Raw genomic sequence first — 129,172 nt, forward strand, 5'->3', positions numbered from 1 at the left:
TCTCGACCAAAGGAGGAAGAGTGAAATGAGACTAAGTGTCAGTGGCTGAGAGATTCCAAACAGAGTTGAGAGGTTATCGTGGAGGTTATTCTTACACATTAAGTTGATATCACCTTGTTGTTCAAGATGTAGTGGAGAAGCTGGAGGGAACTGCCTGAAAATGTAGAGCTGTGTTCCAGTAGCCATGTTTCTTGATGATGATTGAACAATGATATAGCTTTCACAGTGAGACTCTGTGAATGTGAAAACCTTGTGTCTGATGCTCCTTTTATCTACTATATCAACAGAAGAGTAGAACATATGGAATAAAAATAAATAATAGGGGGAACAAATGTTAAAATAAATTTAGTTTGAAATGCTAGTGGTAAATGAAAGCGAGGGGTAAGGGGTATGGTATGTATAATTTTTTTTCTCTGCTATTGTTTTATTTCTTTTTCTGTTGTCTTTTTATTTCTTTTTCTAAATCGATGCAAATGTTCTAAGAAATTATGAATATGCAACTATGTGATGATATTAAGAATTACTGATTGTATATGTAGAATGGAATGATATCTTAATGTTTTGTTTGTTATTAATTTTTTAATTAAAAAAAACTGTATGGCCTCAGGTCCCTATGTTTGAATGCACGTGGGCTACATGTGCATGGGTGGATCTACAATCAGAGACTGAAGTAGAAGTTTCCTGGCCTGGGGTGCCACCATCTTGAATCACACAAATCACGTGGATCCAAGTGTGAGGGAGGAGTCTGGGTCAGTAATTTTGTCTTGTCATTCTCTTACCATTTTGAGATAGTTTTTTTCTTTTTTTTCAGCATCTGAGTTGTTTACCAGTCTTGATTGTCCTGCAGAATTCCAAAAGACTTGAATCTTCTTTTTTATTTACCTGTCTCTGAGGTAAAACATCTACAGGGAAGTCTTACTCCTATCTTGATGGCATCACTCCCCTAGTCACTTCTTGACTTGATGAAGTTCATCTTCAAATATATTCCTCAAGTAAGGCTTATGAGTGTAAAGTTCCATAACTGAAACTTTTTCTACATATCTGATACATAAAGTACATCTTGGTTAGATAAAAATCCTTAGTTTACACTTTCACTGAGTTTTTTAAAAATCCTGTCTTGTTGATATCCCGCTTTGTAGTTTTTAAAAAGTCTGCCAATAATCCAATTATTTTGCTTTATAAATTATTTGATCTTTTTACCTGAAGGCTTTCATAATCTTTTTGATATTTGAAATTTTAATATTTTAATTAGGTGTGTTTTGGAAATGATCCTTCTGGATTAATTTTCCCAGTAACCAAGAAATCTTTTAAATGTGCAGATTCAGGTCTTTTTATATCTCTGTATGTTTTCTTGGAAAACAGTTTTAAATATTATTTTAGTTCCATTGATTTGTTTTTCTTCTTCAGGGCCAACAATAATATAAATGGCCCACCTGTCTTCCATTTCACTACTTTATTTCTTATCGTTTTTCATCTTTTAATCTCATTTTCATTCTCTTGGCTGTTTTACTATCTTTCTTAAATTCTCTTATTAAATTATGTCCCTTGGGCACTTTGTAATTTATTCCTCATATCTTAGACAATATTTTTCTTTTTCTTTCATATATTTGCTCAATTTAATCAATTTTCTATTTTCTTCCTGTTTTATGTCCATTTCTGCTTTTTATTTCTGAATTAATGGTTCAAGGAAGCATTTTCTATCCTCAAACACTCAAGTATATGCAATTCTGTTTGTAGTGTTGTGTTATAATTTTCTTCTTCTTCACAATTTTTTTGCAGAGGCAATCTTCATTTAATGTCTCTTGAATTTCATTTTCTACTTTTTTGCAGTAACCACTTATGGCCATATTATTACTTTCTTATTCATTTTCCTGGTAGTGGGGTGTTTTACAAGAGTCCTAGTTTAAAGAAGTCCTCTTCTGTCAAAGTGTGTATACTTTACTGGGTCTTTTCCAAATTATTCTGAGGGTATGCCCTTGATGTAGTTTTTTCTCTTCTTTATGTTCTATATTGTTTTGGATGAAATAGTAGGAGACAGAAAGCTAGGGGATCGCCATTTTCTTCAACAAATGAGAACAATTCACATTTTACTGTGTCTTTTGATGCCTAAACTTTCTTTGTTTTAATTAAGTAAAATGTTTACTTTAAGTAATTTATTATTAATGATTTCTTTGTGTGTACTATTTAAGTATCTTTGCATACACCCAATGATCATGAAGATATTTCCTATCATTCCTTCTAAGAATTTTACAGATTTTGACATTTACAATGATCCATCTTGAATATTTTCATACAAAGTATTCTTGTCATTCTCTTGTCATTCTCTTACCATTTTGAGATAGTTTTCTTTTTTTCAGCATCTGAGTTGTTTACCAGTCTTGATTGTCCTGCAGAATTCCAAAAGACTTGAATCTTCTCTTTTATTTACCTGTCTCTGAGGTGAAACACCTACGGGGAAGTCTTATACTGCTATCTTGATGGCATCACTCCCCTAGTCACTTCTTGAGACTGTACAAAAATATTCATAACATCTTTATTTCCAAAAACTGGACATTATTACCAAATATCCACCAACAGGTAAAAGTATGAACAAATTTTGGCATATCTGTACAATAAAATACTATGTAGCAAGAAAGAATACTTATTAATGCAGCCAACAATATGAATGAATATCAAAAATGTGCTGAGTGAAAGACAGGTACAAAAGGCTACATGTTGTGTGATTCCATTTATATGAAACCTTAGGAGTGAAAATTTTAATCCATGTTGTAGATAAGACCCATGGTTGTCTAAGGCTGGGAGTAAAGTGTGGGGCATGACTGGGAAGGGTCACAAGTGAGCTTGTGGGGAAGTTTCCAATATTCTACATATTTTTCCCTCCAGTTCTTTTTTAAACTTTTTATTTTGAAATCATTTTAAAGTTACTGCACAGTTATAGAAATAGTGCAAACACCATACAGAAAATGCCAACATACCCATATTCCTGTAAATACATAGACCCACCAATTTCAACATTTTGCCACATTTGCCATATCATTCTACCCATTTATCAATCTGTCCTTTTGGGTTTTTTTTTTCTTGTCTATCAAACCATTTTCTGAACACTTGAATATAGATTGTATTCATCATCCTCCTTGAACACTTATTACTTCAATGCAGATTTCCTAAGAAAAAGGATATTCATTTATGTAACCACTTTAAGTGCAGTTATCAAATTCAAGAAATTTAACATTGAAATAAAGCTTACATTGTATATTCCTATTTTTCATATATTCCAATAATGCCCTTTTGAGCTTTTTTTGTATTCCTTGTTAAATCCTGTCCAGGATCACAAATCATATTTAATTGTCATATTTTCTTTAGTTACTCTTTTTATTTTTTTTAATTGTGGGAACATATATGCATTCCCATGTATACCATTCAATGGGATTAATCACATTCATAGTGTTGTGGTACTCTCCCTAACTTCTAATATTAAAAGTTTGCCTTCCTCCCAAACACAAACCCTACACCCATTATACATTAACTCCCTATTTCTCCTGTCTCCCACCGCTGGCAACCTGACCTCAATTTTTGTCTCTATAAACTTGCATATTCTTTAATATTTTCTTTGTAGTTATCATGGGCTCAAACTGGATATCTAAAATATATAATAATCTTGTTGCTTTGATACCAACTTATCTTCTATAGCCTGCAATAGCTATGTCTCTATACCTCTCTGTCCCCCACCTGTATGTAGTTCTTATCAAAAATTACTTTTTTATACATTATGAGCCTAAAACCATTGCCTTATCACTGCATTTTATGCATTTGCCTTTTACATTCTGTAAAGTTTTTAAAGGGGTGTTCCAAACCAAAACTACAATAATACTGGCACTTATATTTACTTGTGTCATTACCCTTACAGGAGATCTTTATTTCTTCATGTGTCTTTGATCTATTGTCCATTGTCCTTTATTTTCAACCTGCAGAACTCTCTTTAGAATCTCTTGTAGACTTGTGTAATGGTGACAAGCTCATTCAACTTCCGTTTATCTGAGGGTGTATTTGTTCTAGTTTGCTAGCTGCCAGAATACACTATACCATAAATGGAATGGCTTTAAAAGGGGAATTTAATAAGTTGCTAGTCTCCAGTTCTAAGGCTGAGAAAATGTCCCAATTAAAACAAGTCTGTAGAAACGTCCAATCTAAGGCATCCAGGGAAAGACAACTTGGTTCAAGAAGGCTGATGAAGTTCAAGATTCCTCTCTCAAGTAAGAAAGCACATGGCAAACAGGGTCAAGGTTTTGCTCTCATCTGGAAAGGCATATGGCAAACACGGCATCATCTGCTAGCTTTCTCTCATGGCTTCCCTTCACAAAGCTCCCTGGGAGGCGTTTTCCTTCTTCATCTCCAAAGGTCGCTGGCTGGTAGACTCTCTGCTTCGTGGTGCTGCAGCATTCTCTGCTCACTCTGAATCTCTCTTGAATTTCTCGCATTCTCCAAAATGTTTCCTCTTTTATAGGATTCCAGTAAACCAATCAAGATCCACCCGAATGGGTGGAGACATGTCTCCACCTAATCCAGCTTAACAACCACTCTTGATTGAGTCACATCTCCAGTGAGATGATCTAATTACAGTTTCAAATGTACAGTACTGAATAGAGATTAGAAGAAATGGCTGCCTTTGCAAAATGGGATTAAGATTAAAACATGGCTTTTCTAGGGTACATACATCCTTTTAAACAGGCACAGTATTACTCTCTCCTTTTTTTTTTTGCATGAACAGACACCAGGAATTGACATGGCAGGTGAGAACTCTGCCTGCTGAGCCACTGTAGCCTGCCCTCTCCTTCATTTTTGAAAGATAGTTTTCATGAATATAGAATTCTTGGTTGGCAATTTTTTGCATTCAGCACTTTAACTATGTCATCCCACTGTCTTCTTACCTCTTTGGTCTCTGAAGAGGAGTTAGTACTTGATCTTACTGAGGTTCCCTAATATATGACACGTAGCTTCTCTCTTGTGGCTTTCAGAATTCTCTTTCTTTCCCATTCAACAGCTTGATTATAATATGTTGTGGTATGGGTTTATACTGTTTGAAGTTTGCTGGGCATCTTGGATGGGTGTATTAATGCCTTTCATTAAATATGAGAATTTTTCAGCTGTTACTTCTTTGAATATTCTCTCTGCCTCGTTCTCTCTTATCCTTCTGGGACTCCCACATACATGTGTCAGTATGCTTGATTGTATCCTACAGGTTCTTCAGACCCTTTCTTCATTATTTCTTTCTTCTTTTCCTCAAATTGGGTGGTTTCAATTGTTTTATCATCAACTTCACTGATTCTTTTTTCTGCCAGCTCCACTGTGCTATTGAATTCCTTTAGGAAATATTTATTTCTGTTACTGTGGTATTCAGCTTTGTTTGGTTCTTTTTCATAATTTCCATTTCTCTATTGATATTGTCTGTGTTCATGTATTATTTTCCTGAATTCCTTTAGTTATGTTTTCATGTTTTCCTTTAGCTTCTAAGCATATATAGAACCATTTTTAAGTATTTTTTTTTGCTATGTCCCAGGTTTGGTCCTCCCATTGATTTCAAATGATTTACTCTTCCCCTTTACCTGGGCCATCAGTTCCTGTTTCTTTTTATGGTTTGTAAACTTTTATTGAAATCTGAACATTTTGATATTTTAATGCATTATCACAGAATTAGGCAACTGTTCCTTAAGCTTGTACCCAGCTAGTGTTATGACAGAGCTTTCCTTGAATGCTAGAACTAACAAAAAATAAGAAGGAAAAAAAGAATATACCTTTCCAAGTCTTGGTAGACTGACCTGCATGAGTGATCTGTTTCAGAGCTTATCCATACAATGGATTTAGAAAATTGCTCCAGACCAATGTGTAGTGGCTGCTGTGATGATTTCTGTGCATATGTCTTTTCTTGGGCATGCATATGTGACCCTTGGAATTTTCCTGTTTGCATGGATATGAACATCCCCTCTTCCATAGGAAACAGTTTCCTCACAATCCTAGGCATTGCACTGTATAGCTTACAGCCAGAAATCCCTTGGCCCAGGCAGCCGTGACTTGCCTGCTCCTCCACAGTGTTCTGTAGAAGAGCTTTGTAAGCTGCTTTTACATGTAGGGCAAGTTCTAGGAAGGCAAGCCTGTGACAAGTGTGAAGATTCAGTCTTTCGGTTTGTCACAAGAGAGTTTGGGCCAGAAATACATGTTTCCAGTATGTCCAGAACTAAGACAAAGGCTCTGCACTGGGAACATGGATTGAATCTGCACCAGGTTGGTGAGGGGATGGCGGAGGGCCAGCCCGAGTGCCATGAGATCCTACCAATTTTAAATAGCCTTTTCTTGATTTGGGGCTAGCTCTATAACTGCAATCCTTTACCTTTTTTTCTGGAACTTTAAGAAAGTTGTGCCTGCCAGTTCTTGCTGGTTGTGTTTTTTTGTTGTTGTTGTTTTTGTTCGTTTGTTTGTTGTATGGACAGGCACCGGAAATTAACCCAGGTCTCCAGCATGGCAGGTGATAACTCTGCTTGCTGAGCCACCATGGCCCACCTTAATTGCGTTTTGATTACTATTTATGTATGGTGTGAGTAAGGGGCCAAGGTTCATTTTCTTCCATACAGTTATACAATTGCTTTAGCACTATTTGTTGAAGAGACCATCCTTTCTGATGTTGAATTATAATGCTGGCTTTTATCTCAGATCAAGTGACCACATATGGGTGAGTTTATTTCTGGACTCTATTCACATAGATTTTTTTTTTGTCTCTCTTTTTTTCTGCCAAAAATGATAGCGCAGTCATCAGCTTTCTTTTTCTTCAAGACTTCTTAGCTATTCCAAATCCTTTGCATTGCTATATAAATTTTATTATCACGTTGTTAATTTCCACAAAAAGTAACTTGCTTGGATTTTGATTGTCAATGCAATTGATAGGTCAATCTGAGGTAAAATCAAATCATATAAATTCCTCTAACCCAGGAACATGGTATACCTCTCTTTCCATTTACTTAGATCTTCTTTAATTTCTCTCAGCAATGATTTATAGATTTCAGCATAAGAGCTAGCATATATTTAATTCCATTTATTGATATGTTAGATGCATATTTTTGTTATTATAAATTTTATTTCACTTTCCAGCTGTTCATTGCTAGTATTTAGAAATACAATAGATTTTTTATTGATCTGGTGGGTTTGCATATTCTTTTGGTTTTCTTACATTAATAACCATGTTACTTGTGAATAAAGAGAGTTTTTATTCTTTGTTTCCAATATTATAGCCTTTATTTCTTTTCCTTGTGTCCAGTAGAAAGATGAATATAATTGGTGATAATAGGCATCCTTGTTTCTGAACTAATGGTGAAAATTCTCAGTATTTCACTATGTAATATGTTATCTGTGGATTGTTTGTAGATAGCCTTTATCAGATTGATAGCTACTTTTCTGGGAGTTTTAATCATGAACAGATGTTGGATTTTATTCCTGCTTTCAGTGCATCCATTAAGATCACTATATTTTTTGCTTTTATTCTGGTAATGTGGTAAATTACAATGATTTAGTTTTTAAAATCAACTTTTTTGAGGTGTAATTTATATACAGTCTAATGCAACAATTTTAAGTTTACAACCTGAGTTTTGACAATATGTATGCCCATGAAAAACAGCCAGATTTCTCTCAATAGCAACTGTCTATTTTGTATTCCCACCAGCAGTATATGAAAGTTCCAGTTGCTTCACATCTTCACCAACCATTGATATTGTCAATTTTGCTTCAGTTTAGTTTGGTTTGACCTGATTTTAGTTTTGTTTGTTGTTAATGTTGTTGTTGGCAATTTTAATAGGTGTTTAGTGGTGCCTCATTTTTATTTTAATTTGGAAGCTATGATAATGGGTGCATACAAATTTACAGATATATTATCTACCACTGAATTGTTCCTTTTATCATGGTAAAATGTTCTCTTTATCTTTGGTAATATTTATTGCTTCAAAGTATACTTTTGGTTAACATTTCCATGCTGTATCTTTTCCCATCATTTACTTTCAGCCAGTCTGTGTCCATACATTTGAGGTCTGCTTCTTTTTCTAAAAAAAAAAAAAGCTTCTAATTGAGCCTTTTTATTAAGTCTTTTAATTGAAGTGTGAAGTTCATTTATATTTAATGTATTTACCAACATGTTTTAGTTTAAGTGATAATATCTTGCTATTTGTCCCATCTGTTATTTGTATCTTTATTCCTCCTTCTCAGCCCACTTTTGGGGTAATTCATGCTTTTATTGTTTAACTTTATCCTGTTTAATAGGTTTCTAGTTGTATAATTTTGTATTATGGTTTTAGCGTTTACCATAGAAGTTACAATATACATCCTTGATATATTATAGTCTATATAAACTTGATTTTACTACCTCCTAAGCAATGAAAGAACCTTTAAAATGACTTACCTTTTATCTCCTTTTTGCCCTTTACATCATTGTTTTAACATCATTTGCTAGTTCAGCTTTTTTTTACCTTAGGTCCTTAAAATATCATTACCTTAGGTCCTTCTACTTTCCATTGTTTCTTTTGAAAAGGTTGCAGAATACTTACTGTTGCTTCCTTAAATGAAATTCTCTAGCTGCTTTTGAAATGTTTTATTTTCCTTTGTTTTTCAATAATTTGCCATGATATATCTAGATGTGGTTTTCCTTGAGCTCATTCTTTATTGGGGTTATCTAAGCTAGTTGAACATTGATCAATATACATCATCATTTGACTTTCTGTCACATGTCTTTACTGTATTCTTTACATTATTATGCTCCTCTATGTCTAGTTTGGATATTTTATATTGACCTGTCTTCTAAGTAACTAATACTGTTTTCTGAAACTGAAAAATACAAGTATGAAATTTAGTATTCATTAAATAAATTTAAAAACACACTAGATATTGGAAAAGGCAGGGTAACTCCAAGAATATTATATCTCAGGGGCTATAAAAGAATAATCGTGCTAGCCCTAGGATAATATCCAACTTGGAAACCACATGTTCTAGTTTGCTAACTGCCAGAATGCAATATAACAGAAACAAAATGGCTGTTAAATAGAGGAATTGAATAAGTTGCAAGTTTACAGTTCTAAGGCAGAGAAAATGTCCCAATTAAAACAAGTCTATAGAGATGTCCAATCTAAGGCATCTAGGAAATGATACCTTGGTTCAAGAAGGCTGATGAAGTTCAGGGTTTCTCTCTCAAGTGAGAAGGCACATGGTGAACACAGTCAGGGTTTCTCTCTCATCTGGCATCATATGCTAGCTTTCTTTCCTGGCTTTCTGTTTCATGCAGCTCCATGGGAGGTGTTTTCCTTCTTCATCTCCAAAGGTCAGTGGCTGGTGGACTCTCTGCTTCTTGTGGCTATGTCATTCTCTGCTCTCTCAAAATCTCTCGCTTTCTCCAAAATGTTTCCTCTTTTATAGGATTCCAGTAAAGTAATCAAGACCCACTTGAATGGGTGGAGACACGTCTCCACCTAATCCAGCTTAACAACCACTCTCAGTTGAGTCATATCTCCAGGGAGATAATCTAATTAAAATTTCAAGCATACAGTACTGAATAAGGATTAGAAGAAATGGCTGTCTTTACAAAATGGGATTAGGATTAAAACATGGCTTTTCTAGGGTACATACATCCTTTCAAATCAGCACGCCACACTTCTAAGAAAGTAAAGCCCATACTTTATGTAGTGCCAGGACAGTTTTATTCTATATACCTATTATCAAAGGACTCCAATATTTCACTAGCTTGTAGGCTACACAATCCATAGTTCTAAGTAAGTATATTTCCAGAGTACAAACATTTAAATGGACAGACTTCTAGAATACTGTGACCCTGGCCTACTATCATCTCATTCCCATGTACTTCTAGTTCCATAAGGTAATAGAACTATATATTTGCAAGAATTTAGTATCCATTGCTTTCACTCTTAATATGACTCCAAGACCTATGATTCAAAGATTCATTACTTCCTGGGGGCTAAGTTTCCAAGAAATAAATAATCCCAGTGCCTTATTTTTTGAGAAAATTATGATACTCATGCACCATGTTCAAAGGGTTCAGAGTATGATTCAATGACTGAATTCTAGAGAAGGTATGATTATAGGGCTTTGAGATATGAGGGCACTATGCATTCCAGGGTCATAGCTTTCCAGCGTTTTAAGAATCAATGAATTTCTGAAGACATTATACATACAGGTCTCTGGGAAACAAAAATTCTATGGTTCCAAGATCCTATATCTTTGTGTCCCAAAGGATCTGTTGTTCAATGGCAATGAAGTACAAGGGATATACTAACCCTGGGTTGAGGACACAGCTTCACTTTATGGATTCAGGCTTCAAAGCCTAGGCCTCTTATCAATAAAACAAAGGTCAAAAGTCAAAGGTGTCTATGGAAGAGGCTAAAAATCTATAAAGATCCAGGACCCTTAAGTAGTAGTTGCAGGCCTATAAGAATCAAGACTGATAGGTTGGCAGAGTTGCTGACCCAAGGTACCCATTTTTCCAGCACTCTCTGCTTTCTGGGCTTCCTAATTCAAGAGCTGTGGAATGTCCCCAGGGTCTTTGCTACCTACTTCATCTCCATATCAAATATAGAGCCTTTTACATCAGTAACAAAGACCACATTCTTCTCAACAGGCAGAAGGCTTCAGAGATAAAGCAATGAATAAGGTACTCATGGTAAATGTGGACAAAAAGAAGTGAAGCCAAGAAAGGGTGTAAAAGCCAATCTGAATGAGGGGCCTTCATATTCTCCATTGTAACACCCATCCTTTTCCTTCATAGGTCTTATCCCTGCTTCTAATTAAATAGGTTCTTCTGTGATTGTTGGTTCACTGACACTCTCCCCTAGGAGCACTGTGTCTCTGTTGTTCTGATTGTCAGCTCAGGGCATGCCACAGAGCTGTGCAGTGAATGACACTGGCTCTTGGCCCAGGACTCCAAGGTTCAGGATCTCTGTAATATGTGAGTCCCTGCCATGAGAGAGCTGGGCTTGAATGGTCTTGAGGGTCTCTATGGACATTCTGCATAGTCTCCAGGAAATCTAAGTATTGTTTTAACCTCTGTCTGTAAAGTGAGCTTGGAACCCAACTCCGTTTCCTACCAGGCACTGGGCAGTAGTCTTAAGCCTCCTTTCTATTGTTACTGGGTAGAGCAGGGAGGGCAGGTGGGAGTAGAGGCTGAGTGAGCTGCTACTTCTGAGGGGATTGGTTAGACCAGGTAAATATGCCTTGGGCTAAATAAGGATATGAATGGCTGCTGACCTTTCTTCCCCCAATCCATCTCTTCCTCTGCAGAGCCTGGGGGTGAGACAGCTGAGGAAAGGGAGGAAGGGGAAGCAGGAAATGTTCCTCAATCCCCAGACTCAGTTCAGCTCTGGGATACATGGGTTTGCTGAGGATCTATGTCCCCCTGATGCCTAAAGCAGGCACTGCCCAGCTTATCCTCTCCTCTGCCTTTCAGGAACTCTGTATCCACCAGGTCTGGAGCTCTAACACCCCCTTCCTTCTGGAGGGGAATGGAGAGGGAGAAGGGGAGATAGAAGGGTATGATGCGCTTTTCCAACATGTCTGGCCTTTGAATTAACACGCAGATACATGCACGCTCTCTCTCTCCTTTCCCCTGGTACTCTATGATATTTCCTAAGAGCCTGGGTCACCCACCTTGCAACTGCCCAAGCCAAGGGCAAAATCCCAGCTAGCTTCCTGTGCTCTATCCATATTTGGCAGGTGTCATGGTTGGGGACAAGTGTCAACTTGGCCAAATTGTGGTACTTGTTCATCTGATTGGGCAAGCACTGGCCTGTCTGTTGCAATGAGGACATTTCATAGGATTAGGTCATGATCACGTCAGCTACATCCACAGCTGATTCCATTTGTAATCAGCCAAAGGGGAGTGTCTTCTGCAATTAGTGATGCTAAATGCAATCATGGGAAGCTGTTTAAGGAGGACTCAGAGGAGACAGGTTGCATTCCTGCTTTGGCTGGTGAGCCTCTCCTGTGGAGTTCATCCAGGCCATCCATTGGAGTCATCGGCTTCGCAGCCTGCCCTGTGGATTTTGGACTCTGCGTTCCTACGGTCACGTGAGACACTTTTATAAATTTTATATTTGCAAGTGTTCCCTGTTGATTCTGTTTCTCTAGAGAACCCTAACTAATTCAACAGGTGAGAGCTGCAGGAACAACGGCTCCCTGTCCATGCTTTCAGCCTCTCCTGGGGCCCCACTCTCATATCCCATAATCCTTGGGCAACTTCTTGCACAGCAACCTCAAACCCCTCTCAGCAACACTCCAAACCTTCACCTTGCTCTTTCACCTCCCATATCACCACATTCTTAAGTGATGTCTCACCTTCCTTTCCAAGAAATCTGAGGCCGGCAGGCCACATATCTTTCCACCGCCCAGACCACCCTTGGCTAAGTGTCCACATTCTCACCTACCTCTTCCTTCATTTTTAGGCCAACAAATACTCCCCGGGAATCCATGCATTCCCAGACCCCAGAATCTCCTCCACAAGTTCAGTCATCCCTCTTCAAAGGTATGCCTAGCCCCACTACTGGGACTTCCTTTCAGAAGATAAACACATTTGTTTGTTTTTCATTCACTAGAAAGGTACCCCTTAAACAGTGTTCCACTCAGACCTACAACCAGACTCTCTCCTCCACTTAGCATCTCCTGGTAATGAATTTGGCACTTGCAAAGGTCTTCTCACCTCCATAATCACCTCTCTGGACACCACCACCACTGCACTGACACTAGGCTTGCTGAAGGCAACAATGAATGGTGTCTTTCAAAACTCACCGAATATATTTCAATTCTCATCTTGCTGGACGTCTCTGGTGTACTTCCCATTTGACAATTACTTCTGCCATATTAAAAAATCTGTTTCATTGGGACTCCAAAATAGTGAACTCTTTTCATTCTCCTCGCACCTCTCATCCCCAGCTGACTCAGTCTCTTTCTCAGCACATCCTTCTCCCCCAGTACTTTAGCAGGATATCATGACGTTTTTCATGGCGTAGCATACAAAGAAAATGATCACGTTTTCAGAGACAATGGGGAAAGTGGGGAGGGCACCTTTTGAGCTTCTGGACAGGCTGTTGGCCATTGGTGGGGATGGCCCAGGCATGCCTCAGACCCTTCCTGGGCACCCTGAGGGCTGAGAAGCTCAAGGGCTCATGGATTGGGGAGCTTTCCTGTAGATATTGCCATTCTGGGTCTTCTCTTGTCACTCTCCACCTTCTCCATGTTAGGGGGAGTAGCTTGTCACTTTCAGTTTCAAACCAGTGAATCTCCACTTATTACCCCTATGTCTCTTTCCTAGTCCAGTCTTCACTCTTCTGCACCACCAACTGGGTATTTTGTTACTGCTGGGCCCATTCACTGGATGTCTGAAGATGCCTCAAAAAAATCCTACCCAAACAATGACTTCATTGTCCTGCCCCCCATGCTGCTTGTATCCCTTTCTCCTTTGGAGGCACCACCACTCACCCATTCACTTCAGATACAAACCTCAGTGTTGCTCTCTGACTCCTCCTGTTCCCCTTACTCCCCATATCCAATCAGCCACCAATTCCTGCTGGTTTGACCTGCTGGATATTTCTCACGTCCACCCTTCTCTCAATCCCAAATCACAAAGCTCAAATTCAGCCTTTATTTCTCTCAGGTCTCTTGCTTCTATTGCAGCCCCTCCCATCCATTCTTCTTCACAGCAGCTGCCAGGTCTTTCTAAACACAAACCTCACAATGCCATTCCTTCTCATGACTCCCTGGTCATCTACAGGAAAGATTCCATCATCCTTTTCATGCTCCTGCAGTACTCACCTACTTTCAGTCTCATCTCTTGTTATTTCTTATACCCCAAATCTAGGCTCCAAGAACTGCAATCCACTCCTACTTCCCTATACACACCTAACTACTTCTGGTCTCCACTCCTACCACGCTGTGCCAATTTTTGGAAGGGGAAGGCTCCCCTTCCCCCATCACCCCCTCATTTGGCAAGCTTCTTTTCATTTTTTAAGTCCCCGGTCATGCTTCAACTCCTCCATGGACCCTTCTCTGACCATCTTCTCCCCTCATTACTGCTTCCATCATAATTTGTGTTGTAATTGAAGGAACACTTCTCATGTTGTGTCAGTGTTCTTTCTCTCTGTTTCATCCATGGGCAGGGACGTAACCCTTTATGGTTACCAACATCAGTCAGGACTAGGCATGACAAAGATTAGGTGCCCAGTGAGTATCAACTTGATGTATGAAGCAGTGAATGTGCTGGGCTCTGGAAGTTGGCTGAGACTGAAGTAGGCAACAGGACATGAATTGAGAAATTCTTGGTGGGGACAGCAGGAGCCAGGGCACACAATGAATCTAATGCCTAATTCCACATTTGCATTTCAAGTCCAGGCAGTTGTGGAAAAGGTACAGAATTTAAAAACAAGCAAATGCTTTAGTTAAATAAATACACGCATATGACGTAATAGGTTAAGGCCCCTACTGCCACCTGCTGGCAGCACACCTTCAACTCTGGAGGATGAATTACTTTTATTGCCACTACACAGCTGTTTCATACCTCTCTGCCTTTGTGCCTGCTTTTTCCTCTCTCTGTATGCCTTTCTCTTCTCCTCATCAATCCAGGTGGTGGTGAAAGCCTATTCATTTGATTTCCATCCTAATTTAAAAGCCATCGTTTTTATGAAGACTTCCCTTAAACCTTCCCCCATCAACATCCCATCAAAACTCATCACAGATTTCTACACAGGAGTTAGAAAATTTTATGACCGTTACTGCTTCATATGTCTAGGTCCTCCAGGACTGTGAGATTCTGGGGGGAGATTAGGGGCTATGTCTGACTCCATAAGTGTGTGAGTTCAGTAGTGAAGGGCTCCCTGTTTGGGCAGATGGCTCAATTGTAGCAGAAAGATTGCTTCTAAAGTGAGCAAGAGCTAGAGAGCTCAAGAAAGCATGGGAGTAGTAGAACTCCAGGAAGCCTGAGAGCCCATGAGTGTGAGAGCAGTTACTAGTCATTGGTTCACTGTGCAAAAGGACTGGTTAAGAGTGAGCTATGATTCTATTCAATCGGGCATTATCAGGTCGCCAATTCTTTTGGAGAGCCCATACATCGTGCAAAGCCATGTTTCTCTGCACATCATCCTACCCAGTGTCCATTAATCCTCACATATCCCTAGAGAAAAGCAATTGAGAACCCACAGAAGCTAGATCATTGCCTCAGCCTCTCTGAGTCTAAATCTCATGCTCTCTCCACTTCTCTGTGCTTCCTCACCTCACTTCTCCGTGATGTCCTCCATGATGACATTGTACTGGACAATGAAGTCTGCCGTGATGCCTGAGCTGGAGAAGGTAAACTGGTCTTGCAGTGATGAGTAGAAGTTAATATGGATACAGGTCTCTCTCTTCTCAATCATGCTGCATTGGGGCAAGTCATCTTCACCTGTATGAGTGGGGTGGGGGGCTGATGGAGGGTTCACCACCCAGACAACCCAAAGAAAGTGACAGCAAAAAGGGCACTATCTGGGAAGAGTGAGGAAGTTTAACCCTTACTACCAGATCCTGCTCCTCCACCCTACCATGCACTCCACCTGCCGAAATACCAGCTTCCTCTCCAAATCCTGTGACCAGTTCCTGCTTTGCCTCCTTCAGGAATCCCAGACTGATAGACTCAGCTCTCCCTTCAGTTCCCAGGCATGGGTATTTTGAACCTAACTCACGGCCCCACCACTGGTTACTTCCTGTCCATCCTGGGGCCCAATCTCTGACTGTCTAGTGCGAAGAGTGTCATGTCCTGAGATAGACCAGGACACTGGATCTCCTCCAAGAGGCAGCGCGGTGCATATAGTAAAGAGAGACAGGCATACAAGCAGAGCCAAGGCCCCTCCATGCCTCTTATGCTATGGGAATTCACACAGTTTAGGAACGGGCTCCTCTGAGAAAGAATTTCTTATCTTTTCTCCCTGCTTTGCCTTCTCATTCTCATAGTCTATGTGTGGATAGGCCTTTTAGCTTCTCATGGAATCACAGATGAATTTCTGCTCCCGGATGTTTGCTGGGCTGGCCGTGAGATCAACTCCTCCTGGAATTTTAGTCCAAGACAGATGTCCATTTAGGCATGCCTGTGTGTCTCTCTTTTTTTTTTCCAGAAAATAGAAACATGGGAATTCTGCTTCCCTCCCCCTTGCTGCTACAGCTGTCAGGAAGCTTAGGGGCACACTGAGCCCCCATACTCTCCAAGGTGCCTGCTTACATACCTTCCCTTGGCGTCTTTCCTTTCAGAGGTCTTTGTTCTATTGTCCTCCACAGTTTTGGTTCTCCCCTCTGTTTAAGCTTTAAGAACAACGGGGAGGGAGCTTCCATTTATAGCTTAGGACTTAAAAGAGTAGGCTCCAAGGGGTCACATGGCCTGGGAGTCCTTGTTCCTTCTTCTGACTGTGTGGCCTTTGACAAATTATTACCACCCTTTAAGCCTCAGTCTCCTCATCTTTGACAAGGGGATGACAATAGCTCCTATTTCATAGATGGGTATTGTGGGGATTAAATGAGATCATTTATATAAAGCATTTGGTTCCATACGTGCACCTTAATAAGTGCTCACTACCCCATCTGCAAGTCATTACACTGTCAGCACTTGTCCCCACCAGGTACTGCTTCCCTCCTGTCCTCCCTAACCCTCACCTCTTCCAAGGTCCAAAGCCTAGCCCAGGAGAGGCTCACCAGCCAAAACAGGAAGAGCCTGTCTCTTCTGAATCCTCCTTAAAAGGCTTCCAGTGATCAGATTAAGCATTACTCATTGCAGAAGACACTCCCCTTTGGCTGATCACAAATGGAATCAGCTGTGGATGTAGCTGACATGATCATGATTTAATTCTATGAAATGTCCTCATTGCAACAGACAGGCCAGCACTTGCCCAACCAGACAAACAGGTACCACCACTTGGCCAAGTTGACACATGAACCTGACCATGACAGACAGCTATCATGCACAGTCACAGTGTCTTCTGCTTCCACACATGTGGACTCATTTAATCTTTACAATAGGTCTATGGGGTGGTTATTCTTATCACTGGTTTATGGATAAGGAACCTGAGGCCCAGAGAGGAGAGGTGAGTGGTCCCAGGCCATTCAACCAGTAAAAGAGCCAAGACTGAAAGTCAGGCATGTCTGGCTGCCCCAAGCATCCTGTACTGTAAATGGTGAGAGGTATCTCGGGACACGCCCTGGACCCAAAGGCCCCTAGACCCTTTCTGTTACCTTCAGACTTGAAGCTGCTCATGGTAGACTCTGACCTCTGACTCCACCTCTGCTGCTTCCCAGAGAAGAGACAAAGTCCACCAGAGGTGTCACCCCTGCTCCATGGCACCACCTTCAGCCAGGGGTCTCTTAGTTTCTGTCTGACCCCCTGATGGAGGTGGCCACAGGGCCCTGCCTGCATGGTTCAGGGACAAATTTGGACACGTTAACCTGCACACAGAGTACCTTCTCACACACAAACATGGGTGTCATGGTCAGGTTCATGTGTCAACTTGACCAGGTGGTGATACCTGTTTGTCTGCTTGGCCAAGTGCTGGTCTGTCTTTTGGTATGAGGGCATTCATACAATTAAATCTGGATGACATCAGCTACATCCACAGCTGATTCCATTTGTAATCAGCCAAGGGGAGTGTGTTCTGCAAAGAGTGATGCTTAATCTAATCACTGGAAGCCTTCTAAGGAAGATTCAGAAGAGACAGGCTCTCTTCCTGCTTTGGCCTGCAAGCCTCTCCTCTGGAGTTTGTCCAGACCCTCCATAGGAGTCATCAGCTTCACAGACTGCCCTATGGATTTTGGACTCTATGTTCCCATGGTTACGTGAGACACTTTTATACATTTTATATTTATGAATATTTCCTATTGATTCTGTTTCTCCAGAGAACCCTAACTAATACAACTTTGCACCAGGAGTGGTACTTAAGAAACGGAATCTTAAAGATGGGTTTTTACAATTGGTTTTCTACTCTGATGGACTCAAAGGCACTAAGGACTCTGATTCCCATAATCAGAATGACACTGCCAATCCATGGAGTGAGTTTGCAAAATAGATAGTCAAAATATCACCATTCGATTCTTCTAATGCGTTGCTTGTACGAAGCTAGGCTCTGCAGGATAATGTTTTTGACACCTTTACAGAGTTTTGTGGAAATAGTAAGTATAGAGATGTTGGCTGGTTGTTGTTAGATATACTGCATACATTGATGAGTGAAAGGGATGGGCTTAAGGCTTCAAACGAGAAGCTTAAGCACTGTCTGACAGATGTAGACATTTCTGTGAGTGTCCTGAAGAGAAGTCTTATTTTCTGTAGTCATAGGCATGAGATCTCTGAAAATTAGACTCAGAATCTTATTGTTAGAGTAGCAACTTTACAACGTATATTGAAATCTCAATCTTGCGTGGTGTCTGTTGTTAAAGTGAGGGCACTGATTGGAAAGGAGTGGGACCTTGAAAACTGGGATGGTGACATATGGATTGATAATGACATTGGTGGAGAGGTTGAAACCCTAGGTCATGCTAAATCCTCTCTAGATAACCCTGTAATAATAGTCTGCCCTGAGGATATAGCCGCACCACCTCCAGTCTGCCTAGAGGAGTTGGCCACCCAACCTCCTCCTGAAGGGATTAGCCTTAGAGTGATTAATCCTGTTTCACCAGATGAAACTGCATATGAATGCCCTGAAGCAAATGGCTTGGAAGATATTTCTAATTCTTTTCATGACCCACCCCCACCACCCCTCATTTCTTCCAGACCTATAACTAGACCAAATTCCTGACAGGCCCCTATAGGTGAGGTACAAAGTATCACACATGAGGAGGTACATTATACTTCAAAAGAACTGTGTGAATTATCCAATTTATATAGACAGAAAACGGGAATATGTGTGGCAATGGATTTTAAGGGTGTGAGATAATGGTGGGAAGAATATAAGGCTGGATCAGGCTGAATTTGTTGATGTGGGCCCACTAAGCAGAGATTCTGCATTCAATGTTATAGCTCGAGGGGTTAGAAAAGGTGTTAACAGTTTGTTTGGATGGTTGGTTGAAACATGGATCTGAAGGTGGCCGACATTACCTGAAGTTGAAATGCCAGAACAGCCCTGGTATAATGTAGATGAAGGGAAACAGAGGCTTAGAGAGATTGGGATGTTACAGTGGATTTATCATGCAAAGCCTCCTCTTACACCCCAGGAATGTCCAGAGGATGCACCTTTTACCAGAACACTGAGAAATAAATTTGTGAGACTAGCGCCATCATCCTTGAAGAGCTCTGTAGCTGCACTTCTCTGTAGGTCAGATATTACTGTAGGAGCTGCTGTCACTGAGCTGGAATCCTTAAACACAATGGGGATGATGGGATTCCGAGTTGGCAGAAGCCAGGTGGTAGCACTTAATCGCCAAAGACAGGGTAGACGTGGGTATTATAATAGCAAACTTCAAAGCAGGAGTCAAAATAATCTGACTCACAGAAATTTGTGACATTGGCTAGTAAATCATGGGGTACCTAGAAATACAATAGAAGGGCAGTCTACTAAGTTCTTCTTTGAGCTGTATAAACAAAAGAGTTCTAGGTCAAGTGAACAGAAGTCTAACCTAAATTACAAAAACACAGAGTCATGACCCCTTAATCAATTTCCAGACTTCAGACAGTTTACAGACGCCAAGACCCTTGAAGGAAGGGGAGGCCAGGTACTCTCGGGAGAGAATCCTGTTACACTCCCACAACTCCATACTGTTAATCATCCTCCAAGCCTTCCCCAAGGAGACTGATGGCCTTTTACCAGGATAACTGTGCACTAGGGGAAAGGAAATGATCAGATATTTCAGGGATTATTAGACACTGCTTCAGAAGTGGCATTGATTCCAGGGGACCCAAAACGTCACTCTTGTCCACCACTCAGAGTGGGAACTTATGGAGGTCAGGTGATTGATGGAGTTTTAGCTCAGGTCCATCTCACAGTGGGTAGAAAATCCTTCCAGTGGGCAGAACCTCGAGCAGTTCACGGCTGTTCTTGGAAGAACTGGCCAGAGTTGCATTTGTATACTGACTCATGGGCTGTTGCTAATGGTTTGGCTGGATGGTCAGGGACTTGGAAAGACTATAATTGGAAAATTGGTGACAAAGAGGTCTGGGGAAGAGGTATGTGGATAGTCCTTTCTGAATGGGCTAAAAATATGAAGATATTGTGTCCCATGTGAATGTGCACCAGAGGGTGACTTCAGCAGAGGAAGGTTTAATAATCAATTGGATACGATGACTCATTCTGTGGATACGTCAGTCTCTTTCCCCAGCAACTCCTGTCATTGTCCAATGGGCTCATGAACAAAGTGGCCATGGTGGTAGGGGTGGAGGTTATGCATGGGCTCAGCAACATGGACTTCCACACACCAAGGCTAACCTGGCTACAGACACTGCTGAGTGCCCAATCTGCCAGCAACAAAGACCCACACTCAACCCCTAATATGGCAGCATTTCCTGAGATGACCAGCCAGCTACATGGTGGCAGGTTGATTACATTGGACCACTGCCTTCACGGAAGGGGCAGCGATTTGTTCTAACTGGAATAGGCACATACTCCTATGGGTTTGTTTTCCCTGCAAGCAGGGTTCTACAAAAACTACCACCCGTGGGCTTACAGAATGCCTTATCCATCATCATGGTATTCAACACAGCATTGCTTCTGATCAAGGAACACTCTTCACAGCAAATGAAGTGCAGGAATGGGCACACGCTCACAGAGTTCTCTGGTCTTACCATGTTTCCCATCATCCAGAAGCAGCTAGATTGATAGAACAGTAGAATGGCCTTTTGAAAACTCAATTATGGTGCCAATTAGGTGGCAATACCTTGAAGGGCTGGGGTAATGTTCTCCAGGAAGCTGTGTATGCTTCAATGTCTGCTGTATGGTGCTGTTTCTCCCATAGCCAGGATCCATGGGTCCAGGAACCAAGAGATGGAAATGGGAGTGGCACCACTCACTATTACCCTTAGTCATCCACTAGGAAAAGTTTTGCTTCCTGTTCCTGCGACCCTGAGCTCTGCTGGTCTACAGGTTTTACTTCCAAAAGGCGGAGTGTTTCCACCAGGAGAAACAACAATGATTCTATTGAACTGGAATCTAAGACTACCACCTGGTCACTTGGGCTACTCATGCCCCTGGATCAACAAGCCAAGAAGGGATTACATTACTGGTTACTGGCTGGGTTGATTGACCCTGACTATCGGGGAAAATAGGACTGCAACTACACAATGGAGGCAAAGAGTTTTCCTGGAATATAGGAGTTCCCCTAGGGCATCTTTTAGTACTACTATGCCCTGTGATTTAAAACCAATGGAAAACCACAATAAGCCAATCCAGGCAGGATTACCAAAATGGCTCTGAAACTTCAGGAATGAAGGTTTGGGTCACCCCATAAGGCAAAGAACCACAGCCAGCTGAAGTGCTTGCTGAGGGTAAAGGGAACAAGGAATGGGTAGTGGAAGGTAGTAATATGAACTAAAGCCACGAGATCAGTTACAGAAATGAGGACTGTAATGCAATTTTTTTCCTGTTATACTATTTAAGTTGTAAGATATCAAGTTTAAGAATGAGTATTACCCAAGGACTTGCACCCTATTCTGGAGAGATTTAACATGTTTCCAGTTACATGCAGGACAGTTGAGTATTATTAGGTGAGGAAAAAAAAATGTGTCTTTTATTGTTTTCTATCTAGAAATTAGATATGGTTTAAGGTGATGAGTATAGCTGCCAAGTTGACAAGGGATGGACTGTCACGGTCAGGTTCATGTGTCAACTTGGCCAGGGGGTGGTACCTGTTTGTCTGGTTGGGCAAGTGCTGGGCTGACTTTTTCTATGAGTACATTTCATAGAATTAAATTATGATCATGTCGGCTACATCCACAGCTGATTCCATTTGTAATCAGCCAAGGGGAGTAACTTCTTTAATGAGTGATGCTTAATCTAATCACTGGAAGCCTTTTACAGAGGTTTCAGAAGAGACAGGTTCTCTTCCTGCTTTGGCCGGCAAGCCTCTCCTGTGGAGTTCATCCAGACCCTTCATCGGAGTCGTCAGCTTCACAGCCTGCCCTACAGATTTTGGACACTATGTTCCCAAGGTTATGTTAGACACTTTTATACATTTTGTATTTACAAATATTTCCTGTTTATTCTGTTTCTCTAGAGAACCCTAATATGAGCATGTACATGAACACACCTAGCTCCTGTGACATTCTCATGCGTGCAATAGACCTCCATAATCCAAGTCCCAGGAAATACCCTGGGTGCTTTCACCCACACCATATTCAGTGGTAAAGGTTAATCAAATGATACAGCAGATATACACATGCTGGTCATCCAACGACCAGATAGAAAGCTTACTAAAGGCAAGGGGCACACACAGATTCAATACTATCAGCTATAGCCTCTGTCTAGTTTCACTAACAAGGACTACACTGTTTTCCTTATTTCCTTCCTTGGCATACGTGCATGTGCATGCATTTAGGTATTGTACACATATATAGGCACTACTTACATAAGCATTTATATGTACATTTATAATTTATTTCCATTCTTTATTCATCTTCGCCCCATTCTAGAATATAACGTGAGTGGTGGTTCAATGTTCAGTTTAGTTTATAGCTTGCAGCATATCAAGAAGGGATTGAAAGAGGAAAGATTATCATCCAAAATTCCTAGATTTGTAGGTAGAAATAGTAGGTGACAGGATTTGGAGTAATCTTTTAGAGTACGGGTGAACAGAAATTATGTACACATTAGAAGCATTATGTTGGACCAAGGAATTTTTGAAAGTATAAGTTTGGGGGAAAGTTTGCTATCAATTTTGTCCTCAAAGGATTGGTCCCCAGTAGGTTTTTGTGTCCTTGTCTTTTTTTTCTGGTTACCCAGCATTCATTCTAACTTGTTTTGTAAAAGAAATTATCTTAGCTATTACAATGGTTTGTGGCCCTCTAAAGCTCAGCCTTATAAAAAATCTTATTGCTCTCATTGTGTTTCCTTGGGTGTCACACAAGCACAATTGGCATTGAGTTCATGGAAGACACAAACATACAGCCACAAAACTGTAGTGAATAGATAGATGTATTGGAGGATTTTCATTTTATTGCTCATTTTCAAAGTTATGAGAGGCAGACTGTGTGTACCTATTGGCTGCTACTGGATATTTTTTGTATGGTGTACAGTGGGGGGTCACATTTCATTCTTTTCCCATGTGATTATCCCATTATTGCACTTCCATTTCTTGAATTGGTGGTGAGAGGGTGGAGGAGGAGTGCAGGGGCCGGGAACTGAACCCAGGTCTCCAGCATGGCAGGTGAGAATTCTACCACTGAGCTAACCTTGCACCCCCTTGCTACTGGATAGTTTTATGTTCCTCAGTGCTTCTGTGTATGACTTGGACTTTTAAAATTAAACTAAAAGTTTGATTTTAATTCTACAAGTTATTCAGCTCATCATTATGTTAAGTGCTGAAAAAATGTCAGTAACATTTTAATAAATATCCTAGAAGCTAGTTATTTTCTCATATCAAGCAAAATTTAACTTTTAAGTTTACTAGAAATAATTTTTTTTTGGGGGGGGGGGGCGCATGATCTGGGAATTGAACCCGAGTCTCCTGCGTAGAAGGCAAGCATTCTACCTCTGAACTACCCATGCACCCAGTTCACTAAAAATAATTTTTAAAGAATGTTAAAATTTGATCTCATGCCTATTACTGCAGTTATATAAATTACTAATTTTCATATGAAATTTGATAAACTACAATTTATGTAAGCAAGTTACATTAAAAGTGGCTCAGCAAATAGATGTCAATAGCTTTTTTAAACTAACTTTTAACTTAAAATTTCAGTCATTCTTAACCCTGTACTGAATAAAGTATAAGCTTTATACTTACTTTGTATGTATAAAGCACAAATATACATAGTTATTAAATAAATATACAGTATATGTATTAAAATTTCATGGGAGGGGAAGCAATTAGAACAAAAATATCTATAAAAGTCTTTTGGGGGGGTGATAATGAAATATACTAGCCAAAGAGTAGATGCACGATACAATCTAGAATATTTAGAATTTAATAAGACACTGAAGACTGAAACTTGCATTAATTCATATCATTTGAGATATAAAGGTGCAAAGCCATGAACCATAGTTTGTCCTCATTTCCCTCACCACTCCCTCTTTCCTGTTCCCAACTTGTCAGGGCCCAGACTTACTTTCTTCTTCTCTGCCCCACCTGCCTTCAGTCTTGGGGAGTGAGAATGAATTGGCCTCTTGTTCTGTCAAATTCTAGGCCTCGTAGTAGGGGAAGAAAAGGCAGAAGCCCTGCAAGCCAAGTGGCTTGGGGAAAGAAGCTCAAGTGGGAAGAGCAGAGTTCTGGATGACTGACTCACGCTCATTTTTATGGAACTCAAATTCTATTAGACCCACAGTCCCTTAGATCCTTGCCACCTACCATCCACTCCATTTTCAAACGGCTATCACCCAGAGACATAAGTTCCTGGACATGGGGTCCAACCACTAAAGTCCTTCCTGGGAGGCCAAAGCTGCCTCTGACTTTGTCTACCTGAGACCAGTGCCTAGTTCACAATGGAAGAATCTCTGCTTGCAGTAAAGTACATTTCAGCAGCCAAAAGCAGGTGTCACTCAATTCATGGCTGTAGGGGAGGTGCTGTCCAGATCTGGATGGCACTTTTTCTACTTAAAATTCTGTTCCCTAGGCAATATACCTTCTTTGATAGAGTCTAGAAGAGAAAGACAGCCATTACGAAAGCCTCATTGTCCAAGACTCTGTCCCAGTAATTAGGCACAGGTAATATGGGGCTAAGAAATGGTGAGGGCTTCCTGGAGTCAAAAGTTCAAGGCAGGGGTATGCAGGTAGTTCAGTGGTAGAATTCTTGCCTGCCATGCAGGAGACTCAGGTTCAATTCCTGCTGCCCCCCTCCCCAAAAGAAAGGACAGGGCAGTAATCCCAAAAATAGGGAGGTGGTGTATCTTTGATTGCCTGAGGGCCCTGCCCTTTAGCAGAGAGTGCAAGTGGGAGATACTTTCAACCATACACTGAAGGGACATTAGCCTGTGGCTCACATCATTCCTCTCTACCCTGACTCCTGCCACTATATCGGGTGATTTCACTATCCACCTAAACACACCAAAATCCTGGTCTCCCAAACCATTAACCTTTCATCTCTAGGAACAGTCATCTCTCTCCTACAGCTATCACCCAGAGCCCTTTGCATTCTGTCTTCATAAATGCAATGATCTCATTGTCTAACCATCTGACTACCCCCTAGTTTGTCCTTCCAGCACTCTCAATGCCACCTCCCAGGATAAAGAGGAAAGTATCACATACTGGGCACTCAAGTATATTCACTATGTGCTGTTCCTGTTCATGGACTTCACTGAAACTCCTGTCGACAGACCCTGCACCATCTCCAGGATAGCACACACTCTCATCATTACTCCCCAAGTCTGCCTGAGTTCCATGGCCCATCTCTTCAACTACAACACGCACCTACAATGTCAGGTAGTACAGACACAGTACTGAAGATACAGGCTCATACACCCACTGCCCTTAAATCATGAGTCCCTGTGCCAGTCCCAAACAGTAGAACACAAACCATGGAATAAAGCAACACTTGACTCCTACACCAAAATTACTGAGCACCCTGCCATGGGGAAGGGGTCACCAAAAAACACCCTCTATTGGGACCTCCCCACTGCTGGGCATTCTTCCACAGCCCCCTCTCCAAGTTTTTCTAGACAGTCCATTTTCCCAGACCTTCTGGCAACCCATTCCCTCCCATCTCAGGGCCTGGGCTATACTTGAGCCCTGCTCATGTCTCTTTTTCCTTTCCCAAGAAAATCCTCCCTTGTTCTTATATCTCTCTCTTTAGATATCTACCTCGTTCTTCTTCCTGTCTCATCCAAATTCCTCAAAAGGAGGGACTATACTTGATATCCAGGCTTCTCTGTCTCTGCTTTCTGCTCTAGACTTGCCCACCTCAGGGCTCTTCTTCAAACTGTTTCCTCTGTGCCTACAATTCCCATGACTCTACCCCATGAAATCCTACCTACCATTAGGCTAGGTAATGGGCCCTACCTATCTCAGAGAGCCATGCTAACCTTGCTCCTGGGAATCCAACAATGTTACTTCAAACTAAGCGCAGATTTAGGCAGGCGGAAACCTTCTCAATTCATTTTTAAATGTGATACCAAAACATGAAAGCCCATCAAAAAAATGCAATAAACCCAGAAATGGCAAATAGATTTAATGTAGAGTGTCAACTTCAATTGCTTGATAGTGGCTGCCTAGAGTGCTGTGCTGAATAGGTTTATGAGGATGCACCCTGGCTCGAAGAGAAAAACTGCTGGGATTAGCAATATCTGAAAACACAAGTAAAAGAAAATAAAAAAGTCAACTGATATCCACTATACAGAGGAACATAGTACCAAAAGCAGTGTTTTCCCATACTCTTTGTATCATCATCCAACCCTGGCCTTCCTATAACAATCCAGCTCCTCATCCCATACCCATGAGCCCCAGCTTCCCCCACCTAAACTAATATAGATACCTGAAATCTCACTTGTAAGAGAAACCACAGGCACCAGAGCTGCCACTGGTGCCGGTGCCAGCTCCACTAAGGCCAGCGAAGAGGCCAAATGTGAGGGTGGCGGTTAGGTTGGCGCCAGTACTGAAGCTACCACTGGCACTTGCACTGGCACCAGCGCTGGCACCACCACTCTCTTGGGCTTTGGCTTTCGCTTCAGCTCCTGCCTGGATCCGGGCTTTGGCCCAGGGTCCAATATCAGCTTCATCCCAGTTGCAGGGCCCAGCAGCATTCTCAGAGCCGAGCCCAATACCCATTTGAGCTCTAATCTCAGCCCTTGCTTTGGCTTCAGCTGCAGCCTCAGCTGCAGCCTTCAAATCTGCTTCCATTGCCTCTCGGTACTGAGCTGCCCATTCCTTGGGATCCTTCTTTTGTACCTAAATTGGAAATAACAATCATTAGAAAGATCACAGTAAGAAGACTGAGCTCCTACTATATGCTAAGCACCATACGATGTTATATATAATAATAGTACAACAAATACTAACAGCATTTATGCTTCCAATGTTCCATCCCCACCCTAACACTTACTAGCTCTGTGACCTTGAACATGTGACCTAACAACCTTTCTGGGCCTCAGTTTTCTCATTTGCAATACAGCAACCACATACTAGTTGTAAAAATTAAATGATTCAGCCAAAGTACCTGACAGTGTTTGATGTGACACAGAGGCTTCATATTGTTCATATATAAAGAGCAGTCTGCTTTGCACACAGCCTGCTCCAACCAGGGATAACCTGTACTCTCTGTATCAAGCTTGGGCAGCTCCCCAATTACCTTGCAGGCAAATTTGAGGACTTTCATCTTGCTGGTCTCATAGTATGAGCGCAGACCCCAGAAGAATTCATACTCAGGTGGATTGCTATTGGGAACTCTGGCATAGTCCAGATACCTTGAAAAGAGAGATTCAAGGCCTTTATTTCTAACTAAGACCACCCTTGGTCCACCCATGCATGCACTGAACAGACTCTAGAGAGCAAACAACCCCACTAAATACTGCAGTTTTTCCTCCAATATTAAGCTCTGTTCCATTAGTACTCCCCAGAAATCCTTTGGAGGTGCACAGGAGACATGTGTAGGGCATTTGTTCAGAGAAGGCCACAAGTATTGTGCCCCTTGTCACAATGAACCCAGATTCCTGTTGGGTGTGTTGTAAACAGAGGAGTCATTCTTCAGGCCCCCTGCTCTGAGCACACCCCAATAAAAGAGTCTCATCAATAGCCTGGCAAAGCCCTAGAAACGTCCACTATAGAATAAGACTGCAAAAGGAAGTAACAGACAACCAAGAGTAGCATGCTCCATGTATAATCCTGAACTCCTGATCATGTGTCTCTGTGTGTGGTCTGTTTTGTGAATGTACACAAGTTTTACAAGGACAAAGGACTGGGTGGCCACTAGCCAGAAAGTCAGAAGAGCTTTGACTTTTCATGGCCCAGGACTGAATAGGCCATGCTCAGAGATGTCTCTCTGAGCTCCAAGTTTCTCTACTACAAAATGGGAATGGGATGACAGCACGTAGTCTGCAGAGTTGTTATGAAAATGAAGTGAGATGTATAATCCCTATCCCTAGCACAGTAACTGACTGCTTGAACCTACTACTCTGTGGTATTTCTTTATGGAAATTAATTTCTATGATGCCCTGACTGGCATAATAGAAAGAACCAAAGTGTTGGAGCCAAGTTTTAGATACAACTCTAAACACAATTTGCTACCTTTGTAACTCTGAGCAAATAACTTCAGCACTGTGAGCCTCAGTTTCCTTAAATGTACAATACTGCTGCTGATAATCCCTCCTTATAAAGTTGTTTTTAAAACTAAATGTGAATGTGCATGTAAGAGGTCAGGAAACATGACCTCCTTTTGCCTGTCACTGATCCTAGAATAACCTACTAACCTACTTACCTGTATACGTATGTACACACACATACACACACACACACACACACACAAACCACTTACCTATATACATATGTACACACACACATACACACACACACACACACCATGGCTTCAACAGTTCTGAAACTGGCAAACTACATCAAACACACTAACACCAGGTAAAGCCACTTACTTCTGCTTCACAAATTCATCAGTAATTAGCTTCTTCACATCCCCAAAGAGTGAATGATGCACCCTGACAGCAAAGGAAACAAACAACAGTCAGGGCCATGGCACTTCCCAGATGTGGGCAGAGGCATTTCTAACACGGGAAAGAGATTTCTAGCACAGGGAGGAAGCTCCATACAAGTCCAAGAGACAGTGAGAGGGGGACAGGGACAGAGAGTTCTGGACCATTTCCCCATCCACCCAGGTCAGAGCCCTAGGCCCTCTACCCCATCTGGAACCTCCCACCCATTCCACCAGACCACCAGGCTGATGCAATCCTGGGACCATCCTCTCCTGCCAAAGGACAACACGAACAGCAAGCGCTGAGAGAGCCCAATCATACCCAGGGCGTAGCCCTAACTTGCGTAGCACCTCCCAGATGACAGCTGCAAGGGGAGGCAAGAAAGGACAAGGGACAGAATATGAACACATGGAATTCAGACCATGGCCACCCATTCAGCTGCAGGCCCAGCCACTCACCCTCACTGGACCGATTTCCATTCATGAAGATGATGCTAAGAAGCACCATGAGGAGACCCAACTTGGGTGAGTCCTTTGTCCTAGAGGAATAGGACAGAGAGGTTTATGCCAAACAGCCATTTGCAAAGGTCATACCAGTCAGCTCACTAGGCTAGTTTCTCCCAGATTCTGCCTAGTCTATGTTCCAAGCTCTAGGTGAGCCTAGGTAAAGCACTCTTTACCAGCCTCCAATCAGTAAAATGAGAAAAATAACATCCTCCTCCTTCCAAGACGACAGAGAATGCCTGTCAATCTGGTACAACACAGGCACTCAGTCAATATGAGTCCCTTCTTTTTCTCCAAGAACCCTTAACCTTAACAGAATTCTAAGCACAGCCCCAAGGATGATTCTCTTGCCCTTCAAACATCATAACCTACCCACACCAAGAAGCCTCCTGTGAGAAGACTCTAACAAAGCCAGGCATGGCACACAGCAGGAAGAGACAAGCAATGGCAGGCTTGCTCTTCTGGGAAGCTTCTGGAGGGATAAAAAACCTGACAAGAATGCCCTAGCCCAGACTTATTCTATACCCTTCAAAATCAGGCACCACTATGAGTGTAGGGCTCCAACTACGCAGGAATTGGAATAGAGCATTTAAATCCCTGTCTTTCCTGACTCTCTAAGAGTGTATAAGAGAGAAAACATGGAAGGGATAGTAACAGACAAAAACAGAAAATCCTCTTCTACCCAATCCCTTCCCCAGCTTACGTTCCCAGTATGCCTGCATCAGTGGGCTCTAGGGTGCTGAGAAGAATGTACAAGTGGTCATTCTTATCGATTTCCTTCAATTGGATTCCAAAAACCTATGGATGGGGAGAACACCTCATGAGGCCAAAAAATTCAGCTTCCTAGCCAACCACAGTTCCCCATGTACCTAGGGTTTTGAGTGTCAGAAATAAGTGAGATAATGCATGTAAAATACTTAGCTAAGTGCCTGGCACACAGTAATCACGGAATAAATGCACTACTGTTTTCTATGCAATTAATGGGAATCTAAGGAGACAGAGAATGGGGAATGGAAGGGAGAGGTAATCATCTGAAATACATCACAGGATGCGTCCAATAGTGGACAGAAGCCACAACTAAGAATTTGGGTGGACTGGGTCCTAGCTGTGCTTTTACCTCTGACTGGCTATGTAATTCATGGCTAGTCTATGCCCCTCCCTAGGCTACCATCTTGCCAGTGATAGGGCTGGATTAGCAAGTATATGTGGTCCCTCCCAGAAGGGACATGTACACCTTTGTTCAGGGCTTCCCCATTGTGCCCATCCCCCAGGGCTACCCCTTCACCTTCTCCAAGGAATAGCCTGCTCGTTCAATGATTTCAGGGTACACATCAGTGTATTCTTTGATGATGTCCTTCAGCATGTCTGCAAGGGGAGAGTGTTGCGAGCACCTGGGCTGAAGAGAAGCCAGGCGGCCCCCATGCCCTGCCCAAGCTATAGACCCTTGCCAACCATGCTATGGGTGGTGTAGCACGGTTCTGTGCTAATGAACACAAATGCGAGCACTGCCAAAGTAGAACTACGGGAGGACACTGGTCTGAGCATAAGAGCAAAGGATGCCCCCAGCACATGGGAGAGAGGGCAATGGAGAGCAGAGTTCAGGGAGAGCTGATGGTTAGTAAGGCTTTACCTGAGCGCTTGATGGGGATCTTTGTCTGGTCTTTAACCAGCAAGTATTTCACCAAATCATTTGCCTGAGAGAAGAGGAAAAGATGGAAAGATCAGATATGTTTCCAGAAGATTTGAGAGCATGGCAGAGCAGAGGGCAGACAATGCAGTAGAAAAACCAGAGTGGAACGGCCAGAGTTCTTACCCTGCCTTGCAAAAGGGCTACATCCCGAGGTGGCAGCACTTGGGGTTCTTGGGATGATTGAAGCTTGGCGGCTCTACGACGAGCCTTTCCCCTACGGGCCTTAGGTGACCTCAGTGACAGCAAGGCTCTCCGGGCCCAAGCAGCCAACCGAGTCCTCGATGCCCTGCGGGCCCAAAAGGCTATGGGGCCCCTTGAGGCTCTGCGGGCCATTGAGGCCATTAGGGCCTTTGAGACCCTTCGACCACCTGTGGTTCCAGAAGCCTGACTCTGATCACTGCTGCCATCCTCTTCCCCATTCAGATGCTTCACCTGTATCAACAAAGAGGGAGCTCAACATCACCAGATGAAGCAGATGGTCATTTTTCCTCATGCTGAGACTTCCAGGAAGCTTCCCCAACCCCACCCCATAATAACAGCCTGCTTCACTAGCCTCTGGTGTCATACAGAGTCTTGAGTTTGTCTTTCACTGACTTCCAGGCAGGAGTTTAATCTCCCCACCAGGCCAGAAACACTGCAAGGGTGGGACGTAAGGCTTCTTCTCTTCTTATATCCACTACTGGCTCTGCCTGTACTACCCTGGACAAGTCACTTAATCTCTCTGTGGCTTAGCTTCCTTCTCCATAACACTAAGACTATGATCCCTAACTGGTAGGAGTTACCTTCAAAATTCAATGAGATAACCTGTGTGAATGTGCCTAGCTCAAGTCCTAACACATGGTAAATATAAACTGAATTATATTCAGATTGCAACTAAGTATATTCATATCTCATCTCTCCCCCAATGTAAGTTCTCTGAAAATACGAACTATATCACATTTCTCTCAGTGTTCCCACAGTCTTGAAGAGCACAGGGAACCTTGGTAACTTTTTATATAACAAATGAACCAACAGGGGGAATGGAAACGCCAGGGTGGAAACTACAGAGCTCTTACCTTTCGGGCTTTCTTGGCCTTGACTTTGGGCCGGGTATCCTGATTCTCCTGAGCCTGGGCAGCTGTATCCTCAGACTCAGGTTTATCTGCCAGAGCCTGAGAGGCAGCAGCCTCAGTTTCCAGGGCCTTTGTAATGACCTGGGTGCTACCCATACAGCTGACCTCTTTGGGCTCACTGGCAGGTACTGTCACAGCCTGCGAGTCAGTATTCTGCATTTTAGTGTCAGCAGGTGGACTCTTGCTGTCAGCTGCCAGAACCTGGGTATCAGTAAGCTGAGTGGTAGATGAGGCCTGGGTAGCAGCTGCCTCCTGAGACTCTGGGGCCTCTGAGACCTCTGTGGTCTTTGAGGCCCCTGGGGTATTTGAGACCTTTAGGGTCTCTGAGACCTCTGATGTCTTTGAGGCCTTTGGTGCCTCTGAGACCTCCAAGTTCTGAGTCACTGTCAATAGGGTCTGCATCATCAGGCTGTTTTCTTCTGAAGCTTCTTCAGCCTGCAAGAAGAGGAAGCCGGAAAGTTCAAGAACCTTCTCCCCACCCCCAACTAGGCAAATGGCTCAAAAATCCCAGGGCTGGGAAGAGGACAAGAGGTGGCCTCACCTGGAGATGGGATGGACCCGCACCACCACTCTCACTTGCGTCAGACATTTCTCAAATTGCCTAGCAAAAGAGCCTGAAGGAAAGAAAGCCTAGGTCAACGGCAGAGCTCACTGAACGTACTCTTCCGTTTTCTGCTTAAGGCTGACCCTCACCTTCCCTAGGGCCCCAATCCCACACCTCCCCCATCCCCAACCGCAACGACTTCGTTCTCAGATAAAGGAATCCAGAGCGTCTAGAGCCCAATTCTCCGCAGCCGCACCCTCCCCTTCTACAGGAAGATGTGCCAGCGCGGCAGCTCTAAGGACCCCGCCCCTTTTCCCAATGCACCCCCAGCCGCAGGTCGATAGTACGCATGCGCGTCCGCTGCAAGGCCCATCTCAGCTCCGCCTACTTTTCTAACACAAGCCCTTTCTTTGCGGTCCACCGTGCACATGCGCACTCGGCAGCAGGCCCGTCTCCCGGTCGGCCCTTCTCTACACGCCCCTTTCTAGCGATCCATAGTACGCATGCGCGCTGGTAATGGTCTCAGCCCAGCACCCTTTCCCAACACACGCCTCTCTCCAGGTTTCCAGTACCATTAGTTCCCGCCCCGTCTCCAACAAGCCTCTCACCCAAATTATCCCAGTGTCTGGTGGCCCCGGCCCCTCCCCAACTTACACCCACCCCACCAGGTCCACAGTGCCTCCTGGTCCCGCCCTTTTTCCTAACACACCCCCCTCTAAATAGGGCAAAGTGACCCTTCCCTAATACATCCCCCTCCTCAGATCAGTATTGAACTAGTGGTTCCATCTTGCGCCGGGCCAAACCGGGTCCAGTGCCTTCCCTTCCCAGCCGGACGGATCCAGTATGATCCGGTGCTTATGGCAGGTTTTCGCCAGATCCCAGAGGGTGGGGCCAACACCTACCCGGTTCTGATCCGAAGCTGGGCCCAGCTCACCTCGTCCTCCTACAAGCCCCAAATTGCGTGCGATCTCTCCAAGCCCCTCCGAAACTCGAAGACTGCCCTCCCCCCTTCAGGCCGGAAGTGGTCCCGCCCCTTTCCGCCTCCCTAGGGGGCCTCAGTCCCAGCCTGTCTGCCCCTCCCCCATTCCCTGCTCCTCATTCCTTATTCCCCACCCCACCCCCGTAGTCCCTCGTTCCGTATTCCCTATTCCCCCATCACGTTTTCTGTTTGCCCCCACGGAATTTTCTATTTCCATTCCGTACATCCTCCTCCGTGTTACCTATGCTCCCCCACCCCCCACTATTCCTTAATCCCTCTGTGCATCCCTATTCTCTTCTCTGGATCTCCATTCCCCTTCAGTGTTCCCCTCCCCCGTCGTACACCGCGTCCCCCACCCGACATGCCGGATTCCCGGTTTTTCCCCTCCTCACCCGCTATTCTCTACTCCCCAGTCCCTACAGCCTACTACTCTATCAGTCGTCGTAGCTGCACCCCACTCCGGGTCACGTCTCCGCCAGCTGCAGTGCTGCAGTAAGAATTGCCCACCTGCCTAGCTATGGGTTCAAAGAAGCTGGAACCACTGTCTAACTGCGAGGGAACCCCAATCTCAACGACCCTCACCTAGTCCGCGACCGAGTCCGGAATGCGTCTGCCTTCTCTCAGTCCTTCTCGAAGTCTCAGACTCCAGGGCTAAAGCTGCAGCCAGCCCAGCCCAGCCCAGCCCCTTTCCGCAGCCCCCTGCCACCCCACCCTTCGCCTTCCTCGGGGGTGGGGCAATGGGGCCCGGCTCAAGGCTGTCTGACGCCAAAGCCCTATGCCACTGTACTAGGCTTGGTCTGAAGCCTTTCCAACCAAAACCACCCCCTCAAAGCCCTTCATTCATTGAATTTGTTTATTTTTATATCATTATTTTACCTTATTACAAAGGTACTGTCTTGTCGTGAAAATTCTAATAATGCAGAAATATATAACATACCAGTGAAGTACTGCCCTTATCCCATCCCCCAGAAATAACCACTCAATATTTTGACATGCATCCCACCAGCTTTTTCTATTCATATACTTATTACTTGGGTTTCCCCCCACAAATGGCACACTTATATGGTACACAAATGGTACACTAGTCATTCGTGAACTAGATTTTTTCCAGTTATATATTCTGAACATCTATCTCAGTTCACATTTTTCTTAGCTGCATGATCTTTTCTAATATACTTGCTCCATAATTTATTTAGCCAGCCGAGTATCCATGGACATTTAGATTGCTTCCTTTTTTTTGGTTTTATTTTTGTTTGTTATTACAAACAATGCTACAAGGAGAATTCTTGTATCTGTATCCTTCTGCAATTGTGCTTGTATCTGTAGGATAAACTCATAGAAGTGGAATTGCTAAGTCAAGTACTAGAAAAGTTTTCCATTTTAATACAAGATTTGCAGACTTGCCTCCCCAAAATATTAAACTGAATAATACTTTCACCAATGGTATTTAGCATATGTTTCTATGTCAAATATGTTTGTTATTTATGGTATGTTTTGCTAACCCAAATGCTACAAAAAGTCTTCCATTTTGATACAAAATTTGTCAAGTTACAGCCCAAAAGATACATGGAATAACATTCCCAGCAATAATGTCCTCATATATTTATGCGCTGCATATATTGCAAATACTGTTCATGTTATTTATGATCATTTTTGCTATACAAAATAGTTTATTATTTACTCAAATATATCAGTTTTTTTTCCTTTATCATATCTGGGTTCTGCATCATGCTTAGAGATGCTTTCCACACTCCTAAACTACAACAATTCCTGTTTGTTTTTTTCAATCACTTTTTTTTTTTTTTTTTTGCATGGGTGACCACCGGGAATCAAACCCAGGTCTCGGGCATGGCAGGCGAGAACTCTGCCACTGAGCCACCATGGCCCACCCTGTTTTTTTCAATCACTTTTATGGCTTTATTATTTACATTAAAATTTTTATCATTCCAAAATTTGCTTTAGTAAAAGGAGTGAGGTAGGGAATTCAGTTTTATTAATGTCCCCAAATCATAATCACTATCCATATATCATGTACAAACTAATCCACTCTGCTATTGATCTGAAATGATGACTTAATCACACATTATTTTGTTTCATGGCTGCTAAATCAAATACCATGCAATGAGTTGGCTTAAACAATGGGAATTTATTGGCTTAGTTTGGAGACTAGGAGAAGTCCGAAATTAAGGAGTTGTCAAAGCAATGCTTTCTCCCAGAAGACAATTATGTTTTGGGGCTGGCTGCAAGAGATCGCTGGTCCTTGGCTTTTCTGTCACATAGCAATATACATGGAGGCCTCTCCAGGCCTCTCCTTTACTCTTCCAGGTTCTGTTGATTTCCAGCTTGTGGCTGCTCCCTGTGGCTTCTCTACCATTTTGGCCTTCCTTCCCTATAAGGTCTTCAGTGATAGGATTAAGACGCATCCTGATCCAACTGAGACACACCTTAACTGAAGTAACCTCATTGAAATGTCATATTTACAAGGGGTTCACACTGATGGGAATGAATGAAGTTTAAGAACATGTTTTTCTAGGGTGCACAGCTCTAAGCCATCACACATATTAGATTCACATAAGTAATTAACTCCATGCAAGAGAACAAAATAAAATGTATAAATAATGGAAAATAGACAAAATTGTCATTAATTAACCTGGAAAACCCAGGAATATCATCTTAAAAATTATGAAAAACCATAATAAAATTCAGCACAGTGGTCAGTTACAGAAAAAATAGTCAATATCTTTCCTACATGTAATTCGATGTAATTCAAATGGCCACAAAGCCTTCTGCTTGATGGCCTTTACTAAACAGTGAAATATCATGAGTCCATATATTCCATGGACAATTTAAAACATGCGCATACTCACACATTCCCAGGCATTCAAGGTAGGCTTTTGTTCTCTTGTCTCCTCTCTCTCTAAATTGCTGCTTCCTCCAAGTTTGTGACATCAGCTGACCACTTTCCTGCTCCCCATCCACCAACTTTATTTCACACCAGACACACTACCTTAGCCACTATCTCCAGCATTTTAAGTGTCAAAATATCCTTTCTGATCCTCTTCATAAACATTTGCTAGGTGACTTACAGCAGGGGAGAGTCTAACTGAATAGCCAAAAGCCAATTTTGATATTGTCATAAGGCATCATAGGATATATAATTATTTGTGTGTTGTAATATCAACATAAAGTTAGCATTTGATTTTTATTACAGCAATGTATATATGTGGCAACAAATAAAATAGTACAGAATTTATGATAAAAACCAACAGTCCCTGCCTCAATCTTCCCCATCCATCCCACTCCCAAGAAGCAATCTTTAAACCATTTATTATTATTATTTTTAGTTCTACTGGCAATACCCTTCAGTACTCTAGATAATATACATATCCTCTGTTTCTTAGTTGATAAAATTTAGACAATATCCCACTGACTCCCCAGTATGGAAATGAGGGTTTTGTTTATGTACACTGCCTCATTTTTCCCTCCACTCTTCTGCAACATTTAACAGTGATACTCTTTTGTGTTTTTCTCTTGGTTGATTTAAAAATATAATCAAATCTTTATTTCTCGTTCCATCCATTTTTGAGACTGTCCACTTTTTAGGACAAGGTTATTAGTACCACTACCTACCTGCTGCCCATACAATGTATCATACTGTCAGTTTCATTATTCCTTTTACATTATCCAGGTTATTAACATTTATATTTTGCTCTGCAGCCACAACCAAGTCTTCTCTACTTTGCCCCCCGGTTGACTCTAAAACCTGAAAATCAATAGACAGCATTTACATTATCGTGACATTGTAAATATTTTTCAAAACTCAGCCAAGTAGAGAGCCAGGAATACATTTCCTTCTCTACAAGTCCATGTCACAATCCCTGGGCCTCTCAGAGTAACACGTCTCTAGCATCGAGGTCAAAAGAAAGCTCCTCTTATACTCCAGCTGTTAACAATCATACTATATTTTGTTTTGCTTAATATTTAGACTACGATTTTTTAACAGTCCCCCCCTACACACATAGAGTTTCTAATAACTTTTCTTTTTTCCTTGAATTATTTGTCTTTATCATATTCAGTCATTCAACAAATATTTATTGAGTGTCTGCTATGTGCCAGACACTGTTCTACGGGCTGAGGATACAGCAGTGAACAAAACAGATAGCAATCCTTGCTCCTTTGGAATTGATAGTCTAGAGAGAGAAGATAAAAGTCAGTGCAAAGGCCCTAGGTTAGGACTATGTCTGGCACTTATTTTTTCCATGCCTGGCAATTTTGAAGAGTATAAAGATCAGTGTTGCTAGTGCTGGGGAAAGTGGGAAGGGAAGTAATAGGAAATGTGGCCCTATAAGCCACAGTGAGATCCACAGGAAGATTTTGAACAACAGAGAGACAGAAAATGACTTGGGTTTTAAAATGGATTCCTCCAGCTACTGTAAAAATACACTGATGGGGGTGGGAAGGAGTGACAACAGCAAAAAAAGAGGACCAGTGAAGAGGCTGCTGCAGTAATGGCTTCGGTTGGATCCACTGTTTCCTACATTCATTGTTCTGGATACCTGTCCTACACATAACTTCTAATGTGATTTAATCAAATTCTCCTCCATTGTTTCTATTATGTCTGTCTGGGATTTCCATTCAGATATTAAGCCTGCTAGATTGGTTTATGTGTCTTAAATTTTCTTATATTTTCTGTTTTGTTTTGTTTTGTTTTGCCCTATATCCTGGGAGATTTCCTGTACATCATTTTCCAGTCCTTCTGCTGATTTTTTTTTATTTCACCAATTTATTGTCAATATCCAAGTAGTCCTTCTTTTCTCTTATTGTTCCTGTATTGTAAAACCTAGTTTCTTTTTAAAAAACAGTTTTATTCATACACTGTACAATCCATTCAAAGTGAACAATCAGTGGTTCTTGGTTTAGTCACATAGCTATTCATCACAACCACAATCAATATGAGAACATTCTCATTTCTCTGAAAAAAGTATCCCATACCCCTTATGCCCCCTCCCCATGATTGACTCAACTTTGGTATAATGCCTTTGTTACAATTGATGAAAGAATATTTCAATATCACCGTTAACTATAGTCCTCCGTTTGCATTAATTGTATTTTTCCATATACCACCTTATTATTACCACCTTATAATAGTGATGTACATTTATTCTAGTTCATGTAAGAACTTTCTTATATTTGTACAATTAACCACAGTCATTGTCCACTATAGGTTTTGCTATGTTATACAGACCCACGTTTTATCCCCTAGTTTTCCTTCTAAAGACATACACGACCCTACACTTCCCCTTTCAAACATACTCACGCTCAGCACCGTTAGTCACTTTACGGTATTGTGCTACCACCATGTAGTGTTGTGTTATCCATTTCTGAACATTTACAATCAACCTTATTAAACCTTATTTACAGATTAAGCATCAATCTGCCCATTCTCTACTCTCTTTCTATCACCTGGTAACCTATACTCTAGATTTTAGCTCCAAGAGTTTGCTCATTATAATTAGTTCATATTAGTGATACTATATGATATTTGTCCTTTTGTGCCTGGCTTATTTCACTCAACATAATTTCCTCAAGGTTCAGCCATGTTGTTGCATGCATCAGGACTTAATTCCTTCTTATAACTGCATAATATTCCATCATATATATCTACCACAGTATGGTTATCCATTCATCCGTTGATGGACACTTGGGCTATTTCCATCTATTGGCAACTGTGAATAATGCCACTATAAACATCGATCTAAAAATGTCTATTCACGTCCCTGCTTTCAGTTCTTTTGAGTATATACCTAGTAACAGGATTGCTGGATTATATGGCAGTTCCACATTCAGCTTCCTGAAGAATCGCCAAACTGCCTTCCAGAGTAGCTGCACCATTCTACATTCTCAGCAGCAGTGAATAATCATTTCTATTTTCTACACATGCTTTCCAGCACTTTTAGTTTTCTGTTAGTTTTTATTATGGCCATTCTGGTAGGTGTGAAATGATATCTCATCATGGTTTTGATTGCATTTCCCTAATAGCTGGTGATGTCAAGCATCTTTCCATGTGCTTTTTAGCCATTTGTATGGGACCTAGTTCCTATTATATGGATGTTAATAACCTTGCTGAGAATATTATACATTTTATTTTCTGAAATTCTCTTTTGTTTCCCAAATTCCAGAATTCTTCTGGGGTCAGTTGTTGCAGTTATCTTAGTTCTTTGTTTTCGTATTGGAGATTCCCTTGATTTGCCTGAGGATTCTTGGTTATCCATTCATATTTAAGATAAAAGGATTGGGTAGCTAATGTAGGCTCCCTATGTAAGCCCGTTTTCTAGCTAGGGATCTTTCCTGTGAGGAAAATCTGTCAGAAGACTTTATGTGGACTAGGGAAAGTGACAACTGGCAGGCTTTAAGGAGAACATGCTATGGGCCCCCCAAATGCCAGAATGAGGAGACTTTTGTTCTGTGGTGCCAAATGCCATAACACCAGTCTTAGTGATCCCTAGGTAGTTTGTAAAATGTCATGAATTTTGTCTGAAGGAAAGTATTGGAGCTGCAGTTGCTTTATGTGGGCAGAAGGGGGAAAAATAGGGGTTGTGACTGATGCTGATGTCCTATACACAGACGTTCAAGTGATTTCCTTCATCTCAGCTGCACTCCTCACTCCCACTCTTCACTGTACCTCCAGACACCAAATTCAGAGCATCACTGGGTTCTCACAGGTAGACTGACTCCCATCAACTCAACATCTCCCCCACTGCTCCCCCAACTCAGTGGGTGTGGTAGTTAGATTCAGTTGTCAACTTGGCCAGGTGAAGGCACCTAGTTCTGTTGCTGTGGACTTGAGCCAATGGTACGTGAACCTCATCTGTTGCTGATTACATCTGCAGTCGGCTAGGAGGTGTGCCTGCTGCAATGAATGATGTTTGACTTAATTGGCTTGTGCTTAAATGAGAGAGCTCAACGCAGCACAGCCCAAGCAGCTCAGCATACCTCATCTCAGAACTCACAGCTCAGCCCAAGCCTTTGGAGATGCAGAAAGGAATCACCCTGGGGAAAGCTGTTGGAACCCAGAGGCCTGTAGAGAAGGCCAGCAGAGATCGTCCTGTGCCTTCCCACGTGAGAAAGAACCTCAGATGAAAGTTAGCTGCCTTTCCTCTGAAGAGCTAATGAAATAAATCCTCTTTTATCAAAAGCCAATCCGTCTCTGGTGTGTTGCCTTCCAGCAGCTAGCAAACTAGAACAGGGGGCTTCACATGCTTTTGATCTCAGTTATGCCCCATTCTGCTCTAATCTTTTTTATATATATTTTTATTAATAAAACAACATAAAAGCACACAAGCATTCTTAACATACAAACATTCCATACATGGTGTAAAAAGACAAAACTCTTACATACTATACCCCTTAACTCTCCCTCTCATTGATCACTAGTATTTCCATGTACCCAATTTATTTTAACCTTTGGTCTCCCTATTATTTATTTTTTACTCATCTGTCCATGCCTTAGTTAAAAGGAGCATCAGACACAAAGTTTTCACAATCACACAGTCATATTATATATATATACATATAAGCTGTATCATTATACAATCATCTTCAAGAAACAAGGCTATTGGAACACAGCTCCTCAGTTCAGGAACTTCCCTCCAGCCACTCCAATACACCATCAACTAAACAGAGGATAACTGTTTAATGTGTAAGAATAACCTTCAGGATAACCTTTCGACTCTGTTTGAAATCTCTCAGCCACTGACATTTTATTTGTCTCATTTCTCTCTTCCCACTTTTGGTCAACAAGGTTTTCTCAATCCTTGATGCTCGGTCCCATCTCATCCCAGGATTTCTGTCACACACTGTCAGGGAGTTTAACACCCCTGGGAGTCATGTCTCAAGTAGAGGGGGAGGGCAGTGAGTTCACTTGACATGTTGGCTTTGCGAGAGAGAGAGAGGCCACATCTGAGCAGCAAAAGAGGTTCTCTGGGGGTGACTTTTAGTCCTAATTTTAAGTAGGTTTAGCTTATCTTTTGCAGGTATAAGTTTTATAGGGGTGAACTCCAAATGGAGGACTCAGCCTATTGATTTGTTTGTCCCCACTGCTTGTGAGAATATAAAAAATTGTCCAAATGGGGAAGTTGAATATTACCCCCTTTTTCCCCATTCCCCCAAGGGGACTTTGCAAGTACTTCTTTATTCACTGTCCAAATCTCTCTAGCATTTATCAGGGCATCACATTAACCTGGAAAAAACAACAAAATCTCATGCCCTATTCAAGATTCCATGTACTTATGATGTTAACTAAACTGACCATACAAGTTAAATTAGGAAATGCACTATCCAAAATATAAATTTTGCACCAAATAAACATCTCTCCTTTTAGTCTAACATAGAAGTTGAAGTTTTAAAACATGGATGATATTGTCCTTCACCAAGTCTTCTGATATACCTTAGTCCTATCCGGATCAGCTTCATTCATGTCTCTACTCGATGTCTGATCACTTTTTCAACTTTTTAAACAGTCCCTGTATGGGGTAATGCTGACTTTCATAGCTTGAGCTCTAACTCTGATTCTCAGGTGTCACATACATACCTGAAGTTTCTGGGAAAGACCATGTTACATGCAAACAGCTCAGTATCTCAGAATTTAGAATTAGCAGTTACACCTCCTTAATATATCGACTGCTACAAGAGCATAAAATCTAGGACCCTTTACAATAAGCCCCAACCTGATCACCCAAGCTCTCAACTTTAGTTCACCAAATGTTTGTATTATAGTTAGTCCATATGATTGAGGCATGATAATATTTGTCTTTTTGTTCCTGATATTTCATTCAACATACAGCTCTTAATAAGGTTCAATCATCTAGTTACATGCCTCATAAGTTCATTCCTTCTTGTGGCCACTCAGTAGTCCATTGTATGTGTACACCATAGTTCCCCCTTCCATTCCTCAGTCGTTGTACCCTTAGGCCATCTCCATTCATTGTGGATAATGAACACTGCTGCCAGATACACCAGTGTACAAATATCCACTCGTGTCCCCACACTCAGTTCCTCCAAGTACACACTGAGCAACTGGGTTTCAGGATCATATGACAATCCCACCCCTAGCCTCCTGTGGAACCACCACACTGCCCTCCAAGGGGCTAGACCTCTCATTTCCCTACCAACAGTGAATAAGTACATCTCTCACTCTGCATTCTCTCTAGCACATGTTTCTCTCTGTTCATTTTTAAACAGTTTTATTCATATATCATACAATTCAGCCTAACTGTATAGACATGTCTTTTCTGCCATACTCTATCTGAAGACATTTCCTTTTCATCTGCACAGAATCCATACCCCTTTCTGAATCCCCCCATCTGTTGACACTCAGTTTTCTGTCCTAATCTTAACAGCTAATATTTTACTGACCATTTACCATGGGCCAAGCATTGCAAAAGTACAAACTCACTTCATTATCATAAAAACTTTATGAAGTAGGTGCTAATGTTGTCCTCATTTTATAGATGAGGAAACGGGAGCTACAGAGAGTTTAATTAACTTGCTCAGTATTACACTGCTAGTAAGTTTCAGTCTGAGATTCAAACCCTGTTGGTCTAAATATAGAGCCTGTATTTTGAACCCCTATGTTATATTCTCACTCCTGCCCCAGGCTATCTTGGCCTATGACAATACTGGAGATTGTAAGCCTCTTGTCTAACTCTTAATTTGTCATGGGACACCAGATAACTCCCTCTTGTCTCTAAGCTAAAAGTACTAGAAAAGATTACAATTGGGGGCTTGCCCTACCAATCCCTCTCTCATATCTGCTATATATTAAGATGACCAATGTTAACTGACCTTTCTATATGCCCCCAGTTATTGAGCTCCTTTAGATGTTTATAGGAAAGAAAAACCCCACCCTGAGCCAACATAGCAAACCAACAGACCCAGCACTCTGGTATGTTTAGTTTCCATTCATCTTACAGCCGGATGAAGGGAAAAAGGAGGTATGGAGTTGGTCCTTCTCCAGGCAACATGCCAGCCCCAGCACTTGGATAATCCCGGCTTATGTGGGCCTCAATGCCACTTTCAGAACCTTCCCCACCCTACAGGATGGCCCCTCCCTCTCTTCCAAGAAAAGACATATCTGGAGTTTTAAAAGAGCAAGGGTTTGGAGATTGAGCTCAGGGCTTCTGGACGTGAGCAACAGACTCAGGCCAGAGGTGGCATCATGTCTAGGTGGAGATGCCTTGTCTATGTAAGCTTTCTGCTGACTATTCTCCTTGGACTGCCATACCAGGGGCAACTGATCACCCCTCACCAAGCACAAAGGTCAGTTTTTGGATGAAGGAGCAAAGCTCTAGCATTTTTGCAAAAAGGAGCTCCTTGGGGAAAAAGGGGGGAGGCTATTTGCAGTTTCCTCAGTCCTATGACTGCGAAGCTAGAGCCAGAGGAAAGAATTACTATCTGTTGAGCACGTGTCAGGTGCTGCACAAGGGATTTTACAGTTATTATTTCATTTAGTCCTCACAGAAACCTTATGAAATAGGCACTATTATTAACCGACCTTATGTAGAGGAAGAAATAGAGATAAGACACAGTTAGGAAGTAGTAGAACCACAATTTGAACTCAGGTCCATCTGATCCCAAATTGCCCTTATTTCCCACTGCCCTAAACTGGGAATCAACTAGATGTGCATTATGAATGGGTGGATGGAGGGACCATGATTTGAGGAAAGATGAAGAAGAAGATAGATATCTTATTCGCTGAGTGACTTCAATCTCTGGGCCTTACTTAACACATCTGTGAAATGTGGACAATAACAGTGTCTAGCTCACAGGACTGATGTGAAGATTAAAGAAGATCATGGATGCCAAATGGTTATATGTTTGCAGTGCATAATTGCATTTATCAGGTATCATTCTGTACACCTGAGCTCCTGAATAGGCTCTACATGTTTTGCATACTACAGGGTTCAATGAACAGCAGCCGCTCTATTATATTCTAAAGCCTTGCTACTCAAAGTGAAATCTGTGAACCAGCAGCAACAGCATCCCCTGCAGCTTGTTAGAATTGCAGAGTGTCAGGCCTCACCACAAATTTGCTGAATCAGAATCTGCATTTTAACAAGATCCCTAGACGATTAATGTGCACATTAAAGTTGGAGAGACACTTGCCCAGAGGTCCCTTGATTTGTGATTTTCTGTGAGTCTTTGGTTCTGAGACTTGATAAAACTAGCTGAGATATCAGGCAGATCTATGAAATAGATGACAGGTGTTTTGTCCTGTCTGCCCCTCAGTTTCCACACCTGTAGCCTGAGACCTATCTAGGAGTCTTGGTTTCGGAAGTACCAACCCATCTAGGCCAAGGGTCTACCTAATCCACCTCCCTGTCTTCTTTCGAGGTTGTTGATGATAAGCTACTCTGTACTGTAGTGTCCCACTATGCCCACACATTGGTTACTTCTGTCCTGTTCATGCTGAGGCCCATGAAGCCATCTTCAACCTGGACCTGTCTCACCTTGCCTTTATCTACAATTTCACTATGCAAATCTGCTTCTTAACTCACTGCTTCATTCATTCATGCATACATTCGCTCATTCTTTTATTTGTTCTGAAAAGCAGAGTAGAGTGATTAAAAGCATGCACTCTGAGATCAGAGTTTGAATCCTTCCCAGAAATGGGACTTAGAACTCAGGGAAAGTTACTTCACTTCTCAGAGTCTTATTTTACAACTCTGTAAAATGTGGATTAAATTAATGCCACATCTGCAATGATTAAATGATTGAATATATGTGAAAATATAGGCTAAAGTCAGTACAGGACACATAGTAACTATTTGGTAATGTTATCTATTATTATTATTTCAACAAACATTTTCTGATGCTGACTATGTGCCTTACACTGTGCTGAGTACTACAGAAAGAGGGAGATCCACACAGCCCCTGCTCCCATAGTGTTCACAGTCTAATGGGGGACATGAAAAAGGAAACATAATATTAATAAGGTATGCTGGGAGGAGAGAGGTCTGAATGCAGGAACGTGGGCCAACCAGGAGACGGTAGTCAGTTTCCCAGCCTCCAGACAGTGGAGAAAGCCTCATAGAGATGATACCTAAAATGAAGCCTGAAATATGAGATTCTTAACAAGCAAGTAGGGTCAGGGTGGAGTGGGAAACGCAAGCAAAAGGAGTAAAGGTACAAAAGATCCATCATTAAAGGAACTGCAAGTCTCCTAGGCAGGATGTGGAATAGTGGTCAGAAGAGAAAAGTCGAGAAGGAGAGAAAGACTAAGTCATGGAGGGCCCCCAGTGCCAGACCAGGTACTTAGACCTTACTAAAGGGTCTCCAAACCACTTCATGCGTGTGCATTCCTATCAGGAAAAAGTTATCATCTATTCCCCCAATAATATAAATCTGTAAGTTATATAAATATACTACTGAGCATATATATTAGGTACTTTATGAAGCATATACAAAAATATAAATCTTTAAAGGATGAGGAAAAAAGCCTCATCTCCAGCACTCCCTGGGGCATTTAAGGTAACTGTGGCAATGATGACATTATGTGATGAGGTTTTAAGCAAGGAATAACAATAGCCAAAGAAGGGGCAGTCGGGAAGCAAGGAGATCAGTAAGGAAACTGGGACAGTGTCCCTGTACCTAAGGGAAATTAAATGCTGTTGCAGTACTGTGGCAGTGGGGTGGAGGAAAGGATTTGAGAACCCATAAAGAGGGAAAAAGATGATTATAAATCAGAAGTAAATATACAGGGTGCCTCTCTATTTCGGCTTGTATGACGTGGTAGATGATAGTGACTTCATTGAGATCATGAATATGGGAGAAGGAGCAGACAAGGAGCTCAGCACAGGCTGGATTTCACCCTTTACTCACCCCCTTTCCCAACCTTCCTTCCCTTGCTGGTAGAGAGAAGAACTTGTGCCATGAACAATCTGTACAGCCTTGAAGAGTAGGAGCCTAGGCTTTGCCAATGAGAATCTCCTGGTATGGACGAGTACATGCCACTCCCTTGGAGAGATGCTAGGTCAGAGGAGGTGATAAGTATAAGGTCAGAGCCAGAGCATTCAGAGGAGAGGTACTGTAGTAGTCAGGAGGGCTTCCTGGAAGCAGGATTTCAATATGGGTAGGATTCAAACAGACCAAAATCGTTGCCCATGGGGGATCCAGTGGGACCAAAGACAGAAAAAGCAGGCAAGGATCCCGAATATGGTTGCTAACCAGAAAGTTGGCAGTAAAATAATGCAATGGACAAGCAGTCAGACAGAATCTGGATATTTGTTTCCAAAGAAAAAACACCGAAAGTAATTTTTAAAAAATAGCAAGCAAAGCAGACTGGAAGAAGTGTTCCTGGGCAGACTCTGTGGAAAGTGTGCTGGCTGGAGCAGTACTCACACAGAGGCCCCAGTGTGCTGTTGCCAGACCAGTTCCACCCTACATCCCCCCACCCCCCAGGAGAACTTGGAGCAGTGCCAGCTCAGCCCACCCCATATTAGCCCAGCCACAGCAATAGTCTGTTTCAGCTGCCTAGAAACATTTCCTGCCTGAGTAGTCTCTTCTGCAGGCTACTTGTGCTCCCTAAACGTTCTTGGAAGCTGCTGTCTTGGTCAAGTGGCTTGCTTGATACCTGTGCCTCAGTTTCCCCATTTGTAAAATGGAGACTGTCATACCTGCCTCCAATAGAGTTGCACTAACATTTTCTAGGACACCAAACTATCACTCCTCAAAGGCTAGCTCTGACCCAATCCCTCTCATTTTCAAGAATCATCCATGACTTCCCATTCCCCATAGCAAAGCATCTTTTGTTGCCATATGAGTTCTTTGAGTTCAATATTTAAAGTCCTTTATTCTCTAGTCCTATCCAATCACCTCAACCTTCTCTCTATAACTACCTTCCCTGTCATTCTGCTCCAGCCAAATCTATTTTCTGTTCCCTGAAGCATACTGTGTTTTCCTGCTGTCTGGAATTCTCATTCCACAAATAATTATTGAACACCTACTGTGTTCCAGGGTATTTATTCTGGGCATTGGGTATACAGCAATAAATAAGACATAAAACTCCCCATGCTAAAAAAGTTCATAGTCTATGGAAAAGATAGACAAGGAAAAAATAAGTAAGTATATGCCAGTTTATGAATGAAAAATGCTACAAAGGAAAAAAAGTAGAGCAAGGGAGATAGGGAGTAAGCATGAAAATGTTATTTTATATTGAATGATCAAGGATGTCTCTCTGAGAAAATGATACTTGAACAGAGACCTAAAAGATGAGGGGGTATAAGACTTGCAAATAACTGGAGTTCCAGGCAGAGGGAACAGTAATTGCAAAGTTTCTGAGATAGGAATGTGCTTGCAAGTTCAAGAAACGCAAGGAAGCCAGTGTGACTGGAACAGTCAGTGAGAGGGAGAGCAGGAGGAGATGGTGTTAAAGAGGTGACAGTGGGCCAGATTATGTAGGCCCTGCAAGTCCTGACAGGGACTTTGGTTTTTACCCTGAGTTGAGATGGGAGCCACAGAGAGTTTTGAACAGAGGAGGGACATTTCCTGACTTAGGATTTAACAGCATCTCTCTGACTATTGTAAGGAGAACAGACAATAAGGTTGAAGGACAGATGCACAATCTGTATTCCTTCAGCACCAAATGCCCAATCTCTACCCTATTTCTATCTCCTGATAACCTGGTTTTCTCAATGTCAATTCTCGAAGTTGTCTCATTAATGTTAGTTCATATTAGTTAGACCATACAGTATATGTCCTTTTGTTTCTGGCTAATTTCACTCAACAGAAGGTCCTCAAGGTTCATCCACATTGTTACATGCTTCATGACTGTAGTCTTTCTTACCACTATGTAACATTCCATCGTATGTGTATACCACAGTTTGTTTATCCACATGTCCATTAGTGGACATTTGGGCTGTTTCCACCTCTTGTCAAACATGAATAATGCCGCTATAAACATTGGTGAGCAAATGTCCATTCATGTTCCTGCCTTCAGTTTCTCCGAATAGATACCTAGTAACAGGATTGTTAGATCATATGGCAATTACATATTTAACTTACTGAGTAACCACCAAGCTGGCTTCCAGAAAAGTTGCACCATTCTACATTCCCACCGGCAGTGAATAAGTGTGACTTTTACTCCACATCCTCTCCAGCACTTGTAGTTTTCTGTTTTTTAATAATGTCCATTATACTAGTGTGAGATGACATCTCATTGTGGTTTTGATTTGCATTTTCTTGTCCAATTGCTGTGCCAGTGAAGTTGAGCTTCTTTTCTTCTGCCTTCTAACCATTTGTATTTCCTCTTCTGAGAAGTGTCTGTTTATGTCTTTTGCCCATTTTTTAATTGGGTTGCTTTGTCTTTTTTGTTGTTGCTGGATATTAACCCCTGATCTTTGGTTTCCAAATATTGTCCCCCTTTGCATAGGTTGACTTTTTACTTTTCTGACAAAGTTTTTTGATGCAAAAGTGTTTAATTTTGAGGAGTACCCATTTATCTATTTCTTCTGTCATTGCTCATGCTTTAGGTATAAGATCTAGGAAACCACCTCCTAGCACAAGATCTTAAAGATATTTTCCTATATTTTCTACTAAAAGTTTTATGTTCTTAGCTCTAATGTTTAGGTTTTTTACCCATTTTGAGTTAATTGTTGTATAAGGTGTGAGATATGGGTCCCCTTTCATTATTTAGATTTGGATATCCAGTTCCTCGAACTTCAATTATTGAAGAGGCTGCTCTATCCCAGTTGAGTTAGCTTGACCACCTTAACAAAAATCAATTGCCCATAGATGAGGAGGTCTATTTATGAGCACCTAGTTTGATTCCATTGATAAGTACATCTATCTTTAAGCTAGTAAAATGCTCTTTTACCACTGTAGCTTTGTAATATGCTTTAAAGTCAGGTAATGTGAGACCTCCCACTTCACACCTCTTTCTCAAGATATTTTTAGCTAATCAGGACACCCTGCCCTTCCAAATAAATTTGATCATTGGTTTTCTATTTCTGCAAAGTAAGTTGTTGGAATTTTAATTGGTATTGCACTGAATCTATAAATCAATTTGGGTAAAAATAGCATATTAACTATATTTTATCTTTCAATCCATGAGCATGGTCTATCCTTCCATTTATTTAGGTCATCTTTGATTCTTTTTTTTCAATTTCTTGTAGGTTTTTGTGTATAGGTCTTTTGTGGCCTTGGTTAAATTTATTCCTAAATATTTGATTCTTTTGGATGCTCTTGTAAATGGAATTTTTTGCTTGATTTCCTCATCTGATTGCTCATTACTCGTGTATAGAAATGCTACTGATTTTTCCATGTTGATCTTGTGCCTTGTCTCTTTGCTGCATACATTTAATAGCTCTAGTAGCTTTGCTGCAGATTTTTTTGGCTTTTCTACATATAGTTTCATGTCATCTGCACATAGTGAAGTACCACTTCTTCCTTTCCAATTTGGATGCCTTTTATATCTTTTTCTTGTCCAATTGTTGTGGCTAGAACTTCGAGCAGAATGTAGAATAACAGGGCAGGCCACGGTGGCTCAGCAGGCAAGAATGCTTGCCTGCCATGCCAGAGGACCTGGGTTCGATTCCCGGTGCCTGCCCATGTAAAAAAAAAAAAAAAGAGAGAATGTTGAATAACAATGTGACAGTAGGCATCCTAGTCTTGTTCCTGATCTTAGAGGGAAAGCTTTCAGTCTTTGCCCATTGGAGATGATGTAAGCTGTGGGTTTTTCTTATATTCCCTTTATCATGTTGACGAAATTTCATTCTATTCCTACTCTTTGAAGTGCTTTCATCAAGAAAGGATGTTAAATTTTGTCAAATAACATTTCTGCATCAGTTGAGATCATCGTGGGGTTTTCCACCTTGATTTATTGATGTAGTGCTTTACATTAATTGACTCAGTTATGTTGAACCATCTTGTATACCTGGAATAAATCCCATTTGGTCATGGGGTATAATTCTCATAATGTGCTACTGGATTTGTTTTGTGAGTATTATGTTGAAGGATTTTTGCATCTATATTTATTAAAGAGATTGGTCTGTAATTTTCTTTTTTGTAGTATCTTTGTCTGGCTTTAGCATTAAGGTGATGTTGGCTTCATAGAATGAATTAGGTAGGTTTCCCTCCTCTTCAATTTTCTTGATGAGTTTGAGCAGGATTGGTACTAACTCTGGAATGCTTGGTAGAATTCACATGTGAAACCATCTGGCCCTGGACTTTTTACTTTTTGGAGAGCTTTTTGATGACTGATTCAATCTCTTTGCTTGTGGCTGGTTTGTTGAGGTCATCTATTTCTTCTTGAATCAATGTTGGTTGTTCATGCTTTTTGGAAGTTTTCCATTTCATGTATGTCTTCTAGTTTTTTAGCATATAGTTGCTTAGTTGCCTTTCATTATCTCCTTTATTTCTATGAGGTCGGTAGTTATGTTCCCTCTCCCATTTCTGATTTTATTTATTAACCTCGTCTCTTTTTTCTTGTCAACCTAGAACCAAATTCTGGTTTTGCTGATTCTCTCTATTGTTTTAAATTTCATTTATTTCTGCTCTAGTTTCTGTTATTTCTTTCCTTCTCTTTGCTTTGGGGTCAGTTTGCTGCACTTTCTCTTTTTAATTAACCAGGTGAAGTTAATTCCTCACTTTCTGTTCTTTCTGCTTTTTTAATATAAGTATTCAGGGCAATAAATTTCCTTCTCAACATTGCCTTTGATGCATCCTATATGTTCTGTTTTAATTTCATTTGTCTCAAGATATTTATTGATTTCTCTTGTAACTTCTTCCTTGACAAACTGGTTGTTTAAGAGTGTATTGTTTAGCCTCCATAAATTTGTGAGTTATCTAGCCATCCACCTGTTATTGATTTCCAACTTCATTCCATTATGTCTGAGAAAGTGTTTTGTGTAATTTCAACTTTCTTAAATTTATTGAAACTTGCTCTGTGACACAACATGCTGTCTATCCAGGAGAATGATCCATAAGCACTTGAGATAAATGTGTATCCTGCTGTTGTGGGGTGTAGTGTTCTATAAATATCTGTTAAGTCTAGTTCATATCATACTATTCAAAATCTGTTTCCCTATTGATCCTCTGGCTAGATGTTTTATCCATTGATGAGAGAGAGGTGTATTGAAGTCTCCAACTATTATTGTAAGGTGTCTACATCTACCTTCAGTGTTGTCATTGTGTGCCTCATGTATTTTGTGGTACTCTGGCTCAGTGCATAAATATTAATGACTGTTATGTCTTCTTGATGAATTGTCCCTTTTTTAATACTTAGTGTCCTTCTATGTCTCTTTTAATTGTTTTACATTTGAAGTCTAATTTATGTCTTGGGATAAAGAAGATCAAGAGTGGAGCAGATTTGGGAAAGGGAATTATCAGGAACTCAGTTTTCAATATGTTATACTTGAGGTGCCTATTGGACATTCAAGTAAGCAATTGGATGAATGGGTCTGGCATTCAGGGCACAGATCCATGCTGGAGATGTAAACTTAGGAGTCACCTGTGTATAAGTAGCATTTGAAACCATGGGGCTAAATGATATCACCTAGAGAGTGAATGTAGAAAGAACAGATAAGAGGAGAGGAAATGACATTGAAGGGAAGGGGAGAAAACATTGAATAACAGTCTTAGAATGTTCCAAAGATTTAGAGGTCAAGAAGAGAAAGAACCATTAAAGGGGACCAAAAAGGCATGGCCAGTGATGATTATTTATCCAAATCCTCCCTGTCTTTCAGGCCCAGTTCCAGGGTCTCCTCCTCTAGGACCCTTCCATGAAAACTTGGCCAAAAGTGTTCTCTCTCTTCTTTTAATTCCTATGTACTTTGTTACTGTCATTAGAGAAATGGAAAAAAATGAGGTTAAGTCAGAGTTTCTACCTCATCAGTCTCTGAGCAATCTGAGGGCAATTAGGCCCAAAAGCCTTTGCAGCAATTTACATACTGCTTTCAGAATTGTCACCATCTGTACAAACTACCGTATTATTTACTTAGTATATGCTCCTTAAATAGATATACTTTTGAAGATTACCTACATTAATTTTATCCAAAGCAGCAATATCTGCAAGCTCATGTGTTCAATTGCTAGTTATATTTTAATACATATATCACAGTAAATATATAAACTTTATAATAAAAAAATTCAATTGTGTCTCATCCAAAATTATTTTGTCTGTCAAAATATGGAACTCATTCAACACCTTGGGAAACATGAAATTCTAATGCCAGGTCCACCATATAACAACTGGGTGGTCTCTATTTCCCTCTCTGATGAATGGAGATAATAATAATTACTTCACCTGTTTTTTTCTCCCTCCCTTCTCCTCTCTTTTCCCTTGTTCCTGCAAGTTTCCATCTGTTCTCAAACCTAACTCATCCTAGCTGTAGGATCAGAGGTGAAACAGGTTTTCTTTGGGCCTCAGTCTCTACTGCTGTAAAAAGGGAACATGATCTCTACTTTATAGTGTTACATGAAGATTATGTGAGTTAACGAATATAAAAACCTGCAACACAGTAGGTGTTCAATAGGTGGGTGTTAATTTCCTCATTCCCACTTTCCTGCTTCCAGCAGGATGTGGCCAAAAAAGTTATGTGCAAGTGTGATTTTTCTAAATTGAAACGTATTTCTTCCCTGAGTTTCATTCTTCTGTCAGAAATGTATTGTCTTCCTTCAGCGTTTGATCCCAGGATCCAACAAAGTTTCAGCAAACACTAAATGTTAGACTTAGGTTGCTGCATATGGAGGAGTTAATGCCATGTAAAAAAATCTATTGAAAGGATGGGAAGGATAGGTTGAAAGGAACAATTTGAAGGGGAAGAAGCATTGTACATGAAATGAAAAATATTTTTGTAAAACAAATCATTAGATATTTGTTTTGTACTAGATTCAGGTTTTCACAGACTGGGTTAACCTAAGGGTTAGCTACCTGTGTTTTTCTCAGGCAAAACATTTATAAAAGTAGATGAGAGAGAGAGAGATTGACTGAGTAAATGTGTGGACTGGACAATTGACTATACATGAGAAATTGAACCAGAATCCTGGTCACATCTGCTAAGAACAGGGCAGGGATGGGCAGAGCCAGGCTCCCCTATACCTCATAAGATCCCATCCTTTTCTCTCCCTCCTCCCTTTCTTGCCCAGGGACTCGGAGTCAGAATTCAGCATCTCCATCAGCCTGACAGTGGGCATGGAGGTGAAATTTTCCCTGGCATATGAGGAACTACTGCAGTGACACCAGGGCCATTACCAACTGGTGCTGAGCTTGAGGCCTGGCCAACTGGTTACAAGGCTGAGCATAGAAGTCAAACAGTGTCAGAAACGACAAACATTACTTATGTGCATGTGTCGCCTGTAAGGATGAGCTGGCTGCTCACCAGCACACACACAAATATGTGGAGAGCACCATAGGCCAACCAACAGAACTGGCTATCCCTGGATGGGAACCTTCTCTTTCCCTCTGAGCTACACACTGGATGGGAAACTGCTTTTACCCCTGGGATACATAATAAGGAAACTTCAGCCCTATGCTCATTACCAGGTTCCATCCCCACTCAAACAGTGACAAGAGGGAACGTCTGAAGCAGGACATATTTGAGTTGCAAAATTGTTGAGATACTTTCAGGCTGTGTGAACTTGTCACATAGCTTTAAAAAAATTCTTAATTTTCATAATTAAAAAACAGTTTTGTAAGGGTAACCACATGTGAGAGGTGATTTCTTTGTGCCTGTCCAGTCATCTCCCAGGTGAGGCAGATAGTTCAGCTCAGTCGTTCCGTTCCTTGCTGGACATCAAGTTTTCGTGGAAATACAAACTGTTTGGCCTTGAAGTTCTGCCTAATTTGACCCTGATGACAGGAGAGGCAGTATGCTTTATGTAATGGAGAGAGACAGACTCATAGACCTGGGTTCAAATCCCAGCTTTGAAATTTTTCTAACATGGGACCTTAGGCAAGTCACTTAATTGCTCTGCTTCAGTTTCCCCTTCGTGCTGTGCAGGAAGTGCCGTCTACAGCCCATGGCCATTGTGAAAATTTAAAAATTCCTCCTCCAAAATCATTTACTACAGAATAATGATGATTTGTTGATAATTGTAAGATCTAAAAGAATTGTGCCCTTATTAAGATGCAGGTATGGAGCCAAATGCTTTATATAAATAGTCTCCTTTACTTCCCAAAACAACCATCTATGAAATAGAAGCTACTTTCTTCCCCTTGTCACAGATGAGGAGACTGAGACTTAGAGGTTGGGAATAATTTGTCCAGGGCCACAAAGTTAGTCGAAAGAAGGAACATGGGCACCCAGGCCATGCGAACCTTGGAGCCTGCACTCTTCAATCCTAAACTATAAATGGAAGCTCCCTCCCTGTTTTTCTTCTTAAAGGTTAAAACAGAGGGTAGAACCAATCCTGTGGGGATAAAACAGAACAAAGATCTCTGAAAGAAAGGAAGCCAAGGGAAGGTATGTAAGCAGGCACCTTGGAGAGTATGGGGGCTCAGTGTGCCCCTAAGCTTCCTGACAGCTGTAGCAGCAAGGAGGAGGGAAGCAGAATTCCCATGTTTCTATTTTCTGGGAAAAAAAAGAGAGACACACAGGCATGCCTAAATGGACATCTGTCTTGGACTAAAATTCCAGGAGGAGTTGATCTCACGGCCAGCCCAGCAAACATCCGGGAGCAGAAATTCATCTGTGATTCCATGAGAAGCTAAAAGGCCTATCCACACATAGACTATGAGAATGAGAAGGCAAAGCGGGGAGAAAAGATAAGAAATTCTTTCTCAGAGGAGCCCGTTCCTAAACTGTGTGAATTCCCATAGCATAAGAGGCATGGAGGGGCCTTGGCTCTGCTTGTATGCCTGTCTCTCTTTACTATATGCACCGCGCTGCCTCTTGGAGGAGATCCAGTGTCCTGGTCTATCTCAGGACATGACACTCTTCGCACTAGACAGTCAGAGATTGGGCCCCAGGATGGACAGGAAGTAACCAGTGGTGGGGCCGTGAGTTAGGTTCAAAATACCCATGCCTGGGAACTGAAGGGAGAGCTGAGTCTATCAGTCTGGGATTCCTGAAGGAGGCAAAGCAGGAACTGGTCACAGGATTTGGAGAGGAAGCTGATATTTCGGCAGGTGGAGTGCATGGTAGGGTGGAGGAGCAGGATCTGGTAGTAAGGGTTAAACTTCCTCACTCTTCCCAGATAGTGCCCTTTTTGCTGTCACTTTCTTTGGGTTGTCTGGGTGGTGAACCCTCCATCAGCCCCCCACCCCACTCATACAGGTGAAGATGACTTGCCCCAATGCAGCATGATTGAGAAGAGAGAGACCTGTATCCATATTAACTTCTACTCATCACTGCAAGACCAGTTTACCTTCTCCAGCTCAGGCATCACGGCAGACTTCATTGTCCAGTACAATGTCATCATGGAGGACATCACGGAGAAGTGAGGTGAGGAAGCACAGAGAAGTGGAGAGAGCATGAGATTTAGACTCAGAGAGGCTGAGGCAATGATCTAGCTTCTGTGGGTTCTCAATTGCTTTTCTCTAGGGATATGTGAGGATTAATGGACACTGGGTAGGATGATGTGCAGAGAAACATGGCTTTGCACGATGTATGGGCTCTCCAAAAGAATTGGCGACCTGATAATGCCCGATTGAATAGAATCATAGCTCACTCTTAACCAGTCCTTTTGCACAGTGAACCAATGACTAGTAACTGCTCTCACACTCATGGGCTCTCAGGCTTCCTGGAGGTCTACTACTCCCATGCTTTCTTGAGCTCTCTAGCTCTTGCTCACTTTAGAAGCAATCTTTCTGCTACGATTGAGCCATCTGCCCAAACAGGGAGCCCTTCACTACTGAACTCACACACTTATGGAGTCAGACATAGCCCCTAATCTCCCCCCAGAATCTCACAGTCCTGGAGGACCTAGACATATGAAGCAGTGACGGTCATAAAATTTTCTAACTCCTGTGTAGAAATCTGTGATGAGTTTTGATGGGATGTTGATGGGGGAAGGTTTAAGGGAAGTCTTCATAAAAAAGATGGCTTTTAAATTAGGATGGAAATCAAATGAATAGGCTTTCACCACCACCTGGATTGATGAGGAGAAGAGAAAGGCATACAGAGAGAGGAAAAACCAGGCGCAAAGGCAGAGAGGTATGAAACAGCTGTGTAGTGGCAATAAAAGTAATTCATCCTCCAGAGTTGAAGGTGTGCTGCCAGCAGGTGGCAGTAGGGGCCTTAACCTATTACGTCATATGCGTGTATTTATTTAACTAAAGCATTTGCTTGTTTTTAAATTCTGTACCTTTTCCACAACTGCCTGGACTTGAAATGCAGATGTGGAGTTAGGCATTAGATTCATTGTGTGCCCTGGCTCCTGCTGTCTCCCACCAAGAATTTCTCAATTCATGTCCTGTTGCCTACTTCAGTCTCAGCCAACTTTCAGAGCCCAGCACATTCACTGCTTCATACATCAAGTTGATACTCACTGGGCACCTAATCTTTGTCATGCCTAGTCCTGACTGATGTTGGTAACCATAAAGGGTTACGTCCCTGCCCATGGATGAAACAGAGAGAAAGAACACTGACACAACATGAGAAGTGTTCCTTCAATTACAACACAAAGTATGATGGAAGCAGTAATGAGGGGAGAAGATGGTCAGAGAAGGGTCCATGGAGGAGTTGAAGCATGACCGGGGACTTAAAAAATGAAAAGAAGCTTGCCAAATGAGGGGGTGATGGGGGAAGGGGAGCCTTCCCCTTCCAAAAATTGGCACAGCGTGGTAGGAGTGGAGACCAGAAGTAGTTAGGTGTGTATAGGGAAGTAGGAGTGGATTGCAGTTCTTGGAGCCTAGATTTGGGGTATAAGAAATAACAAGAGATGAGACTGAAGGTAGGTGAGTACTGCAGGAGCATGAAAAGGATGATGGAATCTTTCCTGTAGACGACCAGGGAGTCATGAGAAGGAATGGCATTGTGAGGTTTGTGTTTAGAAAGACCTGGCAGCTGCTGTGAAGAAGAATGGATGGGAGGGGCTGCAATAGAAGCAAGAGACCTGAGAGAAATAAAGGCTGAATTTGAGCTTTGTGATTTGGGAGAGAGAAGGGTGGACGTGAGAAATATCCAGCAGGTCAAACCAGCAGGAATAGGTGGCTGATTGGATATGGGGAGTAAGGGGAACAGGAGGAGTCAGAGAGCAACACTGAGGTTTGTATCTGAAGTGAATGGGTGAGTGGTGGTGCCTCCAAAGGAGAAAGGGATACAAGCAGCATGGGGGGCAGGACAATGAAGTCATTGTTTGGGCAGGATTTTTTTGAGGCATGTTCAGACATCCAGTGAACGGGCCCAGCAGTAACAAAATACCCAGTTGGTGGTGCAGAAGAGTGAAGACTGGACTAGGAAAGAGACATAGGGGTAAAAAGTGGAGATTCACTGGGTTGAAACTGAGAGTGACAAGCTACTCCCCCTAACATGGAGAAGGTGGAGAGTGACAAGAGAAGACCCAGAATGGCAATATCTACAGGAGAGCTCCCCAATCCATGAGCCCTTGAGCTTCTCAGCCCTCAGGGTGCCCAGGAAGGGTCTGAGGCATGCCTGGGCCGTCCCCACCAATGGCCAACAGCCTTTCCAGAAGCTCAAAAGGTGCCCTCCCCACTTTCCCCATTGTCTCTGAAAACGTGATCATTTTCTTTGTATGCTACGCCATGAAAAACGTCATGATATCCTGCTAAAGTACTGGGGGAGAAGGATGTGCTGAGAAAGAGACTGAGTCAGCTGGGGATGAGAGGTGCGAGGAGAATGAAAAGAGTTCACTATTTTGGAGTCCCAATGAAACAGATTTTTTAATATGGCAGAAGTAATTGTCAAATGGGAAGTACACCAGAGACATCCAGCAAGATGAGAATTGAAATATATTCGGTGAGTTTTGAAAGACACCATTCATTGTTGCCTTCGGCAAGCCTAGTGTCAGTGCAGTGGTGGTGGTGTCCAGAGAGGTGATTATGGAGGTGAGAAGACCTTTGCAAGTGCCAAATTCATTACCAGGAGATGCTAAGTGGAGGAGAGAGTCTGGTTGTAGGTCTGAGTGGAACACTGTTTAAGGGGTACCTTTCTAGTGAATGAAAAACAAACAAATGTGTTTATCTTCTGAAAGGAAGTCCCAGTAGTGGGGCTAGGCATACCTTTGGAGAGGGATGACTGAACTTGTGGAGGAGATTCTGGGGTCTGGGAATGCATGGATTCCCGGGGAGTATTTGTTGGCCTAAAAATGAAGGAAGAGGTAGGTGAGAATGTGGACACTTGGCCAAGGGTGGTCTGGGTGGTGGAAAGATATGTGGCCTGCCGGCCTCAGATTTCTTGGAAAGGAAGGTGAGACATCACTTAAGAATGTGGTGATATGGGAGGTGAAAGAGCAAGGTGAAGGTTTGGAGTGTTGCTGAGAGGGGTTTGAGGTTGCTGTGCAAGAAGTTGCCCAAGGATCATGGGATATGAGAGTGGGGCCCCAGGAGAGGCTGAGAGCTTGGGCAGGTAGCCATGAGATTTTTCCAGCAGCTCTCACCTGCCAGATATGGGTAGAGTACAGGAAACTAGCTGGGATTCTGCCCTTGGCTTGGGTAGTTGCAGGGTGGGTGACCCAGGCTCTTAGGAAATGTCATAGAATACCAGGGGAAGGGAGAGAGAGAGCGTGCATGTATCTGCGTGTTAATTCAAAGGCGAGACATGTTGGAAAAGTGCATCATACCCTTTTATCTCTCTTTCCCCCTCTCCATTCCCCTCCAGAGAGAAAGGGGAGTCAAAGCTCCAGACCTTGTGGATATAGAGTTCCTGAAAAGCAGAGGAGAGGATAAGCTGGGCAGTGCCTGATTTAGGCATCAGGGGGACACAGATCCTCAGCAAGCCCATGTATCCCAGAGCTGAGCTGAGACTGGGGGGTTGAGGGACATTTCCTGCTTCCCCTTTCCCCCTTTCCTCAGCTGTCTGACCCCCAGGCTCTGTTGAGGGAGAGATGGAGTGGGGGAAGGAGGGTCAGCAGCCATTCATATCCTTATTTAACCCAAGGCATATTTACCTGGTCTAACCAATCCCCTCAGAAGTAATAGCTCATGCAGCCTCTGCTCCCACCTGCCCTCCCTGCTCTACCCAGTAACAGTAGAAAGGAGGCTTAAGACTACTGCCCAGTGCCTGGTAGGGAGTGGAGCTGGGCCCCAGACTCACTCTATAGAGGGAGGTTAAAACAATACTTAAAGTTCCTGGAGACTATGCAGAATGTCCCTAGAGACTCAAGACTGTTGAAGCCCAGCTCTCTCATGGCAGGGACTCACATATTACAGAGATCCTGGACCTTGGAGTCCTGGGCCAAGAGCCAGTCTCATTCATTCACTCCACAACTCTGAGGCAGGCCCTGAACCGAGAGTCTGAACAACAGAGACACAATTCTCATAGGGTGGAGGGCTGTGAATCAATAATTTAGCTAGAGACAGCTAAAAAGCCCTTCCAAAGCCCTAGGAAGGAAAAGAATGGGTGTTATGACGAATATGAGGGGACCTAATTCAGATTGACTTTTACAGTGTTTTTTCATTTCACTTCTTTCTGTCCAGTTTATGATGGCTTATTTCTTCATTACTTTGCCCTTAGAGGCCTCCTGCCTGTCCAGAAAAATGTGGGCTTTGTTATTGATTTGAACGGCTCCATGTTTGGTACCAAGATAATGCAGGTAACAAAGATGCTTGGGTCACTCCTTAGCCTTGACATTAGGAAGCTCGGAAAGCAGAGTGCTAGAAAAATGGGTCCCTGAAGTCAGATGCCCTCCTATCCTATCAACCTTGAGTCTTACAGCCCTGCGACTACTTAAGGGTCCTGGTTCCTTATCAATCATCACCCTGATCATCTGAAGCCACAGAATCCTAGAAGCATTGAGACATTTTGTTTGGGGGATGAAAGCCTGAGACCCTCATCCTCAAAAGTCCAAGGCTTGTTGGAGCCTCAAGTCAGAGTACCCTCAAAGCAGAGAGTTTTGGGATCATAGAATCTTGAACCAAAAAAAGCACCTCTGGCATTAGGGACTCTAAACCATCTTTAGGACACAGATTCTTTGACTTAAGGGCCTAAACACACAGCACACAGGAATCATGTCTTAGAAACCATAGTGCTGCGGAGCTACATAGATTTTGAATCTTGTAGCCCTTCCACCAGAGCACCCTTGAATCAAGTTCTTGGGACCATAACCTCTTTGTCTTTTACCTGAAGGTCCTGCAACCAGAGGCTTTGACTTTAGAACTTGAATTCAATGTTCTAGAAGCAGAGTTCTCAAACCATAATATTTTGGAGCTCTGAAATTATAAGATTCAACTATATAGGGACATTATAGTCCTTGTATCTTAAAGCTATTGAACCAGACAGTCCTTGGTCCCTGAGGCTATAGGATCCTGGATCTGCTGAATTTTAGTTTCACCAGGACTCGAAAGTGTAAAAACCTCAGAAATTCATTAAATCTTAATGCTCTGGAATTATAAGGTCCTTGGAGGACATAGTAGCCTGAAATTTCATAGCCCTCTAGTCAGAAATTCATAATCATGGAATCATGTCATTTGGCCACTGATTGCTTTGGACATAGCGCACAGGGATTGTAATTTCCTCAAAACATAAAGCCTTGGAATAATATATCTGTTAGCAAGTACTGCCGAGTAATCAATGACTCCTAGAATCCTAGAATCTTGGATTGTTAATGTTAATATGAGTAGAACACATGGACTTTAGAGTCTTTGCATTATTGAATCACTAGGCTTTCAGACACTCAAATTATTTTCCTATGAAAGCAAAGAGGAGTCACTTGTGTCTTAGAACCCTCTGGCAACATGGTATGGGGAATAAGAAGACTGAAAGCGGAAAGTCTTTAGACTTCAGTGGTCAGCAAATATGGCCTGCTGGCCAAACCCAGCTCAGCACCTAGTTTCATAAATAAAGTTTTAGTGGAATGCAGGCAGGTCTGTTCGTTTACATATTGTCTGTAACTTCTTTTGCACCTAAAGGGATGAATTGAGTTGCTGCATGGAAACTATGGTCCAAAAAGCCTAAAATATTTACAGGCCCTTTACAAAACGTTTGCTGACTCCATGATCCTGAACATATAATTAATGAATCTTAGAAACATGGAAACCTTGAACCATAACGACCTTGACCTTGACCTTGACCTTAGATACATGAAAACTGAGATCCATGGAGTCATAAAACTCTTGAATCATAGATTTGTGAGGCCATAAAACTTATTGAACTTAGGGTCAAGTAAGTTCTTGGACCTGAAAGTTGTGATACCAGAGACTCCTGAAGCCACACAGGCATTGGACCGTAGAGCTTTTGGACTTTAAAGCCAGGAAGTTATTGAGATTTGGAAGCAGAGATAAATCTTGAGCTGTAGAGTTCTCTGGTCACATCTCATTTTTACATTTTGGAATTCTGGAGTTAGAGTGTCCTTGGATCTCCGAGCCCATTAATCACAGGGAAACAGAGACATCAAAACTTTGAACTTTATTACTGTAAATTCCCCAGTGTCCTGAGTACTTAGAGATTTGAACTTTGGAGCCCCTGAAACACAGAATCTTAGTAAAATAGAGATCTGGGGATTTACTTTTTGATCTATAGAGTCCTTGGATCTTACAGGCATAAAATCATAAAGGACTGAAATGAAACAGGCTTGGTGAAATACATGTCTTTTGATCATTTGATTCTGGTGATGTATCCAAAGTATGTAGTACAGTGCTTGGAACATAGCAAGTGTTCTCTAAAATATTTCCTAATACTAGGACATACATACCCTATTCTCTGAATCTTCTATGTGCCTAACCCCAGGATAAATAATTCCATGGAGGAGATAGCCAAGAAGAAGAGGCATTATAAGCCCTGGTCTCAGAGAGGTCTATATCCAGATGGAGACTGAAAATGTTCCACCATTAGACAATCAGAGAAAAGTCTGGGACTGGGAATATCTACATGAGGACATGGGTCAGAGTAGGCAACTTAAGGAAAGGCTTCCTGGAGAAGAGGCAACTGAAAGAACAGTGAAGATATGAATAAGTAAAGGGGAATCAAGAAGATATGCTATCTGAAAAGCACAACGAATTTATGCATTCCATATTGAATCTGGGTTGTTTGGGGTGAGGGATGGGGCAATGAGACTAGTTTGGTAGAAACAGAGGTTGTGTGAAAAGAACAGATTAGATGAAACAGAACCAAAGCATGCAAAGTTATTGAAAGGTACTTATAAAGACTTAGAATCATGAAACTCTTAAACTTTGGAGATCCTGGGTCTGGGAACCATAAAACATATGAATCTTAGATCTCTGAAAGCATAGAGCTTAAACTTTCTGGGCCAGTGCTGTTCAATAGAAGTTTCTTGATGATGGAAATGTTCTAAAATTAACATTCTGTTCTATCCAGTACAATAGCTGCTAACCACAGGTGGCTATCAAACACTTGAAATGTCGCTACTTCAAATGAAGAACTAAATTTTTGGAACTTCCCTTAATTTTAATTAACTTACATTTAAATTTAAATAGTTACATGTGGATAGGAGCTACTGTATGGGCAGTGCAGTTCTGGACATTAGACCATAGAGCTCTGGGATCACAGAGCCTTTGGACCTGGGAATCCTGGAATGACCGAGAGTTGGAGTCAAAGGATCTTAAAGCCATACAACACAGACCTTAAGCCTTGTTATAGAACGAGTCCTTTGATCTCATAGAACTCAAGTCTTACACTATCTCCTTCATTTCACCCATATCCCACAGACTAAGAAGACCGTGAAGGTGATCTTCGGTTACCTGTGGGCCAACAACTACTTCAACATCATCTCCTTTTCTGACACAGTTAGTGTCTGGAAAGCAGGAGGCTTCATCCAGGCCACAATCCAGAATATTCACAGTGCCAAAGACTACTTGGGTCATATGGAAGCTGCTGGCTCTGTTAGACATACATCCAAATGGCCAAGCTGTGATGACCTTGGAAATTCTTGAAATGCTCCCTTCATTTCCCACACGCTCCCCCCACCTCTCACAATTCCTGAAATATCGCTATTACGTTTTATACAAACATGCCCCTTCATCCTTCTCTGATACCCTCCTATCTCCCTTTCCTAGTAGAAATAGCACAGATGGTACTCCATGTGCCTTGTGGTGTGAGTTTCTTCCTCTTTAAAGCAAATACTCAGAAGAAATTGCTAAGACTTTTATTTTTATCAATAATCTAGAAATTTATTTCCAAATATTTGAGAAAGCTGCTGCCCTGATTCAGGCTTTTGATCAATTCCTTCTCAAGTAGTTACCAGAGTCTCCCCATCTACTTACCCCTGTCAACTCAGCCCCTTTTTTAAATCCTTGGAGAGCTGCCAATCTATTTGGAGAGCTGCCAATGAGACAGCCTCCAAGGAAATAGGCAAAGAACAGTCTGGGACAGAGAGTGATTAAATCCAAGGACATGTGGGCCTCACTGTCAGATCTCAGGGAACGCAAACAAGAGAGAACAGGGTCTGAGAAACAGTGGAGGACTTCAGCAATATAAGAAGCTAAAACGTTTGGGCAAAGATGAGAAAGTGTGACTGAGCCTGGGGTGTAAGATGCTCAGTGTTTCTGAAGTGGGTATAGAAGTGATCAGAGAAGAAGGTCTCACAATCTACTCCTCAATTAGGGACCGACATCAACACAGCTCTACTGGCAGCTGCTTCAGTGCCAAACCATAGCATCCAGGATACCTCTCATCATCTTCCTGACAGATGGGGAGCCCACGACTGGTGTGATGACCCCCAGTCTTCTCCAACATAGGTCAGGCATTGAGCCACAGGGTGTCCCTTTTCAGCTTGGCCTTTAGGGATGATGCTGAATTCCCACCGCTGTGCCTCCTGTCTTTGGAGAACCAGGGAGTAGCCCAACAAATATATGAGGAAACTGATGCAGCTCTGCAACTTGAGGGCATCTATGAGGAGATTTTCATACCTCTTCTGGCAGATATGCATCTTGACTACCTGAGAGGCTTCATTAGGGCCTCCCCTTGGGCCCTTTTCCTCAATTACTTTGGTGGCTCAGAGTTGGTGATGGAAGACCAAATGCAGCCAGTCAAGCAGAAGCTGGGCATCTACCTGGCAGACCATGGCCCCCAGGGTTAGCTTCCTGTGGCCCACCACAGTTAGATGGCCACCAACAGCAGCCAGAAGGTCTGTCTTTGTCCAGGGAACCAACCCCCAATGTGGCCCACTTTCTCTGTTACCTCCAGGCCTACATCACCATTGGAGAGCTGCTTGGATGCTCATGACATCACCACTTGCTACCTGCTTGCTACAAAAATCTTCAGCTTTTCTCTTGAATTCAGCTTTGTTACACCTCTGACTTCACTTGTCTTGGTGCAACCCAAAGAGGCCAGTGAAGAAGCCAGGAGACAAGCCTCCAGCACAATGGGACCAGGTACCACCATACCCTTATCCTCCAGCAGGTATGGCCTAAAGGTAGGCACAGCCCAGCCATCCTTGGAAGCCAAGGTTTCCCCCAAATCAAGCCCTGTGAGACCAACATTGCATCCATCCCCACCTACTACTGCCTTTACACGAGCACAGACCAAAACACAGTCTCAAGGAATTGGAGCCATTGAGTCAGAGCTCTAGACCCTGATATAACCAAAACCCCAAAACTCCAGCACAACAGGATGCTGGCCCCTTGGCTCAGCCAATTCTCAAGATAAAATCCACTGCCTTTATTTCCTCAAATTCTGATGTTCTGTTGCTTCTGAAGCCTAGCACACCATCACACCAGAATCTTAGTATTCTATTATCCATGAATCCCAAGCTGCAAGTCCCACCTCTGAATCCTGGTACCTCACTCCAGCCCAAACTAAACACTATGAAACATGTCACTTCATTCTAAACCTGGTGTTCCATTACAACCTAAAATAAATGCCTCATCACATCCCCAACCTGGGGTACCCACGTTAGTCACCCAAGAGCCTGCCACAGCCAAAACCTGGGGACCCCACATTTAAGATTGGTTCCTATTTCCAAGACCCCAAACAATGTACCCTCCAAAACTGGGATCCTTTTAGCCAAGAACCCTAAAATACCATCACCCTTAAACCTAGTATCTCACCTCACCAAACTTCCCCAAGCCTATCATTCTCCAAATCTGGGACCCCAACTCTTCATATATCCAAAAGACCACTACCATCCTGACCTTCCAAATCAAGGCTCGTATCTCATCAAAGCCTAAGCACAGTCTCAAGTCCCACAGGTCTCAGAAGTACTGCGACAAATTCTGTCCTTGGTGAAGCTTTCCCCATTCCTTTACCCCTACCCTGCCTTCTCTGCTATTCACTGGAATGCTCTGGCATTAGCATGATCTGCTGCCAAGGCCGCAGAGCAACCAGGCCAGTTCTGGGACCACCAACATTGGGCTTACCCAACAGGTCTACACCTACACCAGAAGGCATCCAAAACCTGTCACTCGTATTGCCTTATAGCACCCTTCCTGAGGCTCTCACCCTTCTCTTTTTCCTTAAGCAGTTAGAGCTGCTGTCAGAATCAATGCTGGCGTCCAAGTTTGAGGAGTCCCTGAACCTACAATTTTTCTATATCTTCCTCACTTCTGAAGTATATGGTGAGTGCCATGGGTAAGCAGTCAAACTATGATGGGGGACTTGGGAATGGAGAAGACCAGAATGTGGACGTCTAGAAGGCTTCTGTAGATTCTAGTAATAGTACACTGTGGGGACCTAGGGGCCAAGCCATTCCCTAAGTCTTTGCAAAACTTGAAAGCACGTAGCTGCTTGCGTGACCTAGGTCGGTTAGTGTTTAAACTAATCTCCCTATAAAAGGAGTAATGTGCAGATGGACAATGTTTGTAAGAGACCAGACTCTTCTCTGTGCAGGATGTTAATCTATACCCTACTCCTTCCTGAAGTCCTTGTGATGTTATCAGGTTTACTGTTATCTACAAAGCAACCTATAATCCTTCTCCTGTGCACAAAACCTAAAATCAATCCTACCCTTGTGTCATGAGACCCCTCTGCTGTACCCATTCTCATACTTGATGGAATATCTTTGTCTTGGGCCCACTGGCTCTGTTGATTCCCACCTAAGTGTAGAGTGCTTTCACCTGTGCTCTGAATCGACCACCTTTGGAGGAGTATGATTCCCTGATTAACCTCCTTCTTTACTTCTATAAATAAATTCCTATAATAAAGTTCATGTCTCAGTCCGTACCTAGTGCTTTCCTTGGTCTTTCAGCTGGAAAGGCCCTTGCAGGCCAGGACATACAGCTGCTTGCTTGCTTTAGGACTTCGGACCAATTACTTAGCTTCTCTGGGCTTAGTACATAAGTACTAAATTGGAGGCCTTGGGAGAGGATAATGTTAAGACTGGGAATGAAGGCTGGCCAAGCTATGGATTTGACATTTGCCTTGCTGCACAAGAGAATTGTTCATGCTTCCCAAGCAGGGAAGGGATGCAGGAATTTGAATGGTAACATCACTAGGCAGGGCAGGTCTGATTTGTTCTTCTCAGTTCTGTGAACAGCTCTGCCTAATTAGAGAGGTATAAACATTTGGAAAGATTATGACAATTACCTCTAAATTTTCCAAATACAGTGAAATAGCATTTTTGAGTTCTTCCTGTGTGCAGGCACTGCTCTACATATTGCTCTTGTAGTCCTTCATTTAATCCTCACAAGAAACCATTAATGTCCCTATTTTACACTTGGGGGAACTGAAAGCACAAATAGATGATGAAACTTGCTCAACTTCACACAGCTAGTAAGAGAGTCAAACCCAACCAATCTGGTCCCAGAGTTCATTTGCTTCATCACTCCACTATTCTGCCTCTCTGAGAGAAGGTGTCACAGTTCCTGAGTAACCTTAAAGAAAGGATTAAAATCAGTTGCGGGGGCGGGGGGGGGGCTGTTGGGCAGGCCACAATGGCTTAGCAGGCAGAGTTCTCACTTGCCATGCCAGAGACTTGGGTTCAATTCCCGGTGCCTGCCCATGCGAAAACAAAAAACAATTAGGGGTAGTGATAAGTCACAGGGATGCAGATTTGGCATGGTATCCTTGACACACCCCTCTCCTTCACCATCACCACTCCCATGTTCCATTCATCCTCAATTTCTGGTAATGTGACCTCTAATATATTTCCCAAATCCATCCACTTCTCAGTAGAGTAACTGTCACTATCCTAGGGAAGAGTACCTTTGTGTCTCACTTAGAAAACTGCTCCTCACTGATCTCCCACCTTCTATTTTTTGCTCCACTACAGTCCATTCTCCCCAGCAACCAAAAGGATCTTTTTAAAACAAAAATCAGTTCATAACCCTTCGCTACTTAATCACCACCACCGCCAAGGGTTTCCCACCACACTTAGAATAAAGTTGCAAGTCTTCATCATAGCCTACAAGGTCCTACCCCCATACCTCTCTAACCTTGTCTTCTCTCATTCTGCCCTCACTCTCTGAACTCTAGATACACTGGCCTTTTCTCTGTTCCTTCAGTGGACCCTGCCTCACACCTCTACTCAGGAACTTCTCTTAAGCTGTTTCCTCTGCCTGATTTACCTTGTCTTGCTCCCTTCCTACCACCCTCAAGCCTTCCATTAACTCCCAAACTCCAGCTCTGCCTTAGATCTCATCTCATATGTCCTTGTTCTTGCCCTTAGGCCATATCAGGTCTCTGTTACTCCCACAGTCAATCCATTATTTTATTTTATTCTCCAACTATGAGTTCTACCAGGTCAGAAACCATGGCTATATTTTTCACCACTATATCCCTGATACCTAAAACTGCCTGAAAGAATGAATGAATGTGTGAACAAATGTATGTATAAAAGCTATGAGAAAGAACTTTGAACACATATGAGCTTGAAAGACTAAGAGGTTGAGGAGAGAGTAAGGCCCAGTCCGGGAGATATGCAGGTCAGTTTAGGAAGCCAGTTAGGACTCTACTCATTAAAAGGAAGGAAGGCTTTTTGGTGGGCCCAGGGCACCTTTGCCCTGGGAGCGTGAAGGATTTCTCTTGCTTCTTTTGTGCTTATCAGGAAATCCATGTTGGTATGGCTATTCTGAGGAGATCCTGGGAGGAACTAGAAACATGGAATCTCAGAGAAATTCTGTGGAGTTAGCAGGAGTTGAACAAGGAGTTACTCTGCCAATCCTTCATTTCCATTCAATTAACATCATCATGTAAATTGTGAGAGCTAAAATAAGGGGCAGTGTATTAGTTTTCTATTGCTGCATAATAAATTACCTCAAATTTAGCAACTTAAAACATCTCCTATTATTTCAGTCTCTATAGGTAAGAAGTTTAGGCACAGATTAGCTGGGTTCTCTGCTCATTATCTCAAAAGACTGAAATCAAAGTGTCAGACTGAGTTATGGTTCACTTTAATGCTCATTCAGGTTGTTGGCAGAATACAGTGCTTTGTGTTTGTAGAACTGATGTCCCTGTTTCCTTGCTGGCTGTTGGCTGAAGCCCATTCTCCACTTATAGAGGCCACCCGGGGCCACCCTTATTTCCTAAAGATCATCCACATTGCTTACACATGGTCTCCTCCATCTTCAAAGCCAGTCATGGAGAATGTCCCTCATGTTAAATCCCTAACTCCCTTCAGATATCTCTAACTTCACTGCCTCTGACCTCTAGGCCCAGATTTAAAAGGTTACCTGGATAAATCTCCTTTTCTTAAGGTCAACTAGACCATATAACATAACCTAATTACAGGAGTGATATCTCATTATATTCACAGCCCTCAGAATTATACAGGGTGTGTACACCAGTGGGCAGGGAATCTTGGGGGCCAGGTTAGAGTTCTGTCTACTACAGGCAGATATTGCAAGAAGACAGCATTTGATCAGGTCTTGAGGAATAACTAGAAATTGGTCCTTGGTAGAATGAATTGGAAAGGAAAGGAAAAAATCCTAAGCAGCAGGAAAAACAGGAGAAAAAGCTCAGGATCAAGAGAACACAAGACACTTATAAGAACAGAAGTTCACTTGGTGTGCTAGTTTGAAATGATATATGTACCTTAGAAAAGCCATGTTTTAATCCTAATTCCACTTTTTTGTAAAGGCAGCCATTTCTTCTGATCCCTATTCAGTATTGTATCTTTGAAACTGTAATTAGATCATCTCCCTGGAGATGTGATTTAATCAAGAGTGGTTGTTAAGCTGGATTAGGTAAAGGCGTGTCTCCACTCATTTGGATGGGTCTTGATAAGTTCCTGAAGTCCTATAAAAGAGGAAACATGTTGAAGAATGAGAGATTTGGAGAGAGCAGAGAATGCTGCCGCACCACGAAGCAGAGAGCCCACAAGCCAGCGAACTTGGAAATGAAGAAGGAAAACGCCTCCTGGGGAGCTTCATGAAACAGGAAGCCAGGAGAGAAAGCTAGCAGATGATGCCTTGCTTGCCATGTGCCCTTCCAGTTGAGAGAGAAACTGTGACTGTGTTCGCCATGTGCCTTCTCACTTGAGAGAAACCCTGAACTTCATCAGCCTTCTTGAACCAAGGTATCTTTCCCTGGATGCCTTTGATTGGACATATCTATAGAGTTGTTGTAATTGGGACATTTTCTTGGCCTTAGAACTGTAAACTAGCAACTTTTTTTTTTTTTTTTTTTTTTTTTTTTCATTTTCTTTTTTTTTTAATTTTTTTATTAATCAAAAAAAAGAAAAGAAATTAACACAACATTTAGAAATCATTCCATTCTACACATGCACTCAGTAATTCTTAGTATCATCACATAGATGTATGATCATCATTTCTTAGTACGTTTGCATCGATTTAGGAAAAGAACTAGCAAAACAGCAGAAAAAGATATAGAATGTTAATATAGAGAAGAGAATTAAAATAATAATACTAATAATATATATATATATAAAAAGGAAAAAGAAAAAAACAAAAACAAAAGATACAAACACACAAACAAACAAACAAAAAACCATATTTCAGGTGCAGCTTCATTCAGTGTTCCAACCTAGTTACATTACACTTAGGTATTATTGTGCTGTCCATTTTTGAGTTTTTGTATCTAGTCCTGTTGCACAGTCTGTATCCCTTCAGCTCCAATTACCCATTATCTTACCCTGTTTCTAACTCCTGCTGGTCTCTGTTACCAATGATATAGTCCAAGCTGATTCTCGAATGTCGGTTCACATCAGTGGGACCATACAGTATTTGTCCTTTAGTTTTTGGCTAGACTCACTCAGCATAATGTTCTCTAGGTCCATCTATGTTATTACATGCTTCATAAGTTTAGTCTGTCTTAAAGCTGCATAATATTCCATCGTAGGTATACGCCACAGTTTGTTTAGCCACTCGTCTGTTGATGGGCATTTTGGCTATTTCCATCTCTTTGAAGTTGTAGATAATGCTGCTATAAACACTGGTGTGCAAATGTCCGTCTGTGTCTTTGCCCTTAAGTCCTTTGAGTAGATACCTAGCAGTGGTATTGCTGGGTCGTAATCCATTCTGCCATTCTATGTCTTTTGATTGGGAAATTCAGTCCATTAACTTTTAGTGTTATTACTGTTTGGATAATATTTTCCTCTACCATTTTGGCTTTTGTATTATATATATCATATCTGATTTTCCTTCTTTCTACACTTTACTCCATACCTCTCTCTTCTGTCTTTTCGTATCTGACTCTAGTGCTCCCTTTAGTATTTCTTGCAGAGCTGGTCTCTTGGTCACAAATTCTCTCAGTGACTTTTTGTCTATAAATGTTTTAATTTCTCCTTCATTTTTGAAGGACAATTTTGCTGGATATAGGAGTCTTGGTTGGCAGTTTTTCTCTTTTAGTGATTTAAATATATCATCCCACTGTCTTCTAGCTTCCATGGTTTCTGCTGAGAAATCTACACATAGTCTTATTGGGTTTCCCTTGTATGTGACAGATTGTTTTTCTCTTGCTGCTTTCAAGATCCTCTCTTTCTCTTTGACCTCTGACATTCTAACTAGTAAATGTCTTGGAGAACGCCTATTTGGGTCTATTCTCTTTGGGGTGCGCTGCACTTCTTGGATCTGTATATTTAGGTCTTTCATAAGAGTTGGGAAATTTTCAGTGATAATTTCTTCCATTAGTTTTTCTCCTCCTTTTCCCTTCTCTTCTCCTTCTGGGACACCCACAACACGTATATTTGTGCGCTTCATATTGTCATTCAGTTCCCTGATTCCCTGCTCAAGTTTTTCCATTCTTTTCCCTATAGTTTCTGTTTCTTTTTGGAATTCAGTTGTTCCATCCTCCAGTTCACTAAGTGTAGCTTCTGTCTCTTTAGATCTACCATTGTAGGTATCCATTGTTTTTTCCATTTTTTCTTCTTTGTCCTTCACTCCCACAAGTTCTGTGATTTGTTTTTTCAGATTTTCTATTTCTTCTTTTTGTTCAGCCCATATCTTCTTCATGTCCTCCCTCAATTTATTGATTTGGTTTTTGAAGAGTTTTTCCATTTCTGTTCGTATATTCAGCATTAGTTGTCTCAGCTCCTGTATCTCATTTGAACTATTGGTTTGTTCCTTTGACTGGGCCATATCTTCAATTTTCCGAGCGTCATCCATTATTTTCTGCTGGTGTCTGGGCATTTGATCAGATCTCCCTGGGTGTGGGACCCAGCTGGTTGAAAGGTTTTTCTGTGGAATCTCTGGGCTCTGTTTTTCTTTTCCTGCCCAGTAGGTGGCGCTCGTGGCGGTCGTTTGTCTGCGGGGCAGTCGGCCCGGGAAACCGCGCGTGGAGGCGGGGGTCGCTGGCCGTGGCTTGGGGGAGTGCTGGTCCAAATTGCCCAGCTGGCCCGAGACGCCAAGCGTGACGGGAGGGCCCCGCTATCCAATGTTCCCAGTCAGACCGGGGAGCCACGTGCGTGGAGGGGACCCCAGACGCCAGCCACCCCAGCCGGGAAAACGTGCACCCCTCGGGTATCTCACAGCAGTGGATTCTCCCTACCCGTTCAGCCGTTCCAGAATGGGGTACGCTGTCTTTTTTGGTCTCTGTCGTGACTCCGGGAGCTGTTTCGTATTGTTTCTGTTTCTTTAGTTGCTTTTCTGAAGGAGGATCTAAGACCCGCGCGTCTTACTAAGCCGCCATCTTCTCCGGAAGTGTGTCCTAGCAACTTATTAAATTCCCCTTTTTAAAAGTCATTCCATTTCTAGTATATTGCATTCCAACAGCTAGCAAACTAGAACAGTTGGGCTGGAGCATAAAGAGAAGACTAGATTGTTAAGCAAGGGCTAGATTATAGAAAAATCATGAACATTGGACTTAGGAATTTGACCCTTACCTGGGAGGAGATGATGCAGAGGTCAAGAGATACCAGAGTTCCCAGAAATGTAATAGGTCACCAAAACAACCCTCTCTCCTTTGCAGTTGTATCATCAAATATCTTTACCTTTTCATCCTCAGGTAAGCCAGCTACCCCCTACTGCCCTGCTGTTTGAATCCATGGACAGCTTATACACTGAGACTGGAACTGGGATCTCTCTCTGGAGAAAAAGACATAGCCTCCTGCCTTTCCCTCCTCTCCCTTCCCCTCCCCTCCTCTCCCATTCCTTTCAGGGCCATAATTTCAGAGCTGCATCCTTTACCTTGCAGTGGATGGGGATCCCCACTTTGTGATCCACATCCCACACTAAGAAAAAATGGTCTGTTTCACACTAGACAGGTGCCTAGGAGACTTGCTGCAACTCACAGAGGACCCAAAGACAGGTGAGAATCCCAAGGATTCCCTGCCCCTCATATAACACCACAGCCAGAAACAGTCATGCCACAACCCCCAGACATCTGTGTACTGATACTCCCAGACACATGGCCATACACTTCAACAACATAAGTAACACACAAATGCATGCTCAGAAACACATAAAATCACATGCAAACACATTCAGACAAATACCAACACAAATCCAGATACACAAACACACATTAGGATATACAGTAAACTCATACAAATATATACCCAGATACACATATTTTGACACTCCCAGGCCAAGAGGACCAACACACAATAGCATACAAATACGTACCCAGACATACAGTGACACAAAATGCACACCCAAGTATACACAATAATACACTGAAACACACATGCATTGATGACCTCAGATTCACCCCCATAATCCTGGAATTTGATACACACACATTCTCTTCTACTCTAGACATACAAAACACACTGATGCACACAAATACCCACCAAGACACACATTAACACACATCCACATGCATGAACACTACCACTCCCAGATATATGTCAATACATGTCAACAACATACAACCACACAAAAACATACATTACAAAAAGACATATAACACCAACATAACTGGAGACCCACATAAACATACAACCAAAAAACACACACTTTAGCATACCATCTCCCCCAAACATGCAGATGCACTGATATACCCAGAGATACTCATGTGAATATAATCACACACATTTACACACTCAGAGGCAAACACACACATATGCATGCAGTTAGCTGCACTTAGGTACGTTTGCACTCATGCCCACAAACACTGCCCAGGAAGGAGCAGCTTGGGGGTCATGGTAAAAGCACTTTCTCTCTAAAGCTAGCTTTCTGTCCACAAGTCTGCATTAATTCATCTGGACCCCAGGCCCTGAGACCTCACCCCTGTCCATGATGTGGGTGACTATGCAAAAGGCTGTAATCCAAACCTGTACTCTCTTCCCTGCTGTATGTCAGTGGACTAAGCTGCTTGGGATAGCACCAAGTCCAAGCCAAGAGGACCAGAACCACACCTACTTCCAGATCATCATAGTCACTACAAACAAGCCCCAAGACTAACCTGTCACCATCACGTGCAACTCTGTTTCTGAGAATGGCAAGGGTTTCTTGTTCTTCTGGGACCAGACTGCCTTGCTGAGGAGGCCACATATGAAGCTCCATGTGGTTTCCACAGACTGCCTCACCCTCTTCCTTGGGCCCCATCTTGAGTTCCCAGCCCTTTGGCACCACAACAAGCACTCCAGCACCCTGCAACTACCCACCTGGGGTTCTATATGGTCAATAGCTTGGGCCTCAGACCCTTGGCCCATGGCCTGCTTGGTAAGTGCCACTGAGGCTGACAGGAAATAGGAAGCACCAGTCCTAAGAAAGACTCTGCCAGAATGAAAGGTCAGTGAGCCCCCAAGGCACCCTCCCAAACCACAAGGAAGAATCAGAGCCAAGCCCTGCCTTTTGGGAGCCCCAGTTCTGAGAAGAGGACAGATCCAGACCTGGACAATGATCCATCCCAGAGTGATCAGTGCTGGATAGAAAGCAGCCCAGGGAGCTGGATGAACCCAGAATGGGGGCCTTTGCCCAGCTTCGGAGCTGAAAAAGACCACCTAGAGGAGGGAAAACCATGCTGAGTCTGGAAGGCTGAGCAAGAGCATGGGGAAATAAATGGAGGCTATAGACAATGGAGGTGAAGTGGGCAGAGCTGGGTCATAGAGATTCCTGAGTTCCAGGATGAGGAATTTGGCTTTATCCTGAAAGCAATGGGGATCCATAAAAGGTTATAAGCAGAGGAAAGATACAGTCAGATCTGGGTATAACAAAGATCCCTCCGGAGGTTACTGTGAAGAGAGATTGCAGGAAGCCAATCTGTAAGTCAGAAGACACCAGCAGATCCTGAAGCAGAGGCTCTCAGCCAAAAGTTCAGGCAGGGGTAATGGGTTGGACAGATATTTTTATCTCCCCTGGCCTTCTTCTCACTTCTCCTTTCTTCCAATCTACCCTGTCTTCTCCTTCAGGCTTGGCTGTCCCCTTTCCTCTGCCATCTCATTCACCTTAGCTCCCTACTTCCGCAATATACATCTGCCCCATCTGACTCCTCCACATTTCCCCAGTGCTTAATGTCTTCCCTCCTCCAGGCTTTTGTCTGCCCTCTCCCCACGATACACCCCATCCCACATTTCCCTCTGAATTTCTTGCTTTAAGTTCCTCTGAGAGCTCTAAGCAGAGAGCCAGACCACTGTCCTTATCAGCTCTGAATCTCACTCCCTCAGGGAAGTTCTAACACAGACATCCAGCTGGTGACAGGACCTGCAGGGCCGTGCCTCTGGAGGCACCAAGGCACAGATGTGCCTGTGGTTCTAGGCAAGAGGTTGCTGAAGAATTCAGCATGGTTGCTACCCTGCTGGGCTGCTGGACTGGCTAGTGAAGCACTCCCACATAGAGAGGCTCCTGGGCCATTTCTACTTCACCTATATCCTGGACCCCAGAGCTAGTGGACAAGGGTTTTGGACACCCAGAGGTCAGAACATAAGGTTAGCCAAGAACAAAGACCTTAGGATATGCAGACACACACATGGACACATACACTCATACATGTACTAAGGGCACATACATAAAGGCATATAAACATACAGACACAGCTTGGAGACTCCTGCCTCCTTACTGTCCTTCCTGTCTCCAGTCTCCACATCCTCTAATTCATACTGCACACACACCCTGGAAGTGACTTTTTAAAACAAAACAAAACAACCGAGGTCTACTCATAACCTTCCATGCCTCCCAGAGCATATTTAAGCTCTCTCCCACTGCTCGTCCTTTGCATGTGCTTTTCTCCTGTGTGGGACATTCTTCCTTTGTTTCATGTAAGTAATTTTTACTCATCCTTCAAGTATTATTTCTGATGTCATCTCCTCTAGGAGATCTTTAATGACCCCTCTCTTAGATTAAATATGGTCCCCTGCTCTGTGTTCCTGTAGCCCCCTCCCGCCCCATCCAAGCTCACAGCATTTATCATACTATGTAGTAATTATCTACTTACTTATCTGGATCCCCAGCTAGACTGTGAGCTCTTTGAGGGCAAGGACCTTTTCTGAATCATCTATGTAATTCCAGTGTCTGGAACATAATAGGTACTTAGTAAATCCTCCCTGAATGAATGAATGAACAAAAAAGAACTTCATGACACAGAGGTAGACACATACACATATACATACCCAAAACCAAGACACAGGATCACACAGAAATATAGTGATGAAGACACAGACATGAATGGAGAAATAGAAGGACAGAGACATATAGAAACACAAGGCATATGTATCTCAAAATAAAGAAACATGGGCATACGGACACGCAGACATGTAGAGAGGAGGACAAGAGCCACAGTGACAGCATCAGGAACATAAACCCAAGGAAACAGAGAAAGAGATGCTCTCTTACTAGGCCTGTGCCTCCAAGATTGGTGGTTACTGTGCCTGTCACAGACAAAGGGACTAGGAAACAAAAACAGGATCAGTGGAACCAGGCATACAGTGGCAAGTCAAATGTGGAGACACTGAGACATAACAACATACAAACTAAGAGATAGATATTCTCGGAGATCCAGACACAGGGTCAGAGAGATCAAGACACACAGTGACATGTAGACCAAGGAACATAAACACAAGAACACAGAGGAAACTAGGGAGACACCAATCAGAACCACAATCCAAGATACCAAGGACATAGAGGCAGAAACAGATACACTGACATGCTGATTTGCCTATTTGCATGGAGTACAGGGGAGGCATGGAATGGGAAGAGAACACAGAGACAGAAGACCAAAGACATACAAGAATGTAGATACAGACATTGCACAAACCCAGACTTGGTGATAATCACCTGAGGCCACAGTTACATGCAGAGTAACACCAAGAGAAAACCACAGACACATATTTAGAGACCCAGTGACAAAGACATGAGGATGCAGACACATGAACAGTTGCAAGCACCAGCAAAGAGATAAAGGCCAGGCCAGAGAACAGAGACATAAGGACAGACAAGGTGCAGACCCAAGTACAAAGGGAAAATTGTGACATAGCAACAGAGACACAGGAATGCAGAGATAGAGACCCTAGAACAAGTAGATGCATGGGATTAGAACCCACAAACACAATCCCATGGATACAGACATAGGGACAGAAACATATTTAGAAGAATAAAGAGACAGGGACATAGAAATTCAGACACACAGAAAGAAGCACATATAATACATAGGAGTAGAGACACAGTGACAGGGAAATCTATCTATAGATGCAAGGATACAAAGATACAGAACCAAGAAATTGAGACCCACAAACAGACAGGCAAGGCCACAAATGAAGGGATGGGTACAGTGACACAAAGATAATGGCTCAAAGACAAAAAGACACGGATTCAAACACAAGACACAAACAGAGAGACAGGGACACCAAGGTGATGAGTCAGATGAAAACAAAACCAGGGACAGAGTGGGACGGAAAGAGAATTAGATGCAGAAAGATTCATTGACAAATGGACTCAGAGAAACAAGGAAACAGTCATGGGAACCCAAAGAAAAGCATCCATTGACAGAGAAGGAGAGGCAACAAGTCACAGAATGACTTAAGTCACATACACAACAACATAAAGAAACTATAGCACTGAGACATTGACAAAAGCTGGGGAAAGTAGATAGAGAGGTTGGATAAATACAAAACACAGTTAGAGACACAGACACAGGGAGCAAATTCCCAGAGATGCACAGACTTAGGAACTCAGCAACACAGGACACATGTAAAGAGGCATATGCAGATTCATGACCATGCAGATACTGGAACACAGAGGCTCAGAGACACACTGGATCACAGAGGCTCAAGAATGTGCAAAGGAGGGGGATGCACAGAGACAGAAGCATAAAATCACTGGAACACAGAGGCTCATGATATGCAACAACTCAAATACATTCAAGGCACAAAGATGTATAGGCAGTAGATTACATGCAAAAACTCAGGGACATGCAAATAAGGATGCACAGAAAAAGGGACACACATATATTTGCACAGTCTGGAGACACAGAGACCTATGGGCACACAGAGACAAGGAGACACAGACACTAGAACACAGAGGCTCAGGGATATGCAACAACTCAAATACATTTAAGGACAGAGATGCACAAACCAATACACAGAGATCAGGGTCACGCAGAGACAAGGATATAAAAGCAGGATAATACAGTGACTCAGGGATACCCAGAGATGGGGTTATACATATACTAGGCTAATGGGATGTACAATGCAGGGATGCATAAGGAGTGGGAAACAGAAACTCACCGGTTTGCAGACATTGGACTGCAAAATATAATGGAAACCACAGACATCAGGACACAGAGACAGTGGGATACACAAACCTTGGGAAACAAATATGCTGACGATGGAACACATAAGACACTTGCTCATGTGAACGTACAGAAACACTTGGACATACAGTCCACTGGAGCACATTAACACTAAAACACATATTCACTGGGACATGAACAGAAACCATATTACACTGATTTGGGGACAGATGCTAGGAAATGCACACATTGAGGCACAGAGACACTGAATCCAACCGACATGGGGATACCGACTCTGAGGCACACAGAAACACTAAAATGCAGAGACACATTGCAGTTTGCTGACACTAGGACATACAAACACAAACATACAGAAACAGGCATAGAGACATGAAGGTGTACAAAAATACTTGAAATGCAAAAAAAATACTACAACATGCTTACGCTGGAATAACCACTGGGATATATAGAAGCTAGAGTTAAAAGGAAATGGGACACACAGAACATGAGAAATACAGATGTTGGGACAGACACTGAGGAACCGAGACAATGAAGTATATAGTCATTGGGACTACACAGACACTAGGATATAAAGACATTGGCACACCCAGTCATTGAGACATACAGATTTTGGGGTAGAAAATACTGGAATACAGACACCAAGACACACAGTGGAGCAGAACCAGGACTAGGACCCCAATGTATCAGTCAGTATCCTTGGTTGAAAACAATAGAAATAAGCTCTGGCCGATTTAAACAGAAAGGAATTTATTAAATCAGTATTAGATCGAGTCTGAAAGAGCTGTAAACCAAATACAGAGGCAACACAGCTAGGAATGATGTCTAAAACCCCATCTCAGGGGTGCATGGGTGATTCAGTGGTAGGATGCTCGCCCTACCATGCAGGAGATCTAGGTTTGATTCCTGGGCCATGTACCACCACCACCCCACCTCAGAATTTTCCCAGGGGAGATATTGTTCATGATGCAACTAGAAATTGGATGTCATCATTTGTAGTACCCACACCACCAAAAGAGGGCACTTTCATTGAGTCTGAAAACCAGATGTAACTGTTGTAGTTGTATCCACCCATTGCCATAATGATCCCAGGCAGTCCCTGCTTTCTTGAGTACTAATTCCCTATTCCAAGTCTGGTGTAGCTTAATCTAATCGGTCTGGACTAGCTATATGCCTAAACCTAGTTGCAAAGGAAGCCTTTTCAGCTACTGTGTTGGCAGACAGGCTTTGCCTTGGAAGGTGGGGGATTACCAAGCACAGGAAAGGAATGGGTAACCAAATATTGTGGTACTTCCCTACCCAGGACTTCAGCAATGTAGCCACCTATCCTGCCACCAATTGCTCAAGTAGCATTTCTCAAGTTTGATATGGTCGGAGGGAAATGTGGGGGAGTGGGAGAGAAATGGCCTCTTTGCCCCCTCCCAGTCTGGTTGGGCCAGACAGGGCTACCAATCTAGGCCCAGCAGCAAACAGACACATGGTACAGAAGGCTGGATGGTACTGAACAGAATGTCCAGCTATTGTCTCCCCCACTGGCACCCACTCAAATGGTTGTACAACACACACAAACTCCTTCTCCTTTGTTATTTTCTTCAAGTCAGTCAGTTCCTCACTAATAGTTTCAATCTCTACTCTTTAAAATGGAGAACCTATCCTATTTTGCAAGACTGTGGGATTGAAGTAAAAGAAAAAGGAATATGTGTATAAGTATGTATATATGTATATTTTAAAACTTTTATTGTATAATATAACATATATACAAAGCAAAGAAAGAAAAAAGCAATAGTTTTCAAAGCACTCTTCAACAAGCAGTTTATACAACAGATGCCAGAGTTTGTCATGGGATACTATACCATTATCTCAGATTTTTCCTTCTAGCTGCTCCAGAACATCGATTGTAGAAGGAATAAATATTTTTAATCATCACAATCAACATTTTTTGTGCGAAAAATAGCATATATACAAAAAGGCAATAAATTTCAAAGCATATCACAACAATTAGCTATAGAACAGATTTCAGAGTTTGGTATGGGTTACAATTCCACAATTTTAGGTTTTGATTTCTAGCTGTTCTTAGATACTGGAGACTAAAAGAAATCTCAGTATAATGATTCAGCAATCATACTCATTTGTTAAACCCTACATCCTCTGTATAACTCCACCATCACTTTTTATTTTTCTCCCACTCTTTAGGGGTATTTGGGCTATGGCCATTCTAAATTTTCATGTTGAAAGGGGCTGTCAAAAACATACAGAAGGGAGAAGGAACTAGCTGATGTTCTGGAGAGGCTGGCCTCTCTAGGTCTCATGACTTATCTGGTCCGGGGACCCTTCTAGAGGTTGTAGGTTTCTGGAAAGTTACTCTACTACATGGAACCTTAATATAATCTTATATATTGCCCTAGGTAGTCTTTAGGATTGGCAAGAATGCTTTTAGTTGGGGGTTGACAGGTTATGGTAGGTACCAATGTCTAACTGAAGCTTGCATAACAGCAACCACCAGAATAGCCTCTCGACTCTATTTGAACTCTGTCTGCCACTGATACTTTATTAGTTACGCTTCTTTTCCCCCTTTTGGCCAGGATGGAATTGTTGATCCCATGGTGTCAGGGCCAGATTCACCTCTGGGAGTCATCTCCCACATCACCAGGGAGACTTTCACCCCTGGATGCCATGTTGCACATAGAGGGGATAGTAATGATTTCATTTGCAGAGTTGGACTTAGAGAGAGGGAGGCCACATCTGAACAACAAAAGAAGTCCTCCAGAAGTAACTCTTAGGCATGCCTATAGGTAGGCTAAGCTTCTCTGCTACCTATATAAGCTTCACAAGAGTAAGCCTCAAGATTAAGGGCATGGCCTATTGATTTGGGTGTCCCTAAAGTTTGACACAGTATCAGGGGATTCCCTCATGGTAACGTTTAACAGTTCCATATTTTTTCTCCCATCCCTCAAGGGACTTTGCCAATACTTTTCGATGATCTGCTTAATATACTCTGGGATGTATCCAGGCATTACATTAATTTATATAGGATTAAAGGACCTCTTTCTTATTCTGGGTTTCCTGTGTTTCAGTTGTTCAAATGAGCTATACAGATAGGCTGAGTTAGATTATGTGCTACAAAAAATTTCAATTCCAGACCAAATAAACCTTTCTTCCTTTGGTCTCAAAAAGTATGTGTGGTCCGGAGAAGATGGCGGCTTAGTAAGGTGCGCACGTCTTAGTTCCTCCTCCAGAACAACTACTAAATAACTAGAAACAGTACAGAACAGCTCCCAGAGCCACGACAGAGACCAGACACACAGTGTACCCCAGTCTGGAACGGCTGGACTGGCTACGAGACTCCGCTGCGGTAAGGGCCCTGAGCAGTGCGCGCTTCCCCGGGCCGTGGCAGCTGGCGGCCGGCCCCCCTCCCTCCCTCCTTCCCGGTCCAGCTGAAAGACTCAGATCAGCGGTTCTCCAAGCCGTGGAGGCCGGCGACCAGAGCCCCTCCCACACATACGGCTTCCCGGGCCGGCTGGGAGCCTCGGATCGGCAGTTTTCTAAGCCGTGGCGGCCGGCAACCAGAGCCCCTCCCACACACGCGGCTTCCCGGGCCAGCTGGGAGCCTCGGATCGGCGGTTCCCCAAGCCGCAGTGGGCGGTGACCGGAGCCCCTCCCCCACACATGGCTTCCCGGGCCGGCTGGGAGCCTCAGATCGGCGGTTCCCAAGGCCACGGCATCCGGTGACTGGAGCCCCTCCCACACACGTGGCTTTCCGGAGGGAAAGGAAAGAGTCTCCAACAGTAGTAGAGACCGAGTCCAACCTAACACCAATAGTGGCATTAATGAACAACTTCTGACTACTAAAAATAGACCCTCAGCTCAGGCAAAACTGATCAAGGTGGAAGTCGCCTATTGGGCTAACCGAAAAAGAGGAAAGGGGGCAAAACAGAGCCTTCTGCGGCTGTTTCTGCAGAGGCTTGGTTGCCTCTGGGCTCAGCACTGGGATTACACAGGTTGCGACTGCCCCGAATGCAGAGGCGGGCTGCTTTCAGGGCTCTCTACCACCTGAACCTTCCCCACAGGAGGGGGGAAACGCAACTCAGGTGGAATTCCTCTCTCAAGGAATTCAGATCCCAGGACTTCACAATTTGAAGTCATTAAAACCAACCTGCAACCTTTCCTCTGTCTCCACTACACACCCAGCAGCGAGAGTCTTCCAAAGCTAAAGGAGCCACAACATCTTTTGCTGGTGGGACATGCAGACAGACAAGTACCACATACTGGGCAGGATAAGAAAAACAGAGCCCAGAGACTTCACAGGAAAGTCTTTCAACCTGCTGGGTCCCACACTCAGGGAAATCTGATTAAATACCCAGACGCCAGCAAAAAATAACAAATCACATCAGGAAAATTGAAGATATGGCCCAGTCAAAGGAACAAACCAATAGTTCAAATGAGATACAGGAGCTGAGACAACTAATTCTGAATATACGAACAGAAATGGAAAACCTCTTCAAAAACCAAATCAATAAATTGAGGGAGGACATGAAGAAGGCATGGAATGAACAAAAAGAAGAAATGGAAAGTCTGAAAAAACAAATCACAGAACTTATGGGAATGAAAGATACAGTAGAAGAGATGAAAAAAACAATGGAAACCTACAATGGTAGATTTCAAGAGATAGAGGCTAGAATTAGTGAACTGGAGGATGGAACATCTGAAATCCAAACAGAAACAGAAACTATAGGGAAAAGAATGCAAAAATTTGAGCAGGGGCTCAGGGAATTGAATGATAATATGAAGCGCACAAATATACGTGTTGTGGATGTCCCAGAAGGAGAAGAGAAGGGAAAAGGAGGAGAAAAACTAATCGAAGAAATTATCACTGAAAGTTTCCCAACTCTTATGAAAGACCTAAAATTACAGATCCAAGAAGTGCAGCACACCCCAAAGAGAATAGATACAAATAGGCGTTCTCCAAGACACTTACTAGTTAGAATGTCAGAGGTCAAAGAGAAAGAGAGGATCTTGAAAGCAGCAAGAGAAAAACAATCCATCACATACAAGGGAAACCCAATATGACTATGGTAGATTTCTCAGCAGAAACCATGGAAGCAAGAAGACAGTGGGATGATATATTTAAATTACTAAAAGAGAAAAACTGCCAACCAAGACTTCTATATCCAGCAAAATTGTCCTTCAAAAATGAGGGTGAAATTAAAACATTTTCAGACAAAAAGTCACTGAGAGAATTTGTGACCAAGAGACCAGCTCTGCAAGAAATACTAAAGGGAGCACTAGAGTCAGATACGAAAAGACAGAAGAGAGAGGTATGGAGAAGAGTGTAAAAGAAGGAAAATCAGATATGATATATATAATACAAAAGGCAAAATGGTAGAGGAAAGTATTACCCAAACAGTAATAACACTAAATGTCAATGGACTGAATTCCCCAATCAAAAGACATAGACTGGCAGAATGGATTAAAAAACAGGATCCTTCTATATGCTGTCTACAGGAAACACATCTTAGACCCAAAGATAAACATAGGTTGAAAGTGAAAGGTTGGGAAAAGATATTTCATGCAAATAACAACCAGAAAAGAACAGGAGTAGCTATACTAATATCCAACAAATTAGACTTCAAATGTAAAACAGTTAAAAGAGACAAAGAAGGATACTATCTACTAATAAAAGGAACAATTAAACAAGAAGACATAACAATCATAAATATTTATGCACCAAATCAGAATACCCCAAAATACATGAGGAAAACACTACAAATACTGAAAAGGGAAATAGACACAACTACCATAATAGTTGGAGACTTCAATTCCCCACTCTCATCAATGGACAGAACATCTAGACAGAGGATCTATAAAGAAACAGAGAATTTGAATATTGCAATAAATGAGCTAGACTTAACAGACATTTATAAGACATTACACCCCACAACAGCAGGACACACCTTTTTCTCAAGTGCTCATGGATCATTCTCAAAGACAGACCATATGCTGGGTCACAAAGCAAGTCTCAACAAATTTAAAAAGATTGAAATCATACACAACACCTTCTCAGATCATAAAGGAATGAAGTTGGAAATCAATAATAGGCAGAGTGCCAGAAAATCCACAAATATGTGGAGGCTAAACAACACACTCTTAAACAACCAGTGGGTCAAGGAAGAAATTACAAGAGAAATTAGTAAATATCTCGAGGCAAATGAAAATGAAAACACAACATATCAAAACCTATGTGATGCAGCAAAGGCAGTGCTAAGAGGGAAATTTATTGCCCTAAATGTCTATATCAGAAAAGAAGAAAGGGCAAAAATTCTGGAATTAACTGTCCACGTGGAAGAACTGGAGAAAAAACAGCAAACTAACCACAAAGCAAGCAAAACGAAAGAAATAACAAAGATTAGAGCAGAAATAAATGAAATTGAGAACATGAAAACAATAGAGAAAATCAATAAGACCAGAAGTTGGTTCTATGAGAAAATCAACAATATTGATGGGCCCTTAGCAAGATTGACAAAAAGAAGAAGAGAGAGGACGGAAATAAATAAGATCAAAAATGGAAGAGGAGACATAACCATTGACCTCACAGAAATAAAGGAGATAATAACAAGATACTATGAACAACTTTACGCTAATAAATGCAGCAATGTAGATGAAATGGACAAGTTCCTAGAAAGGCATGAACAACCAACTTTGACTCAAGAAGAAATAGATGACCTCAACAAACCAATCACAAGTAAAGAAATTGAATCAGTCATTAAAAAGCTTCCCAAAAAGAAAAGTCCAGGACCAGACAGCTTCACATGTGAATTCTACCAAACATTCCAGAAAGAATTAGTACCAACTCTCCTCAAACTCTTCAAAAAAATTGAAGTGGAGGGAAAGCTACCTAATTCATTCTACGAAGCCAACATCACCCTCATACCAAAACCAGGCAAAGATATTACAAAAAAAGAAAACTACAGACCAATCTCTCTAATGAATATAGATGCAAAAATCCTCAATAAAATTCTAGCAAATCGTATCCAACAACACATTAAAAGAATTATACATCATGACCAAGTAGGATTCATCCCAGGTATGCAAGGATGGTTCAACATAAGAAAATCAATTAATGTAATATACCATATCAACAAATCAAAGCAGAAAAATCACATGATCATCTCAATTGATGCAGAGAAGGCATTTGACAAGATTCAACATCCTTTCCTGTTGAAAACACTTCAAAGAATAAGAACACAAGGGAACCTCCTTAAAATGATAGAGGGAATATATGAAAAACCCACAGCTAATATCATCCTCAATGGGGAAAAATTGAAAACTTTCCCCCTAAGATCAGGAACAAGACAAGGATGTCCATTATCACCATTGTTATTCAACATTGTGTTGGAGGTTCTAGCCAGAGCAATTAGACAAGAAAAAGAAATACAAGGCATCAAAATTGGAAAGGAAGAAGTAAAACTATCACTGTTTGCAGATGATATGATACTATACATCGAAAACCCAGAAAAATCCACAGCAAAACTACTAGAGCTAATAAATGAGTACAGCAAAGTAGCAGGTTACAAGATCAACATTGAAAATTCTGTAGTGTTTCTATGCACTAGCAATGAATAAGCTGAGGGGGAAATCAAGAAATGAATTCCATTTACGATTGCAACTAAAAGAATAAAATACTTAGGAATAAATTTAACTAAAGAGACAAAAGACCTGTACAAAGAAAACTACAAGAAACTGTCAAAAGAAATCACAGAAGACCTAAATAGATGGAAGGGCATACTGTGTTCATGGATTGAAAGACTAAATATAGTTAAGATGTCAATTCTACCTAAATTGATTTACAGATTCAATGCAATACCAATCAAAATCCCAACAACCTATTTTTCAGAAATAGAAAAACCAATAAGCAAATTTATCTGGAAGGGCAGGGTACCCCATATTGCTGAAAGTACCTTGAGGAAAAAAAACGAAGCTGGAGGTCTCACGTTGCCTGACTTTAAGGCATATTATGAAGCCACAGTGGTCAAAATGGCATGGTACTGGCATAAAGATAGATATATCGACCAATGGAATCGAATAGAGTGTTCAGATATAGACCCTCTCATCTATGGACACTTGATCTTTGATAAGGCAGTCAAGCCAACTCACCTGGGACAGAACAGTCTCTTCAATAAATGGTGCCTAGAGAACTGGATATCCATATGCAAAAGAATGAAAGAGGACCCGTATCTCACACCCTATACAAAAGTTAACTCAAAATGGATCAAAGATCTAAACATTAGGTCTAAGACCATAAAACAGTTAGAGGAAAATGTAAGGAGATATCTTATGAATCTTACAATTGGAGGCGGTTTTATGGACCTTAAACCTAAAGCAAGAGCACTGAAGAAAGAAAGAAAGAAATGGGAGCTCCTCAAAATTAAACACTTTTGTGCATCAAAGAACTTCATCAAGAAAGTAGAAAGACAGCCTACACAATGGGAGACAATATTTGGAAACGACATATCAGATAAAGGTCTAGTATCCAGAATTTATAAAGAGATTGTTCAACTCAACAACAAAAAGACAGCCAACCCAATTACAAAATGGGAAAAAGACTTGAACAGACACCTCTCAGAAGAGGAAATACAAATGGCCAAAAGGCACATGAAGAGATGCTCAATGTCCCTGGCCATTGGAGAAATGCAAATCAAAACCACAATGAGATATCATCTCACACCCACCAGAATGGCCATTATCAACAAAACAAAAAATGACAAGTGCTAGAGAGGATGTGGAGAAAGAGGCACACTTATCCACTGTTGGTGGGAATGTCAAATGGTGCAACCACTGTGGAAGTCAGTTTGGTGGTTCCTCAAAAAGCTGAATATAGAATTGCCATATGACCCAGAAATACCATTGCTAGGTATCTACTCAAAGGACTTAAGGGCAAAGACACAAATGGACACTTGCACACCAATGTTTATAGCAGCATTATTTACAATTGCAAAGAGATGGAAACAGCCAAAATGTCCGTCAACAGACGAGTGGCTAAACAAACTGTGGTATATACATACGATGGAATATTATGCAGCTTTAAGACAGATTAAACTTATGAAGCATGTAATAACATGGATGGACCTAGAGAACATTATGCTGAGTGAGACTAGCCAAAAACTAAAGGACAAATACTGTATGGTCCTACTGATGTGAACCGACATTAGAGAATAAACTTCGAATATGTCACTGGTAACAGAGACCATCAGGAGTTAGAAATAGGGTAAGATAATGGGTAATTGGAGCTGAAGGGATACAGACTGTGCAACAGGACTGAATACAAAAACTCACAAATGGACAGCACAATACTACCTAATTGTAATGTAATTATGTTAAAACACTGAATGAAGCTGCATGTGAGTTATATTTTTTTGTTGTTTGTTTGTTTGTTTTTGTCTTTTGTTTATATATATTTATTTTTTGTATTTTTTATTTTTATGTTTTTCTCTATATTATCATTTTATTTCTTTTTCTGTTGTCTTGCTATTTCTTTTTCTAAATCGATGAAAATGTACTAAGAAATGATGATCATACATCTATGTGATGATATTAAGAATCACTGATTGCATATGTAGAATGGAATGATTTCTAAATATTGTGTTAGTTAATTTTTTAATAAAAAATATGAATCTTTTAAAAAAAAGTATGTGTCGTTCTAAAATATAGAAATTGTCTTCCTTATCCCTGTATTCTGAATTATTTTAACCCAGCCTGATCAGCTTCATTCTTATCTCTAAATATCAGGTTTTATATATATATAAGAGCTTCTAAAAATCCAGAAATAATAATCACCACTCCAGACTTCATGTGTCTGCTCTAAAACCTTACAGTCTAGGCCTCTGTTTTCTTATAACCATTTTCTAAAAGTGACCATATCATTCCTGTTCTCTTGTTTCTGGCTTATTTTTTCTCACCAAATGTCCCACATGTTCATTCACATTGTTGCATGCCTGACGACTTTCTTCCTTTTTGTAGCAGCACAACCTTGATTCATAAATATACACCTCATTCACCAATCTACTTCTTCATCAGTGCATCCTTCAGCCACTTGCCTTCATCGGGCATCATGTACAGGGCCAAAAATCCGCAGTCCATCAAAATTCTCAATTTTAGATAACTTCATTGTTTCCAAGAGAAAGAAAACCAATAAACATACCTTCGCCAATAGGAGATCTAAAACTCATCTTAAGTCTTGCCCCGTTCCCCATTATTTACCTCTGCTGTTGCTGTGGTAGTGTTGGTGGTTTCCTTTTGAAAATAGCTCACAGCATGCAATAACAGTTTTCCCGCTGCACCCTGGACTTAAACACTCTTTAAACAAGAATCATATCTTTGAAGTAACTTTTGCGAGAACTAATTCAAGTTTCTAGTGTTAATCAGTGGGTCGTGGAGGTCTATACAATGCTTTCACTCTTGTTCATCTTCCATATGATAATATTACTTACAGATCCATTAGAGAATAACCTTCACTCCTATCTATTCCCTTACATTGAAGTTTAGCTTCATTAGCTAATGGTTCACCCATCTCTAGCTTCTATGTATCTCTAAGTCCCCTATATTCTGATTATAAGCCTCTGATTACACCTTTATGCTGGTCATAAAAGTGGAATCATCAGTATCTATCCCTTTGTGTCAGTCTAGCTTCACTCAGCATTATGTCCTCAAGGCTCATCCATCTTGTCATGTGCTTCAGGACATCATTTTGTTGTACTGCTGCAGTATATTCCATCATATGTATATACCACATTTTGTTGATCCACTAGTCTGCTGATGGGCATTTGGTTTCTTTCCATGTCTTTGTGATTGTCAAAAATGCTGCTATGAACATCAGTGTGCAAATGTCTGTTCGTATCATTGCTTTCAGTTCTTCTTGGTACTGAGGAGGGGCAGGGCAAGACTACAGTTTTGCAGGAGACATAGGTTGGGCTGGGGCAAGCATGCATGCGCTTGGGGTGGGGATGTGGGGTGGGTACACCGGGGAGGGGGCTAGCTGAGGGAGGTGACAGGATTCAGGTGCATGGGGTGTGGGGTGAGTCATGGGTAACAGAGCTGTGCCAGGGAGGGGAATTCATTGAACAAACACAGCTTGACTTACTTCTTAGTCCCTATCTCCCCATCCATGCATTCTTGAGGGCTCTGGGCTTCTGTTTGCAAGGGGCATATTAGGCTGTCTGCAGCAGCTGGACAGTCTCTGGTTCTCTGCATCTCAGTTCATCAGCTTTTGTACCCAGGGCCTCCCTATGTGGGGTAGAAGAACCTCCCAGATCACTTACATCCTGGGATCACCATCCCAGTCATCTTCCTGTCCCTTCTCTAGCTGTTCCTTAGAGCAGGAGTGAACATGACCTATCCTATTCTACCACCTAGCATGTATATATTTAGAAGAACATATACATATTTATACTGCCTTGGTCATTTACTAACACATAAATGGTACCTTATGTTATTATGCCTCACAGAGAACCAAAACCAAAAGACACCTTTATGACTACTGTATTGGTTTGCCAAAGCTACTAAAATGCAATATAACACATATGGAATGGCTTTTAAAAAGGTAATTTATTAAGCTACAAGTTTACAGTTCTAAAGCCATAAAAAATTTTCAAATTAATGCATCCTGAGAAAGATACCTTGACCAAGGGAGGTCAGTGTCTGTCACATGGCAAGGTCTATGGTTGGTATGTGTTAGTCCTTGTTTCCAGTTCCATTCCTTCCAGCTTCAGTTACCAGTGGTTTCTGCTTTAGGTTTCAATGGACCTTCACTTAGCTCCTCTGGGTTCTGGCTTGCTTAATATCTCATGGGAAGGCACATGGTGACATCTGATGAGCTCTGCATCACCAAACATCCATGTCTAGGCATCTGCTCTCTCAGTTCACATTGCAAGCTTCTTAAAATGTCTGCATCTCTGTTGGCTCTGAAGCAACTGTATTTTCTTTAAAATGTCATCTTTTAAAGGACTCCAGTAAACTAATCAAGACCCACCTTGAACAGGCAGAACCATATCTCCATCTAGTCAAAAGGCCTCACCCACAACTGGATGTGTCACTTCTCCATAGAGGCAACCTAATCAAAAGGTCAACCCCAAAATTGAGTGGAAACAATATAATCAAAGGCTTCCACTCTACAATATTGAATCAGGATTAAAGGACATTTAGAGAACATTACACCCCACAAATGTGAACTCTACACATTCTTCTCAAGTGCTCATGTATCATTCTCAAGGATAGACCATATGCTGGGTCATAAAGCAACTCTCAGCAAATTTTAAAAGATGGAAGTTATGCAAAACACTTTCTCAGATCATAATGGAATGACATTGGAAATTAAAAAAGGCAGAGGGCCAGAAAATTCACCAATATATGGAGGCTAAACAACACACTTTTAAACAACCAGTGGGTCAAGGAAAAAATTATAAGAGAAATCATAAAAATCTGGAGGCTAAAAATTAAACACGGCATATCAAAATTTATGAGATAGAGCAAAGATGGTGATGAGAGGGAAATTTATTGCCTGAAATGTTTATATTAAAAAAGAAGAAAGAGCAAAAATCAAGGAATGAAATGTTCACCTGGAAGAACTAGAGAAAGAATATCAAACTAACCTAAAGCAAGCAAAAGAAAAGAAATAACAAAGATTAGAGAAGAAATAAATGAAATTGAGAATATGAAAACAACAGAGAAAATTAAAAACCCAGAAATATGTACTTTAAGAAAATCAACAAATTTGATAGGCCTTTACTAAGATGACAAAAAAACAAAAGAGATAGAGGATGCAAATAAATAAAATCAGAAATGGGAGAGGGGACATAACCACTGACCCCACAGAAATAAAAGAGATAATGAGAGGATACCATGAGCAACTTTATGCTAATAAACTAGACAACACAGATGAAATTCACAACTTCCTAGAAATGCATGAACAACCAACATTGACTCAAGTAGAAATAGATAACCTCAACAAACCAATCCCACAAGTAAAGAGATCGAATCAGTCATCAAGGAAGCTCCCAAAAGAGAAAAGTTCAGGACCAGATGGCTTAACAAGTGAATTCTACCAAACATTCGAGAAAGAATTAGAACCAATCCTGCTCAAACTCTTCAAAAAAATTGAAGAAGAGGGAGACCTATCTAACTCATTCTGTGAAGCCAACATCACCTTAATACCAAAGCCAGACAGAGATACTACAAGAAAAAAAAAATTACAGACCGATCTCTTTTATGAATATAGATGCAAAAATCCTCAACAAAATACTCACAAATTGAATCAAGCAGCACAATAAGAGAATTATACACCATGACCAAGTAAGGTTTATCCTAGATATACAAGGCTGGTCAAGAAAATCAATTAATGTAAAGCATCAAGTTAATAAATCAAAGTGGAAAACACCCGTAATGATCTCAGTTGATGCAATAAAGGCATTTGACAAAATTTAACATCCTTTCTTTATGAAAACAATTCAAAGAATAGGAATAGAAGGGAACTTCCTCAACATGATAAAGGAAATATATGGAAAGCCCACATCTAACGCCATATTCAATTAGGAAAGACAAAGAGCTTTCCCTTTAAGATCAGGAACCAAGACAAGGATGTCCACTGTCACCACTGTTACTCAATATTGTGCTGGAAGTTTTATCCAGAGCAATTAGACAAGAAACAGAAATAAAAGGCACCCAAGTTGGAAAGGAAAAAGTAAAACTCTCACTGATTGCAGATGATATGATACTATATGTTGAAAATCCTGAAAAATCTACAGCAAAGCTATTAGAGCTAATAAATGAGTACAGCAAAGTGGCAGGATAAAAGATCAATACCCCCAAATCAGTAGCGGTTCTATACACTAGTAATGAGAACTCTGAGGTGGAAACCAAGAAAAAAATTCCATTTACAATAGCAAACAAAATAATGCAATATTTAGGAATAAATTTAACTAAGGATACTAAAGACCTATACACAGAAAACTACAAGAAATTGCTAAAAGAAATCATGAAACACCTAAATAAATGGAAGGACATACTGTGTTCATGAATTGGAAGACTAAGTATAGATAAGATATGAATTCTGCCCAAATTTTATAGATTCAATACAATACCAATTAAAATCCCAACAACATATATTGCCAAATTAGAAAAACCAATAACTAAATTGGAAGGGCAGTGTGCCCCAAATAGCTAAAAATATCTGGAGAAAATAAATGAAATGTGAGGCCACACATAAAACATATTACAAAGCTACAGTGGTCAAAAGAACATGATACTGGCCTAAAGATAGATATTTTAATCAATGAAATCAAATTGAGTGTCCAGAAATAAATCCTCTCATGTATGGATAATTGACCTTTGATAAGGCAGTCAAGCCAAGCCAACTGGGACAGACCAGCTTCTTCCAAAAATGGTATTTGGAGAACTGGATATCCATATGAAAAAGAATGAAAGAAGATCAATATCTCACACATTATACAAAAATTACCTCAAAATGATTCAAAGACCTAAACATTAGCGTTAAGACCATAAACTTTTAGAAGAAAATGTAGGGAAATATCTTACAAATCTTGTCATAGGAGGTGGTTTCCTAGACCTTACACCCAAAGCACAATCAATGAACACAGAAATAAATAAATGGGATCTATTCAAAATTAAACACTTTTGTGCATCAGAAAGTAAAATGGTGGCCTACACAATGGGAGACAATATTTGGAAAACACATATCAGATAATGGTTTAATATCCAGAATATATAAAGAGATTCTACAACTCAACAACTAAAAGACAAACAACCCAATTTTTAAAATGGGCAAAAGACATGAGCAAATACTTTAGAGAAGAGGAAATCTAAATGGCTAAAAGTCACATGAAAAGATGCTCAACTTCACTGGCTATTAGGGAAATGCAAATCAAAACCACAATGAGATATCATCTCACACCCACCATGTGCTGGTTTGACTCTGTCGTGTACCCCAGAAATGCCAAGTTCTTTAATCTTCATTCAATGTTGCTGGGTGGAATCTTTTTTATTGTTTTCATGGAGATGTGGCCCACTCAATTATGAGTGGTAACTTTTGATTAGATGGTTTCCATGGAAATGTGTCTCCAACCATTCAAAGTGGGGTTGCTTACTGGAGCCCTTTAAAAGGGAATCATATTGTAAAAAAATTTGAGAGCTGAGAGACCCAAATAGCTAGAGATCTTTGGTGATGTAGAAGGAGAACACCCCCAGGGAATCCTTAAGAAATGAGAAGCCAGGAGAGAAAGCTAGTAGACATTGACACGTGCTTTCCTAGCTGACAGACGGGTTATGGACCCATCAGCCTTTCTTGAATCAAAGTACTTTTTCCTGTATGCCTTGGTTTGTACATTTTCATGACCTTAGAACTGTAAACTTGCAATTTAATAAATTCCCCTTTTTAAAAGCCATTCTGTTTCTGGTGTATTGCATTCCAGTCACTTTAGCAAACTAAAACAGATTTTGGTACCAAAAATGGGTGCTGCTGCAGTTTGCAAATAACAAACATTTTGGAACAACTTTTTTTTTTGGGGGGGGTGCATGGCCAAGGAATTGAACCTGGGTCTCCTGCATGGAAGGTAAGATTCTACCACTAAACCACCCATGACCCTGGAATAGCTTTTTAAGTGGATAAGGGGAAAATACTGGAAGAGTTGCGAGGAACTTGATAAAGAAGGCCTAGAATGCTTTCAAGAGACTATTGGTAGAAATGTGAACTCTAAAGATACCTGTGATAAGGCCTTAGACAGAAATGATGCATGTGCTATTGCAAGCTGGAAGGAAAGCAATCCTTGTTTTAAAGTGGCAAAGAATCTGGCAAAATTGACTGCTGGCTTTAGATGGAATGCAGATTTTAAAAGCCATGAACTTGGATATTTAGCAGAAGAGATTTCCAAATTAAATTGGGAAATTGCCACCGGGTTTCTCCTTGCAGCTTATCATAAAAAAAAAATGCGATAAGAAAGAAACAAGTTGAGAACTGAACTCTTGGGTAAAAAGAAACCAGAATTGTTTACAAAAAAAGAAGGGAACAAACTCAATTGTGATGATAAAAAAGTATTTAAGCCCCCTAGCCTCCTATATTCTGGAGCAGCTAGAAGGGAAGACATTGTGTGGTAGCCCATGACAATCTCTGCGATCTGTCCTGTAACCACTTGTTGAAGAGTGCTTGGAAAACTATTGATTTTTTATTTCTTTGCTTTGTATGTATGTTAGACTAGACAATAAAAACGTTTAAAAAAAGTTTTGAAAAAAGGACTTATAATTAAAAGTTAGCCTTAATTATACAATAATCTTCTCTTTGTCAATTTCTTCTTGAGATATTCAACAATCAAATGTGTTTGACTACCAAACTTTCATGCTTGATTTTAAGCAGAATTATGGTAATTGTTCTGGAATTTTTAATTGGATGAATAATAATCAAGGTGAAGGCTTTCTAGCTATAATCCCAAAGAGTTGATTTGCTACTAACTAAGCATAAAAGATACATTTGTTTCCATTATATTTTTATATTAATAGTTATACCACTCAGTTTAAACAGACTTCAAAAGCAAAATGCTGTATTTTAACTTGAAAATCAAAAAGGTTTAGCATTGTTCCTTGTCATTAACTACCTTTATTTAAGTTGTGTGCACTACTAATATACACATGAATTGCTTTGCTTTAAATTCACATTTGAAAAATCAAGTGAGTTTACAGAGGCAATATTTAAAACCATGGCAATATGACAGATATTCAAGATGAAACAACTATGTATGACCCATATTGAAAAGTAAGTTGAATAATGCACTGATAATCCATTGATCTAAGAATGATTAAATTATATTTTGCTTTTATTGGTCTTTTTGAAATATTTTCCCCCAACAATATAACCCCCGATAAGAAAAATATGTTATAGAATTGTAACTATATTTCTAATGCTTGCAGATTTTCTTTAACCAGAAAGTGCAATTCTAAATTTAATTTTAATTTAATTTTAATTAACTCTGTACCTGAAACATCACTAATTTTTGAAAACCTGAATTGTTCATCAAGTTACCTGTTTTTGTACTGAAGCCAAATTGTACTGAAAGAAACTGTTGTATAATGATTGTATTGGTTAAAATTAAAATTGCAAAAATGAAAAAAAAAAGTAAAAGAAACCAGAAACTGATGTACTGGAATATTCTAGGCATTCAGAAAGCAAGACCCTAGAAAACAGTGCCCCACATGAGGAATAACCAAGCATGGATCCAGTCAGCCATTTCAGAAAAAGCCACTGTTGGAGATGGAGTTATCCAGAAAGGATTTGTGGAAATTCTTTTGTCTGAGGGGCATGATCCCAGTGTACTGCAAAGAAAGCCAACAAAAGTATTGTGGTATCTGTATAAATGGAACCACTGCCAGTCTGGACTAAAAGGAATAGAAAAGGGACAGATTGAAAGAAAAGTGACTGACTTCAAAGCCAGAAATATGGAAGCTAAGGTCTGAAGGCAAGAAGCCCCAGCCCAGGAGAGCAGTTGGAGAAGGTGAGTTTGCCCCAAAAGCAAAGGGCAGGAGTTTCAGTGCTCCAGGACTCAGAGAGGGTGGAGCAGATTTCTTGGGGTTTGGGGAGAGCTTGGCTGCCACCCCATTGTTCTGGAGGGTTTGAGTGTGTGCCCCAGAGATGAGAGAGATCCCCAGTGCTGCCCTGATGCTAGGAAAGGGTGGAGCTGAGAAAAATGTGGTCTCCCCAGTGCCCCCCAAGGTTTCATTTGGAGAGAAACCAACCCATTGCTTAGGTCCTTGGAAAGGATGGAACTGCCACTTTCTAAAGCCTTAAGGATAAATGACTCTCAGACTTTGAAATCTAATAGTTTGCCCTGCATATTTTGGAACTGCTTGGGTCTGGTAACCCGTGTTCCTTCCAATTTCCCCCTGTGGAAAGGAAATATGCATCTTATGACTATCCCTCCTTTGTATATTGGCAGCAGATAATGTGTTCTGAGCTTTACAGGTCCAGAGTCAGAGGAGAATTTTGCCTTAGGACAGACCATACCTGATGAGATTTTGTACTGTTTCTCATGGTGTTGTGTTTACATTTTTACTGAAATGGTTTAACGCTTTGTGATATTGTGATGGAATGAATATATTTTCCATTTCAAAACAACATCTCTTTTTGTGGTCCAAAGAGTGGAATGTGCTGGTTTGAATCTGTTGTGTACTCCAGAAATACCAAGTTCATTAATCCTCACTCAATATTGCTAGGTGATAGCTTTCTCATTTTTTCCATGGAGATGTGACCCACTCAATTATGGGTGGCAACTTTAGATTAGATGGTTTCCATGGAGATGTGTCTCCAACCATTCGAAGTGGGGTTGCTTATTGGAGCCATTTCAGAAGGAACCATATTGAAAAAATCTTTAGAGCCCAGAAAGCCACACAAACAGAGATCTTTGGAGATGCAGAAGAACACCCCCCAGGGAATCCTTATGAAATGAGAAGCCAGGAGAGAAAGCAAGTAGACATTCCCATGTGCCTTTCCAGCCAACAGAAGTGTTCTGGACCCATTGGCCTTTCGTTTATTTGCACACCAATGCTTATAGCAGCATGATTTATGATTGCCAAGAGATGGAGACAGCCCAAGCATCCATCAATGGATGAACTGCTAAACAATTCATATAAGTATGAATTGGTATATAAGTATGATGGACTATTACACAGCTGTAAGGCAGAATAAAGTTATGAAGCATATCACAATATGGATGAACCTTAAGGATATTATTTCAAGTAAAATTAGCCAGAAACAAAAGGACAAATACTGTATGGTCTCACTAATATGAACTAACATTAATGAATGAACTTTGAGAGTTAAAGTTAAGAATACAGGTCATCAAGAGAGAGAAAGAGAGTAGAAATTGGGCATTTGGTGCTGAAGGAATATAGAATGCGCAAAAGGATTGATTTTATAGATCCAGAAATGGGTAGCACAATACTATCTAATGGTAGCACAATAATATAAGTACACTGAATAAAGCTGTGTGTGAGTATGGTTCAGGGAAGAAGGTTGGGGCATGTATGATGCCAGAAGGAAAGACAGAGGATAAATACTGAGACAGCATAACTTAAGAATGCCTAGAGTAGATAATAATGGTGATTAAATGTACAAATATAAGAATGTTTTTGCATGAGGGAGAACAACTGAATGTCAATATTGCAAGTATTGAAAATAGAATGGTATACAGGAAAACTAAAATCAATGCAAGCTAGGGTCTATAGTCCACAGTAACATTCTAATATGCCTCCAATGAATGTAACAGAGGCATTGTGCCAAAATTAAATGTCAACAAGTGAGGCATATAGGGTAGTGATATGGATATTTTGTGGAAGAAAAGGAAATGTCTCCTTATATATTACGGAGGTGAAGGCATGGATATTAACTTAGGTTGGTGTTCTAGTTTGCTAGCTGCCAGAACGTGACATACCAGAAACAGAATGGGTTTTAAAAGGGGGAATATATTAAGTTGCAAGTTTACAGTTTTAAGGCTGTGAAAATGTACCAATTAAAGCAAGTCGATAAAAATGTTCAAATTAAGGAACCAACAGGAGGTTACCTTCACTCAAGAAAGGCTGATGAAGTTCAGGGCTTCTCTCTGAACTTCAGGGTTTCTCTCATGGTGAACATGTGCTTTCTCCCCAGGCTTCTTGTTTCATGAAGCTCCCCCAGGGGTATAATCCCTCTTCATCTCCAAAGGTCTCTGGCTGTGTGGGCTCTCTGTTTCATGGATCTCGTGGCTTTTTTGCTTTCTCCAAAATGTTTCCTCTTTTAAAGGATTCCAGTAAACTAATCAAGACCCACCAGGAATGGATGGAGTCTAATCTCCCTCTAATCAAAGGTTAATACACACAACTGGGCATGTCACAACTCCATGGAGATAATCTAATCAAGTTTCCAACCTACAGTACTAAATAGGGATTAAAAGAAATGACTGACTCCACAAGATGGATCGAGTTTAAAACATGGCTTTGCTAGGGTACATAATCCTTTCAAACCAACACATTTGTATTGTCTGATGTGTGACTAAAATTGTTTAAAAATGAACAGAGAGAAACAAGTGCTAGAGAAAATGTGGAGAAAGAGATGTACCTATTCACTGTTGGTAGGGAAGCTGAGAGGTGCAGCCCCTTGGAGGTCAGAGTGGTGGTTCCAGGAGGCTAGGGGTGGGTTTTCCATATGATCCTACAACCCTGTGCTAAGTATATAACTGGAGGAACTGAGAGTGGGGAGACGAATGGACATTTGCACACTGGTGTTTATGGCAGCAGTGTTGAGATTCACAATAGGTGGAGGTGGCCTCAGGTAAATAGACTGAGGAATAGAAGGAAGAACTGAATTGTATACATACTATGGGCTACTGAGCAGATGGAATAAGGCATGAAGTTGTGAGGCATGCAACATGGTGAATGAACTTTAAAGACAGTATGTTGAATGAAATGTCAGAAACAAAAAGACAAATATTATCATGCCTCTCTCATATGGACTAAAGATAAAATACAAACTCTGAGAATTGAAGTTGAGAGCTTGTGTTATCAGGTTGGGGACTATTGTAAAGGGCCCTAGGTTGTAAACTCTCACAGCAGTCACATTTCTTCCAGCGTTGTAATAGCTATTTTTAAATTCTGAGATACTGTGGTACTTGTATATAACCTGATTGTTCCTTGAAACTTCGGGTATTTATGTGACACCTGGGACTCAGAAGTTGAGCTCTGAAACTATGAAAGTCAACAGTACCACAGAAAGCAACTGTTAAGAAAGTTGAAAAGGGGATCAGACTTCCACAAGAGATATGAATGAAGATGATCTGGATAGGATCATAGAGTAAAGGATGATATGGTCCATGTTTTAAAACTTCAATTTCTGAGGGAGATCAAAGGGACAGATGTTTATTTGGTACAAAATTTATATTTTTGGTAGCATATTATCTAATTTAACTTGCATGGTCAGTTTAGTTGAACACCATAACTACATGTAATTTTGAATAGGGAAAGAGATCTTCTTGGTTTGTCTAGGTTAGTGTGGTTTCCAATATACCCCAGAATAATTTGAGCAGAGAATAAAATGCCATTTGCAAAATCCCCTTGAAGGACTGGGGAGAAAGGAGGAAATATTAAGCTTCCCCATCTGGGGAATTTCTGATATTCTTACAAGCAGTGGGGACAACCAATTCAATAGGCTGAGCCCTTGATCTTGGGATTTGCCCTTATGAACCTTATTCCTGCAAGAGAGAAGCTCTGCTTACTTATAATTATGCCTAAGAGTCAGCCCCAGAGAACCTCTTTTGTTGCTCAAGTGTGGCTTCTCTCTGTAAGCCAACTCGGCAGGTGAACTCACTGCCCTCCCTCCTACATGAGACATGACTCCCAGGGGTTTAAATCTCCCTAGCAACAAGGTACAGGACTCCTGTGATGAGCCAAGACCTGGCATTATGGGATTGAGAAAGTCTTCTTCACCAAAAGGCAGAAGAGAAAAATGAGACAAAATAAAGTTTCAGTAACTGAGAGGTTTCAGAGTAGAGATGTGTATTCATTTGTTAAGCTGCCAGAATGCAATATAACAGAAATAGAACAGCTTTTAAAAAGGGAATTTAAAGACAAGTTCTGGGAAGATGGTAGAATAGGATATGTTGAGTTCACCCCCGCTCCAAGGAACAGATAGAGAAGTGACAGAAAAACAACCAGGACAGTGACTCCAGGGTGTAAGTGCCCTGAGAAGGTCTTCTACACCACATAGGCAGGCCCTGCTTGAAAAAGATGAAGAATTGAGATGCAGAGAACTGGAGACCATCCAGCTAGTGCAAACAGCCTAGCCCTTTTCAAATGGAGGCCCAGAGCCCTCAGGAGTGCACAGACAGAGAGACAGGGACAGGAAGTAAGCCAAGCCACATTCCTTCAATGCACTACACTCAGGTTCACTGCCCCCACTCTGCAATCCACAACCCTACCCACACCCCAGGCCCCTGAACCATGTTATCTGCACCCCACCATGCTCCCAGCCCCCCCAGCCCAGCGCCCTTACCCATGCATCCCCATCCCACACACCCACCCCACGCATGTGTGCACACCTGTCCCAGCCTGACATACCTCTCCCATACAAGCACACAGGCTTGCCCCACCCTTCCAAAGACCCACACATCCATGTGCAGCCCCTCAACCCTCACTTCCCTGTCCCTGCCCACTACAGGTGGTCACATGCGATTCCAGGTAGCAAGCACTCACCTTCATGCACAGGCCACACCCGCCCTCAGCCCATACAGTGATGCCACCATGCCTGGTCCCATCAAACTCTGTACATGCGTACATCAATGTCTGGGCCCCCCAGATCCATGTATGTGGATGCACCCACTCCCACAATTCCCCTCCAGCTCCGGGCAAGTGCAGACCTGCACATCTATGATACAACCGCCCATGAAGGCACAACCCCAACCTGCTGCTCATGAGCTCTATATGTGCACACACCAGGGCCCTGCCCCAGAGACCCATGCACACCAAGGCCCCACCTTCCAAACCCATGCACAGACACATCCTCCCCACCGGGAACCCATGTATCCGAGCACTGACCTCTTGAACCTGGCACCCCAACATCATATATCACACACATGCACACCCTTGCACCACTTCCCTGGCATAACTGCCTTTCTCCCACACCTGGAAGGTGCTCATGTATGCATTTGTACCATAAAGCCCTCACCCTGCCCACACAGGCACCCCCGCCCCAGTCCCCCCCACACCTGCCTACCCGTGCCAGCGCCTGGCCCACCCAACATCACCAGCCAGGACTAACATCCCACAACTTCCATGTCCTGTGCCATGCCCCTGCACATTCACACACAGGCACCCAGGCCCCCATGGACCCCAATTCCTTTGCAAGAATACACCCAAGCCCTACCCTCCCTGTACCCCAACTTCTGTGCCCTGCACCCCACACACTGATATCCACAACCAACAAGCTCCACATGCCCACCCACATCCTCCCCATGTACCAACCCCTAAACATCCGTACAGCTCCCCCATCCACCTCCCACCACACCATATCTTTGTGTTCCACATGTTGCACCTTTCTCTTGTGCTCTGAGGCATGCCTCAGATGCACCTCGCCTCCATGGCTCCCACTCCACACATCCACAGCCCCATGACCCACTCCCCATGCTCACAGGCACCAGTGTAGCATTGCCGACCCATGCCTAAACCTGTGCCACAACCTGTCATTGTACTGTTGTGCCCAGCCAAGTCCTGCTGCGAAAGCAACAGAAGATCACTAACTGTATGAAGATGCAGACAGATATAGCCCAGCTTAATGATCAAATTAAAATAGCAGGGGAGGCATAGACTTTGGAACAACTAATCAAAGATGTTCATATAACTCTACTAAATAAAATCAATGGGGTGGTTTAATGACAAGAAGTAGGTCAAGAAGACACTTGAAGAACATAAAGAGAAATTTGAATGAATAAATAGAAAAATATCAGATATCACAGAAATTAAAGATGCTGTAGACAAAATAAAAAATATGCTAGAGACACACAACAGCAAATTTGAAGAGGCAGAAGAAAGAATAAGTGAGGTAGAAGAAAGGACAACTGATTTTGAACACTCAAAAGAGCAAATGACAAAACAGATGAGAAAATTTGAATTAGGTCTCAGGGAAATGATGGATAAAACGAAGTGAGCAAATATAAGAATCATCAGCATCCCAGAAAGAGAAAAGTAAAGGGCTAGGAAGATTAGTTGAGGATAAATGGGGAGAATCTTCCCAATTGTTATAAAAGACATAAATATGCAAATTGAAGAAGCTCAAAAAACACCAAATAGAATAATTCCAAATAGACCTACCCAATTTGGACACTTCCTAAGACACATACTAATCAGTCTGCCAAATGTTGAAGAGAAGTACAAAATCCTGAAAGTGGCAAGAGCAAAACAATCTACTACATACAAGGAAAACCCCATAAGACTGGATTCAGACTACTCAACTGGCACTCTGGAGGTGAGAAGGCAGTGATATGATATATTTAAGATCATGAAAGAGAAAGACTTTCAGCCAAGAATTCTGTACCCAGCCACATTTTCCTTCAAAAGTGAAGGAAAGATTAGAATTTTCACAGAAAAACAAATTCCAAGAGAATGTGTCAACAAGAGATCAGCCCTTCAAGAAATACTAAAGGGAGTTCTGCTGGCTGAAAAAAAAAAAAAAGATGGAGAGAGAGGTCTAGTGGAGGGCACAGAATTGAAGAGTACCGGTAAAGATAACTTAAAGGGTACAAAGAGAAAGAATGAAAAGAATATATAAGTCTGACAAATGAAATCCAAAGGATAATATGGTGAATTCAGAAAGTGATTTTACTGTAACAACTTTGAATGTTAATAGACTAAACTTACCAATTGAAAGATATGGATTGGAAAAATGGATTAAGAAATATATAATCCAGCTATATACTGCTTACAAGAGACTCATCTTAGACACAAGGATACAAATAGATTGAAAGTGAAAGGATGGAAAACAGATGTTCCACTCAAGATGTAACCAAAAGAAAACAGGGAAAGCTATACTAATGTCAGACCAAATAGACTTTAAATGTAAAGACATCATAAGAGACAAAGAAGGACACTATATATTAGTAAAAGGGACAATTCACCAAGAAGAAATAATTATGAATGTCTAAGCTCCCAGTGAAGGAGCTCCAAAGTACATGAGACAAATACTGACAAAACTGAAGGGAGCAATAGATGTTTCAACAGTAATAGTAGGAGACTTTAATACACCATTCTCCTCTATAGACAGAGCAATCAGACAGAGGACCAACGAGGAAATAGAGAACTTAGGCAATTTGATAAAGGAACTAGACCTAATAGACTATATAGGTTGTGTCACCTCAAAACATCAGGATATACATTCTTCTCTAGTGCTCATGGAAAATTCTCCAGGACAGATCACATGCTGGGGCACAAAACAGATCTTTACAAATTTTAAAAGACTGAAATTTTTCAAAGCACTTTTTCTGATCACATGAAATGAAACTTGAAACAAAAAACCACCAAAGAAAAAGAACTTTCACAAATATATGGAGATTAAATAACAGATTCTTAAACGATGAATTGGTCAAAGAAGAAATAGCAAGAGAAATTGGTAGCTGTCTAGAAAACAAGAATATAGCATATCAGGACTTATGGTGTGTGGCAAAGGCTGTGCTGAGAAGGAAATTTATTGCCATAAATTTATTTTGGCAATGATATGCCATATATTAATTTTCTGGAGTGACACAAATGTTCTAAGAAGTTATCATGGTGATGAATATACAACTATGTGATGATATTGTGAGCCACTGATTAAACACCAAGTATGGAATGTTCATATGTTAAGATTGTTTGCATGTTGTTTGGTTTTATCAATAATTTTTTTAATGCTTATATTAAAAAAGAAGAAAGAGCAAAAATTGAGGACTTAATTGCTCATCTGGAGGAACTTGAGAAAGAACAGAAAACTAACCCCAAAGCAAATAGAAAAGAAATAACAAAGATTAAAGCAGAGTTAAGTGAATGGGGGAACAAAAGAACAATAGAATAAATAAAACCAAAAGTTGGTTTTTTGAGAAAATCAATAAAATTGATGGGCCACTAGCAAGGCCAACAAAGAAAAAAAAAAAGAGAGGATGCAAATAAACAAAATCAGAAATAAGAGGGGAGCCATTACCAAAGACTCTGAAGAAATTTTAAAAAATTGTATGATGATATTGTGAGCCATTGATCGTAACCATATCAAGAATGTTTGTATGTCAAGAATCTGTGTATGGGCGGGCCGCGGTGGCTCAGCGGGCAAAGTGCTTGCCTGCTATGCCAGAGGACCTCGGTTCGATTCCCGGCCCCAGCCCATGTAACAAAAACGGAGAAACAGAATACAATAAAACAAGAAAATGTTTAAAAATGTTTCCCTTTCTTCCTTCCTTCCTTCCTTCTATCCTTCCTTCCTTCTCTCTGTCTTTCCTTTAAAAAAAAAAAAAAAAAAAAAAAAAAAAAAAAAAAGAATCTGTGTATGTGGGTTACAATAAAAAATATTTTTTAAAAAACACCAAAATAAATTGTATGACAACAAACTAGACAACTTAGATTATGCACAAACGAAGCCCAAAGTGAGCAGAAGGAAAGCAGTAACAAAGATTAGAATGGACACAAACAAAATAGAGATTAAAAAATAATTTAAAGAATCAACAAAACCAAAAGTTGCTTCTTGGAAAAGAGTAATAAAGCTGAGAACCCCTTAGCTAAATTGACAAAAAAAAAAAAAAAAGAAATGATGCAAATAACTAAACTCAGAAATGAATATGGGGACATTCTACAAAGAATACTATGCACAACTATATGCCAACAAATTTGATAACCTAAATGAAATGGACAAATGCCTAGAAACATGAAAACTACCTATATTAGCTCAAGAAGAAATAGAAGACCTTATCAGACCAATAATGAGTGAAGAAATTGGATGAGTAATTGAAAACCACCCAAAAAAAAAAAGTCCAGAATGAGATGTGTTCACCGTACGTTACAACACATTTTCAAGAAGATTAAACACCAACCTTGCTCAAACTCTTCAAAAACTTGAAGAGAACAGAAAACTTTCTAACTCATTCTATGAGGCCAACATCACCCTGACACCAAAGCCAGATAAAGATACTATAAGAATAGGAAATCACAGACCAATATTCTTTAAGAATAGAGATTTAAAAATCCTCAACAAAATACTAGTAGCCACAGCCAACAGCATAAAAGAATTGTACACCGTGATAAGGTGGGATTTATTCCAAGTATGCAAGGGTGGTTCAACATAAAAAATGAATTAATGTAATAAAATACATTAATAGAAGGAAGGGTAAAAACACATGGTCACCTCGATACAGAAAGTCATTTGACATAATCCAGTATCTCTTCTTGATAAGAACACTTATAAACCTAAAAATAGAAGGAAACTTCCTCAACATGATAAAAAGCATATATGAGAAAACGGCAGCTAACATGATACTCAATGGTGAAAGATTGAAAGCACTGTTACCCCTATTATTCAGCATTGTACTAGAAATTGTAACCAGAGCATATAGGTAATAAAAGTAATAAAAGTCATCCAAATTGGAAAGAAAGTCAAACTCTCCCTATTTGCAGATGACATGATACTATATTTAGGAACTCCTGAAAAAATTCAGAACAAAGTTTCTAGAGCTGAAAAATGAATTCAGCCAAGTGTCACATTACAAGATTAACATGCAAGAACATTGCAAGGTGTTGAAAATGGGATGGTGTACGGGAAAAAACACAGTCAATGCAAGCTAGGTCTATACTTAACAGCAACATTGTAATATGCCTCCATTGAGTGTAACAAAGGTAATATGCCAAAACTAAATGTCAATAAATGGGGGATATAGGATTCTTTGCAGAAAAAAAAAATGAAATGTCATATAGATTGTGATGGTGAAGGCACAGCAATATGATTACACCAGGAACCACTGATTTTTTTACTCAGGTTGGATTGTATAATGTGCAAATAAAATTGTTTAAAAATGAACAGAGTGATACAAATGCTGGAGAAAATTCAGAGAAAGAGATACTCTTATTTACTGTCAGTAGGGAAACGGAGAGGTGCAGCCCCTCTGGAAGGCTGTGTAGAGGATCTACAGGAGGTTAGGGGTGGGGTTGTCATATGATCCTGCAACCCTGTTACTAGGTATATATCTGGAGGAACTCAAAGTGGGGACATGATGGACATTTGCACAATAATGTTTATGGTGGCAGTGTTCAGGATTTGCAATGGATGGAGGTGGCTTAAGGATACATAGACTGAGGAATGGAAGGGGGAACTGTGGTGTAAACATGCAGTGGACTACTGAGTAACTGCAAGAAGAAATGAAGTTGTAAAGCATGAAACTAGGTTAATGAACCTTGAGGGCAGGATGTTGAATGAAATATCAGAAACAAAAAGACAAATATTATCATACCTCACTCATATGGATTAGCTATAATATACAAACTCAGAGAATTGAAGCTGAGAGCATGGGTTACCAGGTTGGGGCCTATTGTAAAGGTTCCTAGATTGTAAGCTCTTATAGCAGTCACATCTCTTCCCAAAACTGTAACTGTTATTTCTAAATTCTGAAATGCTGAGCTATGCATGTATAACCTGGTCATTCCCTAAAACTTTGGGTATTTATGTGACACCTGAGACTCAGAGTTAGATCTCTGAATCTATGAATTTCAGCATTACCCCATACAGTAACTATTTAAAAAGTTGAAAAAGTGATCAGACTTTGACTAGAAATATGAAAGAAGCTGATCTGTATAGGACTAAGGTAAATCAGAACACAAGGTAAAGGACGATGTGGTCCATATTTTAAAACTTCAGCTTCTGGGTGGGCCACAGTGGCTCAGTGGTAGAGTTCTTACCTGCCATGCTGGAGACCCGGGTTCAATTCCCGGTGCCTGCCTATGCGGAAAAAAAAAAAAAAACCCAAAAAACGTCAACTTCTGTGTGAGACCAAAGGGAGAGATGTTATTTGGTGCAAAATTTATAATTTTGGTAGCACATTGTCTAATTTACCTTGGATGGTCAGTTTATTTAAACACCATAACTTCATGGAATCATGAATAGGGAGTGAGATCTTGTTGGTTCGTACAGGTTAGTGTAATGCCCTGATACATTGCAGAGTAATTTGGGTAGAGAACTAAAAAAAAAAGTATTTGCAAAGTTCCCTTGTGTGACTGGGGAGAAAGGAGGAAATATTAAACTTCTTCATCTGGGGAATTCCCAATATTGTCACAAGTAGTGGGGACAAACATTTCAATAGATTTAGCCCTTGATCTTGGGTTTTGCCTCTATGTAGCTTATTCCTGCAAAGGAGAAGCTAAGCCTACTTACAATTATGCCTTACTGTCACCACCAGAGAACCTGCTCTGTTTCTCAGATGTGGCCTCTCTCTCTAAGCCAACATGGCAGATGAACTCGCTGCTCTCTCACCTACATGGGACATGACTCCCAGGGGTGTAACTCTCCCTGATAACATGGAACATGACTCACAGGGATGAGCCAGGACCTAGCATCATAGTATTGAGAAAACTTTCTTCATCAAAAGTGGGGAAAGAGAAATGAGACAAAATAAAGTGTCAGTGGCTGAGATATTTCAAATAGAGTTGAGAGGCTATCCCGGAGGTTATTTTAATACATTATATAGATATCCCTTTTTAGTTTATGGTGTATTGGAGTTGCTAGAGAGAAGTACCTGAAACTGTTGAACTGTGTTCCAGTGGCCTAGATCCATGAAGACAATTGCATAAGTATATAGCTTTTAAAATGTGACCATGTGATTGTGAAAACCTTGTGGCTGATGCTCCCTTTATCCAGGGTATGGACAGATAAGTAAAAAGATAAGGACAAAAATAAATAAAAAATGGAGAGATAAGGCTTTAAAAAAAAGTTTGGGTAGATTTCAATACTAGTGGTCAATGAGAGGAAGGGGTAAAGAATATAGGATGTATGGTTTTTTCTTTTTTCTTTTTATTTCATTTCCTAGAGTGATATAAATATTCTAAAAATGATCATGGTGAGGAATAAACAAATAAGCACTGATATTGTGGGTGATTGATTGTATACTTTGGATAGACTGTATAGTGCATGAAGATATTTCAATAAAACTTTTTTTAAAAAGATCGACATGCAAATATGACTAATGTTTCTATACACAAGTAATGAACAATCTGAAGGGAAAATCAAGATAAGCATTTTATTTAAATAGCATCTATGAGAATCAATAACAAGGACTACATTTAACTGAGGATGTATAGGACTTATGCATGGAAAACTACAAAATATTGCTAAAAGAAATAGAAGACCTAAATAAATGGAGGATATTTTGTGTCTGTAGATTGGAGAACTAAATATTGTTAAGATGTCAATTCTATGCAAAGCAATTTACAGATTCAGTGTAATCTCAATCAAAATTCTAACATCTTTTTTTGTAGAAGTGGAAAAGCCTACCATCATATCTACAGGGAAGAGTAAGGACCCCGAATAGCCAAAACCACCTTGTAAAAAAAGAATGAAATTGGAGGACTCACACTTCCCGATTTAAAAGCGACAATAATCAAAACAATAAGGTTCAGCAATAAGGGCATACTTATAGACAAATGGAATTGAATTGAATGTTTATAAATAAACCCTTGCATCTACAGCCAAATCACATTTGACAACCTCACTGGGGAAAGAACAGTCTCTTCAACAAATGGTACTAGGAAAAATGGATATCCATACAGAAAACAATGAAAATGGACCTTTACCTCACATCATATTCAGAAATTAACTCAGAAATTGATCAAAACCTAAATATAAGAACAAAACTACAATTACAAAATTCCTAGAAGAAACATAGGAAGCCTCTTAAGGACCTCGTGTTACACAATGGTTTTTTAGACTTAAGCACAAGCACTATAAGGAAAAAGAGTTAAGGGGGATGTCATAAAACTTAAAATCTTTTCTGCATCAAAAAGCTTCATCATGAAAATAAAAAAGTAACCCACTGAATGGGAGAAAATATTTGAGAACCACATATCAAATAAGTGTTAATATCCAGAACATATAATGAAATTGTACAACTCAACAACAACAACAACAAAAAACAAACAGCACAAAATGGGCAAAAGAATGCTATAGGCATTTCTCCAAAGATACATGAATATCCAATAAACACATGAAAAAGGTGCTTAACATCACTAGCTTTTGGGAAAATACAAATCAAAACCACAATGATGTACCATTTCACACACACTAGAATGGATATTATTAAAATAACAGAAAATAATTTGTGCTGGGGAGGATGTGGAGAAATAGTAACACTAGGTCATTTGTGGTCAAGAAAATGGTGCAGCCACTGTGAAAGAGAGTTTGGCAGCTTCTCAAAAAGCAAAGTATAGATTTACCATATGACCTGGCAATCCCACTTCTAGGTTCATATCCAGAAGAATTGAAAGCAGTGACTTGAACAGACATTGACATACCAATGTTCATAGTGGCATTATTCACATTTGCAAAAAAATGTAAGAAACCCAACGGCTATCAACAGAGGAATGGATAAATATAATGTGGTATATACATACAATGGAATATTACTCTGCTGTAAAAAGGAATGAAGTTATGATACATGTGGCAACATAGATGAACCTCAAAGATATCACATTGAGTGGAATAAGCCAGACACAAAAGTACAAATATTGCATGATCTCATTTCTCTGAATCATTAGAACAAGCATATTCATAAAGTCAGAAATTAGAATATCAGTCTGGTTTCTGGAGAGGGTTTAGGGAATGGGGAGTTAATATGTAATTGTACAGAGTTTTTGTTTGGAGATGACAGAAAAGTTTTGGTAATCGATGTTGGTGATGGTAGTAGCACAACATTGTGAATGTAATTAACACCACTAAATATATTTGAATGTGATTACGGGGAAATTTTATGTTGTGTGTATACTACCAGAATAAAAATAAAAAAAAACATGGACTATACAACACAAGCAATGAACTTTAATTCAAACTATGGACTATAATTAGTATTATTATAATAATAATGTTTTACCAATTGTAACAAAGATATCACACTAATGGAAAGTATTTAGTATGGAAAACTGTGTGTGTAAAGGGGGATACATGCCAAAGCTGTATTTTCTGCATGATTTTTCTGTAAATCTACAACTTCTCTAAAAAAAACCCATGAGGTCCATCAACAGAAGAATAGTTAAACAAAATGTGTTATATACATACAATGGAATATTATTTGGCCATAAGAATGAATGACTTTCTGAGACATGTTGCATTATGGATGAAACTTGAAAATTCATAGAGACAGAAGGTAGGTTAGAGGTTACCAGGGAATGGAGTCTACATTAACCGTGTCACTTTTATTGTAATCTTTTCTCCCCAGCCTATCGTTTGTTGATAGTAAGAATTTTATAGTTTGACAGAAGTTGCAATATATATGTAGACACCTTTGATTGAGCTTCTCTTTTCTTTTTAAATCTTTGGAAGTCATGGACAAAATATCCTTCCCTAGTTTCCCCCCACCAAAGTGGCTGCTGGAACTCCTCTAGTTAGATCAGTCAAGGAAAGCCTCCTTGAGGTGGGAATAATGTAGTTGAGACTAGATTAAAATGATGGGCCCAGAAATGGGCAAATCTTGGGGCAGTATGTTCCAGGAAAGAAGGACTAACTAAGACAAATACCCTGAAGTTGGAACCAAATAAAAGTGTAAGAGTTTGGTGTGTTGTAAGAGTTAGTGCTCTAGAGTTGATAAAGTCTGATTGAGGGCAATGGCAATAGGGGTTAGAGGAAGAGATGAAAACCAAAGATATCAAAGAAGTAGCATTGCCAAAATAAACTACTCAAAGAGACAGAATAGAATTTAAACCAAATGTAATTAAATGATGAGCAGGTCTAAGCTTGTTAGTAGGCACCTGGAAGAGTGAGTGATTCCCAGCTGCTGTCATAGTTAGGTAAGCTTTTCTATCCTTGAAGTTCAGTGATTTAAACAAACAAGTGAAAAAACATGCTTCCTAGAGGCAAACTGGATGAATTTTATGCAACAATGGTTATTGTTTGCTGTGTCTCAGGTGATGTTCTATATGTTAGAGATACAGAAGTGAGCTTATGTTACAGTGGGAGGAGACTGAAAGTAAACAGATCTGGGATGAAAAATAGAGCAGGGTAAGGTAGTAGAGATTGTAGGGAAGGGAGTGTGCATTCTTTTACACGTGGTGGTTGGTTTTCACCTCACTGAGAAGGTGAAAATTGAATAACTAAAATGATCAACCATTCTGGTTTTCCTGGGACTGTCCAAGTTTTAGCTCTGAAAACCCCATGTCCAAGGAAGCTCTTCAGTGCTGGGCTGGTCACCCTCAGAAAGCAAGGTGTTAAGAGAGAGAGAGCGGTTCCGGGCCAAGATGGAGGCTTAGCAATGTGCACATTTTAGTTCGTCCTCCAGAACAACTACTAAATAACCAGAAACAGTACAGAACAGCTCCCAGAGCCACGATAGTGACAGGACACACAGCGTACCCATGTCTGGACCAGCTGGATGGCTGTGAGCACCCCCCAGAACCATGAGTTCCCAAGCTGCAGCGGCCAGCGCCCCTCCCCCACAGGCTGCTTCCCAGAGGGGAAAGGAAAGGACTTTACCAGCAGCAGGGACTGGGCACAATCAAACGCCAATTGTGGAACTAATTAACAAATTCTGACTACTAAAAATAGGCCCCCAGCTTAGGTGAACCTGATCAAAGTGGAGGTTGCTCATATTTGTCCTGGCACCAAGGGGGCAGGACTGACAGAAAAAAGGGGAAAAAAAAGAAGGAAACAGAGGTTTTTGTGGCTGTGTATCTGCAAAGGCTTGACTGCCTCTGGATACAGCAGCAGGACTTTTAAAGCTGCAACTGCTCCATGCATAGGCGGAAGTGAGCTCTTTGGGGGGCTTATCTGGAGGTTGTGCCTTCCCCAGGGGAGGGGTGAAGCCCCACCCAGGTGGAATCCCTCCATCAAGGAATTCACACACCAGGGCTTGGTAATTTGAAGCCATTAAAACCAACCTACAACCTCTCCTCTGTCTCCACCAAGCCCCCAGCAGGGAGAGTCTGCCAAAGGTAAAGGTACTGCATCATCTTATGCTGGTGGGACCTGCAGTCAGACAAGCGCCACATATTGGGCAGGATAAGAAAAACAGAGTCCAGAGACTTCACAGGAAAGTCTTTCAACTTGCTGGGTCTCACCCTCAGGGAAAACCGACGCAGGTGACTCTTTCCTCCTGATAGGAGGCCAGTTTGGTCTGGGAAAATCTGGCCGGGGTCTATAATATCTAAGTAGACCCTCCTAAGTGTGTGTGGGGGAAAGGCACCACACAAGCAGGGCAAGAAACAAGAAAACAAGAACTGAAAAATTCTCCTTTGTTAAACAAAACTTAGGCTAAAGGTCCAGATAAAGCTGAACAGAATGTCAAACAACACATAGACAACAAATTCATCCAGCAAGAAAACCCTAGATAAAAGAAGTTAAAGCAATCTCCAGAATAATCTAATTAGGGTAATTAAATGCCTAGATGCCAGCAAAAAATAACAAATCACACCAGGAAAATTGAAGATATGACCAAGTCAAAGGAACAAACCAACAATTTGAATGAGATACAGGAGCTGAAACAATTAATTCAGAATGTACGAACAGACATGGGAAACCTCATCAAAAACCAAATCAATGAATTGAGGGAGGATATAAAGAAGGCAAGGAAAGAACAAAAAGAAGAAACTGAAAGTCTGAAAAAACAAATCACAGAACTTATGGGAATGAAAGGCACAGTAGAAGAGATGAAAAAAACAATGGAAAACTACAATGGCAGATTTCAAGAGACAGAACATAGGATTTCTGAACTGGAGGGCGGAACATCCGAAATCCGACAAGAAACAGAAACTATAGGGGAAAAAATGGAAAAATATGACCAGGGACTCAGGGAATTGAAAGACAATATGAAGCACATGAATATACGTGTTGTGGGTGTCCCAGAAGGAGAAGAGAAGGGAAAACGAGGAGAAAAACTAATGGAGGAAATTATCACTGAAAATTTCCCAACTCTTATGAAAGACTTAAAATTACAGATCCAAGAAGTGCAGCGTACCCCAAAGAGAATAGATCCAAATAGACATACTCCAAGACATTTAATAATCAGAATGTCAGAGGTCAAAGAGAAAGAGAGGCTCTTGAAAGCAGCAAGAGAAAAGCAATCCATCACATACAAGGGAAGCCCAATAAGACTATGTGCAGATCTCTCAGCAGAAACCATGGAGGCGAGAAGACAGTGGGATGATATATTTAAATTATTAAAAGAGAAAAACTGCCAACCAAGAATTCTATATCCAGCAAAATTGTCCTTCAAAAATGAGGGAGAAATTAAAACATTTTCAGACAAAAAATCACTGAGAGAATTTGTGACCAAGAGACCAGCTCTGAAAGAAATACTAAAGGGAACACTAGAGACAGATACGAAGACAGAAGAGAGAGGGGTGGAGAAGAGTGTAGAAAGGAAGACTATGAGTAAAGGTAAAAAGAAGGAAAATTAGATATGACATAAAAAATCCAGAAGGCAAAATAGAAGAAAGTACTACCCATGCAGTAATAACACTGAATATTAATGGATTAAACTCTCCAATCAAAAGACATAGTCTGGCAGAATGGATTAAAAAACAGGACCCCTTTATATGCTGTCTCTACTCAAAGTATACGAGGTCAAGGACACAAATGGACATTTACACATCAATGTTTATAGCAACATTATTAACAATTACGAAGAGATGGAAACAGCCAAAATGTCCATCAACAGACAGTTGGCTAAACAAACTGTGACATTTACATAAGATGGAATATTATGCAGCTGTAAGACAGAATAAAGTTACGAAGCATGTAACAACATGAATGGACTTTAAGGACATTATGCTGAGTGTGATTAGCCAGAAATGAAAGGACAAATATTTGTATGGTCTCACTGATATGAACTGACATTAGTGAATAAACTTGGAATATTTCCTTGGTAGCAGAGACCATCAGGAGATAGAAATAGGGTAAGATATTGGGTAATTGGAGCTGAAGGGATACAGATTGTGTAACCGGACTGAATATAAAAACTCAGAAATGGACAGCACAATTTTACCTAACTGTAATGCAATTATGTTAAAACACTGCATGAAGCTGCATATGAGAATGATAGAGCAAGGAGGGCTGGGGCATAATTGAAATCGCAAAGAAATATAGTCGATAAAGATTGAGATGGTGTAATCTAGGAATGCCTAGAGTGTATAATGATAGTGACTAAATGTACAAATTTAAAAAATGTTTTTGCATGAGGAAGAACAAAAGAATGTCATTACTGCAGGGTGCTGAAAATAGATGGGAATTAATATTTTAAAATTTCAACTAATATGTGAGACTAAAGCAAAAAATGTTTATTTGGTACCAATCTATACTTTGACTAGTGCATCTCCTAATATAACTTATATAGATAGTTGATTGAACACCTTAAGTTCATGGAACTTTGTTTAGAACATGAAATTTTGTTGGTTTGTCCAGGTGATGCCCTGATGAATCCCAGAGTGATTTGATCAGTGAGCGGAAAAGTATTTGCAAAGTCTCCTTCAGGGAATGGTGAGAACAAGGGAAAACTCAATTTCCCCAAGTTGAATTCTTGATATTCTCACAAGCAGTGTGGACAACCAAAGGTATAGGCTGAACCCACACTCTTGGGGTTTGTACATATGAAACTTAACCCCACAGGGGATAGGTCAAGCCTACTTAAAATTAAGCCTAAGAGTCACCCCCAAGAGAACCCCTTTTGTTGCTCAGATGTGGCCTCTCTCTCCAGCCAAAACAGCAAGCAGACTCACCACCCTCCCCCTGTCTACGTGGGACATGACTACAAGGGGTATGGACCTTCCTGGCAGCATGGGGCAGAAATCCTAGAATGAGCTGAGATTCAGCACCAAGGGATTGAGAAAACCTTCTCAACCAAAAGGGGGAAGAGTGAAATGAGACAAATTGTCAATGGCTGAGAGATTCCAAGCAGAGTCGAAAGGTTATCCTGGAGGTTATTCTTATGCATTAAGTAGATATCACCTTGTTATCCAAGATGTAATGGAGAGGCTGGAGGGAACTGCCTGAAAATGTAGAACTGTGTTCCCGTAGCCATGTTTCTTGATGATGATTGTATAATGATACAGCTTTCACAATGTGACTGTGTGATTGTGAAAACCTTGTGTCTGATGCTCCTTTTATCTACCTTGTCAACAGATGAGAGGAACATATGGAATAAAAATAAATAATAGGGGGAACAAATGTTAAAATAGATTTAGTTTGAAATGCTAGTGATCAATGAAAAGGATCAGTAAGGGGTATGGCCTGTAAACATTTTTTTTCTGTTTGTTATATTTTTCTGTTGTCTTTTTATTTCTTTTTCTGAATTGATGCTAATGTTCTGGGAAATGATCATGATGATGAATATGCAACTATGTGATGATATTGTGAATTGCTGAGTGTATGTGTTGGGAATGTTTGTTTCTTGTAATTCTTTTAATTAATAAAATAAAGAAAAAAATAAAAATAAATAAATAAAAGAGAGAGAGAGAGAGCTGTACAGTTATCTGAGAGAAAAGTTGCTCAGAAAAAGGAAAAAACCCACTCCCATAAGATGCCCTTTCCCTCTTCCACTCAGCAATATGGGGGGTGCCATTTCCATCAAAGTACTTCTACCTATACATAGTACAGCCAGAAGGAGTAAGTGGGTCTAGAGAAATCGAGAAGTGGAAATGGTAATGTGTTTGTGCCAGCTCTCCTTACAACAGGTTCTAGAATAGTTCAGAACTGAATACATACTAGCAAAACCACGGTATGTTCACACATTTGATGTTCAACAAATCTAGTTACTCGATGGAATGTTACTCAGTACTTTTTTGGCTGACTTCTTTGCGACAGTTTCATAAACTTGCACCCAGGGACCTACTTCCTCCCATTGCTATGTGCTTTCATGAATGCCAGGCTGAGGAATGTGGGCTTTACTCTGTTGGCAATGAGCTATTTCTGAATTATTCTAAACAACTGCAAGCTATGATGGCAGAGGAGGGTTTGCAAGGGAATGAGGTGTTGTGGTGGGCAGAATAGGAGGTAAGGATCAAAGACAACAGATAAACCAGGAAGACCCATAGGAGAAGCCCTCAGCTAAGAGACTGCATTATTGTATCTAATTAAAAGGAAATTTGGAAGCCAATTTCATGTCAGCATGGGGCCCTCACTCATGGAGTGACAGGCACTGGAACAGAGATGCCACAGACAGGGGAAATCCACCAAGTTTAAATTGAATAGGTGCCTCCTGTCCCTAGCCTGACCTAATGACCTCCTGTACTCTCCTATTATAAATTAATCCCAATCTTGGAAAGGAATTTGGGAATCTCATTCACAAAGAGGCTGAGAAGCCTGTGTAGAGTTTGCATTCCTAAGGGATTAGTCTTTTAGCCAGCACCTAAGCCTTACTCCAAAGAAATATCTTTCACAATGGTGATATTTCAGGCATCAGGAGAAGAGGACCGTGAAGGAGATTTTCTTTTCGGTTGGGGACAGGAGTAAAACCCCAGCAGGCTAGCATCCACCAGGACACTAGCTAAATAAAACAGATCCCAGAAGATTCTGGTTTCCATATCACTATTTCATCACTAATAATTCAGATTCACACTTGAGTCTCACATACAGACACATTTATGCACAAAAGTATTAATGATGTCTTCTGTATTTTACATTTGTCTTAGAGGCCTATTCAACACTATTACCCTTTGGTAACTGCTTTTCAAATATCACAAAGCTGCATATTCAAAATGTACTTTTTCCCTTACTCCTACTTTTCAAGGTATACTTTTCATTTAACAAATATCTTACCCTTGTCCTTAAAAATTGTTACTACAAATAAATTCACATTGGACTGGAATGCACTTCTTTTTGGTCTTAAATCTCTAAATATTCCTTAGAGGTGGAGAATCAATCCTGGGTTGGTTCCTTTGATACTATGCTCTGGTCATCCTGCATTGCTCTATCCTCCTAACAACTGTCACTTTAGGCAAGCATGATGCCTTCTAACTTTTTGTTCCATGCCCTTTAAAAGGAATTTGCAAAGATGTGTACCCCCTGGCATATTTTTAAGTTAAGAGCTGAAATTTTTGTCATATCTAATTAGTTTCAAAAAGATGTCACTTATAGCACACTACAATCATTTCAAAGAAATTATCACATCATTCTTTGTAATGTATCCCACGGAATCTAAGAAATGTGGCCAAATGATCATCAGAAATTTGATAGCACTTCTCCTTGAACTGGATTTACATTAAATTCCACTTCCCCCACAGAATTCATCCTAATGGAATTTTTTTTATCTTTGACATCATTTCTTGATCACCTTGACATATTTCTCAGCAATAAAATATATATATATAAACTAAAATTAAACATTTTTCAAAAGTTTACTGGGACCATAAGGCTATGTATATTAAATTTTCTACAGTATTTAGTTATTAATATGGCCATTATTAGTGTGCAAATGATCAAAATTACACAAATTACAAATTTGAAGAATAAAATTTAATATAAAAAAGTAAAAATTTATGACAAATTCATCCTTTAGTGAGAGAAATGGAGTTTTTAAAATTAGTTCTTGTATCCATGAATCAATATAATTTGCTGTTAGAATGAGATAGTATTAAGCAAAAATTTTATCCCTGTTTCTCATTTATGTGGATTTAAGCACTGAAACATACATTAGTTGATGGGAATGAAAGAGAATTCTATTATAACAATATCACTTAATTATTTGAACTTTTTATGAAGGATATGTCAAAATTCACACACTGATTTCCAGAAAGATGGTTGACTAGAATGGCTTGAGATTAGCCCTACTCCAAGGAAAGGTTGGAGAGGGAACAGGAGGGTGACTGAGGCAGTGAATGGGGAGTGCAGCTGACCTGGGAGAGCCTTCTGCACCACATGCAGCAGCCCTGGTTGCAGAGCTGAGGAACTGAGAGACAGAAGGCTGGAGCCTGGCACAGAGGCATGGAGCCAGGAGTGCAGGACTAGGAAGTAAGCCAGGCCACGTTCCTTGGACACGCTACCCTCACCAGCACAGCCCCATGACCAGTGACTCACCCCAGTGGTACCTGAACCCCATCACCCTCTCATATTCCCCATGCTCCAAGCATGCCCACCCCACCAGCCCCCAGTGCACGTGCCTGCCTGACACCCCCACCCCAAGTGCAGCCCAACCCACCTCTCCTTTATACCTCCCAAGCACTACCTCCCCATCCCTGTTCCCTGCAGGCTTTTGCCAGTGCATGAAGGCTGCAGGCACTAACCCTCATACCTAGGCTACCCTTGCCCCCTCCCATAGTGTCATGCCTCACCCCACCCTCCCTGAACACAGCGCATTCCTTTACAGCACACTCAGGCCCATGCATGTGCACGGGTCCCCAATCACATCATTCAGCTCTGGGAATGACACTTTACAGCAGTCCTAGAGCCGCACATGTTCAGAGCACTCAGCCACACTTACTGGTTGTGAGAAAGTGTCGACCTGCACAGCTGGGTCACATATGCCCCCAATCCACAAAAGCATAATGTCAACCTGCTGACACAGCTCTACACATGTACACAAAGGGCCCCATGCCTCAGACCAGAGCACACCAGAGTTATACCCCCAGATCTGTGCACCCACACAGCTACATCCTCCCTGGCCACAGGGCACCCACGTTCACAAGCATCAGTGTAACATCCCCAACCTGCACCCATATCTGCCCTAAAACAAATGACCATACTGAGTGCTCTACCCCATGCCCTGCTCCCTGCTGTACAACCATCTCACTAACACAAGGCCTTAGACTACTGAAAGAAATCAACTCCCAAAGTAAATCAATCAAGATATTTACATGTGATGAAGACAGCAGAAGATCACTAAGCATATCACAATGCAAACAGATATAGCCCTGCCTAATGACCAAATTAAAACACCAGAGGAGACACAGACGTTGGAACAACTAATCAAAGATGTTCATACAACTCTACTTAATAAAATAAGTGGGGCAGTAAGTGACATAAAGGAGATCAAGAAGACAGCAGAAGAGCACAAAGAGGAATTTGAAAGAATAAAAAGAAAAATAGCAGATATCACAGAGATTAAAGACTCTGTTGACAAAATAAAAAACATACTAGAGGCACACAACACCAGATTTGAAGATACAGAAGAAAGAATAAGGGATATACAGGACAGGATAATTGATTTTGAAGACTGAAAATAGCAAATGGCAAAAAAGATGAGAAAAATCAGGGAAATGATAGACAAAACAAAGTGCTCAAATATAAGAATCACTGGTGTCCCAGAAGGAGAAGAGAGGGGTAAAGGGCTTGGAAGAGTAGTTAAGGATATAATGGGAGAAAACCTCCCACCCTCATTAAGGACATAAATATACAAGTCAAAGAAGCCCAAAGAACTCCAAACAGAATAAATCCAAATAGGCCCTCCTCAAGACACATACTAATCACTCTCTCAAATGTTGAAGAGAAGGGGAAAATCCTGAAAACAGCAAGAGGAAAACAATCTACTACATACAAGGACAATCAAATAAAACTGAGTTCAGACTACTCAACTAGCACCCTGGAAGTGAGAAGGCAGTGGTATGATATCTTCAAGATCCTGAAAGAGAAAGGTTTCCAAACAAGAATTCTGAACCCAGCCAAATTATCTTTCAAAATTGAGGGAGATAGAAAAGTTTTCACAGACAAAGAACTGCTGAAAGAATTTGTCAACAAGAGAACTGCCCTACAAGAAATGCTAAAAGGAGTTCCGCCAGCAGGAAAAAATAAGACAGGAGAGGGAGGTCTGGAGGAGACCACAGTATTGAAGAGTACCACTAAGTGTGATTTAAAGAATGCAAAAAGAAAGAGGGAAAAGAATATATAAATCTGATAAATAAAATAAAAATATGAGATGGTGGAATCAAGAAATGCCTTTTCAGTAATAACTTTGAATGTTAATGGACTAAATTTATAAATTAAAGGATAGAGATTGGCAGAATGGATTAAAAACATAATCCAGCTATATACTGCTTACAAGACACAAGGATACAAATAGATTGAAAGTGAAAGGATGGAAAATGATTTTCCACACCAGTTGTAACCAAAAGAAAGCAGGAATAGCTATACTAATATCGGACAAAGTAGACTTTAAAATGTAAAGACATTAAAGACAAAGAAGGACACTATATACCAACTAAAGGGTCAATTCACCAAGAAGATATAACAATCATACATGTTTAAGCTCCCAATAAAACAAATCCAAAGTACATGAGACACATTGGCAAAACTGAAGGGAGCAATAGATGTTTCAACAATAATAGCAGGACACTTCAATACACCCCTCTCTTCTATAGACAGAATGACCAGACAGAAGATCAACAAGGAAATAGAGAGGTTAAATAACTTGATAAATGAATTCGACTTAACAGACATATATAGGTCATTGCATCTCAAAGCACAAGGTTTTACTTATTTATCTAGTGCTCATGGAACATTCTCCAGGATAGATCATATGCTGGGGCACAAACCAAGTCTTTATAAATTTTAAAATATTGAAATTATTCAAATCAATTTCTCTGATCACAATGGGATGAAGCTGGATCTCAATAACCACCAAAGAATGAGAACATTAGTAAATCTATTTGGAGATTAAATATATTTTAATTATTTTACACTCTTAAACAACCAATGGGTCAAAGAAGAAATTGCTAGAGAAATCAGTAGCTACCTGGAGATGAATGAAAATTAGAACTTACGGGATGTGGGAAAGGCTGTGCTGAGAGGGAAATTTATTGCCCTTAATGCCTATATTAAAAAACAAGAAAGAGCAAACATCAAGGACTTAACAGCAAACCTGGAGAAACATGAAAAAGTACAGCAAACTAACCCCAAAGCAAATAGGAGATGAGAAATAACAAAGATTAAAGCAGAGATAAATGAATAGGAGAACAAAAGAAGAATCAAAAGAATCAATAAAACCAAGTTGGTTCTTTGAGAAAATCAATAAAATTGATGGGCCACTAGCAAGACTGACAGAGAAAAAAAGAGAAAGGATGCAAATAAACAAAGTTAGAAATGAGAAGGGGTGCGTTACCACAGACCCTGAAGAATAAAAGAAATCATAAGAGAATACTATGAACAACTGTACACCAACAAATAAGACAACTTAGATGAAATGGACAAATTCCTGGAGGCACACAAACAAGCTACACTGACTCACGGAAGAAATAGAAGATCTCAACAAACTAATTACAAGTAAAGAGACTCAATCAGTCATCAAAAATCTTCCTACAAAGAGAAGCTTAGGGCCAGATGGCTTCACAGGGGAATGTTATCAAACACTGTAGAAAGAACTATCACCAATCTTTCTGAAATTTTTCCAAAAAATTGAGGAAAAAGGAACTGTAACTCATTTTATGAAGCCAATATCATTTTAATACCAAAACGAGGTAAAGATGATATAAGAAAGGAAAACTACAGGCCAATCTCCCTAATGAACATAGATGCAAAATTTCTCAATAAAATATTAGCAAATCAAATCCAACAGCATATTAAAAGAATTATACAACATGACCAAGTGGGGTTTATACCAGGAATGCAAGGATGGTTCAACATAAGAAAAGCAATTAATGTAATACAGCACATTAACAAATTGAAAGGGAAAAATCACATGATCATCTCAATTGATGCTAAAAAAGCATTCAACAAAAGTCATCATCCTTTTCTGATAAAAGCACTCCAAAAGATGGAATCAAAGGTAACTTTCTCATTATGATAAAGGGAATATATGAAAAACTGGTAACCAGCATTGTACTCAAAGGATAGAGACAGAAAGCCTTCCCACTATGAGCAGGTACAAGACAAGGATGCCCACTGTCACCACTATTATTCAGCATTGTGCTAGAAGTTCTAGCTAGAACAATCAGGCAGGACAAAGAAATAAAAAAAATCCAAATTGGAAAGGAAGATGTAAAACTCTCATTATTTGCAGATGATATGATACTATACTTGGAAGATCTTGAGAAATCTATGGCAAAGTTACTTGAGCAAACAAGTTCAACAAGGTGGTGGGATATATTATTAATATGCAAAAATAAGTAATATCTCTATACGCAAGCAATAACCTAGCTGAGGAGTCAGTTAAGGAAAAAATTCCATTCAAAATAGCAACTAAAAGAATCAAATACTTAGGAATGAACTTAACTAGGGATGTAAAGGAATTGTACACAGAAAACTACATAACACTGCTAAAAGAAATCAAAGGGGAGCTAAATAGGTGGGAAGACATTCCCTGCTCGTGGATAGGAAGGCTAAACATAGTTAAGTTGTCAATTCTCGCCAAGTTGATCTACATATTTGTGCTGGTTTTAAAGGAAGTATGCCCCCTAAGAAAAGCCATGTTTTAATATAAATCCCATTTCTTAAAGGTAAAATACTTCCTATGCAATACTGTATATTTGAAACTGTAATGAGGTCATCTCCCTGGTTGATGTGATTTAGTTAAGAATGGTTGTTAAGCTGGATTAGGGGATGACATGTCTCCACCCATTTGAGTGGGTCTTGATTAGTTTCTGAAGTCCTATAAAAGGAGAATGAGAGACTCAGAGAGAGCAGAGAATGCTGCAGCACCATGAAGCAGAGAGTCCGCCAGCCAGTAACTTTTGGAGATGAAGAAGGAAAACGCCTCCTGGGGAGCTTCATGAAACAGGAAGCCAGAAGACCAAGCTAGCAGATGACACCGTATTCGCCATGTGCCTATCCAGCCGAGAGAGAAGCCCTGACTGTGTTCGCCATGTGCCTTCTCACTTGAGAGAGAAACCCTGAACTTCATCGGCCTTCTTGAACCAAGGTATCTATCCCTGGATGCCTTTGATTAGACATTTCTATAGACTTGTTTTAATTGGGACATTTTCTCAGCCTTAGAACTGTAAACAAGCAACTTATTAAATTCCCCTTTTGAAAAGCCATTCCATTTCTGGTATATTGCATTCTGGCAGTTAGCAAACTAGAACAATATTCAACACAGTACCAATCAAAATTCCAACAACCTACTTTGAAGATTTGGAAAAGCTAACTACCAAATTCATCTGGAAGGGAAAGAGACCCCGAATAGCTAAAAGCATCCTAAAAAAGAAGAGCAAAGTGAGAGGATTAACACTCCCTGACTTTAAAACCTATTATAAAGCCACAGTGGTCAAAACAGCATGGTACTGGCTCAAAGACAGAAGCACTGACCAATGGAATCGAATTGAGAGTGCAGAAATAGACCACCAAATCTATGGTCAACTGATTTTGACAAGGCCCCCAAATCCTCTAACTGGGACAAAATAGCCTTTTCCATAATTGGGTATGGAAGAACTGGATATCAATAGCCAAAAGAATGAAAGACGACCCCTATCTTACACCCTACAAAAAATTAACTCAAAGTAGATCAAACACATATATAAGAACTGGCTCCAAAAAGCTTCTAGAAGAAACTGTAGGGAAACATTTTCAAGACCTAGTAATAGGAGACAGTTTCCTAAACTTTACACCCAAAGCACAAGCAACAAAATAAAAATTAGATAAATGGGAACTCCTCAAAATCAAATGCTTCTGCACCTCAAAAGACTTTGTCAAAAAGATGACGAGGCAGCCTACTCAATGGGAGGAAATATTTGGAAATCACATATCAAACAAAGGTTTGATTTCCTGTATATACAAAGAAATCATACAACTCAATAACAAAAAAACAAACAATACAATTATAAAATGGGCTAAAGATATGAATAGGCATTTTTCTGAAGAGCAAATACAGATGGCTCAAGAGCACATAAAGAGATGCCCATTTTCACTGGCTGTAAGTGAAATGCAGATGAAGACTACAATGAGATACCACCGCACACCTTTAAAAATTGCAGCTATTAAACAAACAGGAAACTATAAATGCTGGAGAGGATGTGGAGAAACTGGGACACTTATGCACTGCTGTTGGGAATGTATAATGGTGCAGCCACTGTGGAAGACTGGCGGTTCCTTAGGAAACTAAATATCATGTTGCCCTATGACCCAGCAATAGCACTACTTGGTATATACCCAGAAGAGCTGAAAGCAATGACACAAACAGACATTTGCACACCGCTGTTCATAGCAGCATTATTCACAATCGCCAAAAGTTGGAAACAAACCAAATACCCATCAACAGACCAGTGGATCAACAAAATGTGGTATATACATAAGTAGAAATATTCTGCAGCAATACAACAAAATGACGTTCTGAAGCACATGACAAGATGGATGAGCCTTGAGGATATAATGTTGAGTGAATTTCACCAGACACAAAATGATAGATACTGTATGATTCCACTTTTATGACCAGCATAAGGGTATAATCAGAGACTTATAGAATATAGGGGACTTAGAGATACATAGAAGCTAGAGATGGGTGAACCTTTAGCTAATGAGGTTGAACTTCAATAGGCCATGCCCTCGAAAATGAGGCTTACTCTTGTGAAGCTTATATAGGTAGCATAGAAGCTTAGACTACTATAGGCATGCCTAAGAGTTACTTCTGGAGGACCTCTTTTGTTGCTCAGATATGTCCTTAGTCTCTCTAAGCCCAACTCTGCAAATGAAATCATTGCCCTCCCCCCAATGTGAGACACGACATCCAGGGGTGAAAGTCTCCCTGGCGACGTCGGAGAGGACTCCCAGGGATGAATCCAGACCTGGCACTGTGGGATCAATGATTACATCCTGACCAAAAGGGAGGAAAGAAGTGTAATTAATAAAGTATCAGTGGCAGAGAGAGTTCAAATAGAGTCGAGAGACTATTCTGAAGGTTGCTCTTATGCAAGCTTCAGTTAGACATTGTTACATATTATAACCTGCCAACCCCCAACCAGAACCATTCCAGCCAATCCTACAGAACACCTAGGGCAACATATAAGATTCCACAAGGGTTCCAGGCACTAGAGTAACTTTCCAGAAACCTACAACCTCCAGATGGGTCCCTGGTCCAGATAAGTCCTGAAACCTAGCCCAGCCTCTGCAGAACATCAGATAGTTACATCTCCCTACCCCATATTAGTGACAGGCACTTCCAATATCAAAAATTTACAATTACCATAGCCCAAACAACCCCAAAGAGAGATATGGAAAGATTAAAGTTGATGGTGAAATTATACATAGAAGATAGGGCTTAACAAATGAATATGAATGCTGGATCATTAAATTGATATCTTTTTTAGTCTCCAGTATTTTAGAGCAGCTGGAAGTAAAAACCTAAAATTGTTGAATTATAACCCATGTCAAATTCTGAAACTAATTCTACAACTAATTGTGGTGCTTTGCTTTGAAATTTATAGATTTTTTGCAAATATGTTATTGTTCACATACACAAAAAGGAAAAAAGTCGATTGTGATGGCAAAAAAGTACTTAAGCCCTCTAGCCTTCTATTATCTGGAGCAGCTAGAAGGGAAAATCTGAGAGGATCATATGGCAGCCCATGACAAACTCTGGGATCTGTCCTGTAACCTCTTGTTGAAGAGTGCTTTGAAAACCCTGCTTTTTTATTTATTTGCTTTGCATATATGTCATGGTATACAATAAAAAAGTTAAATAAAAATCACACACTGATCAGTCACCACAATTATTTATGATAATTTACCAACTGCCAACTCTATTTCTGAGCACTCATCATTTCCAGTCATTAATGTTTTACATGGATTGTCTCATTTAATCTTCACAAAACCACAAAGGGGTAGGTACTATTTTTTAACCCTATTTCAGGGTCTGAAATTTGAACCTGCTTGTCTCCTGTGGGTGAGAAAATACTTTTACTTTTTCACCACACTAAATTGAAAATTGCAAGACACCGGGAGATCAAGGCTGGGAAGTGGATTCCATTTTCACTTTTATTCTTTGATTTTAGCAGTTCCAGGTATTATCCTTACTCAAGTTTTGTGTCTTAAGATACTCAGTGTCAGGCCCCAAACTTGATGGTTGGTGGTTATTCTGGATTGGGGGCAGAGAGAACCTTCACAACGACGGAAAGGTTTTCTACAGTTGCTGCATAAAACCCTGAAACTCTGCCACTTGTACTGGGGGTGCTAATGTTCCATCCTGCTTGTTCTCCACCATTTTTGCATCTTATCACTGTATAATGCAGAAAAGCTTGGTGTGATAAAAGGTTTTAATATACCCCATTTCCACAGGAAATCAGAGCAAAGGGCCAGATGGACTATCTTAAGAGCTTAAATCTACCCCAGGTAACAAAAAGTTGCTTAATATTAATATGTCTCAATATTATTAACCCATACCTGAACCCCAGGTAACCTGACGGGGACATGTTCAGAGCTGCCATATAATGTTGTATAATTTATGCATGGTATAAAGTTGCCTGGTATAAAGGGCAATGGGACGTAAATTAGGCATGCTCATTTATGAACCACCTGTGGAGGTCTGCAGCTTCCCATAAAGGAGGCCTTTTTCTTATTAATGTGCCTGAATGGATCACCTTTCTGTTATGTCCACAAAGGCCTCATGTAGGCTATCAGATGTCCTGGGAATGTTCTCAGTCTCTGTTGATATACTCAGTCACAATAATGTAAATGTTGTCTACTGGTTTTCAGTTTTAGAATCAACCTATACATAAAGCCTGACAGACTTAGTTATGCTTACAGGACAGAATAAAAATGTCCTCAAGTTGAAAATGCAACAACAAAAGAATGGTTATCAGAATGTGGGAGGTGGAAGAAAGAAACTCTGTCTTCATGTTATATAAATGGAATTGAGATATGGCTTTAGGTAATGGAACAAATAAAAATGAGCTACACTTTTAATTCAAGAAGTTACAAAATAGAACAGTAAAATAAACCTGAAGGGCGGGCAATGGTGGCCCAGTGGCAGGGTTCTTGCCTGCCATGCCAGAGACCCAGTGCCTGACCATGCAAAACAATAAAAAATAAATAAATAAATCTGAAGTAAACAGAAAGACAGACTGGTAAAGATCACAACATTAATTAGTTGAAAAAAATTAAGAAATAGAGGTCTACAAGTCATAATTACAAAGGTAGTCAGAAGAAAATTTTTAAAATAATGGTACATCTATAATACATTTCCCTCTCTAATCTGCCTAGGCTCCAGAGCTCATCTATGTACTGTTTCTATACCCTTCATTTCCTCTTTCTATACCCTTCATACCCCCACTAAGTTCCTCCTGATCCCTTCCCTAGGGCAACCCCAACAAAGCAGACAGTTCCCCCTCCCTATTTCTCTCTCACCATTATCTTTATTCTCTGTCTCTTCATTTTCTGTCTCTCTAAATCTTTTTACCCCTCTCTATAACTCTATTTCTGTCCATAACTGGCTCTGCTCTCCTGGCTCTTTCCTACAAGTACCTAACCTGCTCAAGTCCATCCTACATTTAAAAAGAAAACACCTCCCCCCTGGATTATGTATCCCTCACCAGCATTTTCCCCTCACTCAGGCTAAATCCACTCAGACAAGCTCCTCACAAGAGGAGTGTACCTCTGTGACTTGGTTGCCTCATCTCATTTCCTCTTCAACTCCCTCCCCCATTCCACTGCAAGCAGCCTCATCATGATTACTCTAATTTTGCTCCTTACAAGTTGTAAGGACCCATTAGTCTCTTTCTCCAGTAATTATTTATTCAAAAGTGACCTCTGCTACACCTTTTCCCCTTTCTCTTCTTCCTCTCTCCTTCTTTTTTCTTCCCTCTCTTCCTTCTGCTCCTGCTCCCTCTTCCTCCTTTCCTGAGTCTCTCACCTCTGCCCAGCCCTGCTGTTGGAGTTCCTCAGGGCCAGGCCAGTGTCCTTTTCTCTTCTTCCCTGCTCTCTTCACTCTGCACATTTCTGCTCTTGTTGCCTCAACCACCAGCCCCAGCCATATTCTTATCCTTTCAGAATTTGCAAATCTCCAGGCCCAGCCCCTGTAAAATCCACACCTACAATCTTCTGCCCACAATTTGGGTAATTCATGAGTCCCTGAAACTTTCCCATGGGCATAGGACTACTATGCTTGCTCCTCCCTTGAAAACCTGTCTTTCCTCAGCTGTCAGGACCCCAATTGCTCTTGTCCTCCTCCTACTTCTCTGGCAGCTCCTTCTCAGGCTCCTTCCTGACACACTCCTCTGCCTCTGTTTCCTACTTAACACCCACATCATCAGGGCCCTGACTTCTTCCTGTCCAAACAACCTTTGAGAGAGGTCTAGCCATCTATGCCCATGGTTTGATAGGGGCAGTGGATCTGGAGAGAGGAGCAAGAATTTCCTGTGGCAGCTATAAGACTCAATGGCATGGGGAAGATGACCTGGTAGCAGTCAAGACTTGGCTACTGCCACCTTGACCCAGAGAGTTGGTAGGTAACTTGGCAGGGCTGTAGACAGAGGGCATTACATTCATATTCTGAATTTAATGATTTTATCATGCATCCTGTATTGACTTTGTCAGAATGTCCTTAAACGTCCTGCATTCAGCTTTTTCAATAATTACAATATTTCAAAATTTGGCAGTTACAACTATTTTTTGGCCACAGTAATCAGTGCTTACAATACTAGCTGAAAATCATACATCCACAAAGATCTGATCAATCTTTCTGCACGTTTGGCTGAGGGAAGACTGAAAATTAAAAGTACTTCATTTTCATATTCAAGAAAGGGACAGACTGCTTTTTGGTCAAAGTCCCAAGTTGTGAACAATTAACTACCATTAATTAGAAATACGTTCAGATCCC

At 41.0% G+C, this 129,172-nt stretch overlaps 2 protein-coding genes and 1 non-coding gene across 6 annotated transcripts; 1 reads left to right on the forward strand and 2 right to left on the reverse strand.

Moving 5' to 3' along the window:
* Positions 1 to 26,327: 26,327 nt before the first annotated feature.
* On the reverse strand, positions 26,328 to 34,349 carry MAGED2 (MAGE family member D2). 4 transcript variants are annotated; one of them, XM_077145916.1, is made up of 13 exons: positions 34,222 to 34,349; positions 32,658 to 32,730; positions 32,060 to 32,551; positions 31,128 to 31,436; positions 30,945 to 31,008; positions 30,600 to 30,679; positions 30,018 to 30,112; positions 29,270 to 29,349; positions 29,133 to 29,175; positions 28,755 to 28,817; positions 27,461 to 27,575; positions 26,660 to 27,060; positions 26,328 to 26,459 (listed from the first exon to the last, which is right to left on the reverse strand). In XM_077145916.1, exons 2-13 carry the CDS (start codon positions 32,703 to 32,705, stop codon positions 26,450 to 26,452), a joined length of 1,800 nt encoding a protein of 599 aa, XP_077002031.1. In that variant the 5' UTR covers positions 32,706 to 32,730; positions 34,222 to 34,349; the 3' UTR covers positions 26,328 to 26,449. The 4 variants fall into 4 exon arrangements, with proteins under 4 accessions (XP_077002031.1, XP_077002030.1, XP_077002033.1 ...); XM_077145915.1 differs by lacking the exon at positions 34,222 to 34,349 and adding an exon at positions 33,563 to 33,686; XM_077145918.1 differs by lacking the exon at positions 34,222 to 34,349 and adding an exon at positions 33,563 to 33,686 and having other exon boundaries at positions 26,648 to 27,060.
* Positions 27,755 to 27,882, reverse strand: LOC143672376 (small nucleolar RNA SNORA11). The gene has a single exon (XR_013169829.1). It is a non-coding gene; the product is annotated as a small nucleolar RNA SNORA11 (small nucleolar RNA).
* A 9,506-nt stretch (positions 34,350 to 43,855) lies between the features above and the next one.
* ITIH6 (inter-alpha-trypsin inhibitor heavy chain family member 6) lies at positions 43,856 to 101,221 on the forward strand. Its single transcript, XM_077147011.1, is given in 28 exon segments — positions 43,856 to 43,956; positions 45,031 to 45,050; positions 45,053 to 45,097; positions 45,100 to 45,256; positions 53,782 to 53,944; positions 53,947 to 54,028; positions 55,911 to 56,073; positions 56,836 to 56,843; positions 60,233 to 60,348; positions 63,419 to 63,590; positions 64,314 to 64,365; positions 64,367 to 64,435; positions 64,437 to 64,852; positions 64,855 to 64,919; positions 64,921 to 65,235; positions 65,237 to 65,467; positions 65,675 to 65,729; positions 65,732 to 65,950; positions 65,953 to 66,026; positions 66,028 to 66,265; positions 68,692 to 68,836; positions 72,910 to 73,046; positions 73,236 to 73,349; positions 74,256 to 74,642; positions 74,645 to 74,711; positions 75,657 to 75,792; positions 75,794 to 75,912; positions 101,104 to 101,221. Coding segments are annotated over 28 exon segments (3,984 nt in total).
* Positions 101,222 to 129,172: the final 27,951 nt, after the last annotated feature.

The sequence above is a fragment of the Tamandua tetradactyla genome, chromosome X, assembly GCF_023851605.1.
Source record: "Tamandua tetradactyla isolate mTamTet1 chromosome X, mTamTet1.pri, whole genome shotgun sequence".
Lineage (NCBI taxonomy): Eukaryota > Metazoa > Chordata > Mammalia > Pilosa > Myrmecophagidae > Tamandua > Tamandua tetradactyla.

Coding starts and splice junctions, on each gene's coding strand:
- MAGED2 (XM_077145916.1), bottom strand. CDS start 32,705: ATGTCTGACGCAAGTGAGAGTGGTGGTGCGGGTCCATCCCATCTCCAG. Junction 32,552..32,657: donor CGGGTCCATCCCATCTCCAG/GTGAGGCCACCT, acceptor CTCTTCTTGCAG/GCTGAAGAAGCTTCAGAAGA. Junction 29,176..29,269: donor TGGAAATCGGTCCAGTGAGG/GTGAGTGGCTGG, acceptor CTCCCCTTGCAG/CTGTCATCTGGGAGGTGCTA.